Here is a 144,179-nt window from a genome sequence, read left to right on the forward strand (position 1 = left end):
GATCAGTAAGTAGAGTGGCTGAATGGTGTCCAGAACAAACAATCTGTCTGATTCACATTCCATCAAATCCCCTAAACATTAACTCAATGTCATCAATACACAGTGACCCATCACCTGTAGCATCTACAAAATGCACTACAGTTGGTCATCCAGGATAGTCCAACATCATCTCCCAACTCATGATCCCGATCACTATGGAAAAGAGTGGCAGGTGTAAAAGAATATGACTGTCTCCAGGTTCCTCTTCAAGTTGAGTACCATTCTAAGCTCCAAGGCATCCTTATTACTGCACTAAATCCTGGCATTCCCTGTCTAACAGCAGGGGGAGTACTTTCACCAGAAGGACTGCAGCAGTGAAAAGCAGAAGCTCATCACTATCTTTTCAACAACAATTAAGGATATTGCCTTGCCAGAGACAGTCGCATCCCAATGCTTTTTACATTAAAAAGCATCATTAGATTGCATTTACATCAGTACCATGCATATCTCGATAGTCCTACTCTTGAAAATTAAAACAGATTAGTGAGTAGTTTTTGAGAGATGAAAAGTAAACATGTTTTTGTAAGTTGACTGTAGCCTAATAAATTTAATTGAAATAATTAAATAAGACAAAGTCATAATATTCATGGATATGGCACTAATTTAGGTTCAGGAGTTATCCTACTGATACAAAATTCCTTTATCTTACTTGGATAACTTATTTCATCTAGTCTTTCTGCCTTTCTCTGTAGGAGCATAAAGCCTGGTATAAAAATCCAGTATGCCAGACATCAGAATCAGTTTTAATATCATCAGCATACGTCATGAAATATGTTGCTTTACAGCTGTGGAACATAATAATACCTACAAATTAAAATAAATATTTAATTTAAAAATTGAAATTAAATAAGTAGTGCAAAAAGAGAAGGAAAAAAATAGATGTGTTCATGGGTTCAAAGTCCATTCAGAAATCTGATTGTGGAGGGGAAGAAGCTGTTCCTGAAATGCTGAGTGTGTGTCTTCAGGACCTCATCCTTGATGGTAGTAATGAGAAGAGGGCATGTCCTGGGTGATGGGGGTCCTTAATGATGGACACCTTTTTTGAGGCACCAGCTTTTGAAGATGTTCTGCATGCTGGGGAGGCTCGTACCCATGATGAAGCTGGCTGAGTGGCCCCCACCATACCAGATGGTGATGCAACCAGTTAGAATGCTCTCCACAGTACCACTGCAGAAATTTGAGAATGTCTTTGGTGACATACCAATTCTCCTCAAAAATCTAATTAAAAAGAGCTGCTGTTGTGCCTTCTTTGTAATTGCATCAATCTGTTGGGCCCAGGATGGATCTTCAGAGCTGTTGACACTCAGGAACTTGAAACTACTCACCCTTTCTACTGCTGATCCCTCGATAAGGACTGTTATGTGTTGCCTCAACTTCCCCCTTTCTGAAGTCCACAATCAATGCCGTGGTCTTACTGACATCAACTGCAAGGCTGTTGCTGTGACGCTACTGAAACCAGCTGCTCCATCTCATTCCTGTAGACTTCCTTGTCACCATCTGAAATTCTACCAGCAGATATGTCATCAGCAAATTTATAGATGGCACTTGAGCTGTGCCTAGCCACACAATCTACACCCTCTTTCATTGTGGCCATACGGGAGGCTTGGTAAGCTCATGGCATTACAAGGTCTCGCCCAGTGAAAGTGGCTCATTGCACAGCTTCGTAGCCAATGAGAGTCTGCTTATGAATGGCCAAATATGACAGTCAGGTTCAATTGAAGTACAAAATGATAGAAATATGCAGCAAATCACACGGTATTTGTGGAAAAAAAACTGTGTTTCAGGTCAATGACATAAAGCCATAAGCTCAGAAGACATAGGAGCAGAATTAGGCCATTTGGCCCATTGAGTCTGCTCCGCCATTCTATCATAGTTGATTATCCCTCTCAACCCCATTCTCCTACTTTCTCCCTGTAACGATTGATAACCTTACTAATCAAGAACCTATTCAAGCTCCACTTTAAATGTACCCAATGACTTGGCCTCCAAGGCCTCTGTGGCATGGATTTCACGGATCTGGCTAAAGAAACTCCTCCTCATTTCTGTTCTAACGGGGCATCCTTGTATTCTGAGATACTGCCCTCTAGTCTTAGACTCCCCCACTACTGGAAACATCCTATCCACATCTACTCTATGTAAGTCTTTCAATATTTGGAAAATTTCAATGAGACCTTGCCCTTATTTTTCTAAACTCCAGGGGGTGGGTGGGTGGGTGGGTGGGTGGATGGATGGATGGATGGATGGATGGATGGATGGATGGATGGATGGATGGATGGATGGATGGATGGATGGATGGATGGATGGATGGATGGATGGATGGATGGATGGATGGATGGATGGATGGATGGATGGATGGATGGATGGATGGATGGATGGATGGATGGATGGATGGATGGATGGATGGATGGATGGATGGATGGATGGATGGATGGATGGATGGATGGATGGATGGATGGATGGATGGATACTTTATTCATCCCCATGCCCTTCGCTCAGCTACCGATGTTAAACTCTCCAGTATCTCCAGATACAGCAGTACCTGAGTTACAGGGAAAGGCTGAATAAGTTAGAACTTTATTCCCTAGAACATAAAGATTGAGGGGAGATTTGGTAGAGGTATACAAAATTATGAGGGGTATAGATAGGATACATGCAGTGGGCTTTTTCCACTGGGATTGGGTTGGCAGGTAATGGGATAAGGATGAAAGGTGGAATATTTAAGAGGAACAGGAGGCGCAGCTTCATTCAGAGGGTGATGAGATTGTGGAACGAGCTGGCAGAGAAAGTAGTGGCTGCAGGGTTGATTTCAACATTTAAGAGAAATTTGGATAGTTAGATGGATAGAAGGGGTGTGGAGTGCTATGGTGTGGGTCAATGGGACTAGGCAAGTTAATTGCCCAGCATGGACCAGATAGTGTGCTGTGGTGTTCTATGTCTCTACAGGTCCATATTACCTGCAGATTTGCTTGTAGATTTAAACTGAATGCTTGCACGTGCCTGGCTTTATCAAATATTCAATTTATTGACCAAATTGAGAAAACAAAATGTGGTCTTAATTTTCAAAGCAATTTAAATTCAGAATGCATATACACAGTTTGTGACGACTGTGGGACTTTGGGAGAAGAGACGAGCAGAAGCCTGTGCTGCACGCTCCACACAAATTACCAGTGAATGGCATTGATCAGGGCAGAGGACTTCCACATTTTTAAAATTCAAGCCCAGACAGGAACCTCTGAATGGAATTAGGAAGCATTTTTATTTTCCATTTCAGATCAATTAGTGATCAAAAGCAAGTCAGCTGAGATTTTGATGGGTTTAAAGTCTTCATAACGGAGCACCAGCCTGCAGCATGTTTCCAGGTAGAGTCTGCATCTCAAGGGCTGTCAAGCCAGGTCCTTAAGTTATACTGAAGCAGACCCTGCAAGTGTGATCTGCTCAAGTAGCCCCCCCAAAGTGAGGACACAAATTGTCAAGCATTAAAACTGGATGCCACTTAGCATATGTGGGAGGGCAGCATGGAGCAGGATGGCAAGAAGGTAGTCTCTGTTCTAGAGAGGTAAAAAGCATGCAGAAGTTTGAAACCTGCACAGTGGAAATTTAAATGGCACAATGCAAAGTATGCTTTCTACACAATTAATCATTGTGTAATGACTAATGAAACATCCAGATTTTAAAAAAAGATGCGAGCAGTGTCTCTTCACAACTTTACTAGAACATGCTATCATTGAAGTATCATCACCAGAAGGGTATAGTAATAATAACTAAATAAAGATATTCTGAAGGAAGCCTTTTAAAGGAAACAAAATTGACAAAACATTTACATTGATATACTAGCAGCACCAGAGTGGTAAAACAATAATGAAAAGCTTGACCAGAGTTCAGAAGATATAATTTATTAGATTTTGATGAAATTGAATGAATCAAATGGAAAGGATGGGAGAAACTAGTTGTCCTTCCTGGAAAATGAAATGCAATACTTTGAAATCAAAACCATCTCAAAGGCAGAGTCCAAAAGAAAGACCAATAAATGGAACTACTATTAAACATAGTAGACAACTAGGGGTTCAGATAATGCATGAAGATGTTTGATCTGTAAATTATTAATTAAAATTTTCCCAGATCCCATAATTATCTTCCCTTTTGTGGCTAGAATATTGGGAACTACTGTGCGCTCTGATTACGGAGAAGTGGTTCACACCTGCTTCACCGGATTGTACCATGTAACCCAATGGTTATTCAACAGATGGGCCGTACTGCATCCTCAAGCAAAGTAAGAGGGTAAAGGGGTCTGCTTTCCAAACAGCTCCTCACGGTGCTTGGAAGTGATGGTCCTGGTGAATTCTTGCTCAGCAGACAGAATATTCAACTGTGAGGTGCCACCACAGTAACCTGCCATTTAAATCCGCTTTGGCTATCGTGATGGCAGTCAGAAGCTCACTCCAGGTGGACTTGACGCCTGCTCTCAATGAAACATGCCTTATGATGAACAGCTTTGAAACAGTACATGCTGAAGTCTAGTTCATCATAGCCAGTACCCTCAACCAGGCCAGCCTCAAGAGTGTGCTACCAAAATGCCAGAGTCCAAATTCCCTCAGCTACTGCCACACAACCATTTAAGGTGTCTACCAATCCACCTCCTGCCTGCAATTTAGAAAAATCAGTCCACCACATTATGTTCCTTCTCCCTACTTGCCAACAGAAACAAAGTCAAAATGCTGGTTTGAGGAAATAATGGAGCTTTTTGTAACTGTTTTGAGTCTGAAGACCAATCCACATTCAAGATCCAAGTGGCCAAACAAAATAAGTATGTCACCGTCGTCACAGACTTAATCACCTTCTTAAGGACTGTATAACAAAGAGGTGAATCTGGGTGCTCTGCAACCAGACACCAACATGATTCACTCCCCACTTAAGTTCAAGTCTGCAGTGTTTAAATTGGGTGACCCTGACCTACACAGTTAATCCAGGTATGACCTACATAAAGCAATCAAAATGCCAAGAGCCTGCACAAGACCAGCTGTCAATTGTGGCAAGGCTTACCTGCTATGACAAGCTACAAAACAATGTCAGGCAATTTCACTGGCAACAGTGCATCGCTCCCTGATGAGCTCAATGCTTTCTCTGGCCAAGAAAGCCCATCAGTGCCTCTACTCCCTCACTTTAAACAGATGGGCAATGAAATGACAACACCTGCCCTGACAGCCTCTGACATACCTGTACCCCCACTCACCATTCCAAATGTCAGATCAGCAAGCCCATAGAAGGCATCTGGTCTGGATGGAGTCCCTGGCTGTGCTCTCAGATCCTGCAGGAATCAGCTGGCAGAAGGTTTCAGATATACTTAACTGCTCCGTACCGTAATTAAAATTTTCCACCTGCTTCAAGACCACTATCACCCCAGCAAAGAAAAACAGGATAATGTGCCAAATTGACTGATGCCTGATGGCTCTGACATCCACCAACATGGAACGCTTCGAGGGGCTGGTCATATTATATCAACTCCAGCCTCCTAGATACTCACTGGGGTTTAGAAGAATGAGGAGGGAATCTCATTGAAACTTATTGAATATTGAAATGACTAGATAGAATAGACATGGAGAGAATGGTCCCTATAGTGGGGGAGAGTGCACAGCCTCAGAATAGGACATGGCTTTGGAACAGAGATAAGGAGGAATTTCTTTAACCTGAGTGGTGAATTTGCAGAATCCACTGCTACAGATGGCTATGGAGGCCAAGTCATCAGGAAGATTTGCAGATCCATGGCAGAAATTAATTTCTGTAGCCCTACACTCATCACAGGAACATTAGAAAAACAAAGACAGCAAAGCCAGACTCTTACTTAATGACCATTGCTCTGCCTTCAATAGCCCTTCCTCCAATACAACATGGAATATATCTCTAGAGTGGCATTAAGGGATCAAACAAGTTCCCAACTTGTTTACAAACATCCTAGTGCATTAGCAGTTATTAAACATTGAAGAACTCTGGACTAAAATGGCAAGTTTAATGGTCCAGGGCAGTTTCCGTGCTGTAATTGTTATATGGTTATATGGTTAATTGCTTTATCTAAGATAAATACAAATATGACTGTAACAGAAAGAGACAGTTGATTTTTGAAAATAGAAATTTGGGGTTAAGTAAAGTGGGATTTCATAATACCAGATCAAAAAGCAGGGAAAAAAATGAGTCAAAGCCTTTGTGATGTGATTTTTCTTTCTCCTGGAATGAATCGGAAAATTATTTTAAAAAGGAAGAAAAATAATTCAAGCTGTCCTAAATCATGTTTTACAGGCAAAAACAAAATCAACAGAGGCTACCCTCCTAGTTCCAATTAGCTGTCAACATGGAGCAGAGCATAAAAATTAAAAACTTTCCAAAAATGCTATGCAAATCAGTAACATAAGTGAACACAAACAGTACATGAATGCATTTGTAAATATTCTATTTGAATTATACAAATGAGAGCTATAGTATAAAATTTAGATAAAACAAAATACAGTAGTTAACACTCTGGTAAAATTTACAACTGAAATCTTACCAAAAAAACACCCTGCACCACAAAGCGCCCAAAAAATTCATTGATATAAAAGCTCAAGTTTAGTGCACTTAAATTATTTTTTTGCTTGTGACAGCATTTACAATATGGACAAAACTTATATAGGTTATAATGTGAATTGCTGGCAGAACATTTCCAAATATAAATATTGCAAAGTAGAGTTCAGGCAATAATCTACACAAGAAAATGAAGCTGCTGTATCAGTTCACAATTATGTAAAACATATTAGTAGTGACACTGCAATAAATAGGAAAATTTGCAAAGGCAGTTGTGAACTACTTGGGTCTGAAAATATTTGGGTTAACATCAGTGCAAATTGTTTATACCAATAGAGCAATTAATTACAGCTCAATACTCTAAAATATATAATTATGAGTCAAATCATAAAATTTGGCTTGTGTTGTTTTATGCATTTAAATCTATAATGCATAGGAAAGCAAAAGTTTCCAGTGCAAAGAAAGGAAATACAGCATATGGGATATAAATATTAAGCCACAAAGAATCTATTATTTTGCAGCAGTGGGTATACTTTCCATTGCCCTTATGTTTTTATAGGAATTATTCTTTCTTTCTGGTTCCTCATAAGCTGCTCAAGTAATATGTTGGTTTCCACATAGTTTTATCAACGTTGTTACTGATGCAAAGTTATCTTTATCCCAAGGAAAAGACTTCAAGTATGCACATATGGTTAGAAAAACGAGTTCTGGCAACTACATACACTAAGAATGTTCATCTTATCTTCAGCTCAGTCTGATAAGCTGCTCATTGCCAACATTTTTTGTTCTATCTTATACCAAATTGATTTGTGTCTTAGAAAGCTGCAACCCAGGATCTACATAGTTATTTCTCTTTTGTCCACAGTATTCTTTTGTACATGAAAACGTGCCTATTAGTGAGTCTATATAGAATTCGAAACTCAACAGTCCATTTTAAACTTATCAAATGAGTTGTCAATTTTGGACAGAGTTTTCCTGATCCGGAGTGCAGTGAGTCTTGCAGATGGATTTTGATACCAGCATTCTTTCATCACCTTTGCAAGTGAGGTTAATGTCTGTTGAGAAAAATGTCATAAAGGATTATCATTAAAACATTTTCCATTAGTACTCTGCAGTCCTCAAATTCATCTTCAAGACATTCCAAAGCCAGGGCAAGTAACTTCCACATCATAACCATTTTCTCATCATCCAAAAGGTTAAAAATATCAAACTAATAATGCTGCCTAATGCTAAATAATGCTACACTCCAGCTTGCCAATGGGCTTTGAGTGTTATGGACTGTTAATACTTTTTTTTAAATTAAGCCATACAACATGCATTGTCTGTTTTGCACAGACTGGAGTATCCTGCAATCTCATTGTTTTGAGACATGACAATAAAGGTCTATTCTATTATAATTTTGCAGGTTAGAGAAATTTTGTGGCTTTGCATAACAAAAATTGAAAAATAACTTCAAATGAATGAAAATTCAAATCTATTTTATCCAAAACGGACAGATACAATTCTGAGCCAAATTTGCTGCTAATAAACATACCAGTTTATGACTTTTCCAAAACAAGATTATCAAATTGTTTGTCATAAGAAATGACAGAGCTATGACCTATTATGTTTTAAATGGTGACATGAACAGCACTTCAAAAACGAATTAAGGGTTTGTTTCATTCTAATCCCATCAGTTAGCTCAAAAATAACTAGAAAACCTGATTTAGAAACTCTCAAAGGACAATTCATTGCAAGAAGAGGGAGAAAAGACAATCAAGAGCAACTCACAAACAAGAGAAAATCTGCAAATGCCGGGAATCCGAGCAACACACACAAAATTTCTGGATGCTCAGATTTCCAGCATCTGCAGATTTTCTCTTGTTTTGATTGAATTACTACACTGCTAAGTACATAATTGTGAACTTCTTCAGGGAAGCCTACCCTGAAGAAGTTTAAATCTTCCCTTCAACAGGAGTTCAGTGAAACCCTCTCTCAATTGCCTTCCTTCTGTGATCCCTGCTGCTCTCAGACTCTTTGACCAGACCCTCTACTACAGCTGTGTATCCTCCCTGGGACTATGTCTTTGCCACCGGCTTGTACCCACAGTTTCCAGATTAGTTTCCAGGCTTCTCAATTTGAACCCTCCAAGGACTCCAGGTACTCACAGTCAATTCACTGCTTCTCCCACTGCATTCTACGCACCACACTTTCTGTCATGAGGAGGTACCTGGTGTCCCTATCCCAGTCACTGTCACTGGGATTCTCTCTCCGCCTCCTGTAATGTATCTGTACACTATTTTATCTTCCACTGGATCCATGCTTTCAGTTGCCAGTTCTTTGAAATTCACCAGATGAGGCCACACTTAGGTTGCAGGAACAACACCTTATATTCCATTTGGGTAGCCTCCAACCTGATGGCATGAACATTGATTTCATGAACTCTGGTAATGCCCCCACCCCTCCCCTTCCTTCACCATTTCCCATCTCCCTTTCCTTCACTCACCTCGTCTCATTGCCCACCCATCACCTCCCTCTGGTGCTCCTCTCCCCTTTTCTTCCTTCCATGGCCCTCTGTCTCTTTTACCAATTTACTTCCCAGCTCCTTACTTCATTCCTCTCCCTTCAGGTTCCTCCGATCACCTTGGTGTTTCTCTCTCCCTTCCCCCCACCTTTTAAATCTACTCCTCAGCTTTTCTCCTATAGTCCTGCCCAAGGGTTTGGGCCCGAAATGTCACCTGTACCCTTTTCCTAGACGCTGCCTGGCCTGCTCAGTCCCTCCAGCATCTTGTGTGTGATGATCAAGAGCAACTGATGTAATAGATTTTGGGTTATGGCTTCATGTTTAGTTACCTAATGAACAGTTGCCACACTACAGAAGATGCACATTTCTGCTGCCCATCACCACCATAACACCCCCATTCTGCAACATCCCCAAAACATGACATAATCAGAGAAAATTCATAGGTTTTATGTATTAATTTATTGCTGAGAGTTCCACTTTAGTTTTTGAAAACAAATCCAAAATTATCAGCAAGCAAAATTCCAAATTCATAAAACATGAGAAGTAAAGACCCAACTATGAATTTTGTGTTTGTGGAAATGACGTTCTCTAACAATAACAGGAAAAACTTTGTCAGCAGGTGCAATGTGTGCCCTGGGCTCTAAGAATCTTCTCCAATAATTTTCTCACCACTGAAGTAAGACTTGCTAGTCTCCATTTCCCAGGGTTATCCCTACTTCATTTCTTGAACAAAGCAGCACATTTTCTACCTTCCAATCATCTGTTACTACTTCTGTAGCCAGTGACAATGCAAAGCTTTCGCCACCTCTTCCCTTGTTTCCCATAAGCAAGCAGGAGCAAATTCCTTGTTCAGAATCCCAGAAGGAAAAATTCAAGATGTCATATGATCTCAAACTTTCAAGAATTTGAAAGCTTAAACACATGAACAATCAGAGCCTCATCCAGGTGGAAAAGACATTAACCTGTAAATTGCCATTGATTACTCTAAATGCACTTTGAATAAGTTCTGGTGCTAAAAACATTCAGCTACATGTGCTTAGGAGACGCAATTAACCAAAGCACTCAACTTAAAGGGTGGTGTCAACTCCACATCAAACAGTGATCTTCCTCAACATCAAGCAGGGTCAGAGCAGTCTCTACTTCCTGAGGAGACTGAGGTCCTTTAACATCTACCAGACGATGCTGAGGATGTTCTACGAGTCTGTGGTGGCCAGTGCTATCATGTTTGCTGTTGTGTGCTGGGGCAGCAGGCTGAGGGTAGCAGACACCAACAGAATCAACAAACTCATTCGTAAGGCCAGGGATGTTGTGGGGGTGGAACTGGATTCTCTGACAGTGGTGTCTGAAAAGAGGATGCTGTCCAAGTTGCATGCCATCTTGGACAATATCTCCCATCCACTCCATAATGTACTGGTTAGGCAGAGGAGTACGTTCAGCCAGAGACTCATTCCACTGAGATGTAACACTGAGAGTCATAGGAAGTCATTCCTGCCTGTGGCCATCAAACATTACAACTCCTCCCTCGGAGTGTCAGACACCCTGAGCCAATAGGCTGGTCCTGGATTTATTTCCACTTGGAATAATTTACTTATTATTATTTAATTATTTATGGTTTTATATTGCTATATTTCTACACTATTCTTGGTTGGTGCGACTGTAATGAAACCCAATTTCGCTCGGGATCAATAAAGTATGTCTGTCTGTCTACAGAACATTCTTTTTAAAAAAAATAAGATGGCAACCTCATGTTAGAATGCCTGGATTGACTCAATACACAGTTCCAGCAGTTGCCACACTCCCGAGAAATGCACATCTCAAAACTGAATTCTGTGCCATAGATAAATCTTCAATATACATAAAACATTATTTTATCAAATTATCAATACTTACTGGGTCTGAAAACCATCTGTTCGGTATATTTGGTCTTTGCTGATCAACACAAATTACCTTTTTCATATCATCAAAACCAGGATCGTTAGGAACAAGATCATAAAATGGAGGGTTATACTCTTCTACAATTCCTAACCAAAAATAAAAATTGCAAGAATGTGTTAGAAATAAGTTTTTATGGTGCAAATTAATACTAACATAATAGCCGACTAAATAAATACTTACTAATAAATACTAACTGGCATAGTACTTAAACAAGATATTAATGATACATCCTACACAGAAAACACTCATTCAAGAGTTGAAACGTTAAGATAAAGACCGGTTGATTGTTGTCAGATGTATTATTTGACCTAATCAGCAGAGTCAGGTTTAACAAGGGAAATGCAATAACAGAATGCAGATTATAGCATTACATTTACAGAGAAAGTGCAGTGCAGGCAGACACAAGATGCAAGGCCATCTTCTTGTACAAGGGGTCCCTTCAGTGCTCAGAAGATATACCATGGAGAGCATTCTGACTTGTTGCATCATTGCTTCGAACAGAAGCTCCAATGCAGAGGATCAGGAAAAAACTCCAGAGGTTGTAGACTCAGCCAGTTCCATCACAGGTTCCGTCACCAGCCTCCCCACCATCAAGGGCATCTTCAAAAGGCGGTGCTTCAAGAAGGTGATATGCATCATTGAGAACCCTCATCATCCAGGAGACACCGTCTTCTCATTACTATCATCAAGGAAGAGGTACAAGAGCCTGAACACGCTCTAAAGCAGTGGTTCCCAACGTGGGGTAATTTGATTTTTATGGGGGGCAATTCGAGAATGAGTTATTAACAGTGAATTTTTTCTAGTAAGTCTGTGTGAGTATGAGTGTGTGTGCGAGTTAATACGTATGTGTATATACAGTATGCATACATAAAAATACTTGTGTATGTACATGTGTAATTGCGTATGTACTGTATATATAATGTATCACCATCATTACAACCATCAAATGGCTTTCATAATTAAATTAATGAATTGACTGATGTAGGAAGGAACGAATGAACAAGTCCAAACGCGTAAGAAACTCGTACGAGGTCGCGCCAATGCTGCTTTTTGCAGTAGCTTTCGGTTCTTGGTGGTGTGAAGGTGTGTACATTGCGTCATCTCTTTTAAACGGTGTATCTGTCTTTGTATGCTGTAGAAACGAATCGGCATTGTTTTATTTATTTATTATTATTATTTTAATATCACTTAATGTTCTTTTTTTTTACAATTTCTTAGTAATTTCTTCCTCAGAACTTTAACAGTCCTTTGGTTCTTTTATTTTTCTCTTTCATGAATGCCATGTTCTTTGAAAGCTTGTTTAAACCAAGTTAATGGTCTTTTAGGCTTCCTCCAGGTGAATAGGAGTTCACTTTTTGAATAATAAGAATTATATATCACCACAGGGGGCATCAGGATTTTAGAGGTGATTAGGTGGGGCATGGCCAAAAAAAGGTTGGGAACCACTGCTCTAAAGTATTTGAAGAACAGTTTCTTTCCCTCTGCAATTCAGCTTTCTGAATGGTTCATGAACACTACCTCACTATTTTATTCTCTTTTTTGCACTACTTATTTTATATGTCATTGTAACAGGATTTTTAAAAAGATGTATTGCACTGTACCGTTGCTGCAAAACAAATTTCATGACGTACATCAGTGATAATAAACCTAATTCTGATTATAACAGGTCTCAAGGCCAGTGTACGTATTTTCAGCCTTTTGCATCTTGCGACCAAAGGGAGCATGAGGAGTGCAAAGGTCTGGAGTTGGGTAGTCTTAGATAATTCTGGCTCCTTTATCAAGACAGAATCCATGTTGGTTACCTAGTCAACAAATAGGAGGAGCAATATTGCTGGATGTGCCAGTCTTATACTCAATAACAGACCACTTTTCTAAGCCTCAATGCTCAGGTGCAAAATTTTGAAATGATGAAAAATCTTTTAGAATAGCTTTGGCTAGAAAAATAATTTTCTTCAAATTGACCAATTTTCACAGAGACATCATAATCCCCAGGATATATTAACCAAGAAACTAAATACAATGTTAAACATCAAGTGAAACTATATACAGCACCAGATGACAATGTTTTTCAAGTTATCATCTATACATCACAGCTGAGTGCAAAAAAAAAGCAGAAAACAAAGCTTTTAGAAAGTGGAAAAACAATCTACAAAGCTATCAAGGCTATGCTGAACTAACTGAATATTCCACATCTGCCCTTTCCATGTGAGCCTTTGCAAAGCAATCAGCTTTCAGCTCACTGCTGGTTTTAGCATCAGCTTGAAAGCATTATACAAATGAAGCAATTTAAGGGCTCTATAACATTGCCAGCTACATCTTGGAAATCTGCTGAACACTGCTGCACCTCATCTACAAATCTGCCAATGACACCAAGATTGGGGGTGTAGTGGACAGAGAGGAAGGGTATCAAGGCTTGCAGAGGGACCTGGACCAGCTGGAAAAATGGGCTTTAAAATGGCAGATGGGATTTAATGCAGACAAGTGTGACGTGTTGCAATGTGGTAGGATCAAGCAGGGTAGGTCTTGCACAGTGAATGGTAGGACACTGAGGAGTACGGTAGAACAAAAGCCATGATTCGTGGAAGTGACATCATAGATATATAGGATCATAAGGAAAACCTTTTGGCAGATTGGTTTCCTTAAATCAGAGCATTGAGTACAGGAGATGGGATGTTATATTGAAATTATACAAGACAATGGTGAGGCCTAATTTGAAGTATTGTGTGCAGATTTAATTATCAAATGATGTACAATAGAAAAGGTTGAAAGAGTACAGAAAATGTACAAGAATATTGCCGGGTCTGGAGGACCTGAGTTATAAGTAAAGATTGAATAGGTTAGGACTTTATTGCTTGGAATGCAGAAGATTGAGAAGAAATTTGATTGTGGTATACAACATTACGAAGGGTATAGATAGTGTAAATGCAAGTAGGCTTTTTCCACTAAAGTTGGGTGGGACTACAGCTAGAAGTCACGGGTCAAGAATGAAATTTGAAAAGATTAAGGGGAGCACGAGGAAAAACTTCACTCAGAGGGTCATGAGACTGTGGAATGAAGTGCCAGCACAAGTGGTGCATGCAAGCTCAATTTCATCATTTGCCATGGATGGTAGGGACATGGAGGACTATGGTCCCGATGCAAGTTGATGAGAGTAGGCAGTTTAAATGGTTCAGCACAGACTAAATGGGCTGAAGGGCCTGTTTCTGTGCTGTATTTTCTATGACTCTACAAAGCAATTAGGCCAATTACCTACCACTCCGGTCCACCCTCAATCAGAAGTGATTGAGGGAAATTTAACAATACTATCAAATGCCATTTGCTTATCAATAGCGTGCAACCAAAACTACCGTAAATATGCCAGCAACCATCAGAACTTGTTCAGCTGCAGAGCACTTGTAATGCTGGTACATTTATGATCACTGGAAATAAAGGTGAAAGCAGCATCAATACTGTGGTATCATGGTCCACTAATAAACCCATTAGTTAATGGGAATCAAGACCGATCTCTCTAATGAGCACCGCACTACAGAAGATATATGAAAGCCTTGGTGAGGATGTGGAAGGGTAGAATGGATTCACCAAGATATTGCCTACAATTGAGTGCATTAGCTACAAGGAGACTGGAGAAGTTTGGATTTTTTTTCCTGGGTATCCAAGGCCAAGGGGCAACTTGATTTAAGTATATAAAAAGGAGAAGCATAGGTCGATGGATATGAGAGTTGCGCTGCATTTGATTTTGGCAGCTTACTGGAACCCAATTGCCAGGGGAGGTGGTAGTAGATATAATAACGTCATTAAAGAGGCATTTAGAAAGACTCATGAATAGGCAGCAAAGAGGGCTGTACCATAAAAAAAGCAAAGCAATAAATGACTGTTGGAATTATCTAGATATGTATCATGGTCTGGGCAGACAAAAAACCACAGGGCCTGTTTCTACATGGAGCACAGAATGTTGATCAGGACAATGACCAAAGCCACAAAAGTAGCATTGGCTATTAGATGGTAGTCATGTCAGCTAAACAAAATTGCTACAGGAATTTCTCAGTGCCATTTCCCGAGAGCAATTTTCATATCTGCAATTTCCTCCCCTCATACCAACTTCCAGCTCAAGATGGCACTACCAAAGATGGGCGACAGCTTACTGGTGGTTTACAAAACAAGAAATGACTAAATACTCTATTAAAAACATTGTCTGTGGTGATCGTTTTCCACAGAATCAATGACAAGGCGAGCGAAGGCAAAGCTGATCTGAGGGTTAAGGCACATTGGCGCGAGACAGAGTCTGAGTGAGGTCGAGGCACATTTGAGACGAAGTCAGTCAGAGATGTAGTTGGAGCAAGCAGAGCAGAGAAAAGTTGGAGCAGATTTGTTTTGGAGCCCATAAACCTAAATTGGGAGCAACATTGAATCTATACAAGCATCAGGCCAACTTGGAATGGTCAAGTATGGGCTGTAACATGGGGCCCAGGAACAGGGTCTATTGCAACTGCGGGGCATGGGTCATTGTGTGGGGTAATGACCTAGTGTTTGGAAAATTTAAATGCCAAGCTGGATGGACTGAAAAGGAAGGCATCGGGACCAGAGATGAGGGCTGGGGCCGATTCTGCTCCCGATGTTTGCTCCGCTCTCCTCAGCACTGAGGCTGTGCCCTAACCTGTCTGCTCCGGCTTAGTGTTTGCAAGCTTCACACCATTTTACCCACTGGGTGATGAACTGAGACAATGGGCCTACTCCTGAATTCGAGTTTATGGACTCAATTTTGTTATTATTTAACTTTATTGTTTGTGTGATTTGTTTTTTTTTCCTCCCCTCTCCGCACATTTGGTGTTGGTCTTTTTTTTAAAGTTGGTTTCTTTCGGGCTTCTTGTTTGTGGCTGCCTGTAAGCAGGCAAATCTCAAGGTTGTATAATTTATACATACTTTGATAATAATCGTTCTTTGAACTCATTAGATTAAACTGAGGGCAATTACTAATTGCACAACATACATTTCCTATTTGTAAGTGCTCTGATAAAACAAGAATACCTGATCCTGGTCAACATCTAGTCCTGACTGATCCATAGCAAATAATATTTGTGGCAATCATTAGGAATTGTCCAACTAAACCAGGAAGGTGTTAATCAAAGTCAAAAAGTCAAAGTAAAATTTATTATCCGAGTACATATATGTCAACATATACAACCCTGAGGTTCTTTTTCCTGCGGGCATACTTAGCAAATCCATAGAATAGTAACTGTAAACAGGATCAATGAACAATAAACTGTGCAAATGCAAATAAAAATAAATAATGAGAGCATAATATAACAAGATAGAGCCCTTAAATGTGATACCATCAGTTGTGGGAATATGGGAAATAGAATGAGGGTGGTTATCCCCTTTTGTTCAAGAGCCTGATGGTTGAGGGGTAGTAACTGTTCTTGAACCTGGTGGTGAGAGTCCTGAGGCATTTGTACCTTTTAATTTGATGAAAGCAGCGAGAAAAGAACTTGGCCTGGGTGGTCAGGATCTTTGTTGCTGCTTTTCTACGAGAATGTTTCATGTAGATGTGCTCAACAGTTGGGAGGGTTTTACCCATGGTGTACTGGGCCGAATCCATGACCCTTTGTAGGATTTTCCACTCAAAGGCATTGGTGCTCCCATATCAGGCCGTAATGCAGTCACCCTTCACAGGGGGTCGCGATCACAACCCCCTTGATTCTCAGTGGCATTACCATTGCTGAATTTATCAATACTCTTAGGATGTCACCATTCATCAGCAACCCAAATGACTGTAGCTGCATCGACACGTTTGAGGCCATGTTTTCCACGGTCAGGTGTTACAACTCCAAAAGTCCCCAACTGTTTCAACCAGGCAAGGTTTATTTTAACATTAAAATACAAAACATGTTACACACCTGTCAATACATCTTACTTTCACGTTACAATCAGAACATAACAATCATGTACTTGTGCATTTTAGATATAGGATACTACAGGATCAAAAATATTCTTTGCACGCCGGAAATTAATTGTGGAAAAGAGTTAATTGTAAAAAATAGTTATAATTCTCTTCAGGAAATGATTTAAATCCAAAATACCACCCAAACACTTACCATTGCTCACTGTCCTCCTTGCTACTTCCCACAGAACGAGACCAAAGGCCCAGATGTCAACTCTCCTATAAGAGTCAAAGAGGTTCACCTGCATTGATTCATCCAATACTTCAGGAGCCATATATCGCTTAGTGCCTACCCTGGGATTATTACCCACATCTAAAAGGTTAGTGCATTGGGAATGCATCACAGCAAGACCTAAGAGAAAATTAAGGAAAAAAACCATAATATTTCATAAAATATTAGAATAATAAGCTATTAACTTGAAAATTCACTTGATACTTTATTTTTGCTTTGCAATATTCTGAGCAAAACCAGCTCAATGTTTGAACATAGTATCATTTGCAGTCAAGGAGCAAGGTATAGCACTCAGGAGAGAGTAGCACACGAAAGGGAGGAATAATTTATGACAGACAGCAGTCCACAGATGAGGGAATAATTAAATAATAGTGACCACCAATATATTAACAGGTTATCAGCATGAAAACTTTAGAAAAAAGATTGTTAAAATGTACCACATACAGGTGGCCCTTGCTTTACAACAGCTCGCTGTTACGAAAGACCTACATTAGTACCTGTTTTTCACTAACCAAAGAGGATTTTCGCTTTTACAAAAAAAAGATGCCCACGTTATATGTGTGTTTACCCCGAGAAGGAGTACCATGACCGTGAAGCCTTGTGTGGGTAGTTGTGTGCGCATGCATGTATGTGCATATGCATGTACGTGATTTTTTTTCTCCAAATTGATTTTGACTCGCTGTCTTCCTGATTCCGATAAGTGAAACTACGCTGTACATACAATATTTCTACTTTATATAGGCTGTATATTTATCATATCATTCCTGCTTTTACTATATGTTCGTGTTATTTTAGGTTTTATGTGTTATTTGGTAGGTTATTTTTTGGGTCTAGGAACGCTCAAAAATTTTTCCCATATAAACTAATAGTAATTGCTTCTTTACTTTATGACATTTCGGCTTACAAACTGCTTCATAAGAATGCTCTACCTTCTGATAGCAGGGGAAACCTGGACCAGTTCATTGGTCTGTCCACAAAACCAAACAATGCGCAATTAACCATGTACAAACCTTTAAAATTCACTACTTTATCAAATTTCTGTCTGCCACAGGACTAAAAACTTGAGCAACGAGACAATATTAAGAGAGCTAAAAAATCAACGGAACCCGGGGCAAACCAGAAGAAACAGTGATAAAATGAATGTTCTTTGCACACACAAGTATTGAGACTCTGGAATTTGTTTCCGTGGTTATTGTTTGGCACTGAATTCCAGTACTGTAGCCTCAAAGTTGCTGGATCCCAATTTTCAATGCTGCTATTGTCAATTTCACATGTTCTTCCTGACCACATGGGATTCCTCCCACGAAACAAAAAAAACATGATGGGGCTACTGTGAGCAGGTTTGGGCCCCCTATCTAAAAAACGATGTACTGACATTGTGGGGAGTTCAAAGGAGGCTCATGAAAATTATTCTGGGATGGAGAGGCTTGTCATACGAGGAGTGTTGATGGCTCTGGGACTGCACTCACTGCAATTCAGAAGAATGAGGAGTGACCTCAGTGAAACCGATCAAATGCTGAAAGGCCTCGACAGAACATTCAAAGGTTCATTCATTATCAAAGCATGTATGCAATCTTCAACTCAGTTTCTTCGTCTACAGAAAGAAAAGCAATAGAAGTACAAAGAAAAACCAACCCAACCCCCGCACAAAAAAAAATGGCAACACGATCATCAATGCCCCAAACACCCGTCCCCTGCACAAAACACAATAAGAATGTCAGCCCCTAAACCCTTACCCCCCCCCACACACACTTTTTTTTTTGTGTGCCATACTCTGCCAGAGCCTGAGCGACCACTTTTTTTTCAAGTGGTAGTCTTGGAGGAAAGATTCTGTGAGTGGTCCCCCTCGTCCTTCTCACAGCACAGCTTCCTTCTCTTACGAGGCCGAGTTGCGAGCTCAACACTCAACCCGACATGGATGGAAAGCGTGTCCCGACTGGATTCGAACTCGGGAACCTTCGCTCCGGAGTCCAGCGCTGATGTCACCGCACCACCAGCCGGTGCACACACACACAAAAATAGCAAAAATGCAAGAGTGGATGTGGAGAGGATTTTTCCTTAGGTTGGAGAGTCTAGGACCAGAGGAGACAGCCTCAGAATAGAGGGGTGTCCTTTTAGAATGGAGATGAGGAGGAATTTCTTTAGCCAGAGAGTGGCGAATCTGTGCAATTTGGTGTTACAGAAAGGCCAAGTTTTATGTGTGTTTACATAGATTGAAAGATTCTTGATCAGCCCGGGCATAAAGGGATACAGGGAGAAGGCCAGATATTGGGGCTGAGAGAGAAAATGGATCAGCCATGATGAAATGGTGAAGCAAATCAATGGGCTGAATAGCCTAGTTCTGCTCCTATATCATATGGCCTTAATTGGCTACTATAAATTACCCTGATAGATTTATGACAAAAATCAAAAGTGCATTCTATCAGAGTTTAAGAGAATAAGTCATAGGGTATGGGAAATGAGGAATGGGACTAGCAATCTCCTGGCATGCATCATTAGTAATTGAATACAATTGGAAAGATTTTCCTGCTTGGAAGAGAACCACCACTGCAGACTAGCTGGACTGAACCATCTTTTATGGGATAATTTCCACCTGTTGCAGCAGACAAAGGCTGCAGAGCATTTCAAATTAGACGCTGGGGTACAGAAAAGGCAGCAAGTTACAGTGCATGCGCAACCTGGAAGCGGTCACATGAAGGCAGGTGCCGATGAATTTTAAGAATGTGGATCTAAGCTGGGATAACACAATGGGTGAGGTTTACTTCAGGTATCCGAGTATGGAATTCTGAAATCATATACTGGTTTTAGCTTAATATCAGCAAAATGTTGCAAGAATGAGAAAATGCATGGGCACAAGGACTAATGCATAGACAGGAGTCCATAATTCCAGTTAGCACTTCAGAAGAATAATGAACAAACATTTCAGGTTTCTTTGAGATATGTAACAGAATCCTGTCCGCCATCTTTGGCTTCCATTGTACCATTTTCAAAAATTGAATTTGCTGATGTCACAGTCAACATTGATCCCGCAGCCAAGTACAGATTAATAAATTGGGTCATTTACTGCAGTACTTTGCACAGAATTGCCTGCACTTAAAAAAGTACTTAGCAGGATTAGGCATCTGAAAGCTCTAAGCTACTAATTAAGATATAAACACCAACCGTTTCTTTCTTGCTCTTACGGCTATCCCACTGCTGTCGTAAGTGCAGTGGGCAAAAGTGCTAGATGGCTTGATGATTGATGAGAAGTCATTTTGAGAGGGGAAATTTCTGTTGTGCATTCTAAATAGGTGTGTTCGCATCAGAAATAAGACACATTTAAAATTGCTGAGATTTACACAGGCTAAAAAATAGCATTATCAACTTGAAAGTTAAAAGACATCCACAGGATAACTAATGCCCCACTGTTTGACTAGATCAGAAACAACACCTCTCACCCTCTTCAACTTCCAAAGAAATATTAGGAACAAGAATTGCCAAGTGCACCATCTTGCTACTGAAGCAATCCAACCACCTTTACTTTTGTTTCTTTTTGTAAAAAAAAGTCTCCAAGAGCAAGAAATGAACATTACGAGGATGTCACTTACTGCCCTTCCAGAAATTATTGGGAGGATAAGCTAAGCCACGTTCTCAAAGCAATGCAGTTTCTGCTGTGATGATCATACCCAAGCAGCACTTCGGGAGAGATTTCAAGGATTTTGACCCAGCTTTGGTAAAAGATAGTGTTACGAACCCCGTAACTGGGTGTCTTACCAGCAAAGATAGGAGTAGCCGTTGAAGTCTGATGATACTATTTTTAACAGTATTTATTAGTAAAAATACACAAAAATAATATCAATGCAAATATACAGATAATATACGTCATCAATACTAAACCTAAAAGTGTGGGTATAATAATAATCAATAAGAAATAAGCTCTATCGTTGTCTAGGGGATAATGAATTGTCCAATGGAAATATAAAGTTCAGTTCAGTTCATACAGGCTAGTCGTTGTTGATCACCGTGTTGCAATTGTTGGAGAGAGAGAGAGAGAGAGAGAGAGAGAATAACTTGCCGACTTTCCTTTTACGATCTTGATCCGCATCCGTCCTTTAGCTAGACCGTTCCGTGGAGGACTCGTCACCCAGGCAAGGGTGGACACACACACAAGCCCCCACCGGTCTCGTAGCGTCTCTCCTGGTGCGTCTGAGGGGTGTTCCCCAGACCCTACTTTTATCCTTACTCACGGGGTCTCAGATGTCAATCAGGTTGGGATGATGCAATCCTTCAACCAGACCACTCTGGCTGCCCCCGAGGGGTTTCAATGAATAGTACAGTACTCAATACACAACTCCTTCTCCAAGAGACAATAGCAGTAATCAGTGGTTCCGTTCCGCTTTTGTTAGAAGGAGACATTCCACTTTTGTGTATTCTTGCGTTGTCAATAACAACTGCCTTTTCTGTTATCCTGCGTCTCTCTCTCATTACTGACATGATGTGTATCTCTCTCATTTCCTGGGTATCAGACCCGAAATAATAGCGAGTTTGCGATTCTCAAAAAAAAAAGGGGGGGGGGGCGGGCATTGGCGATTCTGTACCCTTCTGCCCTTCAGAGTTGCTCCTCATTCGTAACAATAGCAACGCACTTCCAAAAAGTGGTGTGCAAACTGGACCATCACAGCACTCCTGGGTGTTTGGCATTATGGGTTGGGAGCTGCTGTCAAGGGACCATGTCAACTTGCAGTCAAATTTTACATAGATGCAGAATGCATCTCTGTATTGGTGGTAGAAACAGTAAATACTCTACAGAGCATTTCACTAATGGAAATCACAGCAAATGGAATTAAACATAAACGAGCAATAAACATTTCTATTCTGGGATTATTACCCAGATTGAAATGGTTAGTGCATGGGAATGCATCACAGTAAAACCCAAGAGAAAAGCAAATGGCAAGAAAATACCATCATATTTCATCTCACAAAGGATGGATCATTAACAAAACAGCTAAATGACAGAGTCAGAATCAGGTTTATTATCACCAGCATGTGACATGAAATTTGTTAATTTAGCAGCAGCAGTTCAATGCAATACATAATATAGAAGAAAAAAATACTAAGTAAATCAATTACAGTATACACATATTGAATATGTTAAAATCATGCAAAAAACAGAAATACTGTATATTAAAAAAGTGAGGTAGTGTTCAAGGGTTCAATGTCCATTTAGGATAGGAATAGAATGACAGAGGGGAAGAACCTGTTCCTGAATCGCTGAGTGTGTGCCTTCAGGCTTCTGTACCTCCTTCCTGATGGTAACGGTGAGAAAAGGGCATGCCCTAGGTTTTGGAGGTCATTAATAATGGACGCTGCTTTTCTGAGACACCAATCCCTAAAGATGTCCTGGGTACTTTGTAGACTAGTACCCAAGATGGAGCGGACTAGAATTACAACCCTCTGCAGTGTCTTCCAGTCCTGTGCAACAGCACCCCCCCCCCCCGCCCCATATCAGTCATGTGTATATAGAGAGAAGAGCAGTGGGCTAAGCACACACCCCTGAGGTGCATCGGTGTTGATCATCAGCGAGGAGGATATGTTATCACCAATCCGCACAGATAGCGGTCTTTCGGTTAGGAAGTCGAGGATACAATTGCAGAGGGAGGTACAGAGGCCCAGGTTCTGCAACTTCTCAATCAGGATTGTGGGAATGATGGTGCTTACAGGCTGAGTTACAGACTATGAACAGCATCCTGACATAGGTGTTTGCGTTGTCCAGGTGCTCTAAAGCCGTGTGGAGAGCCATTGAGACTGCGTCTGCAGTTGACCTATTGCGGCGATAGGCAAATTGCAATGGTCCACCAGGTCCTTGCTGAGGCAGGAGTTCAGTCTCGTCATAACCAACCTCTCAAAGCATTTCATCACTGTCGATGTGAGTGCTACCAGGCAATAGTCGTTAAGGCAGCCCACATTATTCTTCTTAGGCACTGCTATAATTGCTGTCTTTTTGAAGCAAGTGGGAACTTCCGCCCATAGCAGTGAGAGGTTGAAAATGTTCTCGAATACTCCCGCTAGTTGGTTGGCACAGGTTTTCAGAGCCTTACCAGGTACTCCATCGGGACCTTCTGCCTTGCAAAGGTTCACTCTCTTTAAAGACAGTCTAACATCGGCCTCTGAGACAGAGATCACAGGGTTATCAGGTTCAGCAGGGATCTTCACAGCTGTATTGTGTTCTCCCTTTCAAAGTGAGGAATAGAAGTTGTTGAATTCATCTGGCAGTGAAGCATCACTATTGGATTTTGCCTTGTAGGAAGTAATGTCTTGAAAGCCCTGCCAGAGTTGCCGTGCATCTGATGTCGCCTCCAACCTCGTTTAAGATTTGTCTCTTCGCCCTTGAAATAGCCCTCTGCAAATCATACCTGGTTTTCTGGTACAGGCCTGGGTTGCCAGACTTGAATGCCACAGATCTAGCCTTCAGCAGACGATGTACCTCCTGGTTCATCCATGGCTTTTGGTTTGGGAATGCACAGCAAGTCTTTGTAGACACACACTCATCCACACAGGTTTTAATGAAGTCTGTAACAACTGCAGCATACTCATCCAGGTCCGAAGATGAATCCCTGAATACAGTCCAGTCTCCTGATTCAAAGCAGTCCTGTAGGTGCTCCTGTGCTTCCCTTGTCCATACCTTCTTGGTCCTCACTTCTGGTGCTGCAGTCTTCAGTCTCTGCCTATATTCAGGGAGTAAAAGTACAGGCAGATGATCAGACTTCCCGAAGTGAGGGCATGGAATAGCACGGTAGGCATTCTTGATGGTGGTGTAGCAATGGTCCAGTGTGTTGTTTCCTTTAGTATTGCAAGTTGATGGTAGTTGCTTAGTGATTTTTTCAGACTGGCCTGGTTAAAATCCCCTAAAACGATGGTGAAAGCATTAGGGTGTGTTGTTTCATGCATGTTGATCCCATTGCTCAGATCATCTAAAGCCTGATTGATTTTGGCCTGAGGTGGAATGTATATTGCTACCAGAATTATCCCGGAAATCTCCCGCGGTAGGTAAAAAGGACGGCACTTAACCGCTAGATATTCCAGGTCTGGTGAGCAGAACTGGGACAGCACGGATATATCTGTGGACCAAGAAGAGTTGATCATGAGGCATACTACACCACCTCTGCTTTTGAGAGACTCTATAGATTGGTCCTTACGATGTATAGTAAACCCGTCAATCTGAATCGCTGCATCCAGTATGGAAGAGCTTAACCAGGATTCCGTGAAAGGACACACGCGGTCCTAATGTCCCTCTAATTCAGCACCCTGGCTCTGAGATCATCAATTTTATTCACCAGAGACTGTACGTTTGCCAGCAAGATAGTCGGTATAGGGAGTCTAAAACCCTGTTTCCTTAAACGCATTTCTATCCCTGATCGGCAGCCACGCTCCTCCATGGTGTCCTTCATAGGCATTTCCAACCCCAATCAGTGTTGTTTTCATCAGTTTTAAGCAGCGATAATTTGTTTAAATGGATTAAATTCAAATGTATTTGGACTTTAGGAACTTCTATAATGACATCAAGACCAAGATGATCAGCCTCCTGCAATACAAGTCATATTCCTTTATGCTGCAGTACCAAGGTTAATCATACTTATTTTGGAATTCAACAGTGCTACTTACACCATTTTAGGAGTCAACAGCCAACATAAGGGGGCTTGACTGGTAACTTCAGTAGTAACCGTAGGCTGCTCAAATAACTCGCAAAATCCACAATGTTCTCCATCCAGCATTTAACCGGAGCCTCAGTGATGACACCAGAGCACGCACAATCATTACTGAAGGTATCACTAGATCAATAACTCAGCAAGGGTGGGTGGAGTATGTCAGGAAGCAGGTAAAAACATGTTCAGAAGTGAAGAATCTTTGCAAAATCTTCGGAAATACCAGTTTTGACCCAGCTCGCTTTAATAAGCAATTTATTTTCAGATCTAGATTAGATAACTTCCAGTCTTCTAGGGTAATGTTATGCATTTTAAAAAGTTTGCAAGAACAAACCCAGTAAGCTTGACATCTGCAGTCGGAAAGTGACTAAAGGGGATTCTAAGAGACAGGGTCTTTCTGCATTTAGAAAGTCTACAACCGATAGTGAGCATAAACTTGTGCACAGGAAATCGCATGTTACAAGTTTGATTGAAACTTTTTGAAGAAGTGATCAAGAATACTGATAAGGGCAATAAGGCAGATGTTGACAACGTGGTCTCTTAGCAAGCCTTTGACAAAATTCCATATGGAGATGAGAGGGCATAAAGGAACAAGATATACCAGCTAGTTGAATCGTGTCACAACAACAAACTTGTACTCAGCATCAGTAAGACCAAAGAGCTGATTGTGGACTTTAGGAAGAGCAAGACAGGGGAACACAGACCAATCCACAGAGGGATCAAAAGTGGAGAGAGTGAGCATTTTCAAGTTCCTGGGTGTCAAGATCTCTGAGGATCTAACCTGCTCTCAACATATTGATACAGCTATAAAGAAGGCAAGACAACCGCTATTTTTCATTAGGAGTTTAAAGAGATTTGGTTGTCATGTGAAACACTCAAAAACTTCTACAAATATATCGTGGAGAGCATTCTGACAGGCTGCATCACTGATGGTACACGGGTGGGGAGGGGGCACAGGATCGAATGCTACAGAAAGATGTAAATTTAGTCAGCTCCATCATGGGCAATACTAGCCTCCATAGTATCCAAGACATCTTCAAAGAGCGATGACTCAGAAAGGTAGTGTCTATTGTTAAGGCCCCAATCACCCAGGACTTGCCCTCTTCTCCTTGTTACCATCAGGGAGGAGGTACAGAAGCCTGAAGACACACACGCAGCAATTCAGGAACAGCTTCTTGAATTGAATTGACTTTATTACTTACATCCTTCACATACCAAGGAGTAAAAATCTTTACATTATGCCTCCATCTAAATGTGTAATTTATAGTAATTTGTAATGAATAGTATGCACAACAAGACAATTAATATAGCATAGAAATACAATTGTATCAGAATAAATTAATCTGATGGCCTGGTGGAAGAAGCTGTCCCAGAGCCTGTTGGTCCTGGCTTTTATGCTGTAATACCGTTTCCTGGATGGTAGCAGTTGGAACAGTTTGCTGTTGGGGTGACTCATTCCCCAATGATTGTTCGGGCCCTTTTTACATGCCTGTCTTTGTAAATGTCCTGAATCATGGGAAGTTCACATCTACAGATGCGTTGGGCTGTCCGCACCACTCTCTGCAGAGTTCTGCGATTGAGGGAAATTCAGTTCCCATACCAGGCAGTGATGCAGCCAGTCAAAATGCTCTCAATTGTGCCCCTGTAGAAAATCATTAGGATATGGGACCCATACAAAACTTCTTCAGCTGTTTGAGGTGGAAGAGGCGCTGTTGTGCCTTTTTCACCACACAGCCGGTATGTACAGGCCACATGAGATCCTCGGTGACGTGTATGCAAAGGAAATTAAAGCTGTTCACCCTCTCAATCCCAGATCCATTGATGTCAATAGGGGTTAGCCAGACTCCATTCCTCCTGTAATCCACAACCAGCTCCTTTGTCTCTGCGACATTGAGGGAGAAATTGTTTTCTTGACACCACTGTGTCAGGATGATGACTTCTCTTTACGCTGCCTCGCTATTATTTGAGAGTCTGATTTCTAAATGGACATTGACCCATGAATGCTACATCACTTTTTAAATATATATTATTTCTGTTTTTGCACTACTGTCTTTAAATTTAACATTTAATATATATATGTATTTACTGTAATTCTTTTTTGCTATATTTATCATGCATTGCATTGTACTGCCACCATTAAGTTTACAACCTTCATGGCATATGCTGTTGATATTAAATCCAATTCTGCTATGGCAAGCTGGGCTGAAAGGTTAGCTCATAAGAGATAGAGGGTGAACTAGCCAATTGGTTACAGGTGTAGCAAATGCTACACCTGTCCCCCACACCTCCCCCCTTACCACCACCATTCCAGGCCCATTCAGTCCTTCCAGGTGAGGCAACACTTCACCTGCGAGTCTGCTGGAGTCGTCCATTGCATCCGGTGTTCCCGGTGCGGCCTCCTCTACATCGGCGAGACCCGACGCAGATTGGGGGACCGCTTCATCGAGCACTTATGCTCCGTCCGTCACAATAGACAGGACTTCCCGGTTGCCACCCACTTCAACTCTGCCTCTCATTCCCATCTAGATATGTCCATACATGGCCTCCTCTATGGCCATGATGAGGCCAAACTCAGGTTGGAGGAGCAACACCTCATCTACCGTCTGGGTAGCCTCCAGCCTGGTGGTATGAACATTGAATTCTCCAATTTCCGGTAATTCCCTCCCCCTTCCCCTATCCCAGGTCCCTCTCTGCCTCTCTCCCCTTTCAACTTTCTACTTCTTTATCTCTACAGTTCTTTCATGCTTATCCCCTCCCCCTCCCCCCCTTTATCTTTCCTCTGATTGGTTTTCCACCTGGCGCCTCTAGGCCCTACCCCCCCCCCATCTCTATTACTGGGCTTCTGCCCTCTCTTCCCCCCATTCCTGATGAAGGGTCTTGGCCCGAAATGTTGGCTACTCTTTTCTCACGGATGCTGCCTGGCCTGCTGAGTTCTTCCAGTGTTGAGTACGTATTCTTTGATCCACAGCATCTGCAGTTGTATTTTTGTGTTTTGATGGTTACAGACTTTACTTAGTCATTGGAGACAGTGGGTTTTCATGGGTAGTTATTTTTCTGAATAAAGGTTGCAGTCTTTAGTATGGTTCGTAAGTTTGCAGATCACACTAAAGTTGGTGGTATAGAGAATAGAGGAGAAGAGTATTAAAGATTACAACAGGATCTAGAACAACTTGAAAAGTACACCAAGGAATAGCAGATTGATTTTAAATCTGACAAGTGCAGAGTTGTACTTTGGGAAGTCAAAGCAGGACAGAACTTATACAGTGGGCCCTGGGGAGTGTTATCAAACAGAGAAACCCAGGAGGTACAGACATATAGTTCCTTGTAACTGGCAACACAGATAGCATGACATTATACCCTCTTGAACCAGAGGGAATAACTTGACGCATCCCCATCACCAGATTATTCCCAATACTAACGGACTCACTTTCAAGGACTCTTCACCTCAGGTTCTCAATATTTATTGCTTATTTATTTATTTTTGCATTTGTACAATTCGTCGTCTTTTGAAAATAGCTGTTTGTTCACCCTGTTGGGTATAGTTCTTCCTTGATTCTGTTGTGTTTCTTGTAGTTACCGTGAGTGACCACAAGAAAACGAATCTCAGGGTTTGTATAGGGTGACCTTCATAATAAATTTACTAGAAACCTTTTGAACAGAATGGGGAATGTAGCATTTGGCATATTTTACTTAATCAGTCATGACACAGGATAGAAGAGTTACAACTGTGCAGGATGTTGACGAGACATCACCTGGAACACTGTGTGCAGTTCCAGTTGCCAAGGTATCGGAAGGATTCCTTAAGCTGGAAAGGGTGCAGAAAAAATTCACAATGAGTGTAGGAGGCCGGGGAGTCACTTTAGGGGCAGATAAAATCATGAGAGGCACTGATATGGTGAATGGTCACAGTCTTTTCTCCCCCCAGGGCAGCATAATCTAAAACTAGAAAGGTATAAGCTTAAATTGAGGTGTGGAAAAACTAAAGGGGACAAAGAGGAGAAAATAATTTCAGAGGATGACGAGTTTGTGGAACATGATATCAGAGGAGGTGGATAGAGCCCAGACGGACAAGATTTGCAGCAGGAGGTTCCCAACCTGGAAGCCACGGGCCCCTTGGCATAAAAAAGATTAGGCACCCCTGATTTAGAGGGATATGGTCCAATATAGGCAAATGGGACTAACACATTTGGGCACCATGGTTGACATGAACACATTGGGGCAAAGAACCCATTTGCCCCACCATAATTCTATTAATAACCCAGATTATTCACATAGGTTTCTGTCCCTCATCATTCAGATAGTGTTCTTGACAAGAGATTGGGACCCTGAGGGAAAATATATCTGCTCTGATGAAATGGTGAAGCAGACTCAATGGGAAAATGGCCAAATTCTGCTCCTATATCTTACAGTATTTTCTCTCGAGAAAAGTGTTTAAAAGACTGAACTTATAAAAGTTTCATTGGCCATTCCTGCCTAGAGGGATGGACACTGGAGAATAACGATTACTCTTTACCTCTCTGAATCTTGGCACCTGAATGAAATCTTACCGCGGTTGTTGAGCACTTTTACGCACAGACAGCACAGTAGCCTTGTAGTAACGCATTATAGGGCCAATGATCTGGGTTCAGTTCCTGCTGTTAACTGTAAGGAGGGTGCACCGGATCCCTCCCACATTCCACACACGTCTGGGTTAGGGTTTGCACTGTGTCTTGTGGGCATCCCAGGCTGGTGCTGGAAGCCTGGTGACACTCATGGGCTGCCCTCAGCACATCCACGGATTGGGTTGGTCATTGACGCCAAATGACGCATTTCACTATGTTTTGTTGTACAGTATATATGACAAATGAAACTAACTTTTAAAAAAAAAAAATTGAGGAATGCACTACCAGTGAACTAGAATTGAGACCTGCATCATCTGAGTGTTCTGCAGTAAATGGTGAAGAGACTTCATTGAAGCATTCTGTTTGTGCACAACCTATTCAAAGACCGCATTAGAAAAACCATAAGGGAGACAGAGACCAAGGACCATGAGAAGGGGATGGTAGCTCCCAAGTTTATATCCTCCCTCACTACCCAAAATCTATAGAGAGGTGGAAGAAATTGACCGCACGAGACATAGAACTTGTTTTGATAGAGAGCTATGCCCAGAAAGCAGCCTGTGAAATCAGTCAAAACGAACCAGGTGATTTTTGTCCACGGTTATCACCATGGTGCACCAAAAACCAAGCAGGAGAATCCAGAAGAGACTTAATCAGATGCATACCACATTGTGGGTTCACCTGCACTGATTATAAAGACATCAATAAATAATTTATTGACCCAATTACTGCTCTCATGGTCTGCAGTTTATCTGATTTTCATATTACGACATAAAATCTGTGCATCACTGCACTGAGTGGAAATTCTCATGCCAGACAGAAACTGCTGTCTTTATTTTTTTTAGAACGTCAATCTTTCACAATAACTAAAAGGTTCAAGCAGTATTGGGGGGTGGGGGGGAGAAGGGTGGAGGAACTGACAATACTTCAGGTCAAAACTCTATCGTTAATTCCTTCTGTTCAAGCCACTAATTTTATTACTTTTACCCCACACCACCACCAATGAATGGGTGATAGCACCAAACAAAAAACAAAGCACAAAACTGAGCTTTTGCTGATCATTGAATGTAGTTGTTGATGATCAGTGACACCATCATATTCAATAATGCAAAATTAATATGCAAACATCTTAAATACTTCACTACTAACCTATTTCCAAGATGGATTGGAGGTCTTTAATCTCATTATTAACAAATATTTCATCTCAGTAGAAACAAATGGAAAACCTTGTTCGAAGCGCTTACCCAAGTCTGCAATGCAGCATTGTCCATTCTCCTTAACAAGGATATTTTTGCTTTTAAGATCTCGATGTGCAATGGCGACTTTTCCTTGTGTCCCAATTATTTCTGTGTGCAAATGCGTTAGACCACTAACGATGGACAAGGATATCCTCAAACAGCCAGCGGTATCCAATGCATTGTGCTGCAGGTGGTCATAAAGAGATCCCAGTTTATGGTAATGTGTAATTAGCCACAGTTGTGTGCTGGAATTTCTCGATGTCATGTCAGACGCAATAAAGCCTATAGAAAGAGATACAGATGGTGAACTTCACAATTGCTAGACACTCTTCTACAGCAGGTCTCACTGACATTGAGTATGTTTCCAATGCCAATTAAAAGTAAAGAAATTATTTTTTTCCTCATGCCATTCATGTTAATGCCCTAAAGTAAGGGATCCCATCCTTTTTGATAACATGGACCAATAGTGTTAAGCAAGGGGTCTGTGGTCCCTAGGTTGGAACATCTGCTCTAAAGAAGCCACACTTAGTAGTGCAGGTAGAATCTCATTACAAGGTCTTGGTTATTCTATACTCTCATCTCATCCATCACTCTCAGTCACACCCCACCACAACACACCATGGCTGTAGTGTGTTTCACCTCCATCCACTCATCAACAGGACATCCCTAACCAAATGTAAGCACTAGAAGAAATGTCAGTAGGCACCTTTGTTTTGCCTTGTCACCTTAATGTTAAGGCAAACAAAAAAAAACACTCTTATATTGTCCTTGGGTCAACTTCCTCATCTTGTAATACTGTGGGAGAACCTTCACCACAAGCATTACAAGAGTTCATGGAACAGTTCAAGGCAACATTAAATTCTGACCCTATCAGTAATTCCAATATTACACAGAGAGTGATAAAAGGAAACAAGCAATTAAAGTCTTCATATTGATGCAAGTACAAAGGATGCATGGCACTGGCTATTATTCATTGGGAGTTTGAGTAGAATTGTTATTTCACCAAAGACATTTGCAAATTCCTACAGATGTACCATGGACAGCAGAAAGTTGTAAATTCAGCAAGCCCTATCATGGACATCCAGGACACCTTCAAAGGGGGATGCCACAAAACAAAAAGACAGCATCCATTATTAAGGACCCCATCATCGAGGACACACCCTCTCCTCGTTGCTACCTTCAAGGAGATGATACAGGAGCCTGAAGACACACACTCAGTGATTCAGAAATAGCTTCTTTCCCTCTGGCATCAGATTTCTGAATGGACATTGATTCCATGAACACTTATCTTTTGTTCTCTTTTTGCACTACTTATTGTCATATACAGTGAGCTTATTGTAGCTCATAGTTTTTACTGATATGCATTGCGATATACTGCTGCCACAAAACAACAAATTCCACAACATATACCAGTGATATTAAACCTGATTCTGAAATGTTCACTGTTACTCTCCACTGATGCTTCCTGACCTGCTGAACATTAACAGCATTTTCTCTTTATGTTACAATAAAGAATCAATTAATTTTGATGCACTGCCAACTAACTTTATGTCATCCCTGCAGATCAAGGATCAAATAAAGAACATTAATTTGCTTTTATATACCACCAAGAAAGGAAAAAAAGTGTTTTGCAGAAGCCCCATCCTGACAATAAAATAACTATTGTTAAGGACACTCGTATCTTTGGCATGAAGGGAATGGCTTTCCCTCAATCAACTTTCAAGTTCTAAGAGGAAGGTGTAAAAAGTATGAATCATAAAATGTTAGCAACCAGGTTTATTTAGTAGTTTTGAAGGAAAATTGGCTTTTATCGCATCGAGGATGGAGTTTAAGAATAGGGAGATTTTGTCACTCTTACACATTGAGGCCACACCTAGAATACTGTTTGTCTCCTTACCTAAAGGCGATAGAAACTTGAGAAGCAGTTCAAAGAGATCTCTCCAATCCAATTTATGTAAAAAGAGTATAATATTGTGCAGATAGGCCACACAGTTTGCAAATTAAATTCCTTGGTGTTTAAGAGGACAGGCAGGGTGGAGTAGGAGGGTGGTGACTTCATTCCAATGTAGAAGATTCTAGGGCAGGTTGACATGGTAGATATTGGATTGTTTCCACTAGTGGGAGAATCATAAGCAAGGAGACAGCTACAAAATAGTCATTTAAAACTGTTGAAGTATCTTTTCTCAAAGGGTGATGAGTCTCTGGAATTCTTTTCCTAAATATTAAGCTGGAAATAGATAAGTACTTTAAAGAAAAATGAATTAACAGTTATGGGGAACAGGCACGGAAGTTGATTTGAAGATATCACAGTTCAGCCATCAATATACAATATCACTGTGCGAAGGCAGTGTGCAGTTTAACAGCGAGTGATTGCCAGGTGTTTTCCTTGTGATTGCAAGATCCTGCGGGGATAGTTCATTTAGAATACTACAAGTCTGGTTCACTGGTTTATTGGAAAGACTGGCAGCGGGGCAGTTACATGGCCTCAGTTGTAGTGCAGACTAGGCCTCGTGCCACATTATCACCTGTTGCAGCCATTCAGGCGAGGTGACAATGGAGGCGGTGTGACTCAGTGTCCATGCTGGATGGCCCTGACTGTCAGTGCTGCTCTCCAGTGTTCACTCAGTGGAAGACAAGCTGGACTGCATTCATCTGTAGACAGCTGTGGGCTTGTTCTTGCCAAGAAGATCCATAGACACAAGAAATGTTTATATTCTATTTCTTTTCTGTGACTGTGTGACTGCTATCTTACACATACTATATATATGCCTTGTGCTGCGTATGACTGTCGGTATTGTGTTTTGGTTCTTGGCCCCAGTGTTTTGTTTGGCTGTGTTCATGAGTATTCAGATATGATTGAACTGAATGACAATTAAACCTGAACTTGAACCTGAATGAGCACACACACACGCACGCGCACACGCGCACACACGCACACACGCACACACGCACACACACACACACACACACGCACACACACACACACGCACACACACACACACGCACACACACACACACACACACACACACACACACAAATAAACAGGAACAGGAGGTCAAATTCTAGGTCCTCCTGTTTCAGAGTAAGATATGGGCAAAAGCAATGTTTTTGCCCCATTTCCAGATCTCTTGATGCTAAAAAAATTTCAGTTTTCCACATATTAACACTTGCATTTCTTTGGAAAAGAGTGTCAAAGATTCACACTCTTCTAAACAAAGCAGCACCGTAGTTCCATATGATTGGCCAACCTCTCATCCCAAGATCTTGACTTGACAGAAAGTAAAAGGTAGGCAATTAGTGACTGAGAAATTTTTATATAAAAAAACAAGACCAAAGAAATCACTTTCAAAAGTCCTTTTCATCAGAACACAATACTTTCTTATTAAATTAATGAACCTCTGTGGTAGCCTCTGCAAACGGAGTTCACAATATATTGCAACACCTTGTCATACAAGTTATCACAGCGCTTTTTCCTCTCCTTCACCCCGGTTGCTTGTACTTGAAAAAAAAAGTTCACAAGAACATTTGAGAGAGAAAAAAAGATCATTTTCCATACTAAAGTGTTAATTTCACATTTCCTCAGATAATACCCTAGCTAATGTATTTTCCATAGATCTAACCACACTCTCTTTGCAGACTCCTTATGTTCTCCTCTGTACTTACCGTCACAGCTAATATTAGTACATAACCAAAGTGCATTTGATGGATTAGAATCAAGTTTTTCATCTCTGACAAATGTTGTGAAATTTGTTTTGTGGTAGTATGATCGTTCAAGACATAAAAGCTACTTATAAGATACAAGTAAATAAATAGTGCAGAAGGAGAATAACGAAGTAGCATTCATGGGTTCATGAAACTCTTCAGCTATCTAATGGTGGTCAGCTCGGTCAAGTTTATTCAGACAGATTGTAAGTGGGGTAAAAAGCCCCATCAGGCACTTCACAAACCAACATTTCAGATGGCATACTATACTAGGCCTAAAGAAGGAATGGGTACATGATTAGAAAATGCTGGTAACACTCACACCGGGCCACATCAATGGCAAGGGAAACAGAATCCACTCTTCAGGTTAGAGACCCTTCCTCAGAACTGAAAAGATGACAAAAGGAGCTTGTAAAGCTGCTGGATGATTTGGGGGTTGAGGGGCTGTCTCAGACATGTGAAGCGGGCATGACCATGGGGACAAAGTTATCTGGTTAATGAGCAAATGGGCAGGTCAGGCTGGACATGCCCTCACTCCCGGATTAATGCGTCTGATGCTGAGGTGTAAACAAGGCAACGGGAACACTGAATGAGTTGGCAGAGGAAATGGTAATGCTAAGAACAATAATATTTAAAAGACAAATGGACGGGCATTTGGATAGGAAATGTTTAGAGGTATATTAGCCAAGGGCAAGCAAAAGGGACCAGCTCAGTTGGTCATCTTGGTTGGCATGGACAAGGTGGGCCAAAGGGCCTGTTTCATGATGCATTGCTCTATGGCTTTATCAGAGTTATTACTTTCCATGCAGCTTTTCAAACTACACATCTCCTTTTCATTCTGACAATGGGTCTTCAATTTAAAATGTTAACTGCTTCCCATCCTACAGATATAGGCTCATCATGCTGGGTATTTTATTCAAGATTTCTAGCAGTAACAAATCAGCGCGCACACACACACACACACCCCCCCCCCCCCTTTCATTTACTGACATTCTTCTTATGAGGGTTTTTAATATTTCTACTTTGATTGTTTTTATATTTCTTCCTGGTTTAATCTCACACCCATTTCCCCTCCTTTATCTTGCCCTGATAGGGCCGAATCGTGCTCAACCTCATTTAATTTGAGATCTCCAGTCACATTTTCTCATTTACGTATTGACAGTCTCTACAAATCAGGAAAACTTAGAATCTCCTTTAAATACGTCAGTGCTTCATATCGAAGAGCAATTATTTGATTTCAAGCAACAGAAGTGAATTTTAGAGCAGATGCTCAGTAACTTGATCAAAAGGGAGAGAATAGAGGTAGAGTTGTCTAAGGATAAAAGAACAAGGTTTCAACAGCTAAAGTGATCAACTGGAACAAATCAGGCTGAATTTTCAGCATGCAAAAAGAAATTTCATTCATAATTATGATTGGGGCATATTTAAACATTATGATAGTTTCAAACATTATTCTGAGTCAACACAAAGCTCTAATTATCATTACAGAAAGAAAGTACAAAAAATTCAAGTTCTCGTTAAAAATCACTGATTTGCTGCAGAATGCAGAGGTGGAAACTGCAACAGTGCAGCCTGTGATGGACTCATTACAGATGTTTTGTTTCAAGGTTAATAGTGTATGTGTAAACCATGAGTTTGCAGAATTTTACTGATATCTGAGGATTACATGTCAATAACTCACTCACCTAAAATGTTCTCATTTCTCAAGAGTACACTGTTATAGATCTCAGTCTCTCTGAACCAGGATTTTTCATCTCTGGAAGAAAATATTTTCACTGCAACATTTTCTCCTTGCCACAGACCTCGCCAAACCTCTCCAAAACGCCCTTTACCTAGGAAAAGGACCACAGGAGACACACCATTATAGATCCATTGCAACATTTACTTAACATACATTTCAACATACCAGATCTTAAACTGAAAACCCTCTTAATAAACTGGTGATTAGTTAATTCAACAAACACCCTGAATGTAAAATGAAGAACTACAAGCAGTGCAATCCAGTCATAGAATTCACTAATTAATGCAATGATTAGTTTATTGCCCAAACACAAATAACGAACTTCTTTATATTAAAACAAAATCACATCTAAAAGAAAGAAACAATACCTTCAGATTGAAGAAATAAGCAAATCTGAGTTGTAGCAATAGGCAACAGTAAATACTTTGTTCAAATTACTGCTGCATTCTTCAAAATACAGTGGATTCCAGTTAATTGGGATAAATCAGGACCGGTACATTTTGGCCCAATTAAGTGGCTGCCCCAATTAGCCAAAGTTTCATGGAAATAGTTTAAGGTATAAAAAAGATAAACTACCGTTTAACTGAGTAAAAAATTATGTTTTTAAATGAAATGCAGAACAAATTAAAACACTATCAATACTACCACAGTACTACAAAACTGAATTAGTTCTTAATAGATATCAATGGAGGAACTCAGCATACGCTGCCACATTCTTTTGATTGAATGTAAATGTCAAAATCAGCACAGACACCTCATGTAGATAGTGGATTGCCTTCACATAATCCTTTTGATGATTGCATCTCCAAACCTGAAATCTTGAAATCGCAGTTGAGCAAAACATTTTTGAATTGCCTCACTACTTATCTTCCGCCATCAGTGGCAAAAATCTCTGCTTTTTGAAAACAAGCACACGCAACTGATGCCATTTAAAAACTGTTCATTCTAAGCACAGGGTGCTGTCTAATGGATACACAAGTGCACACGTTCAACTGTTAGAAACTGGCAACAATCTCCTACAACAATTAAGCAGTATGGAGTACCAAATAAATGAAGGGAATCCTGGCTAGTTTCTTAATTAGAGTCATAGAACACTACAGCATAGAACAGGCCACTCAGCCCATCTAGTCTCTGCCAAACCATTAACCTGCTTCATCCCATAGCCCGCCATACCCCTCCCATCCAGATCCAAATTTCCCTTAAACGTTGAAATAGACCCCGCATCCACCACTGGCAACTCGTTCCACACTCTCACTTCCCTCTGAGTGAAAAAACCCTCGTGTTTGCTTTGAATTTTTCACCTTTTACCCAACTCCATTACAATCGTTCCATTAGATCTTGTCCATTAAAGGTTGGCCCAAATAAGCAGCTTGCCCCAATTAACCAGAATCCACTGTACATGGTTTTGAAACCATGTGACAACCAACGGATGGTTTGTTTTAGTTGTGGTTACTTCCACTTTACTCCAAAGTTTCAGTTTCTACCCCTAGCATTTTCTCTCCTATACCTCAGCCATGGAAGTTTTAAAACTTGTTACAGTTCTTTGGTGCCCTAGGAAGTAACACGCTTCACAAACAAAATATAAAATTGCTTACTCAGCATGAACATAACAGTTGTTAAGGGTTATTTGAGACATTTTCTGGCGGTATGGAATCAGGGAAGTGGCCAGTTAATTCTAAAAAGAACTAGTCTTCAAATAAAAAACCTGTTCACAGTTAACTTCCAGTGATGTTTGAAAGCTGCAGAAACCAGCATACTGATTCTGTACCTTTCCAACTACTTACTAAAAAAATATAAATATCAATGCCCTCCCCAATCTTGGATGAGGGTTTCATTCAGCTTTCAATGAAACCCACGTGTAAAATCAGGGAAAGCATCTTAAATAGCCCTTTGCATTAACACATCATCAAAAGGCATACCCCTGTCACTTAATTCAGACTTCAGAACATGCCTGCTTTGCCATATAATAATCTGGCCTTTTGTATATCCAAGGAATCATCGCTCAACACTGTAACAAAAGTAGTATATATTAATTTTAATTGCTTTCTGCTCAGAACTCACTAGACTAGTGACTGATATTTGAATACTAAGAGAGAGTTCTGTCAGTTCAGATGTAAACAGTTAATTGAAATATTCCCACAACCTGTGGACCCAATTTCAAGGACTCTTCATCCCAAGCTCTCAATATTTAGTGCTTACTTATCTATATTTTTCTTTCTGTATTTACACAGTTTGTTGTCTTTCCCACACTGGTTGAACGCCAGTTGGTACAATCTTTCAATGATTCTATTATGATAATTATTCTTTTATGGATTTATTGAGTATGCCCACAAGAAAATGAACCTCAGTGTTGTGTGTGGTGTCATATAACAGGGATGTAATGTTGAAGCTTTAAAAGGCACTGCTGTGGCCTCACTTGGTGTATTCTGAGTTTTGGTCCCCATATTCAAGAAAAGATAAGGTTCAATGGAGGTTCATGAAAATGATTCCAGGATTGAAAAGCTTATGAGGAGTGTTTGATGTGTCTGGGCCTGTATTCTCTGGAATTTAGAATAATGAGGGGCAACCTAATTGAAACCTATCAAATTCTGAAAGGCTAGATAGAGTGGATGTGAAGAAGATATTTCTGATGGTGGAGGAGCTTAAGACCAGAGGACACAGCCTCAGAATAGAGGAATGTCTATTTAGAATGGAGATGAGGAAGAATTTCTTTAGCCAGAGTGTGGTGAATCTGTGGAATTCATTGCCACAGGTGTCTGTGAAGGCCAAATCATTGGTTATATTTAAGGCAGAGGTTCATAGATTCTTGAGTAGTCAGGGCATGAAGGGATGTGGGGAAAAAGCAGGAGACTGGGACAGTGAGGAAAAAATATCAGCCATGATGAAATGGTGGAGTAGACTCGATGGGCTATTGGCCTAATTCTGCTCCTTTAGCTCACGTCTTATATATGTACTTTGATAATAAATTTACTTTGACCCTTTTAACTCTATAAAGTTATCTGTGTCACGTACCCCGTGACGGGTTAAAGAACCAGCAGAAATGGAAAACACATTGGAGTCTGGTATTGCTATCAACTAAGTGTTTATTAGTAAACTAAGCAGTACAATAATATAAATGCAGATATATCAAACAGGTTAGCAATGATTATATACATACATACACATATATACATACATAAGTGTGGAAATAGGAACAAAACTAGGCTCTTTCAAACCTAGGGGTGGATGGATATAGTCTTACGAGGATGAAAAGAGTTCAGTTCAGTTCGAGGTAGTTAGCTGAGTAACGTTGGAGAGAGCGAGAGCAAGATGAACTGATGCCATCAATCTTCCCATTGTCAACTGTGACCATAACACATGCGACCATTCTTCAGTGATGGAATTATCACCCAGGCAAGGGTGGACACACAAATAATTCCCCACCGGTCACACCTATTCACACTGCGAGAGCCACTGATCGATTTCCCCGAATCAATCCTCCAAAAACTCCACCTTCCTGTGGGTACAACAAAGCTTGTCCAGTGTCCAAAACCGTGTGTCTGTCTGTGTCTCAGCGGACCTGGTTTTTATCTCCACATGTTGGACACCAGCTGTCCATCAACCTGCTCCGCCCTCCTCTCTCTGTAACAGAGTTTTACAAGCAGGCGAGTGTCCTTGTGGAAAGGTAAACAAGCTTGTAGAGAAACCATAACATCAATCTTTCGAGCAGTCTCTCCCTCTCTCCCCCTCTCTGTAACAGCTCAAACTGTGTCCAAAACTCAGTGTCATTCTCCCGACATTTTAAAGTGATAGTCCACAGAAAAGATGAACCCTCGGGGTACATAACATCTGTCTACATTCAACTGTTAAAGTAGGTAACTATAGCTATCAAAAGTTTAATTAATTGTTTATTGTTGGTGTTTTAAGTAGTATAAACATCACTCTACTGTTTTGTGTCACGAGAGGAGAAACAGATGCTCCAGGATACCTGCTTTTGTTGATTAAAGTTCTTTTGCATTTATCAACTTCAATCTCCCAATGATATAGTTACAGATACAACACTTGGGGCTCATCTGGGATACATTCATGACTCATTATATTGCCAGGAAGGAAGGGCACCAGATGAAGGTGATAGGCTGGTGATAGAAGCAGCAAGAGGCTAGAGTGGGAAATAGAAGATGAGGAACCAAAATACTGGATTGAGAAATCCATGTTCATGCCATCAAGTTGGAAGCTAACCTGGACAGAATATGAGGTGTTGTTCCTCCACCCTGAGAGTCGCTTCATCTTGGCAAAAGTGGAGGCCATGGACCAACATGTCTGAACATGAACAGGGATAGGAATTAAAATGCTTAGCCACCAGGAAATTCTGGTTTTGGCGATGGAGCGAAGGTGCTCCTCTCTCCCAACTGCTCTACATTGGTCGAGTCTCACCAGTGTAGAGGAGGCTGCATCAGGAGCACAATAGACGATCCCCAACAGACTTGCAGGTGAAGTGTTGCCTCACCTGGAAGGACTATTTGGGGCCCTGAATGGAGGTAAGGGAGGAGGTGAATGTGTAGGCATAGCATTTCTGTCACTTGCAGGGTTATGTGCCAGGAGGATGATTAGTAGGGAGGGGGTGAATGGATAAGGAAATCACAAAGGGAACGATCCCTGAGGAAAGCAGAGAATGGAGTGGAAGAGGTAAAGATATATTTGGTGGTAGGATCCCATTGAGGATTGCAAAAGATGCTGAGAATGTGTTGGATGCAGTGCCTCAAGGCATGGTAAGTGAGGACAACAGGAACTCCAACCCTGTTAAAGTGACAGGAAGATGGTGTGAGTGCAGATATCTGGAGGAGATGCCAGTGCAGCAGCATCAATGGTGGAGAAAGAAAAATCTCATTCTTTGAAGAAGGACAATATTTCTGATGTCCTGGAAACAAAGAAACTGAGAAAAGGGATGGATTTTTTTTATAAACAAGAGACAAGTATAGTCAAGAGAGCTGTGGATATTGACAGGCTATAAAAGATGTCGATGGAGAGTTTGTCTCCAGAGATGGAGGCAGAGAGATCGAGAAAAAAGGAGAGAGATGTCAGAAATGGACCACATAACCCATCACCTTCGAGCTTGCCCTTCTTTTCCTCCCCGCTTTTTATTCTTTCCCCTTCCTTTCCAGTCCTGGTCTCAGCCCAAAACATCAACCATTTATTCATTTCCATTGATGCTGCCTGACCTGCTGAGTTCTTCCAGCATTTCGTGTGTGTTGTGTGAACCTCTCTGTTCACACTCACTGCTCACCAGATTACAGAACTATGAAGACAGAATCCAAGTCAAGTAGAGAGCTGACAGTGGTCCCCTATGTATGTACACGAGATCTTTAATAGGGGGCCAGAAATGCAACATGTAGGTGGACGTAGGGGCATCTCTGGCAATAACCCTACTTTCAATGACTGGACAGATTATGTTACCATGATGGAGAACAGTGAGGACAAAGACAAGAGTCTGGTGAGGTGGAAGACAGGGGGATCCCTATCCTTGTTCCGTCTCAGAGGAGAGGGGTTGGGAAACAAAGAGGGTAGAAAGAGGAGAACCTTAGGTACTTGAGAGAGAGAGAGAGAGAGAGAGAGAGAGAGAGAAAGGGCACTCTCCAGTTCTGAGTATGCCCAAACATCTGTCCTAGTGACAGATAACTTTGAAAGGCAGTTATCATTATTAACTAAGGAAGCACTGCTGAGTCAGGGCCAGTGGATCTGCACAACCCACAGACTAAACAACACAGCCAGCAAAGCTGCAGCAGCCCTAATCAAGATCTGGACCCAGAACTGTGTGGATGTCAGGAGTTCCCAAGGAAATGGGCCAAACACATACAGAAACCTTTGGAACCAGTACGCTTACTTAAAGAGATAGCAGTAATTAAACCAAAGCAGAAAAGGGAAAGTGGGGAACAGGAAGGGAATGAGATAGCAGTTCTGAGGGGGGTGGGGGGAGAGAAGAACAGGAGATAACAGAATTTGCTTGCATTTAAAAAGGAAATAACCAAAGTTAAAATTCAGTAAAATTATATAGAGCTGTTATATAGATCAAGCAGTAGAGCAAAGAAAGGACAGATGGTAGCTAACTCATGGGGAGCACTGTTGTCTCTGAGCTGCATGGGTGCTCCACCACGCAGTAACTGAAATGTTCCCATGCACATTGCCTTTGTTGCTGCACAGCTAGAAAAAGTTTATGAAGTATAAATATTTTCTTTGTTATACTATATTTTATTATACCCTTCAAATAATAAATAAAATCTAAAGAATGTGTTTTTTTATTTTCATTTTAAATATTTATAGTATGCTTATTACACAAAAAATCATTCAATGTGCCGTGTAAAAATTTCCTGCTCAGAGCAAGGGTTGGTCTGCACAGCTGTAAAATAAAATTTTAGGGAACGTTGATGGGAAGGCAGGAGTAGCTGAGCTCCAGTGTGTATTGCACAAATATTGCTAAAGTTACATCATGGGGATATCCATTTGGTAAAGCACATCATGATCAAGACTCCAGCAGGTCTGGTGGTGACCAGGGACGAGCAGTAGAGACAGAGATTCTGTCTGTACTGTTATCACTTGTGCCAACTATAACCCAGACAAGGGCACTAAAGTGCGACTAGCAAACCAGCCTTGTGGGCAGTGGGAAAGCATCCAGGTAGACCTCCTGAGACCAAAGCATTGACGGAAAAGCTACAGTCTTGTGACCATGGGTCAGTTCACTTCTCTGTTGGGTAAAGTCTTTCCCAACAAGAGAGCGCACCATCAACTTAGCATCGTAAGTTTTGGCTCAGGAAATCCTGAAGAGCCGCTTCTTCCCCTCTGACAGCAGATTTTTGAACAGTCCACAAACACTACTTCATTACTCTTTTGTTTTCACACAATTTATTTTACAATTGTGTTAATTTCATGTCTTTGCTCTGTGTTGCTGCCGCAAAATAACAAACTTCACAAAATACAAATCAGTGATAATAGAGCCGATTGTGGAACTCCAGCCCAGGTAGATTCAGATCAGAGAGTACATTTCACAGGGAGAGTGACGGGAGAAATCTGCAAACTGCAAGGACTCAGATAATGATACCCCGTAGTCCACCGCCCCCAGAGCTCAGGAATGTGAGAGAAAACGGACTGAACAATCAAAGCAACATTACCCAAGTACTGTCAGCAGTCCCAGTGGGACCAATACCAACAAAACACTGCACGCTGGGTCTCAACCTGTGTTGTAACAATCTCATTACAAGGAATTTAAATAAAGAACATCCCATCCTGCTTCACAGCTCTCTGCTGCTCAGGGAACAAGCACATGAACGTCAACAGGAAAGACACCAAGTGCTCAACAGTAAGCCGGGAAGAAGAACTAAAATCTAGGCGTCAGAAATTTAGTGGGATAGATCAGAGCAGAAGAGACATCAGGGAACATGGGAAGGGATCCAAGATATGGCAAAGACAACACTGAAAGTCAGACAGAGTGTAAAAGTGCAGAATACACGGTAATCACTTCAGCGTGGATAGAAGGCAATACCAAATGAGCTGGACCTTTCCAGTGGTGGGACCAGCGAGCGAAAGGACACAATAGGTGGAGATGTCATTGGGGGAAGAACCTTACAGTCATTGATATATTAGGTGTGTATTTTTTTCTGCTCAAAACCCCTCAGCCTACCACCACTGTTTGAATATATCTGTGCGCCACAGTTCCCTAGGAGACACTGGACTGCGTAGAGGAACTTCAAAAGAAGCAAGCGGGGGCAACCAAGACATTTTGTGCACCCAGGGAGATTTTGGATTGTGCATAATTAGGCATTTGGCAAGTGCCAATTAAAAAGTCAGGTTGAAGTGGAGCAGCGATGAGTGGGCCGAAGTAAGAGTGGGCCGCTCAGGCTTTTGCTCAGAGGCTTCAGTGAGGAGAGGTGAATGATGTAGGTGCATTATTTCATTTCTTTTCTTTTTCTTTCTCTTTGCACATTTGGAGCAGTGAGGATGCCACACAGGATAGTGGAATGCTCCTCTTGCGGGAAGGCAGGATACTTCCAATGTCCCTGATGACCACCTCAGCAAGAAATGCAGCCAGCCGCAGCTTCCTTCAGACCTTGGAGCCGGAACTGGAGGAACTCCAGATCATTTGGGAAGCTGAGGGGTTGATCGACAGGATATTCAGGGAGGTAGGTACACACAATTTGCAGGACACAGGTGACTGGGTGAGTATCAGGAGGCAGAAAGGGGACAGGAAGCCATTTCAGATGCCGTTCCCTCAATAACAGGTATACCACTTTCGGTACTGTTGGGGTGATGACCTAGCAGAGGAAAGCCACATCAGTCGGGTATCTGGCACAGTGTCTGGCTCTGTGGCTCAGGGGTGGAAGAAGAGGTGCAATAGTGAAAGGGGATCCCACTGCTAGAGGAGCAGACAGGAGATTCTATGGATATGAAAGACACACCCAGGTGGTATGTTGCCTCCCAGGTGCCAAGGTCAGGGAGGTCTTAGGTTGTGAACAGAACATTCCAAAGGGGGAGAGCGACCAGCCAGTAGTCATGGTACATATTGGTACTGACGACATAGGTAGGAAAAGGGAGGAGGTCCTGAAGTGAGAATATAGGAAATTAGGTAGAAAGCCGAAAAGCAGAACCTCCAGGGTAGTCATCTCTGGACTGCTGCTTGTGGCACATGCCAGTGAGGGCAAGAATAGTAATGGTTTGGCAGTTAAATGTATGGCTGAGAAATTGGTGTAGAGGCAGGGTTTCAGACTTCTGGATCATCGTGATCTTTTCTGGGGAAGGTATGACTGTACAAAAAGAGAGGTTTCGCCTGAACCTGAGGGGGACCAATATCCTTGTGGGCAGGTTTGCTAAAGCTGTTCGGGATGGTTTAAACTAATTTGGCAGGGGGATGGGAACTGGAGTGATAGGGCTGAGGATGGGGCAGATGGTATACAAGGAGAAACTGTGTATAGTGAGACTGTGAGGAAGGACAGGCAGATAAATAGGCAAAAATCACAGTCAGTGGGAGCAAAATTGAAAAGGGTGATGAATACAGGACTGAAGGTGTTATATTTGAATGCACACAGTATATAGAATAAGGTAGATGATCTTGTAGCACAGTCAGAGCAGGTATGGCATTGTTGGTGTAACTGAGTTGTGGCTGAGAGAAGATCATACTTAGGAGCTTAACATCCAAGGATTCACATTGTATTGAACATACAGGCAGGTAGGCAAGACTGAGTGAGGTGGCTGTTGATAAAGAAAATGAAATCAAATATTTAAAAAGAGCTGACACAGACTCAGAAGATGTAGAATCCCAGTGGGTAGAATTAACAAAATGCATGAGTAAAAAGACCCTAGTGGGAGTTATATACAGGCCTCCGAACAGTAACCAGGACACGTGGTACAAATTACAATGGGAGATTTTCAAAAAGGCATACAAACATGGCAAAGTTATAATAGTCATGGTGGATTTCAATAAGCTGGTAGTTTGGGAAAATCGGATTGGTGCTGATCCCAAGAGAAGGCATTTGTAGAATGCCTGTGGGATGGATTTTAGAGAAGCTTGTGGTTGAGCCCATTAGGGCACAGACACCTTGGTTAATGGTAGGGTTCCATGACATAAAAAAGTTTGGGAATTCCTGCACTGGGGAAAAGGCAGGTGTTGCATAATGAACCAGATTTGGTTAGGGAACTTAAGGTAAAGGAACCCTTATCATGCTGTGATCATAATTCACACTACAGTCTGAGGGGAAGAAGATAAGGTTAGAGTATCAGTATTTACAGTGTCTATAAAAGTATTTACCTCCCTTGGAAGTTTTCATGTTTTATTGTTTTACAACATTGAATTACAATGCATTTAATCTGGCTTTTTGCAGAAATCTGTTTTCACTTTGACATGAAAATGCCTTTTCCTGTTGATCAATGTCAAAGTGATTAAATTAATTACAAATATACAACACAAAATAATTACTTGCATAAATAATCACCCCCTTTAATATGACACACCAAATCATCACTGGTACAGTCAAATGGTTTTAGAAGTCACATAATTAGTTAACTGGAGATCACTTATGTGTAGTCAAGGTGTTTTAATAGTAAATATACACCTCTATCTTGAAGGTCCAACTGCTGGCGAGTCAGTATCCTGGCAAAAACTACATCATGAAGACAAAAAGAACACCCAAGCAACTCCGCAAAAAAAGTTATTGAAAAGCACAAGTCAGGATATGGATACAAGAAAAATTCCAAGTCACTGAATATTCTTTGGAGAACAGTTTAAGTCAATCATCAAGAAATGGAAAGAATATGACACAGCTGTAAATCTTCCTAGAGCAGGCCATCTTCAAATACTGACTGATTGAGCAAGGAGGGGGCTAATGAGGGAGGTCACCAAGAGACCTATAATAACTCCAGAGGAGTTACAAGCTTCAGTGGCAGAGACTGTGCATACAACTGTTGCCTGGTTGCTTCACCAGTGAAGCAATCACCTTATGGGAGAGTGGCAAACGGAAAGCCACTGTTGAAAACAAAACTCACCTGAAATCTCGGCCAGAGTTTGCCAGAAATCATATGGGAGACACTGAAGTCAGCTGAAAGAAGGTTCTATGGTCTAAAGAAAACAAAATTGAGCATTTTGGCCATCAGACTAAACAAATCATCAAAAATACACTACCCCTACCATGAAACATGGTGGTGGTTGCATCATGCTGTGGGGATGCTTCACTACAGCAGGCCCTGGAAGGCATGTGAAGGTAGAGGGTGAAATGAATGCAGCAAAATACAGGAAAATCCTGGAGGAAAACCTCAGGCAGTCTGCAAGAGAACAGCGACTTGGGAGAAGATTTGTTTCCCAGCAAGACAATGACCCCAAGCATAAAGCCAAAGCTACACAAGAATGGCTTAAAAACAACAAAGTTAATGTCCTGCAGTGACAAAGTCAGAGTCTAGACCTCAATTCAATGGAGAACTTGTGGTTGGACTTGAAAAGGGCTGTTCACTCATAATCCCCATGCAATCTGTCAGAGCTTGAGCAGCTTTGTAAAGAAGAATGGGGAAAAATTGCAGTCGAGATGTGCAAAGCTGGTAGAGACCTATCCACACAGACTCAAGGCTGTAAGTGCTGCCAAAGGAGCATCTGACTTGAAGGGAGTGAACACTTATGCAATCAATTATTTTGTGTTCTATATTTGTAACGAATTTAGATCACTTTGTAGAGATGTTTTTACTTTCACACAAAGGAGTCTTTTTTCTGTTGATCTGTGTCAAAAAATCTAAATTAAATCCAATGTGATCAATAAAACATGACAACTTCTGGGCAGGGTGAATACTTTTTATAGGCACTGTCTATGAAGTAAAGGAAAGTACAGAGGCATGAGAGAGAAGTTGGCCAAACAGGATTGTAAGGTGACTCTAGCAGGGATGATGGCAGAACAGAAATGGCTGGAGTTTCTGGGAGCTATTCGGAAGGTTAAGGATAGATACATCCAAAAGATTAAGTATTCTAAAGAGAAAGCAACACAACTGAGGCTGACAGGGAAAATGGAAGACAGCATAAAAGCATAAGAGAGGGCAAATAATATAGCAAAAAACAATGGGAAGTTAGAGGATTAGGAAGCTTTTAAAAACCAACAAAAGACAACTAACACGAGGAAATCTGCAGATGCTGGAAATTCAAGCAACACACACAAAATGCTGGTGGGACGCAGCAGGCCAGGCAGCATCTATAAGGAGAAGCACTGTCGATGTTTCGGACCGAGACCAGAGTCCTGACGAAGGGTCTCGGCCTGAAACGTCGACAGTACTTCTCCTTATAGATGCTGCCTGGCCTGCTGTGTTCCAAAAGACAACAAGAAAGCCATAAAGGAGAGAAAAGATGAAAAATTATGGTAAGCTAGCCAATAACAACAACAAAGATGCCAATTTTTTTTCCAGATATATAAACAGTAACAGAGAGGTGAGAATGGATACTGAACCACCAGAAAATGATGCTGGAGAAGAAGTAATTGGGGACAAAGAAATGACAAACTGTCATTGCATCAGTCTTCACTGTGGAAGACACAAGCTGTATGCCAGATTTGTGAGTGTGTCAGGGAGGCAGAAGTGAGTGTCATTGCTATTACTGAAGACAGGGTTCTTGGGAAGCTGAACAGTCTGAGGGGAGATAAGTCACCTGCACCAGATGGACTTCACTCCAGGGTTCCGACAGTGGTAGTTGAAGTGATAGCGGAGGCATTAGTAATGATCTTTCAGGAATCACTAGATTCTGGAACTGTTCCAGAGTACTGCAAAATAGCAAATGTCACTCCACTTTTTAAAGAAGGAGGCGGAAGGAAATTATATGCTAGTTAGGTTGACTTCAGTGGTTGGGAAGATGTTGAAGTCCACTAGTAAGAATAAGGTTTTGGAATACTTGGAGATGCATGATAAAGTAGGCCAAAGTCAGCATAGTTTCCTTAAGGGGAAATGTAGCCTGACAAATCTGTTGGAATTCTTTGAGGAAATGACAGACAAGATAGACAAAGGAGAGTTAGTGGATTTTCAGGTGGTCTTTGACAAGGTGCCACACATGAAGGGTCCACAGTATCACAGACAAATAAACTAGCATGGATAAATGATTGGCTGACTGGCAGAAGTCAAAGGGTACAAATAAATAGGCCTATTCTGGTTGGCTGCATGTGACTAGTGGTGTTATGCAGGGTCGGTATTGGGACCGCTTCTTTTCAGGTTGAGTCATTGGTGAGGAAGGCAAATGCAATGTTAGTATTCACTTTGAAAGGACTAGAACAGGTGTTTCTAACTTTTTTTTTAATGCCATGGAGACTCACTGTGAACTGAACTTTAAAAAAAAAAAAAAAATAAACTATAGGGACATGAGTTTGACATCGAACGTGGTTAAATTCCTGTAGGAGATTCTGAGGGGCAGAATCAACCAACATTTGGAGAGATGTGGAACAATCAACATGGCTTCATTTAACAAGTCTCAGAGTTTGATGAGGAGGTAACCAAGAGGGTAGATGAGGGAGGGCACTGGACATTATGTAAATGGACTTCAGAAGGGCAGCTAACAAGGTCCCTCATGGCAGGCTACTCTGAAGGTTAGATCACATGGAATCTGGGGAAAATAGACTGAAGGACTGTGCCCAGTACTGTGCCACAGGGATTGATACCAGTACCTTTGCTGTTTGTAACTTATATAAATGATTTGGATGTGAGCATAACAAGACATGATTAGCAAGTCTGCAGAGATACTGAAAGATGGTGTAGAACATTATGAAAAATTACTGAAGATTTTGATCAGCTGGTATGTGGGCTAGGATTGGCGAATGGCTTTCAATGCAGATAAACATGAGGCACTGCATTTTGGGAGATCAAATCAGACGAGGGCTTGTACGTGAATGAATGATAGGGACTTAGTGAGCTTCCCACACTAAGGGTAGTGAATATTTGGAATGAGCTGTCAGAAATGGGGGATGAGATGGCACATTAGCAACACTTAAAATCCATCCAATAATGGATACGAGAGGTTAGAGGACAATATGCCAAACACTGGCAGATGGGACTAGCTCACTGGACAATACAGTCAGCATGAATGAGTTGGGCTGAAAAACCTGTTTGCACACTGCAATTACAACTCTGACTATTGCCACTGGAAACGAAGTTAATCATTGATTGCCTGTGTTGTAAAAATACAAAACATTACTCCTCTGTTGAGTGTCAGGAGAGGAGAAATAGATTCTCCAACAGACCTGCTTGTGTCGAATGAAGACCCTTGCATTAATCAATTTCAGATCCCACGCAGCTTAGTGACAGTCACAACAATAGTTACTCACCTACACATTCTACCAGGGTGATCTGCCGAGCCACTGTTCTCTGTATGAAGAAGGGAAGCCCTGATCCACTGCCCGATGTGCAGGAGTGATCCAGCAGATCCTGTGAGAAAGAGAAAATTAACTGCAATTACTCACTTTCTTGAGGCATGTTACAGGCTGGAAAACCTTTGCTGCTCCTGGGCAAGTATTGCCTCGTTATTTGATTTGAACATAAAATTACCAGATTCACCTTCTCCTTAGCTCTGGTCAACTTTTAATGAAAAAGTCGTTGAAAGCTCCTGGTCCTGCCACACCAGATCATGCATTGTATAGCTTCAAGGGAGAAATGCTACAAGGGAAGCATCTTCCTATTATGAAGAGCTAATGAAATTACTTCTATAGTCCTTGGAGTTTAGAAGAATGAGGAGCAATCTTAATGAAAAACATGTTCCTAATGAAGCATTAGTGTGTTGATGTTGAAATGTTATCGCAACTGGCTACAAGATAAAGGGACTGTCATCTAATCATGATGTTTGTAGGAAGTTCTCACACAAAGTAGTGAACCTTTAGAATTCTCTACCTTATTGGGTTGTTCCAATGATTTTGTGATTTGTTGTTTTATGTACTGTGTATTCCACTCATTTTTTGCTGTTTTGTGATTCATTCTTTTTTTAAATTCTTTTACACACTGGGTGTTTGATGTTTTACTTTCAACAGGTTCCATGGGGTTTCTTTGTTTTGTGGCTGTCTATGGGAAGACAAATCTCAGGGTTGTGTCACAAACATGACAAAATCTGCAGATGTTGGAAATCCAAGCAATACACATAAAATGCTGGAGGAATTCAACAGGCCAGGCAGCATCTATGGAAAAGAATAAACATTGACTATTCACTCATTTCCATAGACTGATCAGCTGATTTCCTCCGGGGGGGGGGGGGGCGGGGGCGGGAGGTGTTGCTCAGGGTTGTATATTCCATAACATTCTTTGATATTAAATGTACAGTACTTTGAATCTTTAAAATTTTGGGAAAGCTAAATCACTGGGAATATTGGGAATAAACACTGGTGAATTGAGGGCAATGAGGTACTAGTAGGCAGAGGAGATTTTAGACAGATCAAACGGAAATTTGAGGGGAAATATTGGTCCACTCCTGTTATCTTGCAAACTTGCTCAAAACATCAATTTCTTAGTTTCAAGATATGTGAATTTTCCTTTCATAGGTGGCACAGTTTGAATAACATCAACCACATTACCATTAATGAGCACACCTCCAGAATTTTATCACTGCAAATTCCCAGCCTTTTTAAGAACAAATGCTACACGTACAATTCAGGAGTTAGTCATAGAGTCAAGGAACACTACAGCACAGAAACAGGCCCTTTGGCCCATCTAGTCCATACCAAACCATTAATCCACCTAGTCCCATTGACTTGCACCTGGACCGTGGTCCTCCATACCCCTCCCATCCATGTACATATACAAATTTCTCTTAAATGTTAAAATCAAACCCACATCCACCCAATCACACTCTCACCACCCTCCAAGTGAAGTTCCCACCTCATGTTCCCCTTAAACATTTTACCTTTTTCACTTAACCCATGATCTCTAGTTCTAGCCTCATTCAACCTCAGTGGAAAAAGCTTGCTTGCATTTACCATTTTTAATCCCTCCATTTTGTGTACTTTTATCAAATCTTCCCTCATTCTTCTACACTCCAGAGAATAACATCCTAACCAATTCTACAACTCAGGTCCTCAAATCCCAACGTCCTTGTAAATTTTCTCTGCACGCTTTCAATCCTATTGACATCATCTTGTAGGTAGCAGATGACCAAAATTGGGCTCCAAATTGGGCCTCACCAACATTTTGGATAACTTCAACATAACATCCCAACTCCTGTACTTAATTCTTTGACTTATGAAGGCCAAGTTCCAAAAGTTTTCTTTATGACCCTATCTATCTGTGATACCACTTGCAAGGAATTATGAATCTGTATTCCCAGATCCCCCTGTTCTGTTGCACCCCTCAGCACCCTACCATCCACTGTGCAAGTCCCACCCTGATTTAGCCTTGCAAAATGCAACACCTCAATAGATAGATTAAATTCTACCTGCCATTTTCAGTCCATTTTCTAGTCCAGATCCCATTGCAAACTTTGATAGACTTCCTCACTGTCCTCTACACCCCTAATCTTGGTGTCATCCACAAATTTGCTCATCCAGTTAACTACATTATCATTCAGATAGCTGATATAGATAGATGACTAACAACAATGGACTTGGCACTGATCCCTGCGGTATACCATTAGTAAAAGCTTCCATTCAGAGAGGCAACCATCTACCACAACTCTCTGGCTTCTCCTGCAAAGCCAATGTCTAATCCAATTTAATACTGCAATGTATGGATCTATTTCTTTTAGAGTTAAGACTCCCCTGCAGCACTACAGAAGAACTGTTGTCTACTCATGCAATATTGAACTGTGTCTGCACACGATCATGTTCTCTCTCTGCTGCTGCAACGTGAATACACCAGTTAAAGCCATCTCCCGTGCACGTGCTTTTATGTCAGGGGTAAGTTTTTTTTTAAAAAATGCAGAGAGTGGTGAGTGCGTAGAATGGGCTGCCGGCAACAGTGGTGGAGGCAGATACGATAGGGTCCCTTAAGAAACTTTTGGATAGGTACATGGAGCTTAGAAAAATAAGAGGGCTATGGGTAACCCTAATAATTTCTACGGTAGAGACATGTTCAGCACAACTTTGTGGGCCGAAGGGCCTGTATTGTGCTGTAGGTTTTCTATGTTCCTATGTAGTTGCAAAGATGTAATAAATTGGCGATGAGTACAAACCTGAATATCAGAGAATAATCGCCAGCTGCACAGGACAAAACAGCAAGAAGACAGATAAGCACTGCATAGTACACAGTGAGAGACGTAATTAGCAAAGTTAATGTAAGAATAACATAGCGATGGCTTCAGTCAAGAAAGTTGACAAATTTTATAGTGCTAATGAAGGCTGAGAGTCGTATATTGAGGGGTGAGGAACAAAATAAAGCCCCCACCCTTTTTAGGATGTACAGTCTCTTACACAACTTAGTAACCTCTGAAACGCCAGCAAGGCGTACAATGAAAATGGTACAAAATTACAAAATCACTTGAGCCCTAAACCACTGATAATAGCTGAGAGGTTTAAATTTTAGAAAAGGAACCAAAGGATGAAAGCAATTTGTGAATATACTGCAGAACTGTGCAAACTTTCCCAGTACTGTAACTTTACAGGTGGACTTTCTGATGCATTAAGGGACAGGCTTGTATGTGCTATGCATAGCCAAAAACTCTCAAAAGAGGCTACTGTCAGAAAGAGACCCACGGGCATCAACCATTGCAGTATCATTGGAGACTACAGCAAAAGATGCAGCAGAACTACAGAAAGAGCTTAGAATGTGAAATGCACAAAATGTCCCTGAATGGGCAAGAAGCCAAAAATGTTATCGATTTGGCAAATCCTCCCATGATGCAAATGACTGTTGGTTCAAAGAAAGAGATTGCAGAAAGTGTCACAGACAAGGAAACAAAGTCAGATAAAAAGTACAAACAAAGAGAAAAACCACATAGTGAAAAGTTTCAAACACAAAACTAAGCAAATGCATAAAGGGACCAAATGTGAACCAGAATCAGATTAACACAGTATCTGACAAAGGTGAGCTGTCATGCCTAGAACAGCATAGCAATACTGAAGCAGATCACAAAATCATATGGATCTCAATAGATCTGCCTTGTGTCAAAATGAAAATGGAGCTGGATACAGGGTCAGCTTTGTCTATAATTCAAGAGGCTGGCTGTTTTCGAATATACCATTAGAGAAGACTTCAGTGATGCTAAAGTCTTACAAAGGCAAAAAAAAAGTGTCTGCCTAAAGCAAACTAAAAGTGAATGTGATGTATGGAGCTGTATGTATTGAAAAGTGGAGGACCAGTACTTTTGGGACGTGAATGGTTGAGAAAAATCCAACTAGACTGGCACTCAGTGTGACGTCAACAGGAAACTGCAGCCCAAATTATAACACTAACCAGAGACTGTCACAGCTGCTTAATGCCAATGAAGTTGTTTGAGAAGGGGATTGGTAAACTCAAATTCATCAAGGCCAGAACTGAATTGAATGAAGCAGCAGTACCAAGATTCCATAAAGTGTATCCAGTGCCTACGCACTACGTACTAAAGGTCTTGAAGACATCTGGAATTCTCTCCAAAGTTGAGTGGAGTGATTGGGCCACAACCATTCTCCTGGTGATCAACAAAGGGAAGTCCAGAGCCGTTCGCATACGTAGGGATTTAAAAGTGAGCATCAACCCAGTACTGCATACTGTGTAGTTTCCCCTGCCACAAACTTTCACATCTTTGGCAGGCGGGGAGAGACTTTCAAAGATTGACTTGTCAACAAGCCCATCTGCAAATGGAGGTCAAGCAGGAAGTTTCTCACAATCAATACTCACAAGGAGCTGTTCCAGTGTAATTACCTCGTCTTTGGCGTTGCATTAACTCTAGTTATTTGGCAAAGACCAGGTGCTCCAAGACATCCCAGGAATATAATGTTACCTTGATGATATCATTGTGACTGGCAAAAATAATGATGCCAGAACCTTGGTAAAGTGCTTACCAGGCTGAGTGAGTGTGGTCTGCACGCAAAGAGAGAGAGATGTGAGTTTTTCAAGAACAGAATCTCATATTGTGGACATATCACTGATAAGCATGGCTTACAAAGTAACAAGAGAAGATTGAAGCAATGCTGTAAGCACCTGAACCAGAAACTGTGTCGCAACTCAGGTCATACTTGGACCTTGTAAACTACTACCACTGGTTTCTCCCAAAGATTGCTACAGGGCTGCACCCACTGATGCACTGTTACAGACAGCAGCGAAGTGGGAATGGTCAAAAAGATGTGAAAAGAGCATTCAAGGAAATAAAGGGACTAATAACATCAGATGAACTGCTCACCCATTATGACCCATCTCTGCCCATCAGACTGGCGTGTGATACATCCCGTTATGGCATTGGAGTCGTTTTGTCACACATCATGAAAGATGGATCGGAACGCCTGATTGCATTTCCTTCAAGATTACTGATGAGCACAGATCGAGAGACCCTTAGTCTAGAATAGGGAATAAAGAAGTTCCACCACTACCCCGAAGGACAAAAGTTTACTCTAGTGACAGATCACCAGCCACTTGTGTCCATTTTCAATCCCAGGAAGGGAATTCCAGTGATGATTACCACCCGGTTACAACATTGGACACTATTCCTTTGAACCTACTTTTATGACATAGAGTTCAAGGGTACCAAACAACACACGATACTGATGATGGCTTGTCCACGTCTTCATCTGTTGGCAACTGAAGAAAAGTCTTCAAACTGTGACCCAGCAGAAGTGTTCTACACAGCATTGGTAGACCAGTTGCCGGTAACAAATTCAGAAATACAAGGAGAAACAAGGATTGATCCAACATTGTCAAAAGTCTATAATGTCACTATGCAAGAATGGCCAGCTCACGTAATGCTATGGTTCCAGAGTTCTCAGCGAGACAAGACCGATTGTCCGGAGTGTCAAAGAACACTGATGTGTGGATCTCGTGTTGTAGCTCCCTCTAAACTCCACACCAGACTGTCAGAGAATCTGCATGAAGGACACTTGGGTATGGTCAAGATGAAGAGTCTCGCACAGCGCTACGTGTGCTGGAAGGGACTTGGCCAAAAGCTGTTCAGGATGCCACAAAGTTCAAAATGCACCCCACAGACACCGTTACACATGTGGGAGTGACCATCATCACCATGGCAGAGTACATATTGACTTTGCTGGGCCATTCATGGACTCCATGCTTCTGATTGCTGTGAATGCTCATGAACTCAACCACCTCAAAGACTGTTTCTACTCTGAGGATTATCTTCACCAGAAATGGCTTACCAGAACAAATTGAGAGTGACAATGGACCACAAAGCATGTTAGAACAATTCAGATTGCTCATGAAGTAAAATGGCATCAGACATTTCAAGTCAGCTCCTCACTACCCAGGAACCAATGGTTTAGCTGAAAGGTTTATCCAAACATTCAAGAAGTCCATTAAAGCGATGGACAAGAAGGACATTCCTCTACAGCACGAGGTGGACAACTTCCATTTTCTGTATCAGAACTCTGTTCATGCAACGACAAATTAAACACAGGCAATGCTGTTCATGAGCAGGAATCTGAGATCTCACATAGACCTCCTAAATCCAGATCTACGGAGGGAAGTACAGAATAAACAGTTTAGCCAGTTGCCAAGTGAAGCAGCAAGGAACTTCCAAGATTGGACAGGATGTCCTGGTGTGTGATTACCAAGAGAAGTGGAGATCTGGTAGGATAACTACAAAAACTGGACCAGTGATGTACACAGTGGATGTTGGAGGCCATTCATGGAGACATCATGTGGTCCAGATACTGGATGCTCAAACGAAGAACACACCAGAGTCAAATGCATCCAACAAGACGGACACATTACAGCCATCAGACAGCAATATGACACTGAAAACTGAGAAAGTTGTCTTGGACAAGACACATATCAAACCTGATGCCACTCCACAGGTCCAGAGGCACTATCTAGAAAGAAGCAGAGTGCCACCCAAAAGACTGACTTATAGTATATTGAAGCTAGTTTACGGACCATTATTGTGAAAGCGTGGTTAATTGGAATATGAATTATGAAAAGGAAACTGAATGTTTTGTACAGATAGTTATGTGTTGCATTAATCTAAAGGAGGAAGTGTAATGTATGGATTTATTTCTTTTAGAGCAATAACCCCACCCCCCTTAGCTCTACGCAAGGACTGTTGTCTACGCATGCATATTGATCTGTTCTCTATGCACGTGCATGTTCTCCCTCTCGCTGCAATGTAAATATACCAGTTAAACCCATCGCCTGCATGCGTGCTTTTACTTCATCTTGAATGCCAAGCAATTGAACCTTCTTAACCAACCTCCCATGTGAGACCTTGTCAAAGAACTTGCTAATGCCCATGTGGACAACATCCACTGCTTTGCCTTCATCTACTTTCCAAGTAACTTCCTTGAATAGAAGATTGGTTAGACATGACCTGCCACGTAGAAAGCCACGCTGACTACCCTAACCGGTCCCTGTCTATCCAAATACTCAAGTGTCCAGTCCTTTGAATATCTTCCAATAACCTAACCACTACTGATGCAAGGCTCACTGGCCTATAATTTCCTGGCATATTCGTAGAGCCTTTCTTAAACAACAGAACAACATTAGCTACCTTCCAATCATCCAGCACCTCATCCATGACCAAGCACATTTTAAATATCTCTGTTACCCTCTGCAATTTCTGCACCAGTCTCCCAAAGGTCCAAGGGGATACCTTGTCAGGTCTTGGGGATTTATCTACCCTAATTTCCCACAAGACAGCAAACACCTTCTCCTCTAATCTGCATATGATCCATGACCTCACCGCTAAAGACCCTGTGTCCATCTCCCAAGTACAAATGCGAAAATCCATTTCAGATCTTCCCACCTACTCTTCCAAGAGTTGGAAGAAACACTCCCAAAACAGATTAGAGTTAAACTCAAGTCAGCTCCATCATGGTCACTAGCCTCCTCAGCATCCAGGACATCTTCAATAAAGCGATGCTTCAAAAAAAAAAAAAAACAAAAACAAAACACAATGCAGTATCCATCATTAAGGACCCCCATTACCCAGAATATGACCTTCTCTCACTGCTACCATCAGGATGGAGGTACAGAAGCCTGAAGGCACACAACAATTCAGGAACAGCTTCTCCCCTCTGCCTTCAGATTTCTGAATGGACATTTTGTACCCATGAGAAACTATCTCACTACTTTTTTGGACTACTTATTTAATATTCAAGTACCTGTGTAATAATCTACTTAATTAAATACTTACTGAATTTCAGAGATTTTATTATGCATTGCAATGTACTTCTGCCGCAAAACAAATTCTACAACCTATGCCAATGGCATTAAACCCAATTAGCATTCTGATTCTAATATCACTTTCTCCTGCTCAAGTGTATATGTAGAGGTCTGAACAAGTGACAATGATTTCTAAATCTGGCCACCTTTCAAATAAACTGATATCAAAACTTAACAAGATGCAAGAGGCTTTGAGGAAAGAGGAACAGAATAAAGGGTGTAAAGGTAGTAAGGTAGAAGGGCTAAAGTGCATGTACTTTCAATGCAAGAAGCATCAGGAAAAAAGATGATGAACTGAGAGCTTGGATACATACATGGAATTATGATGTAGTGGCCATTACAGAGACTTGGCTGGCACCAGGGCAGGAATGGAATCTCAATATTCCTGGATTTCAGTGCTTTGAAAGGGATAGAGAGGGAGAAAAAGGAGAGGAGGACTGGCATTACTGGTCAGGGATACCATTACAGCTGCAGAAAGGGTGGGTAATGTAGCAGGATCCTCTTTTGAGTCAGTATGGGTAGAAGTCAGGAACAGGAAGGGAGCAGTTACTCTATTGGGAGTATTCTATAGGCCCCCTGGTAGCAGCAGAGATACCAAGGAGCAGATTTGGAGGCAGATTTTGGAAAGGTGCAAAAATAACAGGGTTGTTATCATGGGTGACTTTAACTTCCCTAATATTGATTTGTACCTGATTAGTTCCAATAGTTTAGCGTCCAGGACAGGTTCCTATCACAGTATGTTGACAGACAGACTAGGGGGAATGCCATACTGGATCTAGTATTAGGTAACAAACCGGGTCAGGTCACAGATCTCTCAGTGGCTGAGCATCTGGGGGACAGTGATCACCACTCCCTGGCCTTTAGCATCATCATGGAAAAGGATAGAATCAGAGAGGACAGGAAAATTTTTAATTGGGGAAGGGCAAATTATGAGGTTTTAAGGCTAGAACTTGGCAGGTGTGAATTGGAATGTTTTTGCAGGGAAATGTACTATGGACATGTGGTTGATGTTTAGGGATCTCTTGCAGGATGTTAGGGATAAATTTTTCCCAGTGAGGAAGATAAAGAATGGTAGGGTGAAGGAACCATGGGTGACAAGTGAAGTGGAAAATCTAGTCAGGTGGAAGAAGGCAGCATACATGAGGGTTAGGAAGCAAGGATCAGGTGAGTCTATTGAGGAATATAGGGTAGTAAGAAAGGAGCTTAAGAAGAGGCTGAGGAGAGCAAGAAGGGGGCATGAGAAGGCCTTGGCGAGCAGGGTAAAGGAAAACCCCCAATGCATCCTTCAATTATGTGAAGAACAAAAGGTTGACAGGAGTGAAGATAGGACCGATTAGAGATAAAAGTGGGAAGATGTGCCTGGAGGCTGTGGAAGTGAGTGAGGTCCTCAATGAATACTTCTCTTCGGTATTTACCACTGAGAGGGAACTTGATGACAGTGACGACAATATGAGTGAGGTTGTTGCTCTGGAGCATGTTGATATTAAGGGAGAAGAGGTGATGGAGTTGTTAAAATACATTAGGACGGATAAGTCCCCGGGGCCTGACGGAATATTCCCCAGGCTACTCCACGAGGCGAGGGAAAAGATTGCGGAGCCTCTGGCTAGGATCTTTATGTCCTCGTTGTCCACGGGAATGGTACCAAAAGATTGGAGGGAGGCGAATGTTATCCCCTTGTTCAAAAAAAGGTAATAGGGATAGTCCAGGTAATTATAGACCAGTGAGCCTTACGTCTGTAGTGGGAAAGCTGTTGGAAAAGATTCTTAGAGATAGAATCTATGGGCATTTAGAGAATCATGGTCTGATCAGGGACAGTCAGCATGGTTTTGTGAAGGGCAGATTGTGTCTGATGGAGTTCTTTCAGGAGGTGACCAGGCATATAGATGAGGGTATTGCAGTGGATGTGATCTACATGGATTTTAGTAAGGCATTTGACAAGGTACCACATGGTAGGCTTATTCAGAAAGTCAGAAAGCATGGGATTCAGGGAAGTTTGGCCAGATGAATTCAGAATTGGCTTGCCTGCAGAAAGCAGAGGGTCATGCTGGAGGGAGTACATTCGGATTGGAGGGTTGTGACTAGTGGTGTCCCACAAGGAACGGTTCTGGGACCTCTACTTTTCATGATTTTTATTAACGACCTGGATGTGGGGGTAGAAGGGTGGGTTGGCAAGTTTGCAGATGACACAAAGTTTGGTGGTGTTGTGGATAGTGTTGAGGATTGTCAAAGATTGCAGAGAGACATTGATAGGATACAGAAGTGGGCTGAGAAGTGGCAGATGGAGTTCAACCCAGAGAAGTGTGAGGTGGTACACTTTGGAAGGACAAACTCCAAGGCAGAGAACAAAGTAAATGGCAGGATACTTGGGAGTGTGGAGGAGCAGAGGGATCTGGGAGTACATGTCCACAGATCCCTGAAAGTTGCCTCACAGGTAGATAGGGTAGTTAAAGCTTATGGAGTGTTAGCTTTCATTAATCGAGGGATAGAGTTTAAGAGTCGCGGGGTAATGATGCAGTTCTATAAAACTCTGGCTAGGCCACTCCTGGAGTACTGTGTCCAGTTCTGGTCGCCTCACTATAGGAAGGATGTGGAAGCATTGGAAAGGGTACAGAGGAGATTTACCAGGATGCTGCCTGGTTTAGAGAGTATGCATTATGATCAGAGATTAAGGGAGCTAGGGCTTTACTCTCTGGAGAGAAGGAGGATGAGAAGAGACATGATAAAGGTATACAAGATATTAAGAGGAGTAGATAGAGTGGACAGCCAGCGCCTCTTCCCCAGGGCACCACTGCTCAATTCAAGAGGACATGGCTTTAAGGTAATGGGTGGGAAGTTCAAGGGGGATATTAGAGGAAGGTTTTTCACTCAGAGAGCGGTTGGTGCGTGGAATGCACTGCCTGAGTCAGTGGTGGAGGTAGATACACTAGTGAAATTTTAGAGACTATGAGACAGGTATATGGAGGAATTTAAGGTGGGGAATTAGAAACATAGAAAATAGGTGCAGGAGTAGGCCATTCGGCCCTTCGAGCCTGCACCGCCATTCAGTATGATCATGGCTGATCATCCAACTCAGAACTCTGTACCTGCTTTCTCTCCATACCCCCTGATCCCTTTAGCCACAAGGGCCATATCTAACTTCCTCTTAAATATAGCCAATGAACCGGCCTCAACTGTTTCCTGTGGCAGAGAATTCCAGATTCACCACTCTCTGTGTGAAGACGTTTTTCCTCATCTCAGTCCTAAAAGACTTCCCCTTTATCCTTAAACTGTGACCCCTCGTTCTGGACTTCCCCAACATCAGAAACAATCTTCCTGCATCTAGCCTGTCCAATCCCTTTAGAATTTTATACGTTTCAAAAAGATCCCCCCTCAATCTTCTAAATTTCAGTGAGTATAAGCCTAATTGATCTAGTCTTTCTTCATATGAAAGTCCTGCCATCCCAGGAATCAATCTGGTTAACCTTCTTTGTACTCCCTCTATGGCAAGAATGTCTTTCCTCAGATTAGGGGACCAAAACTGCACACAATATTCTAGGTGCGGTCTCACCAAGGCCTTGTACAACTGCAGTAGAACCTCCCTGCTCCTGTACTCAAATCCTTTTGCTATGAATGCCAACATACCATTTGCCTTTTTCACTGCCTGCTGTACCTGCATGCCCACCTTCAATGACTGGTGTACAATGACACCCAGGTCTTGTTGCACCTCCGCTTTTCCTAATCGGCCACCATTCAGATAATAATCTGTTTTCCTGTTCTTGCAACCAAAGTGGATAACCTCACATTTATCCACATTAAATTGCATCTGCCATGAATTTGCCCACTCACCTAACCTATCCAAGTCACCCTACATCCTCTTGGCATCCTCCTCAGAGCTAACACCACCGCCCAACTTCATGTCATCCGCAAACTTGGAGATGTTGCATTTAATTCCCTCGTCTAACTCATTAATATATATATTAAAAAACTGGGATCCCAGCACTGAGCCTTGCGGTACCCCACTAGTCGCTGCCTGCAATTCTGAAAAGGTCCTGTTTACTCCCACTCTTTGCTTCCTGTCTGCCAACCAATTCTCTATCCACATCAATACCATACCCCCAATACCATGTGCTTTAAGTTTGCACACTAATCTCCTGTGTGGGACCTTGTCAAAAGCCTTTTGAAAATCTAAATATACCACATCCACTGGCTCTCCTCTATCCACTCTACTAGTTTCATCTTCAAAAAATTCTATAAGATTCATCAGACATGATTTTCCTTTCACAAATCCATGCTGACTTTGTCTGATGATTTCACCTCTTTCCAAATGTGCTGTTATCACATCTTTGATAACCGACTCTAGCATTTTCCCCACCACCGATGTCAAACTAACCGGTCTATAATACCCCAGTTTCTCTCTCCCTCCTTTTTTAAAAAGTGGGGTTACATTAGCCACCCTCCAATCCTCAGGAACTAATCCAGAATCTAAGGAGTTTTGAAAAGTTATCACTAATGCATCCACTATTTCTTGGGCTACTTCCTTAAGCACGCTGGGATGCAGACCATCTGGCCCTGGGGATTTATCTGCCTTTAATCCCCTCAATTTACCTAACACCACTTCCCTACTAACATGTATTTCCCTCAGTTCCTCCATCTCACTAGACCCTCGGTCCCTTACTATTTCTGGAAGATTATTTATGTCTTCCTTAGTGACGACAGAACCAAAGTAGTTGTTCAATTGGTCTGCCATGTCCTTGTTCCCTATGATCAATGCACCTGTTTCTGACTGTAAGGGACCTACATTTGTCTTGACCAATCTTTTTCTTTTCACATATCTATAAAAGCTTTTACAGTCAGTTTTTATGTTCCCTGCCAGCTTTCTCTCATAATCTTTTTTCCCTTTCCTAATTAAGCCCTTTGTCCTCCTCTGCTGGTCTCTGAATTTCTCCCAGTCCTCAGGTGTGCCACTTTTTTTTGCTAATTTATATGTTTCTTCTTTGGACTTGATACTATCCCTAATTTCCCTTGTCAGCCACGGGTGCACTACCTTCCCTGGTTTATTCTTTTGCCAAACTGGGATGAACAATTGTTGTAGTTCATCCATGCGATCTTTAAATGCTTGCCATTGCATATCCACCGTCAACCCTTTAAGTATCATTTGCCAGTCTATCGTAGGTAATTCACGTCTCATACCTTCAAAGTTACACTTCTTTAAGTTCAGAACCTTTGTTTCTGAATTAACTATGTCACTCTCCATCTTAATGAAGAATTCCACCATATTATGGTCACTCGCACCCTTGGCGAGGCCAAGGGGCCTCGCATGACAAGATTGCTAACTAACCCTTCCTCATTGCTCAATACCCAATCTAGAATGGCCTGCTCTCTAGTTGGTTCCTCGACATGTTGGTTCAGAAAACCATCCCGCATACATTCCAAGAAATCCTCTTCCTCAACACCCTTACCAATTTGGTTCACCCAATCTATATGTAGATTGAAGTCACCCATTATAACTACTGTTCCTTTATTGCACGCGTTTCTAATTTCCTGTTTAATACCATCCCCAACCTCACTACTACTGTTAGGTGGCCTGTACACAACTCCCACCAGCGTTTTCTGCCCCTTAGCATTATGCAGCTCTACCCATATCGATTCCACATCCTCCAGACTAATGTCCTTCCTTTCTATTGGTTATATGGGAGGCATGATGAGAGGAGACTTGATAGAGGTGTACAAGATATTAAGAGGAATAGACAGAGTTGACAGCCAGCACCTCTCCCCCAGGGCACTACTGCTCAGTACAAGAGGAAATGGCTTTAAGGTAAGGGGAGGGAAGTTCAAGGGGGATATTAGAGGAAGGCTTTTCACTCAGAGAGTGGTTGGTGCGTGGAATGCACTGCCCGAGTCAGTGGTGGAGGCAGATACACTAGTGAAGTTTAAGAGACTACTAGACAGGTATATGGAGGAATTTAAGGTAGGGGGTTATACGGGAGGCAGGGCTTAAGGGTCGGCACAACATTGTGGGCCAAAGGGCCTGTAATGTGCTGTATTGTTCTATGTTCTAATAGCATTTTTGACCAGAGAGTGTGAAGCAAACAAAATAACAGAAATTTAAAATCCTTACAGCTAGCGTGCTGTCGCCAACATTTGAGGCAATCAGTCCATCGATGGCACCATACTCAGCTTCTCGAGCATTCAGCCTTTGCATTTGATTTTGATGGAGCTTCCGCAATATTATCACTGTCACCATAGTGATGACAATTAGCACAATTACTGGAGCAACAATAACAATCGTCAGAGTTCTTGCACTGTAGCCCACTGGTGCTTCTGTAAGGGAAGAAGAGAAACAAGTTGGTGCACTAATTAAGCAACTACTGGATAAAAATAATCTTGTAGAGTACTGATATTTTTCCTGTGCATTCACCTCATACAAAACCATATTAGTCAACATTCATACCATTCTCAGTTGATTCAGTAGAATAAAGTCAGTGCAAATGCAAGTTCTTTCTGAATTAATTTATGTCAATTGAGGGGGCCATTAAGAAACTGTTTATGATTCTTTGCTGCTTCATTCATGGTGGCAGACCATGAATAATCTTATCCCCATTTAGTATCCAGCATCTCCACAGAATTCTGTACACGAGAGCATGCCGAAGGCCGAATCAAACTGGAGAGTGATGCGTGCATTTCAGTATTCAGTCAGGATCTACAGATAAATAACTCCAGTGAAGACCAAACAATGCCAGCAATAATGCCTTATATGGAAAGCAAATCACTGATAAAAATACAAAGCTAAAAAGGTTCTTACTTAATTAAGCTACCCAAGTTGTAGAATATTAAGTTCATTTTTTTTAAATTTTATTTTCATTTTAGAGATACACCATGACAACAGGCCCTTCCAGCCCAATAAGCTCATGCTGCTCAATTACACCCATGTGACCAATTAACCAGCCGGTACGTCTTTGGAAAGTGTAAGGAAACTGGCGCACTCAGCGAAACCCCCGTGGTCACGGGGAGAACGTACAAACTACTTACAGACAGCAAGTAGAATTGAACTCGGGTCACTGGCACTGTAATAGCGTTATTCTAACTACTACGCTAGCACGAGACTGTTTGCCCGTGGAATAAACAGAAAATGCTCTATTAATAAAGACTCAATAACCTAATACTTGGGAAGTTTGGTGTGGATGACAGGTATTATTCTATGGAAGAGACATAACAAATTGAACCAATGCTTTCAGGAGCTGAGAAGGAGAAGTGATCTCATTGAAGTGCACAAAATTCTTAAGGCAGGGGCAAGTGATATCTCCTCTGGATGGGGTATCTAGAACCTAGACTTGCAGTGTCAAAAGTACAGGTGTTTCTCATTCAGGACTATGATGAATTTTTTTTATTTTTTGCATAGATCATAGCCAATCCTTTCAAGTTCTTTACAATAGAACTGTAGATTCTCGACTGTTAAGTATATTCGAGAAAGAGATTTTAGATATTGAGAACCAAAGAACACATAGTTAATACAGGAAAATAGCATGGAGGTAAATTACCTTACTGATTGGCAGAGGAAGAACAAGGCCCAGTACTCAGTCTTTACTGGAGTCTCTCAATTTCAATAAAATTCCAATCTTGTTTACAAAACACACTACCAAATGCAGCAGTTTACATTTCTATTAAAATAGGTTTTGCAGATCCCCATGTTGAAATAGTAAAATTATTAAATATATTCAACTCAGCAAGGACAAAAATTGCCAATCGAGCTTCAGAAAGGAAATACCACCAGAAATATTTGTTTAACACATGTTGGTAGCCTTTCAAATGATCTTTTATTATCCAACTTGTCACTTCAGACAAAGTCTAGGTGGTGAGTAAAGTTGTAGATGATTTTTTTTTTTAAAATGGTAGATGCATGATGTGGTAGAGATATGATTGTTTCATGCCCTGAATAGTTTCCTACACTACAAGAATGATTGCATCTCCAAAATCACTTCATCAACTGCAGAATGCTTTGAAAGACCTAGATAGCCACATGAACAGAAGTCTCATTTTAGATTGTCTTCTCAGAGGTTTCCAAGTGGTTGCTCAATTTTCTATCTCAGAAATAATTTTCTGAAAATGTCTCCACACATGCCTGAATCTAGATGAGCTACAGTCAATAATTTTTTTTTTAATGTTTTTGATGATGTGATTAAAAGGGCCGATGAGACTAGAGCAGTAGATTTAATTTATATAATTGCAAGTAAGGTCTTTGACAAGATTCCACGTGGCAGGCTGATCTAGAAGGTTCGATTGCATAGAATCCAAGGAATGCTGGCTAATTAAATGAACATTTTGCTTGATGGCAGGAAGCAGAGAGTAATGGTGGAAGGAAAGCCCTTGGTCTAAATGTCCAGTGATGATAGAGCTCAGGGGATGGTGCTCCTGCTCATTTCATATCCATTTCACCGCTGACCAGATGCTATTACCTACCAAGTTCTTCCCATGTCTTCCCAGACTCTGAGTTACATTCATCACTGCCTCCACAATCATTTTGTTTTGTGAAATTTCTTCAAGGATGCAGTCTTCAACATCCATAACCTGGTGTTCCTCCCTCAGATTCAGTTAAATTATCATTTGAAGTTCCCCTTTAAGAGTTCTAATAAAAGTAGCTAATAGTCAAAAAGGTGACAATGCAAGTGCAGATCTGTAAAGAATGTCAGATATAAGTAGCTTGATCAAATTCAAATTTAATTCCAGGTCAAATTCAAATCTAATTGTCATTCAACCCTACACAGCTAAATGAACAGCGTACCTCCAGCACTAAGGTGCAAAAAAAAAAATCAGTACCATCACTGGCGCACAGCATAAAGCACAAACAATTGCTTCAGCTGAAAAAGCAGTCACAAAAAAATAATATAACCCAAGTTCCTGAGTGGCATGGCCTGTAGATTGATGGTGCATGGAATGTTATCCTGAAGCCATGTTTCTGGAAGAACAAGCACGCAGCAGTACCTCACCATGCACTAGTGCAGCCAAAGACGAATGCAATCCAGCTTGTGTTGCACTGAGCGAACACTGGAGGGCAGCAATGACAACAGCAGGCAGCCCCCAACCCAGTACAACCGCTACACCTCTGTTCTCTCCCATATCAGCTTCGGCATCTCCTCTGTTGAGGAACAGGTGATGCAGTGGCATGAGGGCCTGGTCCACACAACAACCACACTCCCACACACTCAGACTCGCCAATAAACCAGCTTACCATATTCTACGTTACCAATGTCCAACAAGCATCTTAGGATCAGAAGAAAAATATCCAAGACATTCATTTGCACTGTTTGTTAAACTGCACATCACCTCTGATGCCCTCTTCCCCGAATGCTATTGCAGGTGATGACACAGTACACAACAAGACCAGCTCCACCACTATTCAGCAACTCACTGGTGGGATAGGCCTGCAGTACTTTATGTTCTTAATATCCAGCAGCGTCTTGTGATTGTAAAAAAAAAAAAAGACATAAAGGACGAACAATCACACCATTGGTTGGACCCGGAGAGACTGCTGTGACTGAGCATGCTGCCATCTTACCGGAAGATTGATACAAATGCTGAGGTTCAGAGGTAACAAGCATTTAGGACTCAGATATGGTTTGGATCTGAAATTTATTAATTAGGTAATGTTAGATTTATTATTTGTCACATGCACATGGAAGCACACAAGTTGTCTGCGTCACACCCAATCAGCGAGGATTGTGCTCAGCAGCCTGCAAGAGTCACCACACTCTGCTGTCAACACAGCATGCCCACAGCTCACTAACCCTCACCGTGCATCTTTGGTATGTGGGAAGAAACCAGAGCACCCAGAGAAAAGCCACAAGGTCACGAGAAGCACGTACAAACTCCTTACAAGCAGTGGCTAGAATTGTATCCAGAATGGTGATCATTGCACTAACCACTACAGTACTGTGCCACCCTGGGTATTTGCTTACCACTATAGCACAGGCACGAATATGGAAGCAGAAAATGATCCACAGAGCTAATAGGAATAACTTTTCTGAGCATCATTCCTCTGCAGTCGTGACCAAAAGCCAAACAATGGATAAAGTTCAACTCTAACCATATCTAACAGAAGCTATAGTGGTTGTCTATACAAGACAAATAGATAATAAGAATAGATTGAGGAACATCCTGCTCTCACTTAAAACTTGTAATTTCCAGCTGCTCTAAGCATTATAATACAAAATATTACCGCCATTTTTAGATGTAAATAGAGTTTAATTAATAGAATTTTAGCTTAAAAACAAAATAAGGCAGACAAAGACTAGAGTCACAGAGCAGGATTGGCTGAATTGAACATTAGTCCAAAGGATAACAAACATGGATATATATGAACATAGTATGCAATCTAAAAAAAAACGGCATTCCACGTTTTGCTAATGTAAGCTGTTGAAACTTGGAGAAATAATAAATCATGTTAACTTGGCGTAGTTTGCAAATAGCACAGGAATACATCTTTTAAGGCCAGTTAATTTAAGACAATGCGCTTGAGCTGCAACCGATACCTTGCAGATAAACATCCCTGGCACAGCAGACTGCAGATTAGGAATTGGCGCATTGGAACAACAAGTAGGAACTCAGTTTTTTGAATATGCAGCAAGATTCCATAAAATGTTTTACCTTTTGACGGCAGTTGAGCTGTAATGTTCATATTACACAAATAGCCCTGGCAACACACAACTGTTTGATCTGCTGATGGTGGAGTTTTGCATGTCAGCTTACTCTGCTCATAGACTTCGAAGCAACCTTTTTGATAAACAGGGTACCCATCATTTATGCTCAGTGAAGCAAAGCACTGCTGTCCAACGCACTGGTCTTCTCCTCCACAGGACATCCCTTCACACACACATTTATAGTGACTGGTCTTCAGCTTCGATTTCTTATCTACAAAGCAAAAGTCGACAAGTTGAGCTACCAGCAGATTTCAAACGGGTGGTCAAGTAAGACCGCAGCAGGATTTACAGTTACTGTAATCCAAGAATATAAATACAAGATTTATGGAAAGTAAATCTTCTCCATTTGGTGTTTGCTTGCTTCACCAGAATGCCAAAGAACCACATTATAAAAATTTAAATACTAGTAGGCTTTACCTTCTGGATGAAAATAATATAGAATTAGCACATTAACCCACTTCTAGATATCTTTAACTATCTATCAAGGTATGTTTTAACACCTTTAAATGAATTCAAAAAAATAACTCATTCTTAATGGACTTTAATTTTATTTATTGAGATACAGCTTGGAAAAGGCCTTTCTGGCCCTTTGAGCCGGGCCACCCAGCAATCCCCCGATTTAACCCTATCCTAACCATGGGACAATTTACAATGACCAATTAACCTACCAACTGGTAGGTCTTTAGCCTGTGGGAGGAAACCAGAGCACAAGGAGGAAACCCATATGGTCATGGGGAGAAGGTACAAACTCCTCACAGGCATCGGCAGAAATTGAACCTTGGATGCCTATACTGTAAAGCATTGAGCTAACCACTACAGTACCATACCATGCTTTTGACCAAGTTTTCATGCTGCAATTTTGTTTAAGAATGAAACAGAAGCTCAGCTGACTAGTTTCAGTGTTTAACACCCAGAGGTCAGGTATATTGTAGCTGGAATAAAGCTTTCTTCAGTCTGTTCGATACACTGCCTTTGCCCCAATCTCAATACCCATCCCATTGGATTTGTACAATTCCATTTATCTGGGAATGCTGTTAGCAACAGACACATTACCTACAAGCTGATAGTTATTTATTCAAGCTGCACATCCAGAGATTTGAACACAAAAATCTTGGCAGGTTCTGCAGGGTGGCATTAGGGAAAGAAATATTTAAATTAGCACCTGCTTCCTCTCAGGTGCTTGAAAGATACCGGTGTGGTAATTTGAAGGACAGGAGAGTTATCCTCAGCCAAAATGTATCCCTCAAATAAATAATGGAAAACTGATCATCATCATCCAACCACTCAAAAGTCCTCTCTAGCATTGAGCTCACCACGAAGGGCTTGCAAAATTCATTTCCACTGAGAGGAACCCTGTTCCCACATTCCTTTCACACTCAATGGGCCCCCATTCCTTTCCCCTCACCTGATCTACAAGATAAGTAAATTAAAAGATTGAAATAACATTTTTATTTTAATCCAATAATTTAGAAAATCTATCAGTGTACCAAAGTCCCATGCATGCCACATTATCAGAGATTTGCTGTGTTACAGAAACAAGTTATTTGGTCATTAGGTTCAGGGTAGTAAAATTAATGTACTAGCAACACTTTAAAAAAAATTCATTAGGTATAACCTGTGTTAGAATGCTCAGAATTAACACACTAGATCAATACAAATTCAAGACTTCCTCTTCTAAATTTTATATTGTTCACCCTTCTGAATAATGGCCTTGAGACTGAGTTCTATGAAGCAGCAGCAAACAAAGATTTTCAATTGTCTACAACAGTGGAAAAAACTTAAAAAGTAACCAAGCTATATTCTTAAAAAAAAACTATGGATTAACATTTTTTCTTCAGCGGTTCGATCAAGGTATGACAGTGGAGGCACGTGGATGCCAGCGAGTTAGACTGGCGGGAAGAATTTAAAAGAAGACAGAATTATAGACCGGGCACCAGAGGAGAGGAAGTTAGAGTAGGAGGGCTTTGGTGATAATGAGCCGAGGCAAGGCAAGTTATTTGTGAAGAATAGGAACAGGAAGTATGTCTGTGAGGCCGGTGTTCTGTACTGCGAGTCGGATCTGGGATGTCTGGGAGACTCCCAGCCTCCCGGACGGCCACATCTGTGCCAGGTGTGTCGAGCTGCAGCTCCTTAGGGACTGCGTTAGGGAACTGGAGATGCGGCCCGATGACCTTCATACGGTCAGGGAAAGTGAGGAGGTGATAGAGAGAAGTTATAGGAAGGTAGTCACACCAGGGCCTAAGGAGACAGTTAAGTGGCTAACAGTCAGGAGAGGGAATTGCAAGAGTCAGATACTAGAGAGTACCACTGTGGCTGTCCCCCATAACAATAAATACTCTTGTTTCAGTACTGTTGGGGGGACCTACCTGGGGGAAGCAACAGTGGTAGTGCCTCTGGCACAGAGTCTGGCCCTCAGGCTCAGAAGGGTAGGGAAAGGAAGAGGATGGCAGCAGTGATAAGGGACTCTATAGATAGGGGGTCAGACAAGCGATTCTGTGGACACAGGAAACACAGATGGTAGTTTGCCTCCCAGGTGCCATGGTCCAGGATATTTCTGATTGTGTCCACAATATCCTGAAGTGGGAAGGTGAACAGCCAGAGGTTGTGGTACATATTGGTACCAACGACATAGGTAGGAAAAGAGAGCAGGTCCTGAAAACAGACCACAGGGAGTTAGGAAAGAAGCTGAGAAGCAGGACCATAAGAATAGTAATCTCAGGATTACTGCCTGTGCAACACAACAGTGGGTATAGAAACAGAGTAAGGTGGAGGATAAACACGTGGTTGAGGGATTGGAGCAACGACAGGGAATCAGATGCCTGGATCATTGGGACCACTTTTGGGGTAGGCTTGACCTGTACAATAAAGATGGGTTGCACTTGAATCACAGAAGGACCAATATCCTGGAAGGGAGGTTTACCAAGGCTATTGGGGAGAATTTAAACTAGAATTCTGGGGGATGGAAACCGAACTGAAGAGACAGAGGAAGGGGTGGTTGGCTCACTAACAGAAGAAGCTTGTAGTCAGTGTGAAAGGGAGGATAGGCAGGTGATAGAGAAGGGATGCACTCAGACTGATGGTTTCAGATGTGTCTATTTTAATGCAAGGAATATCAAAACAAAGCGGATGAGCTTAGAGCATGGATCAGCACTTGGAGCTATGATGTTCTAGTCATTACAAAGACTTGGATGGCTCAGGGGCAGGAATGGTTACTTTGAGTGCCAGACTTTAGATGTTTCAGAAAGGACAGAGAGGGAGGCAAAAGAGGTGGGGGTGTGGCATCGTGGATCAGAGATAGTGTCATGGCTGCAGAAAAGGAGGAAGTCATGGAGGGATTGTCTACAGAGTCTCTGTGGGTGAAAGTTAGAAATAGGAAAGGGTCAATAATTCTACTGGGTATTTCTTAGAGACCAGCCAATAGTAACAGGGACATCGAGGAGCAGATAGGGAGACTCTGGAATGGTGCAATAATAACAGGGTTGCTGTAATGGGAGATTATAATTTCCACAATATTGATTGGCATCTCCCTAGAGCAATTCGTTAGGTGTGTTCAGGAAGGTTTCTTCACACAATATGTTGAAAAGCCTACAAGATGCAAGGTTGTACTTGATCTGGTATTGAGAAATGAACCTGGTCAGCTGACCGGTCTCTCAGTGGGAAAGCATTTTGGAAATAGTGATCACAATTCTATCTCCTTTACCATAGCATTGGAGAGGGATAGGAACAGATAAGTTAGGGAAGCATTTAATTGGAGTAAGGGGAAATATGAAGCTATCAGGCAGGAACTTGGAAGCATAAATTGGGAGATGTTCTCAGGGAAATGTACAACCTATGTAGCAAATGTTCAGGGGATATTTGCATGGCGTTCCGCATAGGTATGTTCCAATGAGACAGGGAAAGGGTGGTATGGTATAGGAACCGTGGTGTACCAAGGCAGGTGATGATCTAGTCAAGAAGAAAAACTTACAAAAGGCTCAAAAAACTAGGTAATGACAGAGATCTAGAAAATTATAAGGCTGGCAGGAAGGAGCTTAAGAATGAAATTAGGTGACTCAGAAGGGGCCATGAGAAGGCCTTGGCAAAAACCCCCAAGGCATTCTACAAGTACATGAAGAGCAAGAGGATAAGACATGAGAGAATAGGACCAATCAAGTGTGACAGTGGAAAAGCGTGTATGGAACAGGAAGTACCAGAGGTACTTAATGAATACTTTGCTTCAATATTCACCATGAAAAAGGGCCCTGGCAATTGTGGGGATGACTTGCAGCTGACTGAAAAGGTTGAGCATGTAGACATTAAGAAAGAGGATGTGCTGGAGCTTTTGGAAAGCATCGAGTTGAATAAGTCACCAAACCATTACGAAATATACCCCAGGCTACTGTGGGAGGCGAGGGAGGAGATTGCTGAGTCTCTGGCAATGGTCTTTGCATCATCACTGGGGACAGGAGAAGTTCTAGCAGATTGGAGGATTGCAGATGATGTTCCCTTATTTAACAAAGGGAGTAGAGATAGACCAGTGAGTCTTAATTCAGTAGTTGCTAAGTTGATGGAGAAGATCCTGACAGGCAGGATTTATGAACATTTGGAGAGGCATAATATAATTAGGTATAGTCAACATGGCTTGGTCAAAGGTAGGTCGTGCCTTACGAGCCTGATTGAATTTTTTGAGGATGTGACTAAACACATTGATGAAGGTAGAGCAGTAGATATAGTGTATATGGATTTCAGCAAGGCATTTGATAAGGTACCCCATGCAAGGCTTATTGAAAAGTTAAGGAAGCATGGGATCCAAGGAGACATTGCTTTATGGATCCAAAATTGGCTTGCCCACAAATGGCAAAGAGTGGTTGCAGAAGGGTCATATTCCACATGGAGGTTGGTGACCAGTGGTGTCCCTCTGGGATCTGTTTTGGGACCCCTTCTCTTTGTGATTTTTATAAAATGATCTGGATGAGGAAGTGAAGGGATTGGTTAGTAAATTTGCTGATGACACAAAGGTTGGGGGTATTGTGGATAGTGTGGAGGGCTGTCAGAGGTTACAGCAGGACATTGATAGGATACAAAACTGGGCTGAAAAGTGGCAGATGGAGTTCAACCTAGATAAGTGTGAAGTGGATCATTTTGGTAGGTCAAATATGATGGCAGAATATAGTATTAATGGTAAGACTCTTGGCAGTGTAGAGGATCAGAGGGATCTTGGGGTCCAAGTCAATAGACAATAGGTGCAGAAGTAGACCATTTGGCCCTTCGAGCCTGCACCGCCATTTTGAGATCATGGCTGATCATCTACTATCAATACCCGGTTCCTGCCTTGTCCCCATATCCCTTGATTCCCCTATCCATAAGATACCTATCTAGCTCCTTCTTGAAAGCATCCAGAGAATTGGCCTCCACTGCCTTCCGAGGCAGTGCATTCCAGACCCCCACAACTCTCTGGGAGAAGAAGTTTTTCCTTAACTCTGTCCTAAATGACCTACCCCTTATTCTCAAACCATGCCCTCTGGTACTGGACTCTCCCAGCATCTGGAACATATTTCCTGCCTCTATCTTGTCCAATCCCTTAATAATCTTATATGTTGCAATCAGATCAGATCCCCTCTCAATCTCCTTAATTCCAGACAAGCCCAGTCTCTCTAACCTCTCTGCGTAAGACAGTCCAGACATCCCAGGAATTAACCTTGTGAATCTACGCTGCACTTCCTCTACAGCCAGGATGTCCTTCCTCAACCCTGGAGACCAAAACTGTACACCATACTCCAGGTGTGGTCTCACCAGGGCCCTGGACAAATGCAAGAGGATTTCCTTGCTCTTGTACTCAATTCCCTTTGTAATAAAGGCCAACATTCCATTAGCCTTCTTCACTGCCTGCTGCACTTGCTCATTCACCTTCAGTGACTGATGAACAAGGACTCCTAGTTCTTTGTATTTCCCCCTTACCTAACTTTACACTGTTCAGATAATAATCTGCCTTCCTGTTCTTACTCCCAAAGTGGATAACCTGACACTTATTCACATTAAACGTCATCTGCCACTCACCCAGCCTATCCAAGTCACCAGTGCTACCAGTGGTGGCACTACTGATATACCCATGGAATGAATATCGCAGTAGCTAAATTATGAGAGAAGTGCTCATAGTTGTATCACATACTATGGACTTGTATTTGAATACCCTGCAGCCAACGTCAGAAGAGTGCTGCTATATATAATGAGAAAAGGAACAAGCTAGCATGATTTGCTCTCGTTCTACTGAAGCTGTGCAATGATGGTTGTTGTGTGGATCTTTTGGCTCCAGTATATGTTAGCACTGATGGAAGTATGTGCTGCGTGATTGGTAATCAACTTGGTACATGCCTGCCAGGGGAAAAGGTTCAGGTGTATTTATGAGATAGTGTCTAGAAGTACTTTTGATAATACCTACCTTTCTAAATCTTGATTCTTCGGGTATTTTGGAGAAATTGTTAGAACTAAATCCTTTTCAGAAAGGTGTAATATCAAATGTTTACAATATAATTATGAAAATACGTTCAGAGGCCTTTTATAAGATTAAAAATGATTGAGAAAGAGAACTTAACTTTATTATCCCTATTGACAATTGGGATAAAATTCTTCAATTAGTTAATATCCTCTATATGTGCTAAACATTCATTGATACAGTTTAAAGTTGTGCACAGGGCTCATATATCCAAGGATAAATTGGCTCGTTTTCATTCCCATATAAATCCTATATGTGACAGATGTCATTCTGAGATAGCTTCTTTAACTTATCTTGTCCAATCCCTTAATAATCTTATATGTTGCAATCAGATCCCCTCTCAATCTCCTTAATTCCAGCGTGTACAAGCTCAGTCTCTCTAACCACTCTGCGTAAGACAGTCCGGACATCCCAGGAATTAACGTGAATCTATGCTGCACTTCCTCTACAGCCAGGATATCCTTCCTTAACCCTGGAGACCAAAACTGTACACAATACTCCAGGTGTGGTCTCACCAGGGCCCTGTACAAATGCAAAAGGATTTCCTTGCTCGTGTACTCAATTCCCTTTGTAATAAAGGCCAACATTCCATTAGCCTTCTTCACTGCCTGCTGCACTTGCTCATTCACCTTCAGTGACTGATGAACAAGGAATCCTAGATCTCTTTGTATTTCTCCCTTACCTAACTTTACACCGTTCAGATAATAATCTGCCTTCCTGTTCTTACTCCCAAAGTGGATAACCTCACATTTATTCACATTAAACGTCATCTGCCAAGTATCTGCCCACTCACCCAGCCTATCCAAGTCACCCTGAATTCGCCTAACATCCTCATCACATGTCACACTGCCACCCAGCTTAGTATCATCAGCAAATTTGCTGGTTAATTTTCAATGCCTTCATCTAAATCGTTGATGTAAATCGTAAACAGCTGTGGTCCCAATACCGAGCCCTGTGGCACCCCACTAGTCACCACCTGCCATTCCAAGAAACACCCATTCACCGTTACCCTTTGCTTTCTATCTGCCAACCAGTTTTCTATCCATGTCAATATCTTCCCCCCAATGCCATGAGCTCTGATTTTACCCACCAATCTCCTATGTGGGACCTTATCAAATGCCTTCTGAAAATTGAGGTACACTATATCCACTGGATCTCCCTTGTTACATCCTGGATCTTGTTACACTGGATCTTCCTGGTTACATCCTCGAAAAACTCCAATAGATTAGTCAAGCATGATTTGCCCTTGGTAAATCCATGCTGGCTCGGCCCAATCCTATCACTGCTATCTAGATATGCCACTATTTCATCTTTAATAATGGACTCTAGCATCTTCCCCACTACTGATGTTAGGCTGACAGGACGATAGTTCTGTTTTCTCCCTCCCTCCTTTCTTAAAAAGTGGGATAACATTAGCCATTCTCCAATCCTCAGGAACTGATCCTGAATCTAAGTTACATTGGAAAATGATTACCAATGCATCCGCAATTTCCAGGGCCACCTCCTTTAGTACCCTAGGATGCAGACCATCTGGACCTGGGGATTTGTCAGCCTTCAGTCCCATCAGTCTACTCATCACTGTTTCCTTCCTAATGTCAATCTGTTTCATTTCCTCTGTTACCCTACGTCCTTGGTCCATCCATCCATAGGACACGCAAAGCTTCTGCACTGGTTGACTCTGTGGTTAAGAAGGCATACGGTATATTGGCCTTCATCAACCATGGGATTGAGTTCAAGAGCCGAGAGGTAATGTTACTGCTATACAGGGCCCTGGCCAGACCCCACTTGCTCAGTCATCTCACGACAGGAAGGATGTGGAAACTATAGAAAGGGTTCAGAGGAGATTTACAAGGACATTGCCTGGATTGGGGAACATGCCTTATGAGAGCAGGTTGAGTGAACTTGGCCTTATCTCCTTCGAGCAACTGAGGATGAGAGGTGACCTGATAGGGGTGTATAAGATGATGAGAGGCATTGGTCATGCTGATAGTCAGAGGCTTTTTCCCCAAGACTGAAATGGTTAACACCAGAGGGCACAGTTTTAAGGTACTTGGAAGTAGGTACAAAGGAGATGTCAGGGGACTCCCATGAAGTCCTTGCACCTTTAACTGAAGATACATTTGCTTTTTAACTCATTTGCAGGTGTTGGAAAGCCAGACAACACCCCATCTTATTCATCACAAATGATTTGACACTTGTACTGTCAAAACCCATATCCATGCCTTTGTTTCTTTTTAGACATGAGTGTTCAAGACACAGTTCTAACTGACTGCCATATCCTACCTTCTAAATTCAGTCAAAGATTTGTTTCTTTTCAAAATTCACGCCCAGTACTATTCACTTTTCGTTGCTGAACTTGCTAACTCTGGTCATTATAATTAAGTAACATTCTGATTCAAAAAAAAAATCGCCAAGCATTTTTAAAATTCGCCATGGCCTTGCCTCTCCCCTTTTCTCTCCCCCACACCCATCCAAAGATCCTCCAGCCTTACAAACCTCAAAGTAAATTGTGTTCCTCCAAGTCTGCCCGCTGGCAAGCATTCTTGCCCACCAGGCTGTTGCTCTAAATTATAGAATTTAATAGATTCTTGAAGGCGGGAAGAAGCAAGGTGAGATGCTATTCCTCAAGTTCATATTGGGCATTATCGAACAGCAAATAAATGCCACAGGTGGATAGATGAGACCAAAAGGGGAAATGGAGAATTAAAGTGGCATACAACAGGATATTCCTTTGAACTGAATTCAGGTGTTAACAAGGTGATCACCCGGTCTATATTTGGTATCCCCAAATATTGTAAACACTGAATGCAATATATTAGACTGGAGGAAAAGCATTTAGCCTGTCAACAGTATCATAGTAAGCCACCTCAAGATGCTTCAGGCATTTATTGCAATTACAATAACTTACCTTTACACCAAGCACTTGGAAAGGCCAATGTCATCAATACCGGAAGAATGATTGTACCGGTAGCCATCATAAAACTAAAACAAAAACAAAAAAAGTTATAATTAAATGATCGTTATCTCAGCTATGTACATGTGAATTTTTTTTTTAAACCAAAGGGGATAACATACCACGGAAATAGGAAATAATTGCAAGCCACAAATACAGACATAAATATCATACATGTGCAGTCCAAACAGTTCCTAACTCTAGGGCATCTTTGAAACCATAATTCTGGTTAACCAAGAAGACCAAATGCTTCACAATTGTGATTTTTCTCAAAATAGATAATCTGGCTTTTTCCACCACTGTTTAGTTCACCAAGGCGTAGAAGTTGTCAGCATTCATCTGGTTGTCACTTGACTGTGAGTATGCTGAAAGCCACCAAACAGATTATTACAGTAACTGCCTTAAAAAGAGTTAATACCACAAAGTCTTTAATTTTGCGATCTATTAAGTAAGCCCTTTGAAGAACTTAAATAAAATTAAGGAAATTTTGTTTCAGTGCTAAATACAATGGCCCTCTGCTTGCCAATTAAAAAATAAGAGTATAGCATTGCTTCGAAGGCTGGGCTGTGGAAGCGGAGACATACAGTTCAAAGGCACATTCTTTTCAAATGGGATGTCACTTGGGACTGAGTCAATGATGAGCGCCACAGCTCACTAACTCATATGAGAGACAACTTCATCGCCTGCAAGATTGGTAGCTCTACACAATGGCACCCAGTGGGAATCCTATACTTTCAGCCTCGACAATGAAGTTGTTTCCTGCTGCAGATACAAGGATGTCGAAATACAGTTGCTCAAATGAAACTCCATGTCAAAATTCAAGGTAATCATGTCTGCCTGAGCTAGACGTGTGACTCAACCTACTACGTAAACACAAGAAGCTGTGGCCAGACCTGTATCACAGATATTATTAGTTAATTACGTCAGTACATATTCCAAACAAAGTAGTCAGATGTGGGGATGCATGAGCCAATAGAGATAGTATCCAAGTGTACCTGATCTATATTCAATCAAGATTTGAATAGCTCAGACTCAGCAGAAAGCAGCTGATTGGGCAATCGAGGTCAGGTGACCAAGCAGTTTCAAAAGCTCAAATAAATAAATAAATAAATAGAGGGTTACCTCAAGCGGAGCAGCCTGTGGAAAGCAGCCAGTGAGTGAGTGGGCCAGTGAAGGAGTGGAGATTTGAGGCTTTGACGAGAAGAGGCTGAGGATGAGCTTCACTCCAAGTGAGGTAAGGCCGGGTAAGTTCCTTTCAAAGGAGAAAGTTTCAAAAGTTGATGTAAGTATTGGGTGGGTCATGGCAGCTGAGATCGGCCCCATGGCTTGTTCATCCTGCAGCATGTGGGAAATCAGGGATACTTCCAGTGTCCCTGACGACTATGTGTGCAGGAAGTGTGTCCAACTGCAGCTTCTAGCAGACCGCATTGAGCGTCTGGAGCTGCGATTGGATTCATACTGGAGCATCCGCGATGCTGAGAAAGTCGTGAATAGCACGTTCAGTGAGTTGGCCACACCGCAGGTAAAGGCTACACAGGAAGAAAGGGAAGGGATGGCCTCTAGACAGCGTAGCAGTAGGCAGGTAGTGCAGGAGTCCCCTGAGGTCATCTCCCTCCTAAACAGATATACTGTTTTGGATACAGTTGGGGGAGATGTCTCATCAGGGGAAGGCAGCAGCAGCCGAGTTCATTGCACCATGGGTGGCTCTGCGGCACAGGAGGGAAGGAAAAGGAGTGGGAGAGCTATAGTGATAGGGGATTCGATTGTAAGGGGAATAGATAGGCGTTTCTGTGGCCACAAACGAGACTCCAGGATGGTATGCTGCCTCCCTGGTGCAAGGGTCAAGGATGTCTCTGAGCGGCTGCAGGACATTCTGGAATGGGAGGGTGAACAGCCAGTGGTCATGGTGCACATAGCTACCAACGATATAGGTAAAAAAAACAGGATGAGGTCCTACAAGGTGAATTTAGGGAGTTAGGAGATAAACTAAAAAGTAGGACCACAAAGGTAATAATCTCTGGATTATTACCAGTGCCACATGCTAGTCAGAGTAGAAATAGGAGGATATTTCAGATGAATACGTGGCTTGAAAAATGGTGCAAGGGGGAGGGATACAAATTTCTGGGGCATTGGAACCAGTTCTGGGGGAGGTGGGACCGGTATAAACAGGACGGTCTGCACCTGGGCTGGACTGAACCAATGTCCTCGGGGGAACGTTTGCTACTGCTGTTCAGGAGGCTTTAAACTAATGTGGCAGGGGGATGAGAACAAGTGCAGAGAGACAGAGGGGTGTAAAATGAGGGTAGAAGCAAAAAGTAGTAAGGTGAAAAGTAAAAGTGGCAGGCAGGCAAATCCAGGGCAAAAAGCAAAAAGGGCCACTTTTCAACATAATTGTATAAGGACTAAGAGTGTTGTAAAAACAAGCCTGAAGGCTTTGTGTGTCAATGCGAGGAGCATTCGTAACAGGGTGGATGAATTGAATGTGCAGATAGTTATTAATGAATATGATATAGTTGGGATCACAGAGACATGGCTCCAGTGTGACCAAGGATGGGAGCTCAACATCCAGGGATATTCAATATTCAGGAGGGATAGACAGGAAAGAAAAGGAGGTGGGGTAGCATTGCTAGTTAGAGAGGAGATTAACGCAATAGAAAGGAAGGACATTAGCCTGGAGGATGTGGAATCGATATGGGTAGAGCTGCATAACACTAAGGGGCAGCAAACGCTGGTGGGAGTTGTGTACAGGCCACCTAACAGTAGTAGTGAGGTTGGGGATGGCAGTAAACAGGAAATTAGAAATGCGTGCAATAAAGGAACAGTAGTTATAATGGGTGACTTCAATCTACATATAGATTGGGTGAACCAAATTGGCAAGAGTGCTGAGGAAGAGGATTTCTTGGAATGTATGCGGGATGGTTTTCTGAACCAACATGTCGAGGAACCAACTAGAGAATAGGCCATTCTAGATTGGGTATTGAGCAATGAGGAAGGGTTAGTTAGCAATCTTGTCATGCGAGGCCCCTTGGGTAAGAGTGACCATAATATGGTGGTATTCTTCATTAAGATGGAGAGTGACATAGTTAATTCAGAAACAAAGGTTCTGAACTTAAAGAAGGGTAACTTTGAAGGTATGAGACATGAATTACCTACGATAGACTGGCAAATGATACTTAAAGGGTTGACAGTGGATATGCAATGGCAAGCTGCTTGACAGATAGACCTCAGTATGTGCGGTTGGGAGACTGTAGGTCTGACACAGTGGTCAGCAGCACAGGAGCGCCACAGGGAACCGTACTCTCTCCGGTCCTGTTCACCCTGTACACATCTGACTTCCAATATAACTCGGAGTCCTGCCATGTGCAGAAGTTCGCTGATGACACGGCCATAGTGGGGTGTGTCAGGAATGGACAGGAGGAGGAGTATAGGAAACTGATACAGGACTTTGTGATATGGTGCAACTCAAACTACCTGCGTCTCAATGTCACCAAGACCAAGGAGATGGTGGTGGACTTTAGGAGATCTAGGCCTCATATGGAGCCAGTGATCATTAATGGAGAATGTGTGGAGCAGGTTAAGACCTACAAGTATCTGGGAGTACAGTTGGACGAGAAGCTAGACTGGACTGCCAACACAGATGCCTTGTGCAGGAAGGCACAGAGTCGACTGTACTTCCTTAGAAGGTTGGCGTCATTCAATGTCTGCAGTGAGATGCTGAAGATGTTCTATAGGTCAGTTGTTGAGAGCGCCCTCTTCTTTGTGGTGGCGTGTTGGGGAGGAAGCATTAAGAAGAAGGACGCCTCACGTCTTAATAAGCTGATAAGGAAGGCGGGCTCTGTCGTGGGCAAAGTACTGGAGAGTTTAACATCGGTAGCTGAGCGAAGGGCGCTGAGTAGGCTACGGTCAATTATGGAAAACCCTGAACATCCTCTACATAGCACCATCCAGAGACAGAGAAGCAGTTTCAGCGACAGGTTACTGTCGATGCAATGCTCCTCAGACAGGATGAAGAGGTCAATACTCCCCAATGCCATTAGGCTTTACAATTCAACTGCCAGGACTTAAGAACTTTTTTTTTTAAAGCTATTATTAATGCTTTTTGAGTTAGTGATTTAGATGCATATCATATTATTACTGAGTTAAGTATTGTATGTAATGAGTTTTTGCTACAACAAGTGTATGGGACATTGGAAAAAATGTTGAATTTCCCCATGGGGATGAATAAAGTATCTATCTATCTATCTATCTATCCCAGTTTGGCAAAAGAATAAACCAGAGAAGGTAGTGCACCCGTGGCTGACAAGGGAAATTAGGGATAGTATCAAGTTCAAAGAAGAAACATATAAATTAGCCAAAAAAAAGCGGCACACTTGAGGACTGGGAGAAATTCAGAGACCAGCAGAGGAGGACAAAGGGCTTAATTAGGAAAGGGAAAAAAGATTATGAGAGAAAGCTGGCAGGGAACATAAAAACTGACTGTAAAAGCTTTTATAGATACGTGAAAGGAAAATGATTGGTCAAGACAAATGTAGGTCCTTTACAGTCAGAATCAGGTGAATTGATCATAGGGAACAAAGACATGGCAGACCAATTGAATAACTACTTTGGTTCTGTCTTCACTAAGGAGGACATAAATAATCTTCCGGAAATAGTAAGGGACCGAGGGTCTAGTGAGATGGAGGAACTGAGGGAAATACATGCTAGTAGGGAAGTGGTGTTAGGTAAATTGAAGGGATTAAAGGTAGATAAATCCCCAGGGCCCAGAGTGCTTAAGGAAGTAGCCCAAGAAATAGTGGATGCATTAGTGATAATTTTTCAAAACTTCTTAGATTCTGGATTAGTTCCTGAGGATTGGAGGGTGGTTAATGTAACCCCACTTTTTAAAAAAGGAGGGAGAGAAAAACCGGGGAATTATAGACCGGTTAGTCTGACATCGGTGGTGGGGAAAATGCTAGAGTCGGTTATCAAAGATGTGATAACAGCACATTTGGAAAGAGGTGAAATCATCGGACAAAGTCAGCATGGATTTGTGAAAGGAAAATCATGTCTGACGAATCTTATAGAATTTTTTGAAGATGTAACTAGTAGAGTTGATGGGCAGAGCCAGTGGATGTGGTATATTTAGATTTTCAAAAGGCTTTTGACAAGGTCCCACACAGGAGATTAGTGTGCAAACTTAAAGCACACGGTATTGGGGGTATGGCATTGATGTGGATAGAGAATTGGTTGGCAGACAGGAAGCAAAGAGTGGGAGTAAACGGGACCTTTTCAGAACGGCAGGCAGTGACTAGTGGGGTACCACAAGGCTCAGTGCTGGGACCCCAATTGTTTACAATATATATTAATGATTTAGACGAGGGAATTAAATGCAGCATCTCCAAGTTTGCGGATGACACGAAGCTGGGCGGCAGTGTTAGCTTGTGAGGAGGATGCTAAGAGGATGCAGGGTGACTTGGATAGGTTAGGTGAGTGGGCAAACTCATGGCAGATGCAATTTAATGTGGATAAATGTGAGGTTATCCACTTTGGCTACAAGAACAGGAAAACAGATTATTATCTGAACAGTGGCCGATTAGGAAAAGGGGGAGATGCAACGAGACCTGGGTGTCATTGTACACCAGTCATTGAAGGTGGGCATGCAGGTACGGCAGGCACTGAAAAAGGCAAATGGTATGTTGGCATTCATAGCAAAAGGATTTGAGTACAGGAGCAGGGAGGTTCTACTGCAGTTGTTCAAGGCCTTGGTGAGACCGCACCTAGAATATTGTGTGCAGTTTTGACCCCCTAATCTGAGGAAAGACATTCTTGCCATAGAGGGAGTACAGAGAAGGTTAACCAGATTGATTCCTGGGATGGCAGGACTTTCATATGAAGAAAGACTGGATCGACTAGGCTTATACTCACTGGAATTTAGAAGATTGAGGGGGGATCTTATTGAAACGTATAAAACTCTAAAGGGATTGGACAGGCTAGATGTAGGAAGATTGTTTCCAATGTTGGGGGAGTCCAGAACGAGGGGTCACAGTTTAAGGATAACAGGGAAGCCTTTTAGGACCGAGATGAGGAAAAACTTCTTCACACAGAGAGTGGTGAATCTGTGGAATTCTCTGCCACAGGAAACAGTTGAGGCCGGTTCATTGGCTATATTTAAGAGGAAGTTAGATATGGCCCTTGTGGCTAAAGGGATCAGGGGGTATGGAGAGAAAGCAGGTACAGGGTTCTGAGTTGGATGATCAGCCATGATCATACTGAATGGCGGTGCAGGCTCGAAGGGCCGAATGGCCTACTCCTGCACCTATTTTCTATGTTTCTATATTCAAAATTGATCATAATCAAGCAATAATTAAGAACAAACACACAAACTGAAAAGAATGCTTGGATTCTTAGCCAAGATATATTTACACATTTCTTGTACATAACTCATAGCTTTGAAAAGATGAACCAGAGCTTTGTAGTGAGGATTTTGACATAGAAAGCCACACACGTGAACTAGATATTGAAGGTGCTCATTGGTCTAACATGATCCTATTACCTGAAAAGTTGCAGAACATCAAGTTGCAAGAACATATTTCGGAATTGGGACTCATTAAAAATTGCATTTGTTTTGTTCTCTTGCATCTATAAATTAGCCTGTGCCTCTCTGCTCTATTTCAGAAACATCAATACACAAGTAATGACTGGTTTCTCGATTACTGTCGTCTATGTTCCATATGCATAGTTTAGAATAGTGCCATATACATGAAGTATAGCACATTTAAAATAGGTAGAGAACAAAAATAATTAAAGAATGATATATAGAGACCTACTTCCTGTTAATGCACAGAGAAAGAATTCTCCAGCAAGGATGATCAGTTTATACCCATGGAAGTGCTGAGCGAGTAGGAGAGAACTTTTTTTTGTTGGGGCCATGGTAAAAGATAAATTATGGGAGACATTTTTTGGTTAGTTAACAGTTCAATTTGTTTTTATCTCTGGAGGGTACGTACTGCAAAATTTAAAACATACTTATTTTATGCAGATAAACCAATATGAAATAGAGCTGCAAAGTAATCAACACACACAAAATGCTGGAGGAACTCAACAGGCCAGGCAGCATCTGTGGAAAAAAAGGTACAGTCGTCATTTCAGGTCGAGACCCTTTGGCAGGACTGGAGAAAAAAAGATGAGTAGAAGATTTAAAAGGTGGGAGAGGGGAGAGAGAAACAAGGTGATATGTGAAACTGGGAGGGAAAGGGATGGAGCAAAGAGCTGGGAAGTTGATTATGGAAGAAAATACAGACGATGTTTGAAGCAGAGACTCAAAGAAAAAGTAGATCAGTCTGAATTCTGAGTTTATTTCAGTGGGTAGCTCGAGCAGGCACTGCACCAGGTTTCAAACGAGAAAATCTGTAGATGCTGGAAAAGCAAGCAACACACAGAAAGTACTGGAGGAACTCAGTAGGCTAGGCATCCTTAGAAAAATATACAGTCGATGTTTCAGTCCAAAACATTGACTGTACTTTTATCCCCCCATAGATGCTGTGTGGCCTGCTGAGTTCCTCCAGTGTATTGTGTGTGTTACACTGCACCAGGTTTTATCCCTTATGTATACCAAGCTTCATAAAACTAAACCACCAGAAGTATGAAATCTACAGGTTGTTTCAGGTGACAGGATTTAGGTTAAAAATAGTAAGCAAATCTTCATTTAATGAAAGTGCCAAAAATGTTATAACATTTTAAAGATGTCAATCAGAACCATGTCTAAGACTGTGTGCGGTTATGATACTCAACATACTCAAATAGATAACTACCGTAGATTTCGCACTACAGAGCGCACCTGATTAAAAGCCGCTGGCTCTAATTTTAGAAATAAAATCAATTTTTTACTTGTACAGGCCGCACCGGATTTTCGGCCACAGGTGTCCCACGTTGTAATATGAGATATTTACACAGAAAGATATTACACGTGAGGATTTTTTAACTTTTAATTAAATCCATATGGTAACATAAACAAATACATATTGCAAATGCTTTTTTTCCGAACCGTGCCTGTAACGCGGCTACTTTTAAATATACGTTGCGTATACTTTTTTACTGAACAACATTCCAATATCTCCTAACGACTGGTAAAAAATATATATACTGCAGCCTACCAGGAAAAGTTATTGATCGCCTTTAACTTAAAAGCAGCGTTCGCTCAGATCCAAAGCCGCTCCGCCGCTCCCCCCCGCCGTCCCGTTTATCGCAAACCGGTATCCCACAAGACGTGGCAAAACCGGGTGTGACGTCATAGCATCCCGCGATGTAGTACAGAAAACAAATATAGTTAAAACACTTCTAACTTTAACTAGAAAATGAATTACTAAGCGAAAATATTATAAACTAAATAACTGCCATAAAGGCAGCACAATGCTTTTCTTCGAGTATTTTCCATGTTGATGAGGGCGAGTACAAATGACTGATTTACAATAATTTAATTGTGAAAGTGCGCTTGATTTATCGTACAATTTAATTGGACCTCTGTGAACTACTCATCAATTTTATTGGTCTACTGTTACGAGGCAAAATGTTTTTGGCGGCATGAAAAAAATAATGTATTAGCCGCTCCGTATTAAAGGCCACAGAGTTCAAAGCTGATCAAAATGTGGGAAAAAAGTAGCGGCTTAAAATCCGGAATCTACGGTAGATGAATTAACTTGTAGAGACAGCACACCACGGATTCTGGGATATGGAGTAACACAAGATGCTAGAGAAACTCAACAGGTCAGGAAGCATCTATGGAGGGAAATCCAGTGCCATTGTCACTGAATTACTGAACTTTCAGTAAACTGCTCTCTCCTCATGATCTACCCACTTTTTTCCTACACTTGCCCAAGTCCACATAACACAATTTCTTTCCCCTCTTCCCACCTCATCATCCCTTCACACAGATACCCTTATTAGTTACCCTCCTCGACTATTCCCATCTGCCTTGCCCCACCTCCTTCACTAGATTCCATGTTCCACTCATCTCTCAGCCTGAAACATTCCAGACTGCTTAATGTCATTTCCAGTAGACAAGTGTAAAGGAGAACAAAATAATTGTTACTTTGGATCTGATGCAGTACAAATAAAAATAAATCAAAACAATTTTTTTTAAAAAACACAATAAATATAAATATGCAAGATGGCCTATGTACTTAAGAATGACGGTATGTCCCTAAAGTGACACTAGACACAAAGTGCCTGACTGGAAATGATAAGGTAGTGGCAGTTGGAGTCGTGGAGAGTGGGTTTGTAGGTGGAGGTGTTGATCGGACTTGCCATTTGTACTGGTTGTCCTGGTGTGGATGCTACGTAGCCCCCTCCTTGATGGGAGTGGGACAAACAGTCCATAACCAGGGTGGCTGGGATGCTTTGTGGTGTTACTGCCTTTACCCCATACCTTTCTGTATACACACTATGTCCTTGATGCTGGGTGGACTGGTGCCTCTGAAGGCAGTTTTGACTACCCTTCCTGTCCACTGCAGTGCAGTTTCCATACCAAGCAGCAGGATGTTCTCTACTGCACATCTATAAAATGACGTGAGTATAGATGTTCAAAGTCCAGCTCCCTACAACCTCCTCAGAAAGTAGAGGCATTGGTGAACTTTCCAGATAGTGTTTAACATTGACTGCTCATTTCCCTCCATTAATGCTGTCTGACCCACAGAGATTCTCCAGCATTGTTTGTTGAAATAAATTAACTTGGAACTTTAAGAAAATATGTTGAAACTGTTTATTGACAGCAAGTAGGATTAGATACAAAATCTAGAAGGCTAGTCAAATCCAAAAAGTTCAATACTATGTAAAACACTAAGGATTCGCTACTAATGTAATGGCTTCTCTGTAATGTTCACTGCTGAGGTAATGTTTGGGTTATGGCTGGTGATAACAGGACTGTGGTATGCATGTTAACCAATCAGGAGACTGTTGCTCTGTCTTGTGAATCTAGAAGGAGATTTTTCGCGGTCTTTGGTCGAGGAGAGATGAAGAGGGAAGAAACGTATGGAGAGAACTGGTAAACCATCAGACGGAGTGGACTGGACTGGGATCTGAGGGTCTGAAGGTCGGCGACACTCGGAGGAGATTGATGATGGAAGAACAACAAATTCAAGAGCTCCAACTTGCACTTTTGACTTTTCCTTAAAATAGGTCCTTTTTTATTTTAATTACTAACCCTATATTCAGATTAAGATTCATAAAGTTCAATCATTTAATTGCATATGGTGTACTGTCTGATATTTTGCATTGTGGGTTTTTAACTAGGCAGTACATTACACACATCCACACAAACGTGATTTCTCAGTTTGGCGGGGCCAGAAGCCATTTTCCCCTCGACGAACACGAGCTGGCCGAGCCTGAGGGTTACAGCTACATATCAGGCTCGGTTTAAGTCAGCTGCAGTAATTTTCACATTAAAATGATTAAAGCACCACATTGCCCAGAATAATTTGTCATCCTCTACAAAAGAAAGAGGCTGCAAGGATATCCTGTGCTAGTTTCTGCAGCTGTTATTGTCACTTAACTTCAGAGGTGTCATGATTCTTTACACTAACAAAAAGACACCAGTGGCTGACTGCTTTTATTTCAGCTCAAGGAAGCCAGAACTTGGGCCAGCAATGCCAGTCACAAAACTGAAACATCAATGGTCTCGTTAGAAAAGAAAACTTATAGCAAATGGAAAAGCCCAATATTCTTTACAGTAGTGCCCATAATTCAGGATGAAAATAAAAGACACGGCTGCCAGTGCTCAATGTTGCAAAGATGAAAACTTGACAGTCAGGATTACTGAACTACAGATATGTGGAAACCCGTAACACCAGTTAGAGATTCCCAGTCCTCCGAGTGCATGCTTTTGCAGCGTTCAGGCACTGAACAGAATTTTAACTTCAAGGATAAAAAGGCAACAATGATGCCTGATGAAAAATAATGGGCTAGACTATACTGGTAGGTAGCTAGACATCTCAGAAGTGCCAGCTAACTGTAGCACACACGTCAGAGCACTATAGACTCCAAAGCTTGAAGATGGCAGTGACAAAGCTGGAAACATACTGAAGGTGATGAAAATTTAACAAGCATAAGTCTTAATTCGAACTGCTAACTGTTTTCCTCTCTCCAAGGATGCTGAGTGACCTGCTAAATATTTGCAAAGCTTTGTTTTTCTTTTTAATTTCAGAGCCAGAAATCATTGGGAGCTATAACTGTAGAGGAAGAAACTGCAAGCTGGGTCCAGAGCAAGGTGCCCCAACAAAAAGGACAAAGGAGAACAAAATAATTGTTACTCTAGATCCAATGCAGTACAAAAAAAAACACAACAGAATAATGATTTTAAATGCACAATAAATACAAATACAAAAATAGCTTCTATTCATAAATTGTCTACTCATCTATAAAGTGATGCTAGGCGCAGGATTAACTGACAGGAAATGATAAAGTATAGTAGTAGTGGTTGAGGCTGTGAAAGGGTGATTTAGTAGTGGGGTTGTTGATCAGCCTTACTGCTTGGGGAAAGTACCGTAACTGCTTTTGCGTCTGGTGTGAATGCTACTTAGCCCCCCCCTCCCTGATGGGAGAGGGACAAACCGTTCATGAGCTGGGTTGGTGGGATCCTTCATGATGTTACTGCCTTTATGCCATACCTTTCTTTACATTTACACAAATCTTTACAAATAATCCAAACCATAATTACCCAACAATTTTTTCTAGCTTTGAAATACCAAGTGGAAAAGAACTTTCAGAACAGTTCATTCAAGGTTCCAGATTTTTTTTTTTAAAACACCAGAGTGTAGTTGATTTTTCAGTATCTATCTTATATATCCCATTATTTATTCTGAAGAATGTGATAACAACTGGCATTCTTCATTTCTTTCCAAATCAGCTTGATGGCATCATAGTTATAACATTCCACAGATCCATAAACTCTTGACAGTAAGTGAGCTGACAAACAGGAAATCAACATCAGAAGATCCTCTTAAGTGTTGCTAGCTGATTTTTGTCAATAAGAGCAACTCTACCACTGACCAGGAAACCCAAGTCGGTGTTTGGAGAATACTACAGAAAGTAGTGGATATGGCCTGGTCCATCAAGGGGAAAGCCCTCTCCACCATTGAGCACAACTACGTACATGAAAAGCTGTCACAGGAAAGCAGCATCCATCATCAGGGATGCTCACCACCCAGGACATGCCCCCGGCCCCCTTCTGGCTGCTGCCATCAGGAGGAAGGTAGAGGAGCCTCAGGACTCGTGCCACCAGGTTCAAGAATAGTTATTACTCTGCAACCATCAGGCTCTTGAACCAAATGGGATAATTTCATTTACTCCATCACTGGAATGGTCCCACAAACTATGGATTCCCTTTCAAGGACATTTCATCTCATGTTCTCAGTATTTATTGCTTATTTATACATTATTATTTCTTTCTTTTTGTATTTGCACACTGATTGAACCAGGTTGGTGTGGACTTTCGTTGATTCTGTTATGGTTATTATTGTAAGTATTTATTGAGTATGCCCACAAGAAAATGAATCTCCGAATTGTATATGGTGACATATGTACTTTGATAATAAACTTACATTGAACTTTAAATACATAGCAAGTTATCTTTAGAGATTCAGAAAATTAAACAATTCTTAACCACAATAACAAATAAAACATCACACACATTGGAGTTGAGTTTCTCTACTGCATAAAATAGAACAAAATTTGAAAACTTATTGTAGATTCAAACAATGGTACAACTGCACAGAAACTGAAGCAAATAATTTTACTTTTGAATCTTTTTAAAATTAGTGAATTGCATTGCAAACTCATTCAAAATCCACATTACACAGCATTTCTTCTTGGCTTTCCAAACAGTTTATTACATACTCCTAATTATTTTTCAGGGTTTGGACACTGGGGGAAATGCCCATCTCTAATTGCCACAAGGTGGTGTCGCTGAAGTGCTGCAGGTCTTTCTGAAGAAGGTACTCCCAAACTGTGCTGTTGCATCTGAGACTCTAAGATCTGTACTTAGCAATCAAGGATTGGCAAGTCGATGTGGTGGGCATCCTGAAGGGAAATTAGGCATTTTCTAAATAATATGCCTGTGAAAGAAGTAATGTTTATGTTGGTGGATGAGGATGCAAGAAATAAATGGACTGATTCATCTATAATGATGTCATTTTTTTTTTTGAGAGTTGCTGGAGTTGGACATCTGCACCACAATCAGTACTGAAGAAGCCAAGGATCTAGTGTACTTAAGAGGAAATTAGAACATAGTGCACACAATCTTGGGCCAACATCTTAACCTACTCACCCAACACCTACGTGAGGATCTCATTTGTTGATTTTAGTTCTGCCTTCAACACTATTTTCAGGAGTTGCTCTACAGCAAGCTACAGCCTATAGCATCTGTCGGTGGATTACAAACTTCCTGACAGGAAGGAAGCAATACGCAAGGCAGGGCTCCTACTTGTCTGATCCAATATCTATAAGCAAAGGCTCTCCACAGGGTTGTTTCTTTCTCCCCTCCTGCTCTCACTTTCAACAAATGAGTATATCTCCGAAACAAATCTATTCAAATCTTGAAGTTCATGGATGTCACAAATGTAATTGGTCTCATCTCTAAAAAAAATGAGGTGAACTGCTATCAAGGAGGTAAACTGTCTTGTAGCATGGTGCCCTCGTAACAACTCAGAGCTTAATGCTATCACAACAATAGAATTGGGGATTGACTTCTGCCAACAAATCTCCACTGCCCCCCGCCCCCTTGGAAATTAATGAGCAAGCTATTTCTGTGGTCAAATCATTCAAATTCCTGGGGGCTACCATTACCAATACATTGAACAGAGTATGTTACACTTATCACTAGGAAAACCCAGCAGAGATTGATCTTCCTACAGCAGCTTAGGAAACTTTGCATCTCAGGGTGTATCCTGATGAATTTTTACTCGCTATCATTGAGTGTTGTGACCATCTCTATCACCATTTAGTTTCCTGCCACTTCCTCCCTCTCCAAGTCTAGAAGCAAGTGGCCCACTCAGTGGAGAAGATCATCAGCTGGCAGCTATCAACATTAAAAGACTGTTATTCACCAGAGTGAAGAAAAGAGCCAAAAAAAAAATTACTGCAGACTCCACCCACACTAGCATTCACCTGATCAGCAAATTGCCAATGAGATGCTACAGGTCCATCATCACCAGGCTACACATCATCTCCTCAGTTTCTTTCCTGTAGCTATCCAGCTTCTCAAGAAAACTCACTCAGGTGTAATTCCTTAACTATCCTTGCACAACATCCTTGGTCTTTCCTGCTTCTCCTTGTTCTGTTGATAATTACTGAGACTGTCATATGTTCACAATTATTTAAGTTTGCTTATTGCAATATTGTCTTGGTTGCTATTTTGTTGCCCTTTATTGTATTGTCCTGTGTTTTATGCTTATCAATGAACCACAATCAATTCTGCTATGTTTCACAGACTGGCAATAAAATGATTCTCTTACTCCAAGATCAGCTCAACCAGGGTAACCAACCTTTTTTATGCCATGGACCCTGACCATTAACTGAAAGGTCTGTGGACCCCAGATCGGGAACCTCTGATCTAAACCAACTCTCCTACATAGCCCTTTATCCATGTGTCTAACTAAGAATCTTTAAAATGTCCCCAACATATCTGCCTCTATGCAGTTAATAGGCCACCATCTCTGGCAGCTTTTTCCAAGTATTTACCATTATGTAAAAATCCCCCCCTCATACTTCCCTCCAAACACCTTAAAATTATACCCTCATTGCCACTTTGGGAGGGAAGTCTCCGGCTATACACTTTAGCTATGCACATCATCTTGTACAACTCTATCGTGTCACCTCATCCTCCTTCGCCACAAAGAGGAAAAGTACTAGCTTGCTCAACCTATCCACATAAAACACTCTCGAATCCAGGCAGCATCCTGATGCATCTTGTCGGCACCGTCTCTGAAGCTTCCACACACTTCCTATTATGAGTAACCAGAACTGAGCACAATACTCTAAGTGCAGTCTAACCAGCATTTTATAGGGCTGCTATATTACCTCACAGCTCTTAAACTCAATCCCCAACTAATAAAGGCCAACACCTTATTAACCACCCCATTAACTTGTGTGGCAACTTTGAGGGATTAAGACTTGGACCCCAAGATCCCCTGCTTCTTCTATACAGCTAAGAATCCCACCATTAGCCTTGTACCTCTCCTTCAAGTTCAACCTTTCAAAGTGATTCACTTCACACTTTTATGGATGAAACTCCATCTGCCACTTTTCAACCAGCTTTGCATCTTGTCGATGTCTTGTTGCAACCTACGACAACCCTCTAACGTTATCCACAACACCACCACCAATCTTCATGTCATCTGCAAACTTACTAAACTATCCTTCCACTTCCTAGTCATTAAAAAAAAATCACAAAGAACAGGGGTCACAGAACAGATTCCTGTGGAAAACCGCAAGCACAGACCTCCAGGTAGAATACACTCCGTCTACTATCACTCTCCATCTTCCGTGGGCAAGCCAATTCCAAATTCACACAGCCAAGTTTCCATGGATCCCATGCCACCTGACATGGTGAACTTGTCAAACACCTAACTAAAATCCATATACACCAAATCCTCTGCTCCATCTTCAATTTGAGTTGTCACCTCCTCAAAAAAGTCACAGGTTTCTGAAGCATGACCTACCCCTCACTTAGCCATGTTGACTATTCCTAATCAGACTCTGGTCATCCAAATACTCATAAGTCCTGTCTCTAAGACTGCTCAAGGAGAGTTTGACCACCACTTACTTCAAAACTCACTGATCTACAATTACCTTTCTTGAACAAAGGAATAACAGTTGCCATCTCCCCAGTCCTCTAGTACTATTCCCATGGCCTGGGAAGATGCAAAGAACTCACCGTCAATGGTGCGGATGTCCTGGTGCTGGGATCATAAAGGTCCAACGACCACAGCCGCCTCCCTCTGTGTGAGCATCAACTCCCTTTTGATACACGTGGCCCCCGTTTCTTGAAAGTTCGCTTTACAACAGCTCGCTGTTATGAAAGACCTACATTAGTATCTGTTTTCACTAACCAAAGAGGATTTTCACTTTTACAAAAAAAAAGACGTGTGTTTACCCTGAGAAAGACTACCATGACCGTGAAGCCTTGTTCAGGCAGTTGTGTGCTCATGCATGTACTTGCGTATATGTGTACGTATGTAGGTGTGAACGTACATACGTATGCATGTATGTGCCAATTTTTTTTCCTCCAAATCGATTTTGGCTCGCTGTCTTCCTGATTTTGATAAGCGTAACTACACCGTACATACAATATTTCTACTTTATATAGACTGTATATTTATCATATCATTCCTGCGTTTACTGTATCTTAGTGTTATTTTAGGTTTTATGTGTTATTTGGTAGGTTATTTTTTGAGTCTAGGAATGCTCAAAAATTTTTCCCCATATAAATTAATGGTAATTGCTTCTTCGCTTTATGACATTTCAGCTTAGAAACGGTTTCATAGGAACGCTCTACCTTCAGATAGCAAGAGAAACCTGTACTTATGTCAATTTTGCAAGAATTACTGATGGCCATGTTTCATCACTTTTCTTGGTCTCAATGGGCAAGAAAACAAATCTCAGGGTTGTGCAAGGTGAAATACATGTACTTTGATAATGAATTTACTTTGAACTTTGTAATTGAACTGTTTAGTCCATGTTTGAACAACTGGAGCTGACAAGTCAGGGTGAGACTCAAAAGGAGATATCAGTGAGCAGGTTATTAGCAAGTGGCACTTGACAGCGCCATCCACTCTGTAGTACTATCCACAGCTTCCATCACCAGATTGATTGCATGCAGACTAATAAGATAGTAATTAACCAAACTGAATGTTCTGCTTTTGTGAACAGTACATAACTTGACAGCTTTCCCATATGGTTGGGCATATGCCAGATTTTTTTTATTTGAAACCAGAAATCACAACTAGAGACCTTAAAGCAGCATAGATTTGATCTAGTTATGAGATTACTCAGCTGTCCTTTACATGCTATTTAGCATACAAATAATCCTAGGTTACAACTTCACTCAATACACAGCTTATGGTATATGCCTGGCACTGCACCCGCATTCACCTTTTGCAGTTTTTAGTAAAGTACTCTTGATCCCCTAATTTAACAGTTATAGATAGCATATCTCTCACCATCCCCACAGGTTGCATACTATGGGTGCTATACATGTCCATAGCACCTCAGATGCCCAAATCTGCTTTCTCCTTTCTGCCATCTTACCCTGCAAAAAGGAGATGGTGCCCTCAGATCTTTGGTATTTCTAGTACTATGCAGTGGCCAGTTCTATTCAGTTTATCATGGAAAGTTGTATCTACAACAGGTAGTGAAAATGTCCCAACCTTCTCAAAGCTCTCTCCACAACTCAGTTCCTCCAGTCCCACCGACATCCTCAAATCTCTGCTGCACTGCATCATTTAATGGAATCCCCTATAGCAACACCCAACACACTATTCCACACTATTCAACTGCTGCACAAAATCCCCAAGTCCTCATTGCTGAAGGCCAGTAGGCCAAAAGCTGCCTTCAAGACAAACCACAACAATAAGAAACACTCAAGAACTCGCAGAAATGATGGAACAGATTAGTTTGAGCAGGACGTATAAACATACAAGCCTCCAAACACAAAATAGCTTTAAAATAAAAATAAAAATCTGGGTTCCAATGAAATGTGCCCCAACAGATGCTGCCTGAGAATATGTGTCCCTTATTTTGTTTTTATTCTAGAAGACTTACAAATACAAATATATAATAAAGCTATTAAAAGAAACATTGGTATGGTGTATATTAAGATAGTGATGAATCAAGATAAAGATATGATCAGTGATCCCAAGGGGAACCACAAGCATTCAGTTAGCTGCAGGCAAGTAATTCCAAGATCGACCCACACTAAGCTTGGAACATACTAAATAAAAGGTTCTGCCAAATATGCCACATGGGAATCCAACAATGAAGCTTTAGTACTAAATAAAGGAATCAACCTTTTAGCCAGGACCATTTAAGTGGCCCTTCCTGACCCCGTCAACTAGATTACATTCATAGTTGGTCAGTAAATTAGACTCAAAGGCCTGGTTAAGAATGCACTAAAATAATTTTTGGAGACAGTAGTTTTGAAACATGTACTCAGTCCCCCAGCTGGACTTTAATATATGTCACATTATATACAAATCACAAAGTAGGCAGAAAAAGAGTTATTTTAATGTCAACTTTTAAAAATAAGTTGTGTACTCTTGAACCAGTGGAGATAACATTACTCAATTTCACTCGCCCCATCACTGAACTGTTCCAAACCTACAGATACACTTTCAAGGACCATTCATCTCATGTTCTCAATATTTATTGCTTTTTTTTGTATTTGCACAGTTTGTTGTTTACACTTTAGTTGTTTGCCATCCTGTTGGCTGAAGTCTTTCAATGATTCTATTATGTTTCCTTGATTTATTGAGCATGCCTGCATGAAAACGGGATGGCACATCATCAACGCAAACACGAGGAAACCTGTAGATGCTGGAAATTCAAGCAACACACACAAAATGCTGGTGGAACGCAGCAGGCCAGGCAGCATCTATAGGAAGTAGTACAGTTGACATTTCGGGCCAATACCCTTTGTCAGGACTAACTGAAAGAAAAGATAGTAAGAGATTTGAAAGTAGCAGGGGTAGGGTTCCCCCTTGTCTTCACCTACCACCCCACCAGTCTCCGGGTCCCACATATAATTCTCCATAACTTCCGCCACCTCCAATGTGATCCCACTACCAAACACATCTTTCTTTCCCCCCATTCTTTCTGCTTTCCACAGGGATTGCTCTTTACGCGACTCCCTTGTCCATTTGTCCCCCCCCATCCCTTCCCACCGATCTCCCTCCTGCCACTTATCCTTGTAAGCGGAACAAGTTCTACACCCGCCCTTACACTTCCTCCCTCACCACCATTCAGGGCCCCAGACAGTCCTTCCAGGTGAGGCGACACTTCACCTGTGAGTTGGCTGGAGTGATATACTGCGTCCGGTGCTCCCGGTGCGGCCTTCTATATATCGGTGAGACCTGACGCAGACTGGGAGACCATTTCGCTGAACACCTACGCTCTGTCTGCCAGAGAAAGCAGGATCTCCCAGTGGCCACACATTTTAATTCCACGTCCCATTCCCATTCTGATATGTCTATCCGTGGCCTCCTCTACTGTCAAAATGAATCCACCCTCAGGTGGGAGGAACAACACCTTATATTCCATCTGGGTAGCCTCCAACCTGGTGGTATGAACATTGCTTTCTCCAACTTCCATTAATGCCCCTTCTCACCCCATCCCTGATTTATTTATTCCCCCCTCCTTTTTTTCCTCTCTGCCCCTCTCACAATCACTCTTTGCCTGTTTTCCATCTCCCTCTGGTGCTCGCCCCCCACTTTCTTTCTCCCTAGGCCTCCCATTCCATGATCCTTTACCTTCTCCAGCTGTGTACCCCTTTTGCCAATCACCTGTCCAGCTCTTAGCTTCACCCCACCCACTCCTGTTTTTTCCTATCATTTTGGATTTCCCCCTCCCCCTCCTACTTTCAAATCTCTTAACATCTTTTCTTTCAGTTAGTCCTGACAAAGGGTCTCGGCCCAAAACGTCGACAGTGCTTCTTCCCATAGATGTTGCCTGACCTGCTGCATTCCACCAGCATTTTGTGTGTGTTGCTTGCATATCGTCAAGCTCTGTGCACTACTCTAAAGGACAAGCATTCAGAGGATACACAGGTGAATAGCACACGGATGTTGTATGGTGAAGAAACACCTATAAATGGATTACCAAGATTGCAGAACCCAATGCAACCAGGGTTGTATATTTGATAATAAATTTACTTCGAACTTTTAAATACTTTAAAGCACTTTGTGTACACACACACACACACGCACATGCGCACACGCTCAGCGTTGTGAATCCCATCCTGGAAGCTTGCTCACTTACAATTGTCTGTTTTACATGGCCAGCAAAGAAATTTCTGAAATTCGATAAATGGAAAATCTTGAAAGTACATAACTTATTTTTGTCTTTGTTGATATTGGCATTCATTATTTTTTTTAAAATCACCAACTATTTTCAGCACTGTAGTAACCAAATTTTTAGTTTGTTTTCAACATATTTTCTTAACTTAAAAATGTATATAATAACATTTTTGAATACAATCTGTTCAATCCCAGTTGTTCTTTTATTTTGACGTGCCTTCTATCAAGGTAGTACATCACAACAGCTTTGGACAGAGGAAAAGAACTTTAACATAGTAAATTGTTCCATGGCACCTCACAGAAACGTACAAGATTTGACAGAGCTTAAAGGAGAACGAGGTCCAAAAGCTTGGTCAAAAACAAACTTCAAACAGGAAAGATAGGTTGAAAGACTGAGGCCAAGGAAGTGCACTCCAGAGTTTTGAGCTTCAGCAAGCAAAGCTTAAGTGAACATCACAATGTGTTGATCAAATCAGCAGTGGAACACAGATCAGAGGTTCCAGGGTCAATATGCAAATATGGGCAGCTTGGTAGCATAGTGGTTAGCACAATGTTTTATAGAACCAGTGACCCAGGTTCAATTCCCACCACTGCCTGCAAGGAATTTGTATGTCCTCCCAGTGACCGCGTGGGTTTCTTCGGAATGCTCCGGTTTCCTCCTACAGCATCTATGGAAAAGAATAGATAATCAACGTTTTGAGCTCAGACCCTTCTTCAGGACTGAGAAGGAAGTGGAAAGACAAGGGCGAGCTGGAAGGGGATAGGTGAAGCCAGGTGGGTGGGAAAGGTCATGGGCTGGAGAAGGAGGAATCCGATAGGAGAGGACAGTAGACAATAGGAGAAATGGAAGGGGGAGTGGACCCATGGTAAAGTAATAGGCAGATGAGAAGAGGTAAAATATCAGAATGAGGGACAGAGGGCAGAAAATTTGTTAACTGGAAGAAATCAATATTCATGCCATCAGGTTGGAGGCTACCCAGATGGAATACAAGGTGTTGCTCCCCCACCCCAAAGGTGGCCTCATCTTAGAACAAGAGGCGGCCATGGACTGAATCACACAGAAATGAAGACAACTTTTCTTGGCCATTAAACAAGGGAGACTAGAGGTTCAAACAAATCCGGTGTGATAAGAAAGGAATTGAGAATAGTCTGGTTTGCACTACTCAGTATTCTGGAAAACAAACTCCCAACTGATAGGATCATTTATTTCATCTCACATTCTAAAAGTTTTCCTCCTTGCTCTCAACCAGAAGGCCAATTTTTGTATCACCTGCTCACTTCATCACATCTACTACGTTTAATTCTGAAATTGCAAATATTCATTATGAAAAGCAAGATACTGAGTACCAAGCACAAAGGACCCAGATGGTAACAGACTTCAAGTCAGAAAAATAGCACAACTGCCAAGTCCTCACCTCCCACCATGAGATAGCGGCGGATCCAATTTGCTATCCTTGATAGTACTTTAATTTGTTGACCAACCAGCAATGTAGCATTTTATTAAAAGCCTTGTTAAAATGCAAACTATATAAAAGCCCACTGCCCTTGTTGACCCTCCTTGTTATGGCCTCATAATGCATAAAGTTACTAATTAAATCCGTGTATTGTTTGAAATTCTATTTTTACAAAGTTCACATTCAAAGTAAAATTTATCAGAGTAGATACATATCACCACATACAACCAAGATTTTTTTTTCTGCAGACATACTCAGCAAATATATAGAACAGTAACTGTAAACAAACTGTGCAAATGCAGATATGAATAAATAGCAAAAACTAATTAGCATGAAATAACAATACAACAGAATCCTTAAATAAATGTAGCTATTCCCTTTTGTTCAAGAACCTGATGGTTGAGGGGTAGTAATTTTTTGTGAACCTGTTGGTGAGAGTCCTGGGGCATTTGTACCTTCTACCTAATGGCTGCAGCAAGAAAAGAGCATGGCCTGGGTGGTAAAGATCTTTGATGAGGGATGCTGCTTTTCTAAAGCGATGTTTCATGTAGATGTGCTCATGGTTGGGAGGGTTTTTCCTGTGATGTACTCGGCCACTAACGTTTGTAGGATTTTGCACTCCAAGGCATTGGTGTTCCCACACCAGGCCAAAATGCAGCCAGTCAGCACACTTTCCACCACTCATCTATAGAAGTTTGCTGAGGTTTCCATTGGCATGCCGAGCCTCCGCAGACTCCTGAGGAAATAGAAGTGCTGTTGTGCTTTCTTCACAAAAATATTTGTATGATGGGTCCAGGACAGATCCTCGGAGATAGTAACACCGGGAATTTAGTGTTTCTGACCCTCTCTATCTCTGATCATCCGATGATTAATGGCTCATGGACCTCTGGTTTCCCTCTCCTGAAGTCTACAATCAGTTCCTTGTCTATTGACATTGAGTGAGAGTTTGTTGTTATTACACCACTCAGCCAAGTTTTCAATCTGCCTCCTGTATGCTGATTCATCACCACTTTGATACAGCCCACAACAGAGGTGTCACCTGCAAACTTGTGTATGGTGTTGGAGCTGTACTTCGCCACAAATTCATGGACATAAAGCGAGTAGAGCAGAAGGATAAGCACACATCCCTGTGGTGCTCCTGTGCTGATGGAGACTGGGCAGGAGATGTGAGGAAATCCAGGATCCAATGGCACAAGGGGGTATTGAGGCCCAGTTCTTGGATATTAGTGTTAAATGCTGAGCTGTTATCGATAAAGAACATCCTGATGAATGTGTCTGATCAGTCCAGATGTTCCAGAGTATTCGGCCAGGTACTCTGTCTAGACTGGATGCTTTCCTTGGATTCACTCTTTGAAGGCAGCCTACACATCATCTTCAGATACTGACACCAAAGGATTTTGGGGAGACATGGGGGTTCTAGTGTTCTCATCAAACTTATTTTCAAGTGACTGTACATTCGCCAACAAGATGCTCGGTAGAGAAGATCTCACCCCCACCCCCCCGCTGGGTTTTCGGCCAGGGCCATGGCATTGACACTTAAATGTGCCGCGCTTAACTGTTCCACATTTAACTGTTGAGCGCGAGAGCTGAAGATCATTGACGTAGTTTTGTAGTACGTTGTCAAGAAGAAATTTACATGCTGCAGGATGCCCAGGAAAGAATTGGCCTGCTAGAACTTAACTGTTTCAAAAATAAAATAAATAACAATAATAATCGATGACTGAACATTAATTGCCCTCCAGTCCCCCTCTTATACCGCTCTTGTAACTGAGGGGAAAAATAATGAAAGTAGTCGCTAGACCCTCTGTAGTTACTTCCCAGGCTGCTGAAAGAAATATTTCACCCAAACCTAATGAATTATCTGATGACAAACTCTTAATACCCCATTTCTATTTTTGATCCATCCAAAATTTGTGCATGTATTCATACGTCAGTATCACTCCCCACCCCTTTATAAATTCAGTCAGAAAATACTCATTAATTGTACAAGCATATCCACCTCTTCTTACAGGGCTTCTAATAGGCTTTACTCTTCCCTTTAAAAAAAATCCTAAGATGTTTTGTGAAGAGTTTACTTGCCAAAATCTTTCATTCCCTTTCAAATATTCCTAGTTTCTCCTTTAATTCTCTATTTTTGCCATATACTCTAAATTCTGCTACAATAAAGACTTGTCTGACACAGGCCTCTCTCACCACAGTCCTTCCACTGCTTATTCTAATCTCTGGGCACAGAGTTCTAGACACAGAAACAAACTTTTCTCCTTGTGGGAAACCACTCTTTAAGGAACAGATCCAAAACCACCGATAAAAGGCTATTATTATTAATTTTCCTTCTGCACTCGCAGCTTGGTGTCTTCTGCACTCAGACTGAATGCCCAAGTTGGGCAGTCTTTCATTGGTCCTGCTGTGACTATATTTTTATAGATTTTTCTATGCTCACAAGAAAATTAATCTCAGGGTTGTATATGGTGACATAGTGTATATGTACTTTGATATTAAGTTTTCTTTGAACTTTAATTGCTCTTCAAGTAGCTATTTCCATTCTACCTATACAAAATCAATTCCCACTCATTTAAAAAGTTTTCTTTCAAAGTTAGAGTCCTGACTTCCACTTTTGTTTTTAAAACATATGCAAGACCCCTTGATGGTCTTTACATTTACTATTATGAAGAAAATGAGTAGCAGAACTAGATGGCAAATAAATGACAAGGACAATTGCACAGCAAGGCAATAGCACAGAGCTCAAGAAACTATCAGAAGACCAGAGAATGAGCTGAGAGGGAGGCGTGCAGACAAAAATCAAAGTGGACATTTCCAGGGATTTTACTACAAATATCACAAAGTGATTTGCAACATATAGTTTTGCACACTGAATCCCCATTAAAAATGAATCACTAAAATTATCTTCCTACCATGCTTTATGAAGTTCATAACATCACTTCCTTGCCAAAACTGGCAGATTATAAGAAGTTACCTCGCAAGTTGGTGCGTGCATGCACAACTCTCTCGGGAACGTTTACCCAAATCCCTCCCAATTGTTTCAGAACCGAGGATCCACTTATTTGGATGAAACACAGAACGCCAGGATTAACTACTGTATGTATACAGTATTTCTGAGTTTATTCATTTCCTTTAAATTAATCTCACAAAAATCAGGGAGGTACAATGAAAGTTAGCATTCCAAAGCAAGATCTGCAATTGTGGAACAGTGTTCTTTTATCCACATTCTCAAAACACAAATAATCCTTCCCCTCCCGGGGAATCAAAGGATGTAGAGTTGAGGTGGGAAAGGAGTTGCTTTGAAGTGCAGCAAAAACATTATTAAATGCTAGAAATGGTATGGAGCCACACTTCCTTTCCCATTTGTGGCATTTATGTTCCAGATTCAAAACACTTAAATTACACAAAGATGGAGCTCAATAGAATTCAGATGTTATTAGGTCCAGGTTCATGATTAAAGAATGCTGGGCACTTCATCAGCATCATGGTCAAAGTCATTTAGTTGGTCCAGATAAATATTACCAATAGCAGTTCAGTACAAAACTACATCACATTCATTAGCAACAATTTATAATTTGCCTTGAAAATAAAATAATAACTGGGGTGTTGAACACAGAATTCACATCTCCTGATTTGCTTTCCAAGTTAATTAATTTGCATAAATACAAATAATCTTTATTTGGACTAAAAAAATAATTTGATTAGAGTCCTATTTCATGGATGGATAAAAATGCAGAATTTTTACAGAAATTAGAATGTGGCAAGGAAATGTACTGAACCTACATATCAGTTACCCTCAGTTGTAGCTTATCCATTTATTTATTTACAGATACTTTACCACAGAATGAATATTGAGTACACAATGAAGAACCAAGAATACATTATTAAATATAAATTAGCAACAGTTACAAACAAAAATTCTTGCTATTTTCTTTGGATTCTTATTCAATGGATGGTACAAACTGGTTTCAAAGAAACTTTAAGGTGTTTTTGCATCTCTTGTAGTGACCAAAAGGAAATGAGATTCAGCTAAAACCAAAAATCAGGTCTGCCACCGATAACTCACAGGTTTCCATTACAGACCAGAGAATCTTACTTCTCAGGAGCACAGTCACACAGCACCCCTTCTATTTCTGTATTCCCCATACAATACCATCCCTCTGAGATGTGGACCTGAAACCCAAACATTGCACAGATGTTTCTTTTCCGCTCTTTAAGAAGGCAAGTAAGATTAAATTAACTGAGCAAAATCCATAGCATTCTAAAAGCAAATATGTTAGAGACAATATATTTGTTCAAGATAGGGTGGAAATAATCCACACTGTCCCACATAGCAGGGAAGACAAAAAGTGCAATAGTTTGAGAATTGCTACTGCGAAAAACAACATTGCTTAATATTATTTAAAGTATCTTTAGCACCTTTCATCCCCAATGTGTTTCACATGTATGCTCTCCTTCCTGTCATTTACCAAAGTTGAAAAACAGAAACAGGAGGAGCAGATTCAGAAAGATATACAATGCTGGTATTCGGAGGAGACAAATGAGCTTCTACATGACTGCTATGAGACTCAGCTGCCAGCCTAAATAACTACATCATCACTACCTTCAAAGACTTTATCAGCAAGTGCATTGTGAACATGGTGGGCCAAAGGGCCTGGACTGTGTTATGTTCTATGTAACTGTACCAATGAGGACAATCCAGTGTTTCTAAACTGGAAACCATGAATGAACTGAGAGATCTACACTCTATTTAAATACAGGTCTGCAGCATTCAAATCAGGTAATCCTGGTCTTCATAAGAAATCAAGATTATACCTCCATAAGGAAATTCAACGAGACAGTGCAATTGTTCTTTTTAAATAATACATTTTAGTTTCACTGCAACTGGCATGCAAAAATTTCTGTCAAATTTCAAAGTAAATTTATTATCAAAGTACATACATGTCACCATATACAAGCCTAGGATTCATTTTCTTGCAACCAATCACAGTAAATACAACAATAGAATTAAGGAAAGGCTACACCGACTGGAACGGACAACCAATGTACAGAAAAAAAAAGTGCAAATACAAATAGAAGTAATAAATGAGCAATAAATATCAAGAACATGAGATAAATAGTACTTGAATGAGTTCAATGATGGGGCAAGTGAAATTAAGTGATGTTTTCCCCTCAGGTTCAAGACCCTGGTGGTTGAAGTGTAATAACTATTCCTGAACCTGATAGTGTTGGGTCCTGAGGCTCCTGTACCTTCTTCCTGATGGCAGCAGTGAAAAGACAGCATGGCCTGGATGGTAAGGGTCCTTGATGATGGACGCTGCTTTCCTCCAACAGTGTTCTGTATAGCTGTGCTCAATGGTGGGGTGGACTTTACCCGTGATGGACAGCCATATGCACTACCTTTTCCAGGCTTCTCATACAAGGGCATTGGGGTTTCCATACTACGCTGTGATACGAGTCAATATACCCTCCACCACACACCAAACATACACAAACTTCAAAGTAGAGGTGCTGACATATTTCCTTGCAATAGCACTTGCATGCTGGACCCAGGGCAATTCCTCTGAAATTATAACACCAAGGAATTTAAAGTTGCTCTCCACCTCTGATCTCCCCCAATGAGCAATGATCTCCGGTTTCCACTGGTCATCAGCTCCTTCGTCTTTCAGACACTGAGGGACAGGGTTATTGCTGTGGCACAATTCAGGCAAATATTTCAATCTCCCTTTGTGCTGATTATTCACCACTTTTCATTCAGCCCATGACAGTGATGTTATCAGCAAACTTATTGGAACTGTGCTTAGCTTCACAGTCATTAGTATAAAGCAAGTAGAGCAGGGAGCTAAGCACGCAGCCTTGTGGTGCACCTGTGCTGAGGGAGATGGTGGAGGAAATGTTGTTCCCAATCCAAACTGATGGGGGTCTGCAAGTGAGGAAATTGAGGATCCAGTTGCACAAGGAGGTATTGAGACCTAGGACTTGAAGCTTTTGATTAGTTTTCAGCAGGTGATAGTATTGAATGCCAAACTGTAGTCAATGCAGAGCATCGTGATGTACATTTCTTTGTTATCCAGATGTTCCAGGAAAGTGAACAACCAATGAAATGGCATTTGCTGTTGACCTGTTGGGATGATAGGCAAACCAGAGTGGAGACAAGTTGCTTCACAGACAGGCGTTGATATGTTTCATCATCAACCTCTTAAAGCACTTCATCACAGTGAATGCAAGTATGACTGGACAACGGTCATTGAGGCAGGTTACCATGTTTTCTTGGACACCAGTATAACTGAAACCTACTTAAAACATCAGACTGCTTAACTGAGAAGTTAAAGATATCAGTGAACACTCCAGCCAGATGATCAGCACAAGTCTTTAGTATTTGGCCAGGTACCCAGTCTAGGCCAGATTCACCTTCCTGAAGAATGGGCTCATGTCGGCCTCAAGACTGAATTCACAGGGTCAGCGGGGGATGTGGAAGTTCATGAAGGTGCCTCCATGCGTTGATGGTGAAAGCCAGCAGAAAAGGCATTGTGCTCATCTGGGCGGGAAACCTAGTGGTCACCTATGCCGCTTGGTTTCACTTTGTCAGGACTTGTGTCGTTGCAGGTTTTGTTAAATAAAACATTTCAAAAAGATAATTTGGCATAGTGATCAATAGAGATTGATGTTAATAGGCCAAGCTTACCTCATCTACACAAATATACAAGAGGTCACCATCCTCTCATTTTCTTAAACAATTTCATACTAGGTTTCAAAAACTATATTGCATGCAAATCTATACAATAATTTTGATCCTACTTGAATTACTAAAATTTCAATGCTATTAGATCCTCCTATACAGTTCTGCTTTTTCTGACCTATGACCGCTTTGCTAACTGAAACATAACACAAGCTGAAAATACAGGTTTAGTTTTTTTTTTAATTAAGTGGAGTACCCTGACCCAGAACGGCAGTTCCCAAACACACAATCTCAAAATGAACCAGAAAGTTAAAAGTAAACATTAGAACAGAGTCATTTACTTTGCTTCTGTGAGATTATCAAACCCTGTGAACCATTCTGAACAAAAGACTGCATCAGTTCTACACTTGTGCTCCGTTCAGTCATAAAAATATAAATACACACTCAAAGCAAATTTAAGTTTCTCAGCCAAGTCTATTCGTGCTTTAACCAATAATTCTAACCAAGTTATTCCTTCAGTGAAGCAAAAAAATTCTCCGTAGTATATCCTGAAAATAAGCTACTGTCAATAATAAAAAAATAAAAAGTCTTATAATATTCAGTCATTTTAATTGATTGAACAGGAGGTCTAATATTCAAATATACTGAACAAACTAATAGCACAGGATAACCATATGTCAGTCCAAAATGTTCATATTCTAGTTGCTATAACCCTTGTATTGTCCCTGGCAAAACATATAGATATCCAAGAATGCAAAACAGCAAGAAATAAGAATGACCATGGAAATCAAATTTCAAAAAGTTCAAAGTAAAACTATTAAAATACATACGTGCATGTCACCATATGCAATTCAGATTAATTTTCTTGCATACATACTCAATAAATCCATAATAGAATAATAACCACAATAGAATCATTGAAAGCCCGCACCAACATGGGTGTTCAACCAGTGTGGAAACTACAAAAAAAAAGTATAAATAACCAATAAATATTGAGAACATGAGATGAAGAGTCCTTGAAAGGGAATCCATAGGTTGCCGGAGCATTTCAATGATAGGGCGAATGAAATTATCCCATTTGGTTCAAGAGACTGATAGTTGAGGGGTAATTACGGGGCACGTAGGCGCGACTTGAGTAGCATCAGTACTCTCAATGGATACGATTAAATATCCCCATTTCAGCCTGATACACCTAAAAAGCACAACTGCTTCCAAGGTCACTACAGTCAAAGATTTGGTATTAACTGTTCCTCAACCTGCTGCTGCAAGGACTGAGGCTCTTGTACCATCTTCCTGATGACAACAGCAAGAGAGCATGTCCTGGGTGTTGGGGGTCCCTGATGATGGATGCCTCATTCCTGAAATACCACTTCATGTCGATATATTCAAGGGTGGGGAGGGCACTACCCGTGATAGACTGGGCTGTATCTACTACTTTTTCTAGGATTTTCCGTTCAAAGGCATTGGTGTTTCCATACCAGGCTGTGATGCAACCAGTCAATATACTGTCCACTACACACCTATAGAAATTTGTCAGAATTTTAGATGTCATGCCAAATCTTCACAAATTCCCAAGTAGAGGTGCTACTATGCTTTCTTCACAATTGCACTTGCATGCTGGACGTAGAATTAAAAATACTGAGGAACTTAAAGTTGCTAATCCTCTCCACCTCTGATCCTCCAATGACGACTGCCTCATGGATCTCTGGTCTCCTCCTCCTGGAGTCAATAATCAGTTCCTTGGTCTTGCTGACATGGAGTAAGAGGTTGTTGTTATGGCATCACACAGCCAGATTTTCAATCTCCCTGTTATATGCTGATAAATCATCACATTTGAGTCAGCCTACGACAGTGGTGTCATCAACAAGCTTGAATACGGCATTGGAGCTGGGCTGAGACATATGGTCACAAGGGTAAAGCAAATAGAACAGGGTAGAGTAGAGATATTGCCAATCCAGGTGTCAATTTCAACAAGATAATAATGACCTATCTTCTACTTCATTTGCTGCCCACTCTGCAGACCCTTCCATTATCCAGTATTCAGTCTCAGACATAACAAAAGAGGATCCACATTCCTCCAAGGCTAGAATGTTCTAAAGATTCACAATCATTTGAGGGGGGGGGGGGGGGGGAAATTGAGCCTAACTGCAAACTAAACACCCAATTCTGGCACCTCGTCTATATTTCTAAATGACCTGGCCATTTAAAGTATCAGTGGGGCAAGTGGTCCAGGGGGGGAGGTGGGAGTGGTGGGTGGTGGTTAATGAAAAAAAAAGACAACCTTAGTCAGTACTGGTGGATTTTAAATGATAAGCATCAAGTGTTTGAGCCAAGCATTTAAGCCATTCCACAATTTCTCTGTAGCTAGACGAGCAATTTTTGATGATCTTCATCCATTTTCAGACTGAACAATTCTGCAGAGGCAAATCCAATTTAACACTTAAATTCACTAACTCAAATTATAACTCTGCCACTGGATACTTGACTTCCACACTAGGAGACTACAGTCTGGTGCAGTTTGGAAATTACGTGTCCTCCTTGCTGGTAACCAGAACTGCCGCATCTCAAGGATGTGTGCTTTGCCCAATGTGCTACTCTCTCTACACCCACAACCGTGTGGCTAGGCACAGCCCAAACATCTATATATTTGCTGATAAATTTTCTGATCATGTGCAGTGGCGTGTCCATACCAGAATACAATGCAACCAGTTCAAATGCTCTCCTGTGAAATTTGCAAATGTCTTTGGTGACATACTAATTCTCCTCAAACTCCTTATGAAATAAAGCCACCACGATGCCTTCTTTGAAACTGCATCAATATGTTGGACACAGGATAAATCTTCAGAGATGTTGACACCGGGGAACTTGCAGCTGCTCACACTTCCCACCTGATCCCTCAAAGAGGACAGGTGTATGTTCCTTTGACTTCCCCTTCATGAAGTTCACATTCAATTCCTTACTGATGATGAGTAAGTTTGTTGCTGCAACACCACTCAAACAACTGATCTTTCTAACTCCTGTATATTCTTTCGTCACCATCTGAAATTTTGCCAACAATAGATGAATCATCTGCAAATTTATAGATGGTGTTTGAGCTATACCTAGCCACACAATCATGGACGTGGAGACAGTAGAGGAGTGGGCTAAGTGTGCATCCTTGATGTGCGTCAGTGTTGATTATCAGCGAGGAAGACATGTTATTGCTAATCCATGTAGACTATGGTCTCCTGGTGAGGAAACCAAGGATCCAGTTGCAGAGAGAGGTACAGAGGCCCAGGTTTTGCAGCTTGTTGATTGGAATTGAGGGTATGATTGTGTTGAACAGTGAGCTGTAGTCAATAAAAAAACAGCCTGATGAAGGCATTACTATTATCCAGATGATCCAAGGCTGAGTAAAGAGCTAGTAAGATTTCATTCACTACAGACCTATTGCAGCAATAGGCAGGAATTGATTCTAGCCATGACCAATCTCTCAAAGCACTTTATCACAGTAAATGTGAGTGCCACTGAGCAAGTTGTTGAGACAGCTCACCCTGTTCTTCTTGGGCAATGGTATGAAGCAGGTGGGAATCTCTAACTGCAACAGTGAAAGATTGAAGATATTCTTGAACACCCCCGTCAGCTAATTGGCACAGGTTGTCAGAACCCTACCAGGTATACATCAGGTCTAACATCTTGCAAGGGTTCACCCTCTTGAAAGACGGTCTGATGTCAGCCTCTGAGACAGAGATAAAAGTCATCAGATGCTACAGGGATTCACACAGGTGTAGTTTTCAAAGCATGCATAAGAGCTGTTGAGCTCATCTGGGAGTGAAGCATCAGTTCTTCATGATGTTAGGGATCACTTTGCGGGATGTAATAATCTGCAAATCCTGCTAGAGTGGACATGCGTCCAATTCCATCTCTAACCACAAATGAAATTGTTTTATCACTCTTAAAACAGCCTTCTGAGGGTCATACCTGGACTTCTTGCATTTCTCTGGGTCACCAGTCTTGAATGCCACAGATCTGGACCTCAACACATCCATAGGTTTTGGTGTGTCCACTATCTCCAAGGATGTACTCATCCACACAGGTCTTGACAATGTCGGTGACAACTGTGATATATTCATTCAGACCCATTAACATTGCTCAGCTCCTCTGCCTTCCTCGACCATACCTCTTGCTCCTCACCACTGATGCTGTGGTCTTTAGTCTCTGCCTAAATTCCAGGAGTACAAATACAGCCAGGTGATCAGACTTTCTAAGGTGTGGGCGTGGGATGGCATAGTAAACATTTTTGATAGTGGTATAGTAGTGGTCAAGGGTGCTGGCTTCTCTGTTTCCACAGGTGATATGTTGTGGCAACAAGATGGTGTACAGGAGCAAGATAGATCAGCTGTTTGAGTGGTGTCACAACAATAACCTTGCACTCCACGCCAGTAAGACCTAGGAATTGATTGTGGACTTCAAGAAGGGGAAGTCAAGGGAACGCACACCAGTCCTCATTGAGGGATCAGTAGTCAAAGGGGTGAGCAATTTCCAGTCCCTGGGTATCAACATCTCTGAAGATCCAGGATCCTGGGCACAACATATTGATGACATTACATGAAGGCAATCATGGCTATATTTCATCAGGAGCTAAAAGGATGCTAGGTATGTCACCAAAGGCACTCACAAATGTCTACAGATGTACCATGGAGAGCATTCTAACTGGTTGAATCACTGTTATATGGAAGGCCACTGCACAGGATCTGAAAAAGCTGCAGAAAGTTCTAAACCCAGCCAGCCATATACATCATGGGTACTGGGCTCCCCTGCATCCAGTAAAAATTCAAAAGGAAGCATCCAACATTAAAGACTTTCTTCACCCAAGACATGCCCCCTTTTCATTGCTAGTATCAAGGAGATGGTTCCGGAGCCTGGAGACAAACACTCAACAATTCATGAACAGCTTCTTCCCCTCAGCCACAGATTTCAGAATGGATAACAAGCCTGTGAACACTACCTCACATTTTTTGCACTATTTATTTTATTTAAGTTTTATGTACATATATTTATTGTTATCTATAGCTTTTTTCTAATATGATTACAATGCCTCAAAACAACAAATTTCACAATACACATCAGTGATATTAAACCAGAGAGAAAGAGGAAGGAATTCTCCATCTTCTGGTAATTTCATGTTCGTGCCATCAGGCTGGAGGTTACACAGAAGGACACAAGGTGTTCTCCCTCCAACACGAGTGTGGCCTCATCATTGCAGTAGAGGCAGCCATGGACCAACATGTTAGAATGGGAAATCTACGTAATTGAAATGGGTGGTCACTGGGAAATCCCACTTTTTGTGGCAGATGGAGCGAGGGTGCTCAACTAAGCAGCTTCCCAATCTACATCACATCTCACCAATGTAGATAAAGCCACAATGGGAGCACTGTATACAGTAGATGGTCCCAGCGGGTGAAGTGTCACCTCACCTGTAGGGACAATTTGGGGCACTAAATGGTGATGTGGGAGGAGGTATAACACTTGTCTTGCTTTACAGGAGTAAGTGCCAGGAGGATGTTTAGTGCATAAGGGGTCATAGAGTACAGCACAGAAAGAGGCCTATTGGCCCATCTAGTCTATGCTGAACTATTACTCTACCTAGTCCATCAACCTGCAGGTGGACCATACCTCTCCATATCCCTCCCATCTATTTACTTATCCAAATTATACTGGGAAACAAGAAAATGACAGAGTTGTATGGAGCTGTTTACCTGTGCTCCACTTAACTACATGGATTTTGAATAGTATTTTATTAACTTATTTATGGTTTAATATTTCAGCTTATGCTCTTTGTGTGCTGCATGTTCTGTGGGTGTACCATGGTCTGGAGGAATATGGTTTCATTTGGTTGTATATATGTACAGTCAGAGGACAATAACATGAACTTCTTCCTGATGGCAGAGAACATAGCCTGGGTGGTGTGAGGGAGGGTGTCCTTGATGGATGCCGCTGTCCTTTCGAAGTGCCCCATGTGGATATGCTCAATGGTTGAGCTGACTTTACCTGTGATGGATTGGGCCATATCCACTACTTTAGTAGGATTTTCCAATCACAGACATTGGTGTTTCCATATGAAGCCATGATGCAACCTGTCAACATACACTCCACATCTATAGAAGTCTGTCAAAGTTTCTGATGTCACACTGAACCCTTGCAAAAGTCTAAAGTAGTAGATGTGTTGCTACGATTTCTTTGCAATGGCACTTACGTGCTGGGCCCAGTGCCATTATTCCCCCATCATTCCATATACTGCATTCATTCAAACATAACACTTTCAGTCTTGTACTCATCACCCCTTCTGATTTTGTCTCCATGGTACACTTTAACTCATCCCATTTACTGCAATTTTGCCATATCCACTGCCTGTCCTTCCTCACAGACTCAGTATCAACCAGTATATCAACTCCCCCATCCTCAGCCCTATCACTCCAATTCCCATACCCCACTCAGTTCTTTTAATATCCAGAAAACTTTTAAGCAGTCTTTAATACACTCAACAACTTAGATTGTGAATTCAAAATAAAAAAAAAACACCACCCAAGGTGATTAAAATTCTCACCCTGCTTATAGAACACCAACAACTGCACCCCCCAAATCCACTGGAATATCAACCTATTTAGCCCTGCAAAAAACCTACTTTTTAAACTGAGATCAGTTATTTTCCTCAAGAATAGGCATATTGTGCCTATTCTGTCCTCACAAGACAAACCCTCCATCCCAGGAAACAATCTGGCTCCAACTATCACAAATATATTCTTCCTTGGGTGGAAATACACAATATTCCAGATGTAGTCCCACCAGAGTCTTGTATAAATGAAGCACGACATTTTTAACTCAAAACCTTTTGCACAAATGCCAAGATTCTGTTTGTGTTAACTGCTTGTTGCACTTGGAAATTAACTTATTTAATGTACAGCGTGGTATAGGCCCTTCAAGCCTCGCCACCTAGCAATCCCCCAATTTAATCCCAACCCAATCACAGGACAACTTACATGATCAATTAACCTACTGGTATGGCTGGATTGAGAGGGGAAACCGGAGCACCTGGACGAGACCCACGCGGTCACAGGGAGAACGTACAAACTCCTTCTGGGCAGCAATGGGAATTGAACTGGGGAACCCTGGTACTGTAAAGCACTGTGCTAACCGCTACACTACTGTGACACCGCTGGTTTATTTACGCTTGTGTTCAAAGTACATCAAAGTATGCATACTATACACAACCTTGAGAACCTTCCAGCCAACCACGAAACAAAGGACTCCGGTAGAACCCATTTAAAAAAGACCATCAGACACCCAACGTGCAAAAATAAACAGATCATGCAAACAATAAAAATAAGCAAACACCATTCAGAACTGAAGATCGGGAAAGTGAGTCCACGGCCATGAAGCCAGTCACAGCCAATGCAGGAGCCAGTTAACGGCTGGATTACTAATAGTCCTCATCATTCCTTTTACCATGTTGGATGACCTCACACTTCTCCAGGATTCCATCTCATTTGTGCTACCCCACGTACACAACCTGTCTACACCCCCAAAGTTGATACGCATCCTCCTTAAATAGGACTGTGAATCAGCTTCCAACCATCTGCTAGGAAGCAGTGATATGTCAAGTTAATATGTCAGAATGCTGTCCAAGAGAAGAGGGGTAGGTTTAGAGAGAAGTAGTAAATGTGTAACCAATGTGATTTTCCCACTGTGGAGAAAGTAAGGGCAATCAGAGTCCAGCTTGAAGAAACTCTGGGCAGGAAGCAAGAGCAAATTAAATCCAGTTTTAGGGATAAGAGAATGAAACTCGGTACAGCAAGAGGCGCCACCGCGGTGTAGAGGCTAGCGCGACGCTATTGCAGCTCAGGCCGTCGGAGATTGTATATTCTCCCCGTGACTGAGTGGGTTTCCTCCGAGTGTTCCGGTTTCCTCCCACAATCCAAAGACCTACTGGACAGAAGGTTATTTGGTCACCGGGCCGCAAGGGCCTGTTCCGCGCTGTATCTCCACATAAAAACAGAGAGGATTCAGCCCAAAACCGTCAAGGCAATCGAAATCGCACAAGCCTTCGGAACAAATTCAGTTTGCTTTCCAAGTGCATGCACAAAATATGAACAGAATGTGCTTTCATTTGAGGAGGAAAGCATTGTTCTTTTAGAGATGAGTAACTTTATCTATTACCTTTCCTCCTGCTATCGAGGTTCATGTTATCCATTTACATTGTGTTGCAACTACCCGTAATATCGCGCAATAAGAAACAACGCATGGAAAACATTATAATCCCATTCAATAATTCATGACGAGGCAGACATTGGTCCTGGCCAGACCAGACATTTACTCCGAACCTCGCAACAGACAGGCGAGCAAACGTGATTCAATACCCAGCCAGGTTGGACTTCAAGCCGCCATTTAAACTCGAAAAAGACAGCGGAGGGGAGGGGAAGGGAGCTAAGGTTGCCTCAGTTGTATGGTTCCCAAAAGTCTGAACATGTTCCTTCAGTTACCCTGCTGAAAAGAAATTTAAGACTTGGCATTGTCATACAAAACAGCTGTGACCACATTCGCCTGGAGCTGCCACAAATAAACAGGCATTCCTGTTTTTAAAGCCGTCAGATGGAGTAAACTTGAAAAATAACTTGGCTGGTATTTTCCAACAACCAGGTTACCAACAAAAAAAAATCGGCTCCGAGTTACTTGGAAATCAAGTCAAATATATGTTGATACTGTAACCGCGATTAACCCGACTAACCTGATAGACGAACTCAGTTTATTGGAAGTTTTAACCTACCTCTTGCGAAGTCAGATTCTCCTATTCGGAAGAGGCCGACATTAATGGAAATCTCCAACCGAGCTTTGCCACAACCGAAAACAGTGTTAAACCACTAAACTGGCCTTTCGATGACGAACCAGACAACCGCCTAAAACATTGCCGCTGCGATTTTAATCAACCAAATTCAGCCGGCATTGCTCTTACAGTTTCCAGTTTGGGAGGGGTTATCGCAATCACTGCGTTCCTCCTTGAGTAGAAAATTGAAAAGCTGGCGTGCCCAGCCTCCGATGGGGGTTTCACTGCATTGTTTTTCTCTTTCTCCGCCCTATAAAGCGACAATCTCTCACACTGCTCGGTCCCAGACTGTAATTAACAAGCCCTCATTACCACATCATTTCCTCTTTATCCAAATCCCCCAAACAGACACCTAGGGCGAAGGGGATGGGAACTGGGATCTCGGACCAATTAAATATCAGACATCGTCTCTTCAGATTTCAAGGCGCATTCCTCTTCTGTGGAAAATTTCAAGAAGCCAATCCAGTTGCAACTTTTCAACCATAAATATTTATTGCGATAAAGTTTATTAAGAAATGCTTTCTCTTCAAGGCACCTGTAGATAGGAATCTATTACCAAGCGTAAGTATTCAAACCCAGATAAATGCTATTATTTTAGATTTGAATCGACATTCATAATGCTTTTTTCAAGAATGTCTGATTAATATTTGTGGCATTCATATCATATATTGGCAAACTTCCAAAATTATTGCTTGTCTACCAATATAGGTGTTTAGCCTGTAACTGTAACAGTGCAAGACATTGATTTATAGTGCCCCATTAAGCCAAATTGTGTTTTTTATTAAATGGCATTGTTGGATTTTTGCCAATTGTATAGATCAATATTCTGTGGTTTCCCAGCTATTTCTACAAAATCTATAAATCATTGACTTTGAATACCTTTAACTCCAAGCTCATTTTTAACAAAGATCCTTGTTAAATCCTGGAATGCAAGGCATGAGAAGAGGAGTGTTAACTATTTACCAACACTGCAGTTGCAGTAATGTTGTAGTAATCAAATAATACTGGAAGATTTTTATTTAGGCAGTATTAAAAATAGAAGAGTTAAGTTCTCGATTTTTTTGTGTGATTCTTTTGTGTGATTGTTTTTGTCTGACATCTGGGGTATGTCAGGTATATCAAACTCAAGTAACAATGTGGATGGGAACATTAAGAGTCTGGTTGCACTGACAAGATGGACCTTTCTTTTGACAGTATTATAATGGACATTGGGAGGTGGGATGGAGATAAGTCTCTGCCAAAGGAGGTTTTAGAAATTCTTTCCCTCTGCCAGCCTACAGGTCACCCTTGGGCAAGGTGCAGCACCTTCTTAGCCCCCCCCCACCCACCCAGTCAGGGTCACATGAAGCCATGGGAGCAGGAGGTGGATGGTCGTTTGAGCAGCTGTTTATTAACTACTACTCTTTTCCAAATTTATTACTGACTAATATTTATTAACCACTCTAGAGTAGAACTGTTTCCAGACTATCTACAAACCCCCAAGCTTGCTGGTTGTCAATATCTCCCACTTAATGCAGCCAGTATCTGGACTCCCGCTGTAATGCTGCCAGAGTCCATGATGTCCACCATTAAGCCTTGGTTATGCGACCACTTACGATAGGCAGAAAATCTCTGAAGAGTATTGATAATGGCTGGGATCACCCGTCTTGTAAAGACACTGGTCTAAAGAAGGCAATGGCAAACCACTTCTGCAGTTGTATCTGCCAAGAACAGTCATGGTCATCAGGTCAATGATCACCCACATCATATGGCATGGCACATAATGATAATGATGTATTGGACATCATGGACTCTGGCAGCATTACAGTGGGAGTCCAGATACTGGCTGCATTAAGTGGGAGATATTGACAACCAGCAAGCTTGGGGGATTGTAGATAGTCTGGAAACAGTTCTCCTCTAGTGTGGTTAATAAATATTAGTTAGTAATAAATCTGGAAAAGTGTAGCAGTTAATAAATCTGGAAATACATAGAGCACATTTTGACACCTATATGATTGTTTTCATAAAGATCAAAATATTCCTGGAACATTGATCTTACACTAAAAATTATCTCAACAAACACTCCCATTCTCTTTCCATGAAATATTGGTTGACAAGAGGGGAAGGAGAACATATCCAATGAAAGAATTTAGAAAGAAATGACTGAACTGCCTGCCTACAGATAGAGAAACAAGCATCTTCTTTTATTCCATGGATGATAGCCTCCAGAAAAATATAGTTTCTGTTTTCCTTAATAATTAGAAATCTAAATTCTCAGTATATGAAAAAAGCAGTAGTGCTCCGATTAGTGATTTCCCCATCTCATTCCATCTGCCTCTTAAATTCCGCTTGTAAAATTGAAAGTCTTTGAATGTATTCCTCTGAAACTTTATATCAATCTTGTGTCAATCTAGACCATCCTAGGCTGCTACTAATCTGTTAGAAAAATGTGTATATTGTGCCCTATCATGAAAAACATTGTTCTGAATTTTTTTACAGAGGAAAATATGAAGCAAGGATGTGGTCCTAGCGAATAAGCAACCATTTTCTTGATAGGCTGAGATGTTTCTTGAGGCTAGATTGAGAATGAGGAGAACTGTGAATCCAGAAGAGATGTGAAAGCAGGGAGTAAATGACATGGAATATTTGCTGTACGTGCAAGGAATAAGTTAAGAAAGAGCACAAAAAGCAAAAACAAGTAAGAGTCATTCAACCAAAAATGTCATTCAACCAGACAGTCTAGTGCCTGGGTGATGTGAAGAGTCATGTTTGGTTATCTAAGATTACAACAGGGAATGGCAGGTGAAATTTAACTCAAGTCAAGTATGAAGTTTGCATTTTGGGAATTTAATCCAGGAAAGTACTTGTATTCTATTCTACAACACTCTTCGGAGCTGAAAATGACAAGCTGGAGAGTGTTGTAGAACAGAAAGACCTAAGGGTCTCAGGGCAACACAGGTTGACAGGGTGTTGAAGAAGGCATTTTGCATGCTTATCTTTATTGGTCAGAGGTTGGATACAGGAGTTGGGCAGTCATGTTCCAGCTATGCAAGTCATTGGTTAGACCATGCTTTAAGTGTTATGTACCATTCTGGTCACCCAGCTATAGGAAGGATCTCATTAAAGGGTGTAGAAAACACTCCCAAGGATGTTACCAGGACTGGAGGTCTTGAGTTACAAAGAGAGACTGCATACGCTGCAGTCATTTCCCTGAAGTGTAGAAGGCCAAGTAATGAGCCTATAGAGGCATATAGCATCATGAGTAGTATGAATTAAGTGAATAGTTATGTCTTTTGCCAAGGGCAGGAGAGTCTAAAGAAACAGAGTGTATAAGGTGAAAGGGGAAAGATTTAAAGAGGAGCTGAGGGACAAGTTTTTGCACATAGAGGGTGGTGGGTATATGGAATGAGCTGCCAGATGAACTTCTACAGGTGGGTACCTTGTTTGAAAGATAGTTACATGGATAGGAACTATTGAGAGGAATATGGGCCAAACACAGGCAAATGGGACTACCTCAGGTATGCAACTTGTTCAGCATGGAGGAGTTGAGTTGAAGGGCCTGTTTCATGCTGTATGACTCTAAGCCAGATAGAAGATTGAAAAGTAACCAAATATTACTCTGGATATTTTGCTATGTCACTTCAGCAGAGTTAATGTAAGAACCATCACTAAAGATATGTAAGATTTCTAGATGACTAATTTGGAAGAGCAGGAAAGAAAATTGAGAGAGAAATAAGGTGCTGATCTAAACCAAAGTGCTAGATATTTCATTCAGCTTAGTCATGGAATTATAAGGCATGGAAATAGGCCCTTTGGTCCACCATGACACATCTCTGCCTGAGCTAGTCCCGTTTGTTTGCATTTGGCTCACATTCCTCTGGGTGTTTCCTATCCATTACTTGTCCAAACATCTTTTAAATGACTCCCCTACCCAAGAAAATAAAACTATCCCTCCACCTTATCGATACCCCTCACAGTTTTATATGCCACTATAATGTCAGCTTTCAACCTTTCATGCTCCAGGAGAAAAGGTCTCAACCTGTGTATCAACTCATAGTGACTCAAGTCCTCCAGTCCGGGCAACAACCTCATGAATCTTAATGACATCTTTTCTATAGCTGGCTGACCTTCTTTGGAGAGAATACCTCTGATGCAAGTTCATTGCCTGAAATGTTAACTCTTTCTCTTTATTGCTGTTGTCTGATTTGCAGTATAGTTTTCTATTTGTATTTCATATTTCCGGTATTCGCTGCTTGTTATTTTTGTGTTAATATTGAAATAGTTTAAAGGGTATATACACAGGAACATCACAGCTGTATTGAGATATAATGGGAAACTGTGCTACCCAAAGAAGGAGGAAACCCTATATAAACAAACAGATTGGAGGAGCATGAGTGTATCTGGCTGTGGCTACCTGAGGCAGCCTATCTCAGGTGGAATATGCATTGCAAAAGGACCTCAAACCAGCATTAACCACAAAGATTTGCACTGTGAAATCCCTCATTCTGTGCTTTTAAACCAAAACAGAGGCATTCTGCTGTTTGCTATTATAGACATCTTTTCAATGCTACAAAAATAGATATAGTCAAAATAATTTTTCCTGATTATTATTTGTAACATCAAGGGAAGATTGGTTTGTGGAAAATCTATCAAATATTGAGTCTAGCAGGCAGGTCGACTACTAAGTTCACACATATAAAGAATGAAGGAGAAACTAGATAGCCAGACAAATCTAGAGTTACTTTCTTTTGCAGCTTCAAATATTCAATGAAGCAGTGATTTGATAAATCACTGCTACATAACTGGTCAATGCACCCTTGCATGGTTGATCTGTTAGCACTTGCCATTTTGGTTCCCTCTGGGACTCCTTGCTGCAAAGTACTTCAAGTAGGAATTCCTGGTCTGGTGGTATCTCATGAATTCCTGCCTATTTACAGGAATTCCACACCCAACGAAAACAGTTGTATCAGGAAAGGGGCAGCAGCTGGAAGCCGTTTCAATTAGATAACCAAAGAGGAGAGAATGCTTTGGTGCAGTGGAGGAAGGAGTTTGCCGTTTAGTGTGGGGGATTTGAAGGAAACTGTGAGGGGATAAGTCTAGCAATTAGAGAGGAAGAGTATACCTCTGTAAAGAAATGTAGTGTCTGTGTGATTTCAATTTAAGTGATGACAGGTTTGATCTTTAGACAAATCAAACATCTCTTAATACGTTATCTGTAAAGAAATACTTTCTGAATGAATTGTATTGTCAGCAATAAAATTTTGCCAGAGAACATCATACCATCTCATATAAACAAATATTTAACAATAAAACTAGATGAAGGGTGCTTCAAACGTCACCAAAAGGATACTGTTCTATATTATCAACTTACAACACTGATACAAAGGCCCAGATCTGATATCTGTTTGTGTTTGTTTGTGCATCTCAGCCAGACCAACAATAGAAGTACAAAGCCATTGGATTTCTGAACTGGGGGAGACAGGCAAACTGTTCAGAAATCACTTCAGTTTCCTGTACATACTGGAATGAAATTGCACCCTGTTAGCAATATATTGCTTCATATATTTGTATATTGTCAAGAAGTTAACCAAACAGCAGAGCATTAGCACTTTAACACATATTTTAATTACTGTGTTTTGAAGGTTTAGCATCAAAGAAAGCACTATCCTTCAATCAATATTGACTGGTAAGTTTACAATTATTCCACTCTACCATCACAAACAACCCTACTGCAGGAACTGGCCTTAAATAGAATTTAACACAAAGTTATCTCCTTGCTTCCCTGACTAGTTCTAATTTATACTGTGGATTATACAAATCATGGTGACATTTATGTAAAGTAGGTTTTAACAGCAATTGAGAGTAGGAGCAGGAATGCAAAAAGGATAAGAGTAATAGGACAAACAATGGGTTAATGAAAATATTATTTTACACAATAAAAATAACTAAAACTTGAGGTACAGTACAAAGTGCTTTAAAAGATTAAACAAAATTAGAAAACTACTGGTACTGGAAAGCAGAAAAATAAACATTAAATGTTGGAAGTGAACAAAAGCTCAAACAGTTTCAATGAAAAGCGGTCAGGGAAATTAATATTCCGGGTTCACTTTGTTAGAAAAATCAAGACAATAACCTTTTAAGTGTAAATATAGTTCCCATGGTAATGGTTGTGCTTTATGTTTACCATTTACAATATGTGCAGAAAAGACTTGTAGAAGTTAACATTAATATCCCTCTGCTTTCCACTCGGAAATAATTTGCTTTCTTAGCACAAAGGAGAGGTGAAAAAAGGAAGCAAGCAACCAAATCCATGGAGTAGATTCAAATGTGGAAATGTATAAATAAAGTGGAAAGTTGAAAAGAGTGCATTTACCTCATTTTCTCTTTTTGGGAAGTAGGTAACTATTTGGAGGTGCACCTAGAACAAACATGTCAAAGGGCTTAACAAAGAGGACAAAAAAACTAGGTAGGCCAAAGAGCTTGTTTCCATGTTGTACAACAGAATGGATCCATGATGTGAGGAACATATTGGATGTATTGGGACAACATACCAAAGGGATGCCAAATTGTAGATGAGAGTATGAATGTTCTCAGTGTTCTGGAGCAACGTGGTTACTTCTCTGAAGTCTGCCGAGGAGAATTCAGTCTCCCCAATGGAAGCTACAAAAATGTTGGCACAAGCAACATCATGTTCAATAGAAGCCAAAACTGCCTCAATTTTGGCTCCAGCTTCCACCATCTTCTTAACTTGAAAAATAATCATGTTATAAACCACAAGTCCATAAGACATAGGAGCATAATTAGGCCACTCAGCCCACCGAGTCTGTTCTGCCATTCCATCATGTCTGATTTATTATCCCTCACAACGCCATTCTCCTGCTTTCTCCCCACAACTTTTGATGTGAACCTCTGCTTTAAATACACTCAATGACTTGCCTTCCACAACCGTCAGTGGCAATGAATTCCTCAGATTCATCACCATCTAGCTTAAGAAATTCCTCTTCATCTCTGTTCTAAATGGAAGTCTGATGCACCATCAATAACTCTGAGACATGGGTTAAGGTAGGCTTTTATTGGCTGGAAGAAAGCACAAGCAGCAAGTGACCACCACACAACATCCTGGAGACTGAGGAAGGGGCTGTGCCTCCAATCGCCTTTATACCGGGGTCTGTGGGAGGAGCCACAGGAGCAGTCAGCAAAGGGGGGGGGGGGGGGGGCGTGTCCAGACAGGTATATGTAGTTCACCACAAAGTCCCTCAATTCTGAAGCTGTGCCCTCTGGTCCTAAACTTACCTACTATAGGAAACATCCTCTCCAATGGCTTAAAAAACCTCAGCATCATATCCTTGCTCATATTCTAGTCCTCTTGAAATTAATGCTAACATTGCATTTGCCTTGCTTCTCACTGACTCAAATTGCAAGTTAACCTTTAGGAAATCCTGCACGAGGACTCTCAAGTTTCTTTGCACCTCAGATACTTGAATTTTCTCCCCATTTAGAAATTATTTATTTCTTCTACCAAAGTGCATGACTACACACTGCCTGACACTGTATTCCATCTGCCACTTATTTGACCATTCTGCTGCAAGTTAACCTTTAGGGAATACTGCACACGCACTCCCAAGTCTCTTTGCACATCTTATTTTTGTATTTTATTCCATTTAGAAAATAATCTATGCCTTTATTCCTTCCACCAAAGTGAATGACCATATACTTCTCTACACTATATTCTATCTGCCATTTCTTTGCCCATTCTTCCAATCTGTCCAAGTCCTTCTGTAGCCTCCTTGATTCCTCAACACTGTCTGCCCCTCCACCTATCTCTGTGTCACCTGCTAGCTTAACCACAAAGTCATCGATTCCTTCATCCAAATCATTGAAATATACCATGAAAAGAAGCGGCCCCAATTGTTATCGTTTGTAACTCCAGGAACTAATTGAAATAAAAAACATGGGAGCTTGGGAATAATCATGTACTGTACTACATTTTACTTTAGTGAGGTGTGCATATATGCTGTGGTTGCATGTAACCAATCAAAGAATGCTTAATCAAACAGTATTACTCAAATATTACTGAAATATTAAATACAAAACACTCATCCCTGCTTAGCTATATCCAATATAGAATACATCTCAACAGAAAGTATATTACATATAATACAACTGCTATATAGACATCCAGATCACAGTACATTTTAAATTGTTCCATTCCAACCTGAAGTTTTAATTGGTGTGGAGAATTTCTTACTTCTGTGGAGTAATGTCTTTCGTGAACAAGGTAGGGGGTCACTCTGCTTGTCAGAAGAAAAGACTTGTGCCTGTGAAAGAATCCCAGGCTCTGGAGTCTCCTCTGTGGTGGTTGTAGGAGTTGACTCTGGGACTGCAGGGAGTGGTTCTGATCGTTCTGGACATCTTTCTTCTCTAACAATTGACTCTGCTCTTATTAACTGATTGATGTGGTGTCTCCAGATGACATTAGACTCAATCTCCGCTGTGTAGGAGAGTGATTCATTTCTGTCTTTAATCTTTCCAAATACCCACTTTTGATGGTCTCTGTAGTTCCTTGCCAGGACTGCTGGTCCAGGAGTAAAACATCAAATCTCCTTGTTTGAGGTGACCTCAATTTGTCTCAACTGTTTGGCCTGCATGCTCCTTCTGAGGTTCGGTTTGAGGAGTTCCAAATGTGAGTGTAAAGGACACCCCAGGAACAGCATAGTCGGTTGTGGAGCAAGCTGCATTGTAACGTGCAAGGAGGAAATTGGAGAGCTTCTGATTCAGTGTCAGTGTAGTGTGTTCTGCTGACATTGCTCGCAGTGTGTTCTTTAGACTCTGGACAATCATTCTTGCCAAGCCATCCGTAGCTGGGTAGTAAAGTGCAGATGTAATATGTCTTTTTCCATTCATCTCCAGGAGTGACTGTTTCTGTTCCGCAATAAACTGTGGTCTATTGTCACCGACTAAGTGTTCTGAAACACCAATCCTTGAGAAGAGGCTTTTCAACACTGAGAACTATGCAAGACTGTAGTGGAAGCTATTGGAAACATTTCTGGCCATTTTGCAGCTGCATCTACTATGACCAAGAAACCGGTGCCCGTGAATGGTCGGCAAAAATCCACATGAATCCTCTGCCAGGACAACATGGGCCATTCTCAAAGACGAAGAGACGCTACTCTTGGCATCTTCTGGATGCGTCGGCATCCTGAAAAGTGCACGACAAGCTGCTCAATCTACTGATTTATCCGAGGCCACCAGACAAAGCTTTGAGATGGTGCTTTCAATTTGACCATGCCTACATAACCAACATGCAGCTCTTCCAATAATTTAGCCCTCAGCTTGGACGGTACAACAGCTCGCAATCCCCACATAAAGCAATGCCGTCAAGGGCAAGTTCATCCCAGTGCTCACAAAAATGGGGGGGACTGGAAATTCTGCTGCACGTTCCAGCCATTTTGGGTTGTCATGTAGATCTGAAAAAGTGCAGAGTATTTTCTGGTTTCCCTTTGGATTATCTCTGCTGTTTTAGGGAGACTTTAGATTTCCATTAGCGAGAGTACATCAGGAGGAGTGTCCTCTTTTGTAAATTTTTCAGGTATTTCCCTTTCTAAGGGTAAATGGGAAAATCCATCAGTATTTCTCTGATTTGGGTCCTCCAAGAAGCAGAGCCCATCTCTGTATTCACAGTGCTGCTGTTAGCAGAACACCCTTCTGTGGATTATAAATGGACAGTCATGGTTGATGATGAGTAATGAGGGTAAACTCTGTCCCATACAACTACTGGTTGAAACATTTTACAACCCAAAGTAAACTCAAGGCCTCTCTGTCAATCTGTGCATAATTTTTCTCTGCAGTGGTCAGAGAATGTGATGCAAAGGCTATGGGGTGTTCACTTCATCTCTCATAACATGTGTCATGACTACATCTATACCATAAGGCAAGACATCACAGGGAAGCTTCACTGGACAATGTGGATCATAATATGTCAGTATAGTGTCTGGCATCACCATTTCTTTTGTCCTTTGGAAAACACCCTCACAATGTTTTGTCCATTGCCATTTCTTCCAAATCTGAGGTAGTGAGTTCAAGGGGTGGAGCACAGTAGCTAGATTTGGCAGAAACCTGTTATAATAATTGGCAAATCCTGAAAGGACAATAACTGTGACATATCCTTTGGCCTTGGGGCATCCACCGCAGCTTGCATTTTCTCAGCAGACTTCTGTAAATCTTGTGCGTCAATGGTGTGACAAGGGTAATAGATGCTTGGTTTAAAGAATTTTTCACACTTGTTGCATCATGCTCTGACCTCATAATCTGCTAATTATTTTAACACTGTCTTGAGATTTTGGAGATATTCATTGTAACAATGATATCATCCAGGTAACACCGAATGCCTGATTAGCCTTGCAGCAGCTGGTCCAACTTACAGCCAAATTGTAGGTATAGATGCCACTCCAAAAATAATCCTATTATAACGATAAAGCCCTCTTTGAGTGTTTATGGTGAGGAATACTTCGGACTCTTCTTTCACTTTGTCTGTAAGTTGGCCTCAGCTAAGTCCATTTGCGAAAGTGAGTTACCCTCCAGAAAGGTTTGTAAAGATATCCTCTATCCTAGGCAGAGAGTATTGATCTACTGGATTAATGATGAAGCACCACAGACCTTAATAGACCAATTCTTCTTTGCTAGTGGGACCATTAGCATTGCCCATGAATTCCTGCAGCCTTGCTGCGGTCTTACTCACTGGCTACTTTGAATATCTATAAGGAACTGGATTGGCTTTATAAAACATGAGAGTGGCATTTTGATTTAACACTATTTTACCTTTGATATGTTTGAGTTTCCAATGCCATCCTTGAACACTGCTGTGACATCATTCAGTAGCTTTCTTAATTCACTTTCAGTTGATTTTATTGCAGGGGGTGTGACATGTAAATTGTGGTTTGATCTCCAGTCAAGTTGTAGTTGTCTCAGCCACTCATGGCTCCACAATGCTGGCGCTCCTGTTTTGACCACATAAAAACCATGGGCTTTTATCTCGTTAAGCAGCCTCATGTGCGGCACCAGACCACCTGCGGCAGCCTGTTTCGGGATAGTTGAACTGTCACCTCAAGAGAATGGAACTTGTGAAGTGGATTCTATGCATGTCACCCTGAATCTGAAAGGCCATATGACTCGATCTTCATCAGAATAAAAAAATTAACAGCTTGCATTCATGTCTTGTCTTAACTAAAACATAGTAATGTGAGGTAAGAAGTAAATAATTTAGGCACAGAACCACATAAAGATGTCAATAGATAAATGGCCAAAGCTTCTTGGGGATTGAGAATGAATGTATTGGAGAGGGGGTGAATTGCTAATCTTAGGGTCCAGACGGCTGCAGGCTACTAATAATGAAGCAACGACAATCACCAAAAGATGACGAATTAATTAGCTGTATGTTTAGAAGTGGTTAGAAAATTAAAGGAGGGGAAATTCCATGGAGGTATTTTGGAACACGGCAATTATAAAACTGTGATTTTGCTCAGTGAGGAGCAAATATGCAACATCAGGCAGAGGGGTCATAGAGTCATAGAACACTACAGCTTAGAAACAGGACCTTTGACCCATCTAGTCTGAGCCAAACTATTAGTCTGCCTAGTCACTTTGACCTGCACCTGGACCATAGCCCTCCATACCACTCTCATCCACATACCTATCCAAATTTCTTTTAAATGTTGAAATTGACCCAGCATCCACCACTTGCGCTGGCAGCTCATTTCACATTATCACCACCCTCATGTTCCCCTTGAACATTTGACCTTTATCCTTAACCCATGATATCTACTTGTAGTCCAGCCCAACCTCAGTGGAAACAGCCTGCTTGCATTTACCCTATCGATACACCTCATCATTTTGTATTCCTCCATCAAATCTTCTAGGTTCTAGGGAACAAAGTCCTAAGCTATTCAGCTTTCCCTATAACTAAGATCCTCAAGTCCTGGCAGCATCTGTACTTTTTCAAACTTATTTATATTGGACAATTTAGACGCAAGTCCAAATAAACTGGAAGCTCAAGAGTTGGGACCAGAGGCGAGGGTCCGGTTGATCTCGCTCACTCTCCCACAAATGTTCATTCCCCTCTCAATTGCACCGAGACTGGCTACTGATCTGGCTGTTGTGCATTTCTGCCCCACTGGTGTGATGAACTGGGACCGAGGCTTGGGCTACTCTGGCTGATCCAGGAGCGGATCTGGGGACTCAATCTCATATGGAATGCTGTTTACTGGCTTCTATTGTTTGCATGATTTGTGTTTTTTCTCTGTGCAGTGGTTTTTGTTTTTTTCAAATTGGGTTTTTCAGGTTTCTTGTTTTGTGGCTGCCTGTAAGCAGGCAAATCTCAAAGTGTATAATTTATACATTCTTTGATAATAAATGAATCTCTCCTGTAGTTAGGTGACCAAACCTGCACACAATATGGGGGTGATGTATTAGCATGGATAGAGGCAGGGCCGGATTAACCTAGTAGCAAAAATAGCATATGCTATGGCCCCTGCATTTTCAAGGGCCCCGCACTAAACGCTTGCAAGCTGCAGTCTGGTGAAATCGGCATCTCTCACCGTATTCTCACGATGATCTGGCAACGCTGTTGTTTTCATGTCGGGGGAGCTGCATGCTGCGTGGTATGTGTGTGCAGTCGTGTGTTGGCTCTTTGCCGTGTCGTGGTGACCTTTGTGCTATCTCCCACGCTCCCAAGCCGCTGCAGCGTGCGCTGTTACGCCGCTGGATGACGCACCACCGCAGTGAGCCTGCGACAAGGGATGTGCGATTCAACAGTTTTATGTGACCCAGTTCATGATTCCCCATTTTTTTCCTGATTTTAGGTAGTCCGAACCAGCTCAGGAACATACAAGATCGGATTAGACTGTGTCTCTAAACATGTGGGTTCCCACCTTATGAAAGAAATGGAGACTGAACAAAAGTGTTGGCGCACACTTCTAGAGCAAATAATTGAAGTTGTAAAGTTTTTAGCAGAACTAGGCCTTTCATTTCATGGTAGTGATGAAACTGTTGGCTCTCCTCATAATGGAAATTACTTGGGGTTGTTAGAATTTCTGGCCAGGTTTGACTCTTTTCTGGCAGAGCATATAAATGCTCATGCAAACAAAAGAAGGGGACATAAATCGTACCTATCTAAAACAACATGTGAGGACCTCATCAATCTGATTGGATCCGGCATACTGGATCACATTATCAGTGAAGTGAAGAAATACAAGTATTATTCTGTTTCATTGGGTTCTACTCCAGATATATCTAATGTGAACCAGCTGACTTTGACTGTGCACTATACTTTGCCGTCTGGACCAGTTGAAAGGTTTGTGAAGTTTTGGGATATGGCAGGTCATAATGCTGAACAGCTCGCTCAAAGTTTACTTGACTTTTTAAAGGAAAATGACGTTGATAGAAAAGACTGCCGTGGTCAAAGTTATGACAATGCCAGCAACATGAGTGGCAAGTACAGCGGCTTACAAGCATGAATTAAAGAGCTGAATGAGCTTGCGGATTACATTCCATGTTTTGCACATTCACTAAATTTGGGTGGAAAATGTGCTGCTGAATGTTGTCAAGAAGCATTAATTTTCTTTCAATTTGTAGGAAGTTGTACACATTTTTTTCTGCTTCTACTTATCGGTGGGATCTCCTTTCTGCTGCACTATCTGATGGTGGTGCTCATTTGCCCGTTGTGAAAAGAATGTCAGATACCAGGTGATCAGCTCGTGCAGATGCAACAAAAGCGCTTTTACACAGCTTTCCTGCAATAAAACAAGTCTTGGATGACATTTCAAATAACAATGTCAGAAGACAGAGTGTTAACAACAGGCTCGTGGACTACTTTCAACCATGATGAAGTAGGAAACAGGAATAATGGTCATATTGTGGGATCGAGTATTACAGCGTTTTCAAATTACCAGCACTTCTTTGCAATCTTCTGGCCAAGACTTGAACACAGTTTGTGCAATATATGAATCCTTGCATGGATATATTCAAGCTATGTGGTCTACTTTTTCAGATATTGTGCAAAAAGCCAAGGATCTGACTAAGTGTGAAGATTATCAACAGCAAACTTGAAGAAACACAATCAAAACTACGCGTATGATGATTTCAATGGTTCCAGCACTCTTGACCTACTTGTTGAATCTCAAACGCCTTCTCAGAAGTTTAAAAGCCGAACATTTCTTGCCATTATTGACAGCTTGCTTTCTGCCCTATCAAAAAGGCAGAAAGCTTATCTAAAGGCGAATGATGTTTTTGGATTCCTTCATCAGTTACAGTTGTTTACACCTGAAGAGATCGTAAAGAGGTCATCAAATCTTATTAAATCATATCCAGAAGATCTGGAAGAAAGTCTTGATGAAGAATTTGTGCAGCTTACTGAACTGTTGAAAACTGATCTTGCTTCTCATGTTGATGCCAAACAAGACCTTGTAGAGTTACAGTAGTAATGTTTGATAACTGACAATTCTTTGGAGTCATGTTTTCCAAATGTAGAAAATGCCTTGCGCATCTATTTATAACTCATGATTACCAACTGCAGTGGAGAACGGTCATTTTCAAAACTGAAAAGGATTAAAAATGAACTAAGGAGCACCATGGGTCAAAACAGATTGAACAATCTCACTCTAATGAGCATTGAACATGAACTTCTGCATGAAATAGACATTTCCAGTATCATCAACAAATTTGCTGATGCTAAATCTAGAAAATGCAGTTTTAAATTGTAGGTTTGTTACTTTTAACATTTGAAATTGATACCTACATGTAAGTAATAAAATTACTGAAGTGTCAGACATTTGTCATATTATCTGGCTGTATAGCAAATGAAAAAATTGAATTACTTTACTATGCAAGTAAATAACTTATGTTTTAATACTTATGTGCATTTTTTAGATTTAGGGCCCCTTTATAACATATGCTACAGGCCCCACACTAGCTTAGTCCGGCCCTGGATAGAGGATTGGTTAACTAATAGAAAGCAGAGAGTTGGGATACATGAGTGTTTCTCTGATTGGCAATCAGTGGTGAGTGTGTGCCACGGGGGTCAATGGTGGGGCCACAACTGTTCACAATATACATTAACAATTGGAAGAGGGGACTGAGTGTAGTGTATCTAAGTTTGCTGATGATACTAAGTTGACTGGAAAAGCAAATAGTGCAGAAGATACGGAGAGTCTGTGGAGAGATATAGGTGACTTAAGTGAGTGGGCAAGGGTCTGGGAGATGGAGTACAATGTTAGTAAATGTGAGGTCATCCACTTTGGAAGGAAAAATGGAAGAGCGGATTATTATTTAAATGGTAAAAAATTGCAGCATGCTGCTGTGCAGAGGGACTTGGGAGTGCTTGTGCATGAATCACAAAAGTTTGGTTTGCAGGTGCAGCAGGCTAACAAGAAGGCAAATGGGATGTTGGCCTTCATTGCTAGAGGGACTGAATTTAAGAGCAGAGAGGTTATGCTGCAACTGTACAGGGTACTGGTGAGGCTGCACCTGCAGTTCTGGTCTCCTTACTTGAGGAAGGATATACTGGCTTTGGAGGCAATGCAGAGGACATTCACCAGGTTGATTCCAGAATTGAGGAGGGTTAGACTATGAGGAAAGATTGAGTCACCTGAGACTGTACTCACTGGAATTCAGAGGAATGAGAGGAGAACTTATAGCAACATATAAAATTATGAAAGGGATAGATAAAGGGCAGGGAAGTTGTTTCCATTGGTAGGTGAGACTCGAACTAGGGGACATAGCCTCAAGATTCAGGAGAGTAGATTTAGGACAGAGATGAGAAGGAACTGCTTTTCCCAGAGAGTGATGAATCTGTGGAATTCTCTGCCCAATGAAGCAGGGGAGGCTACCTCAGTAAATATATTTAAGACAAGGTTGGAGAGATTTTTGGTTCGTAAGGGAAATTAAGGGTTATGGGGAAAAGGCAGGTAGGTGGAGATGAGTCCATGGCCAGATCAGCCATGATCTTATTGAATGGCAGAGCAGGCTCAACAGGCCAGATGGCCTACTCCTGCCTACTCCTGCGCCTATTCCTTATGTTCTTAAGTTCTCAATACTCTGAATTAGGCCTCATCAATGTGTTATATAATTTCAACATAACATCCCAACTCCAGTACTCAATTTATTGATTTATGAAGGCTGATGTACCAAATCCTGTGACGGCACTTTCAAGAAAGTATGCCTCTGTATTCACATATCTCTCTTTTTTACTGCAGTCCTCAGTGCCCTACCCATGACGAGTACTGCTCACCATGTAAGACCTCCCCTGGCTGGTCCTCCCAAAGTGCAACACCTCACAATTGTCTGCATTAAATTCCATCTAATATTTGTCAGCCCATTTTTCCAGCTGGTCCAGATACCGCTGCAAGCTTTGATAGTCTTTGTAGTTATCCACTACACCCCCAATCTTGGTGACATCCACAAATTTGCTGATCCATTTTACCACATTATCGTACACATCACTGATATCAATGACAACAGCGCACCTAGCACTGATCCCTGTGGCACACCAGTAGTCACAGTTCTCCAGGCATAGAGGAAACCATCTACAACCGCTCTCGGGCTTCTTCCATGAAGCCAGTGTCTCATCTTGAATGCCAAGTAACTGAACCTTCTTGACCAACCTCCCAGGCAGGTCCTTGCTAATGTCTATGTAGACAACATCCACTGCCTTTTCTTCATCAACTTTCCTGGTAACATCCTTGGAAAACTCTGTAATATTGATGGGACATGTCTTACCACACACAAAGCCATGTTGACTATCCCTCATCAGTCCCTGTCTCTCCAAATACTCATATATCCAGTCCCTTAGAATACCTTACAATAACTTTTCCACTACTGATGCCAGGCTCAAGGGACTATAATTTCCTGACTTACTCATACAGCCTTTCTTAAACAATGGAAAAGCATTAGCTCTTCTCCAATCCTCCAGCATCTCAACCTTGGCTAAGGATGTTTTAATTATCTCTGCTAGGGCCCCTGAAATTTCTGGACTAGGCACCCACAGGGTCCATGGGAACACCTTGGCAGGCCCTTGGGGTTTATCCACCTTAATCTGCCTCAGGACAGCAAACACCCCTTCCTCTGTGATCTGTATAGGGACCATGACCCCACTGCCACATTGCCTCACATCTATAGACTGTGTCCATCTCCCAAGTAAATACAGATACAAAAAAAAATCATTTAAGATCTCCCACGTATCTTTTGTCTCTATGCATAGATTGCCACTCTGATCTTCCAGGTGGCCAATTTTGTCCCTTACTATCCATTTGGTCTTAATATATCTGAAGAGGCCCTTGGGATTCTCCTTCACCTCGTCTGCGAGAGCAACCTCATGAGCTCTTTCAGCCCTCCTGATTTCTTTCTCAAGTATTCTCTTGCATTTCTTAAACTCCTCAAGTACTTCATATGTTCTGCCTGCCTACACCTGCTATGCACCTCCTTATTTTTCTTAACCAGGGCTTCAATATCTCTTGAAAACCAAGGTTCCAGAAGCCTGTTAACCTTGCCTTTTCTTCTGACAGCAACATACAAACTCTGTACTCTCAAAAATTTCACTTTTGAACGCCTCACACTTAGCAAGTACACCTTTGCCAGAAAACAACCTGTCCCAAATGGGGCTCATTTGCTCATAATTATAATTTCAGTTAGTTGATAAATTTCCTCCACGATCTAAATGTAAATTTTTTTTGATATATCTTTTTTTCTTGTTGGCGGTTTGATGTTTATTTTTAGAAGCTTTCTGTATGACGCATGGCTCCGGGGCTGTACCTCCAATGGGTTTTTTTACCTCACTTTTCTTGCTTAGTAGGGTTTTTTTTTAATTCACAAAAATTTTCAATCCTTAAGATAATTTCTTCTTTTTTGAAACACTTTTTTCAAAAAAAGTGTAAAAGTAAAAACACTTACAATGTTTTACTTCGATGTAAGTGTTGTTACTTTGATGTACTTGTACTATTTTTGAATAATAATAATAATAATAAAAAGTTTTGAAAAAAAAGGAAAGTTAATATCACCTGCAATCACAACATTATGTTTCTTACAACAGTCTGCGATCTCTCTACAAATCCTGAGGCCTGTTGGGTGTTCTATAATATAATCCCATTAACATCGATATACCTTTCTTAGTCCTCACTTCTATCCATTCCTGACCAAGCAGTACTGTGACATTTTGCCTGACTTGTAATGCCACCCCTCCCCCTTTAATCCCTCCTGCTCTATCTCGTCAAAGGCAACGGAACCCTGGAACACTAAGCTGCTAGTCCTGCCCCTCCTGCAACCAAGTCTCACAAATGGGTACAATATCCTAATTCCTCACGTTGATCCATGGACTAAGATCATCCACCTTTCCTACAATGCTCCTTGTATTGAAATATATGCAGCTCAGAACATTGCTCCCATCACGCTCAACCTTTTGTACGTAGGCTTAACAACATCTTTCTCTAGAACCACTCCACTGACTACTCTGGAGCTCTGATTCCCACCCCTCCCCCCACACCCGTGCGAATCTTCCCACATGGATATTTATCTCCTCCAGCTCAGGTGCAAACTGTCCTTTCTATACTGGTCCCACATTCCCTGGAGGAGAGCCCAATGATCCAAAAATCTGAAGCTTTCCCTCATGCACCATCTCCTGAGCCCTGTTTTAAACTATTTGATCACACTCAAGAAAGCTAAAGACCCCGGCACCCAACGAACTATCCAGGAGTTTCATTCTCATTCACAGAACCTCCTTTCTGTTCCCTTAACCAACAAATCTCTCACCACTACAGCTCCCCTCTTCTTCCACCCCCTCCCCTCCAGCCACAGAACCATACTCAGTGCCAGGGACCTGACTACTGTGGTTTTCCTCTGCCAGCTCCTCCTCCCCAACAGTGACCAATGTGGTGTACCTGTTTATGAGGAGAACAGCCACTGGGGTTTTCTGTACTGGATGCCTGTCGTCTTTCTCCCTCCTGATGGCCATCCTGTGTCCTGTATCTAGGGAGTAACTGCCTCCTTTTAGATTCCATTTATCAACTCCTCAGCCTCGTTAACGATCCAGAGTTCATCCATTTCCAGTTCCAACTCCTTAACATGGTCTGTCAGAAGCTGCAGCTGGATGCACTTCTTGTAGGTGTGGTCATCAGGGACACTGCTCTAACTGTGCAATATGAAAGGAAGAATAAATAACAAAAAAAATCTACCTACAGCCTAAGCCTCTCTTCCCCAAAGCCTCAACTCCCCACTCATGCAATGGCACTCCACTTAAACCTAACTTCTGTAACCCCTGGGTCGCCTCAGGCATCGCTCAAACTCGTTCTAGTCTAGGGGGAGCAGCCTTCGGCCCCGCCAGACTGGGTAATCAGCTGGTGTGGATGCTGTGTGATGTCCCCGCCTCGCCCAAAAACAGACAGTACACCATATGCGATTAAATGAGTACAATTTATAAAGATTACTATAACTAAGCGATTACTAACGATACAGTATATATGAAGAAGAAAAAAAAAGAAAAGGCGCCAAACTTATCAAAGTCCAAACCACTTCTTGCACAACCGTTGGAGCTCAATTACTGAAGTCTTCTGGCATTCGATCCCCTCCGAACTCCTCGACCCGCCTCCTGGGACCACCCACGGTGGTCGACCAGACACTCCACACTCCTCTGTCTCCGTCTCCTCTCCTCACCGAAAACCTTGGGCCGGGGACCCCCGCTCGGGGTCCGTTCCGTCGCCCAGCTTCCAGCATCCCGTCCTCTCTCTCTCACTCCATCGCGCCGACTCCCCAAAATCCCCGCCAACAATCAGTTTACAGTCCCAAACAAGCTTCCAGCACTTATCATAACAAAGACGCCAGCATTCCTACTTTTAACAAAACAAAGATGCCATTTTGTTTACATACACAGTAACAAAAAAAAAGAAGAAACCCCCTTTACACTTCTTTTTATCGGTCCTTGCCAAGGGCCTAGTTTTGCACAATCCAATGTCTCCCCGGGAACTGTGACGTCCAAAATGAGCCAAGTGCCCCTCTTCACTTCTTTTAAACTCCTCTCCCTCTACGCAATTTGATGAATCCTTGGGAAAGTGGCACACAAAATGTGCCAACTGCCCCCATTTGTTTCTTTTAAACGTTCTCTTCCTCTATGCAATCCGATGACTCCTTGGAAATGTGGCATGAAAGATGTGTCAACTGCCCCCACTCACTTCTTTTAAACTCTCTCTCCCTCTACGCAATCTGATGATTCCTTGGAATGGGGTGCAAATAGTGAAGGGTGATTTGTTGAAAGTTGGTATATGGGATACAGAGTTCGGATAAGTTCATATTTTTAGATGGTGGAAGATAGAAGATGGTTTGAAAGACTTTGAGCAGAGTTACCTAGAGGTAACAAAGGTATAGCTTGTTATTGCTGTTCCTCTCTGCACCTTGTGACACGTCAGGCAAGAACCTTGCCGTTTCTTTTGCAGATTGTCAGTTTTTTATGGTCAGGTTGCTAGCTTGATGCACAACCTAGCACAGGTGGGAAGTGTGCAAGGGGGCCACCAAATTCAAACCCGGGACCGCTCACCTCGAAGTCCAGTGCTGATGCCACTGCAACATCGGCCTGTCACAGATGTACTGTAGCCTTGAATGTAGCAGAACCAGCTGCAGGAGCATTGATGACTATTAGCGAAATTCAGCACGAGAATGCAATACCGTCGGAACGTCCATGGCAACATGATGAACACAATGAGTAGGTCTTGCGACGAGTGCTGACAAGTAATGATTAGTTCTAACTCTGTGGCTTGAGATGGTGCTATGTATTGGTCCACTTACAGCGGCATTCCACGTCAGTGGGAAGAGCATAAAATTGAGCAGTCGGTTGGCTTGAGGTTATTGGCTCAGGCTGGTTGTCACATTTTACGTCCGGAAAAATTAGACCTTGATCCGCAAGACTCCGAAGCAGCTCTTGCCTTTGAACTCTGGCTTGCATGCTTCCAATCATACTTGGAACAGATTCCAATGACTGAGCCTGCCACGAAGTACAAAATATTACTATCTAGAGTAAGTCCGAAAGTATTCTCCCTTATCAGGGACCTACCGACCTACCAAGGGGCACTGGACGCCCTTAAAAGACAGTACCTGCGGCCAGTGAACACCGTCTACGCAAGACATCGCTTAGCGATGCGGCGGCAGCAACCCGACGAGTCGAGCGCCGTGTTTCTCCGAGCCCTACAGACACACGTGCGAGCAAAGGTCTGACGGCGGAACAACATTCGGAGCTGCTAGTACGAGACGCCTTTGTTACGGGGATCAGGTCAGTGTACGTGCGCCAGCGGCTGCTGGAAAATGTCGATCTTACCTTACGCTCGGCGATTGAGACGGCCGACACGCTGGAGGCTGCTCTGCACAAGGCTGATGCTGTCCAGCCGCGCGATCCCCCGCCGGTTCCGTGGACACCTCAGACCCTGCCGCCGGTTCCCACGAGCGAATTCGCCAACGCCACTGCCAGTCGCGATTCCACAAACTCCCCGAACCCGACCACAGCTGCTGCCAGTCACAAGCCCATACAGTGTTACTTCTGCGGACTCGAAAAGCACCCCCGAAAACACTGCCCAGCCCGAGAAGCGACCTGCTCCAGCTGCAGGAAGAAGGGCCATTTAGCCAAAGTCTGTAAGTCTAAACCACGAGCAGGGTCGGGCAGCGCTGCATGTGAGGCATGGTCGCTGCCATCTTGCCTGCCCGCCTCGTGCGAGGCATGGGGGCCGCCATCTTGCCTGCCCGGATGGGGGCGGCCATCTTTGTCGGCGCCACATTGCCCCGCCCCCGACCCACCGGTGCTTACCGGGCACCAAGATGGCAGTTCAACTCTGGCCTCTGTAACCCTCGACCAAAGCGCCCCACACCAGCTTGCAAGGTCAATGATGGACATCCTGGTGGAGGGGCACAGGACTAGCTGCCTGTTTGACACGGGCAGTACTGAGAGTTTTATTGACCCGGACACAGTGCAACGCTGCGGACTCGTGACACGGCCGGTAAGCCAAAGGGTCACCTTGGCTTCTGGGTCGTATTCCACAGACATCCAGGTGGGTTGCGTAGCGACATTGGTGGTGCAGGGCACAGAATACTGGAACTTTGCGCTACTGGTCATGCCTCAACTGTGTGTGCCTGTGCTATTGGGGCTGGACTTCCAGAGCCACCTCGAAAGTGTGACTATGGCATATGATGGGCCCCTCCCACCACTCACTGTCAGGAATCCTCAGTTTTGTGGGACTTCGTCATAAACCCCGCTACTGACCACACACACACACACCGACCCACACATCCCACCCAGCACCATGCCGACAGCTGCGCTACTGACACCACTTGCAGCCTCTCCACCCTCAAGATCCCTCCCCCACCGCTGTTCGCCAACCTGACCCCCGACTGTAAACCTGTGGCAACTAAAAGCAGGAGGTACAGCGTGGGGGACAGGGCCTTCATTCAGTCAGAGGTACAGCGGCTGCTCAGGGAGGGGATCATTGAGCCAAGCACAAGTCCTTGGAGGGCCCAGGTGGTTGTTGTTCAGACCGAGCAGAAAAATTGGATGGTCGTGGACTATAGCCAGACCATCAATAGGTTCACGCAGCTTGACGCGTACCCCCTACCCCGCATCGCGGATATGGTCAACCAGATAGCTCAGTACAAGGTGTACTTGACAATAGATCTGAAATCCACTTATCACCAGCTCCCCATCCGCCCAGAGGACCGCCCCTACAGCGCCTTCGAGGCGGGCGGCAGGCTCTATCACTTCCTGCGCATCCCCTTCAGTGTCACAAATGGTGTCTCTGTGTTCCAGTGGAAAATGGACTGGATGGTGGACCAGTGCCAACTGAAGGCCACATTTCCCTATCTGGATAACATCACCATCTGTGGTCACGACTGGTCGGATCACAACGCCAACCTCCATCGATTTTTCCAAGTGGCCAAAGCCCTGAACCTTACTTATAACAGGGACAAGTGTGTGTTCGGAACCACCCGGTTCGCTATCCTTGGGTATGTCGTGGAGAACGAGGTCATTGGCCCTGATCCCGCCCCCTGGTCAAGTCTACCACTTTTCCCTGCTCTGCCGAGGCCTGCGCGGCCTTCAGCTGCATTAAAGGGGACATTGCCAAAGCAACGATGCATGTAGTGGACAAGACCATTCCCTTCCAAGTAGAGAGTGACGCCTCCGATTTCGTGCTGGCTGCTACCCTCAATCAGGCAGGCAGGCCAGTAGCATTCTTTTCTCGTACCCTTCAAGGCCCTGAAATTCGGCACTCTGCGGTGGAGAAAGAAGCCCAGGCCATAGTGGAAGCTATTAGGCACTGGAGGCACTATCTCGCCGGCAAAAGGTTCACCTTGCTGACCGACTAGCGCTCAGTTGCGTTCATGTTTAGCAACCAACAGCGGGGCAAAATCAAAAATGATAAAATTTTTGTGATTAAAATGATAAAATAGAACTCTCCACCTACAACTATGATATCCTGTACCGGCCTGGAAGGCTCAATGAGCCCCCTGATGCCCTATCCCGGGGAGCGTGTGCCAGCGCACAGCTCGACCAGCTATACGCCCTCCATGCACATCTTTGCCACCCGGGGGGTCATCCGATTTTACCATTTCGTGAAAGCCCGGAACCTGCCGTACTCCCTTGAGGACATCAGGATGATGACCAGGGACTGCCAAGTCTGCGCTGAGTGCAAACCACACTTCTACTGTCCTGAAAAGGCACAACTTATCAAGGCCACCCGCCCCTTTGAGCGACTGAATGTTGACTTTAAGGGCCCCCTTCCCTCCACCGACTGCTATGTCTACCTTCTCAACATTATCAACGAGTACTCGCAGTTCCCCTTTGCCATCCCCTGCCCCGACACCACTGCCACGTCCGTCATAAAAGCCCTGTGCCAGCTCTTCACTCTGTTCGGATATTCCTGCTATATCCACAGTGATAGAGGGTCCTCCTTTATGAGTGACGAGCTGCTCCAGTACCTGCTGGCTAGGGGCATTGCTACCAGTAGGACCACGAGCTATAATCCCCGGGGAAATGGACAGGTGGAGAGGGAGAATGCCACAGTGTGGAAGGCCACACTTTTAGCCCTTAAGTCAAAAGGGTTGCCGGTCTCTCGATGGCAGGAGGTCCTCCCCGAGGCACTCCACTCTAACCGCTCCCTGTTATGCACGTCCACCAATGCCACCCCTCACGAGCGCCTATTCTCTTTTCCCAGGAAGTCTGTCACTGGGACCACCCTACCAGCTTGGCTGACATCCCCAGGGCCAGTGCTGCTCCGGAAACATGTGAGGAGCAATAAATACTCCCCGCTGATCGAAAGGGTTCACCTTCTACATGCAAACCCCCAGTATGCCTACGTGGTCTTACCTGATGGGCGGGAGGACACGGTCTCCGTCCGCGACCTGGCGCCCGCAGGAGCAGCAGACCACTACCCCGAACACTCCACGGTAACCATGAACCCTGTACCCGAGGTGACACCATGCACACCGAGCCCTACACAGACTCCTCACAACACTCCTATACCGGGCGTCTCGCACGCGCATATACCAGGCGCCTCACACACGCGTGAGGGATCACTGACGCCTAGTGGGCGGACACCTCCAGTCAGGCCGGAACCAGCACAACCACCGACTCCGGTGCAATCACCATCGGCACCTGTGCAATCACCACCACCGGCACCTGTGCAATCACCACCACCAGCACCTGTCCAATCACCACCTCCGGCATCTGTGCAATCACCACCACCAGCACCTGTCCAATCACCACCTCCGGCATCTGTGCAATCACCACCACCGGCATCTGTGCAATCACCACCACCAGCACCTGTCCAATCACCACCTCCGGCATCTGTGCAATCACCACCACCGGCATCTGTGCAATCACCACCAGCACCTGTGCAATCACCACCACCGGCACCTGTGCAATCACCACCAGCATCTGTGCAATCACCACCACCGGCACCTGTGCAATCATCACCATCGGCACCTGTGCAATCACAGCCGGTGCTACGTAGATCGCAGCGACAGATTCGACCACCTGATAGACTTAACCTGTAAATATACTTGTGAGAAATTTCACCCCATGGGGACTCTGTTTTAAAACAAAGGGGGGGTGAATGTGGTGAACTACATATACCTGTCTGGACACGCCCCCTGCTGACTGCTCCTGTGGCTCCTCCCACAGAGCCCGGTATAAAGGCGATTGAGGCCTGAGCCCTGCCCTCAGTCTCCAGGATGTAGTATGGTGGTTAGTTACTGCTTGTTCTTTCTTCCAGTCAATAAAAGCCAATATCTCGTCTCACGTCTCGGAGATGTATTGATGGTGCATCAGCCCACTTACTGCAGCATTTCACGTCAGTGGGAAGAGCATAAAATTGAGCAGTCGGTTGCCTTGAGGTTATTTGGCTCAAGCTGGTTGTGAACAGACCACAGAACGTGTAGCATACTAAAGTGAGAGGGATCTGCACATGCCCAGGTAAGTATTTTAATGCTTGCTCTTTTCTGCCCTGATTAATGAAGTTTTGTCTTTCGAAGTAGATAATTGGTGTTTTTTGTCTCATCAAGTCAGATCTGAGAACCTATTGTTTTAATGAAACAAGATTAAACTTTCCACAGTAGATAAATTTTAAACAAGCATGGAGATAGAAGTAGATTACCTTGATGTTGGAGTAGATAAATGGTTTGTAGTTCAGGTGGTAAACTGCAGTACCTGATTGTGACATGGAATAGAGTTTATAGCAAAGACAAAAGACAATGGAATCATCCTTTCAAACGTTGCTGAATGATGAGTAATAATGATAAATTTGAGACTATAACATAGGGCCGAGAGAGGTAGAAATAGACCTTGTTGTTGCCAGCTTGCAAGCTGAACCTAAAAGGTTTGGGAAAATGTCACTGAAGATCACTGTAGACATGAGATATGTGGGGCATACAATTCTTGAGAAACACATATGTAAGTGTATAGGAAGAAGAAAAACCACTGTAAATTGATCCATCTATGACCAAAATGGTCAAGAGTGAAAAGAGCACTAGAAAAAAAATTCAGTAATTCTTGTTACTGAAGATGTGAAACCAGTACAGATTTGAAGCCTTTCAAAGTTGTATGCATGGATGCAAAATTTCCAAATTGCCGTCAAAGTTCATTTTCAGGCAGAAAACATTTGAATTTTATTTAATCTGGCAGGGTGGATGTCAAGGCTATGGTAAGGCAGAGGGGTGGGAAGAAACTACTTTGAATCACTGCTGAAAAAGAGGCTCTTATTATGCAAGTTGCTGACTGGTAGTGCTTAATCCTAGTGCGCAAAGTCAAAGGGGCCTCAAACTCCATGCTACCCATTACTCCCTGAACATGACACAGTCATTGCAAATGTTGCTCAGAACCTGAATTACCTGCTCTTTACAGTACAGGCAATGTTCTGCTGGAATGCATGATTAATGCAGTGTTTTCATCTGGCATGTATTTGTAGAAAAGCGATTGTCTAATGCCACTCTCTGGAAACTTGTTGGGCATTCTGTTTTACAACATAACAACATTATGGCACACATAAAAACTTCCAAAATCTTTGCTTTCTAGCCAATGCCAAGAGAAATATCCTTTCAAACTAAAGATATAGTCGTCTCCTAGGGAAGTGCTCTGACAGGACAAGTGTGTTGATGGCTTCTTTCACATGCAATAAGTAAGAGAATGAATTCCAAGCAGCAGACACTCTGGTTCTGGTCTGAATGCCTAAGTGGTCACTTACAAAATAGAAGCCCTGATAATTACAGAAAAACAGGGAGACCAAGAGAGAAGCTGCAAATTGTTAAATAACTTGGCAAGACTAGGGACACAGAGCAGATGCTCTTAAATGCAAAACATTATCAATATTCTGAAGTCCCTGAGCCTGCCCAGCAGCCAGTTAAGTGGAGAGAGTGGCCACTAGAGAAGATAAGTGGCAGGAACTAATAGCCAGGTATGCCTGGGAGAACTTCGGCTAAAAGGGCAAGTGCTGGAGGCCTGAGAAAGAGACCATGGTCTTCTTTAGAGGGCTTGGGAAGACCTCCTATTTCCTGTGATCCACACAAAGTGATGAAAGAGCCATTAAATGTGAGGAGTCAGAAGCCTCACTTGCTTTATCACTTCTGCTCAATAGGACACTGAGATGCTTTGATAATTGACAGCCAATAAAAGGTGATGCTTTCATATATGCATGTGTATAAAGGTGGTTTAGAGATGAGATGACATCCCATTTATTTTTTAACCCCCCTCTCCATCCCTATACCATCTGAGAATTGAATTGACTTTATTTCTTACATCCTTCACATACATGCAGTAAAAATTCTTACGTATGTAAAACCGGACAGTCAATGTAGCATAGAAATACAATTGTATCAGTGTAAATTAATCAGTCTGATGGCTTGGTGGAAGAAGCTGTCCTGTAGCCTGTTGGTTTTGGTTTTAATGCTGTGGTACCGTTTCCTGGATGGTAGCAGCTGGAACAGTTTGTGGTTGGTGTGACTCAGATCCCCAATGGTCTTTCAGGCCCTTTTTACGCACCTGTCTCTGTAAGTGTCCTGAATATTGGGAAGTTCACATCTACAGATACGCTGTGCCATCCGCACCACCTTGCAGAGTCCTGTGATTGAGGGAAATACAGTTCCCATACCAGGCAGTGATGCAGCCAGTCAGGATGCACTCTGTAGAAAGTCCTTAGGATTTGGGGATGCCAAACTTCTTCAACCCTGAGGTGAAAGAGGTACCATTGTGCTTTTTTCACCACACAGCCAGTATGTAGGCCATGTGACATCGTCGGTGACATGTATGCTGAGGAAGTTAGAGATGTTCGCCCTCTCAACCCCAGGTCCATTGATGTCTATAAGGGTGAGCCTGTCTCCATTCCTCCTGAAGTCCACAACCAGCTCCTTTGTTTTTGCAACATTGAGGGAGAGGTTGTTTTCTTGACACCACTGTGTCAGGGTGATAACTTCTTCTCTGTAGGGTGCCTCATTATTATTAGCGATAAGGCCAATCAATGTAGTATCGTTGGCAAATTTAATTAGCAGATTGGAGCTGTGGGTGGCAACATAGTCATGGTACACAGAGAGTAAAGGAGGGGGCTTAGGACACAGCCCTGACGGGCTCCTGTGTTGAGAGTCACAGTGGGGAGAGGTCAACAATGAACAACTGTTAATACTAAAGTTGCTGCTCCTTATATAAAGCAAATGTGAAATGATAAATATATAGTATCTGGGAAATAGCTTAAAGCAGTCCAGCCTCATTATGGATTTGACTGCCAGTGAGGAGTTATATTTCCTTCATACATATTGGGTTCCATATCTGTCTGCAGCAGGTAACACAGAGCAAATACAGCAGAACATCTAAATCTGTTTCCGCAATCTTTGCTCTGTAAAGAAGTTGAGACATTTGACCCTAAGTTGCGTAATGGCATCTTCTTCTTCCACCACTACTTCACGGTGATCGTCACACTCTTCAAATTTTCTAAGAGGTCCCATCTATTCAGAAGATACATTTAACAACCTCTTGCAGCACTTAGAAGAAGCCAATCAATTCAGTCAAAACATTCTGAATTTTAATTAGTAACATTAATGTTTCTTCAATATTGCTCCAAACACAATCAAATTCCTGTATTGCACGATTACCCATTCAGTTGCTGCTGTCAAGGAGAATCACTGGGTTTTCTGGAAAGTGAATTTACATCCTGACTGTATTAACAAATTTAAATGTTTCTATAGATGCAACTATTAAGTTTTTGGAAAATGGAAAAAAACTTGCATAAATTAATAACTATGCTTTAGAGACTGGTATGAACCAAATACTTTTTTTCCATACATACACATTTTGTTAATTTAAGAATACAGCAGCTAGGGTCACCTATGTTCGAACCTAAATCAAAATGGCAGCAGTTAGTTTAGAAGCATAGATAAGATTGTTAGAATTACAATGTCAATTTTAATGTTACTACCACATCTGTACACAATCTGCACATGCAGGGGAGCTACATGGCCTCAGTCGTAGTGAGAACTAGGCCTCAAGCCATGGTGTTGCCTGTTTACAGCCACCAGGAGAGAGGCGTCAAAGCCTGTGCGCTCCACCAGGGAGTGTAACGTGGCATCCACGCTGGAGTCAGTGCTGACCCCACAGTATT

The 144,179-nt window shown here is 42.0% G+C and overlaps 1 protein-coding gene and 1 long non-coding RNA gene across 3 annotated transcripts in view; one reads left to right on the forward strand and one right to left on the reverse strand.

The window, feature by feature from the left end:
* Positions 1-3,916: 3,916 nt before the first annotated feature.
* LOC140728518 (activin receptor type-1-like) lies at positions 3,917-115,467 on the reverse strand. 2 transcript variants are annotated; one of them, XM_073047355.1, is made up of 11 exons: positions 114,988-115,467; positions 93,917-94,051; positions 77,968-78,041; positions 68,535-68,798; positions 64,012-64,214; positions 49,961-50,060; positions 36,106-36,252; positions 30,724-30,999; positions 17,122-17,319; positions 10,985-11,115; positions 3,917-7,646 (listed from the first exon to the last, which is right to left on the reverse strand). In XM_073047355.1, exons 3-11 carry the CDS (start codon positions 78,035-78,037, stop codon positions 7,512-7,514), a joined length of 1,524 nt encoding a protein of 507 aa, XP_072903456.1. In that variant the 5' UTR covers positions 78,038-78,041; positions 93,917-94,051; positions 114,988-115,467; the 3' UTR covers positions 3,917-7,511. The 2 variants fall into 2 exon arrangements, with proteins under 2 accessions (XP_072903456.1, XP_072903457.1); XM_073047356.1 differs by lacking the exon at positions 93,917-94,051.
* Positions 115,468-140,284: 24,817 nt separating this feature from the next.
* The window catches only part of LOC140727412 (uncharacterized), a 7,538-nt gene continuing 3,643 nt past the window's right edge, over positions 140,285-144,179 (forward strand). Inside the window, exon 1 of the long non-coding RNA XR_012098849.1 lies at positions 140,285-140,509. This is a non-coding gene — a long non-coding RNA (uncharacterized lncRNA). The remainder of the gene's footprint in view (positions 140,510-144,179) is intronic.

The sequence above is a fragment of the Hemitrygon akajei genome, chromosome 5 (assembly GCF_048418815.1).
Source record: "Hemitrygon akajei chromosome 5, sHemAka1.3, whole genome shotgun sequence".
NCBI classification, from domain to species: Eukaryota; Metazoa; Chordata; class Chondrichthyes; order Myliobatiformes; family Dasyatidae; genus Hemitrygon; species Hemitrygon akajei.

Coding starts and splice junctions, on each gene's coding strand:
- LOC140728518 (XM_073047356.1), bottom strand. CDS start 78,037: ATGATGGCTACCGGTACAATCATTCTTCCGGTATTGATGACATTGGCC. Junction 68,799..77,967: donor TCCAAGTGCTTGGTGTAAAG/GTAAGTTATTGT, acceptor TTTGCTTTGTAG/ATAAGAAATCGAAGCTGAAG. Junction 7,647..10,984: donor ACAGATGGTTTTCAGACCCA/GTAAGTATTGAT, acceptor TTTTCTCAACAG/ACATTAACCTCACTTGCAAA.